General features: G+C 47.3%; 2 protein-coding genes across 7 annotated transcripts; both read right to left on the bottom strand.

Annotated features, from left to right (window-relative positions):
• Nucleotides 1–22,938: 22,938 nt before the first annotated feature.
• Nucleotides 22,939–31,143, bottom strand: DUSP7 (dual specificity phosphatase 7). The gene is made up of 3 exons (XM_075432815.1): nt 30,574–31,143; nt 27,849–28,277; nt 22,939–25,345 (listed from the first exon to the last, which is right to left on the bottom strand). The coding sequence occupies exons 1-3, from the start codon at nt 30,983–30,985 to the stop codon at nt 25,038–25,040; spliced, it is 1,149 nt and encodes a 382-aa protein (XP_075288930.1). The 5' UTR covers nt 30,986–31,143; the 3' UTR covers nt 22,939–25,037.
• A 52,048-nt stretch (nt 31,144–83,191) lies between these two features.
• On the bottom strand, nt 83,192–141,642 carry POC1A (POC1 centriolar protein A). Of its 6 annotated transcripts, none has more exons than XM_075432581.1 (11): nt 141,568–141,642; nt 140,184–140,268; nt 137,623–137,794; nt 134,348–134,527; nt 133,131–133,238; nt 131,644–131,759; nt 126,283–126,416; nt 116,406–116,474; nt 113,035–113,133; nt 95,614–95,754; nt 83,192–83,477 (listed from the first exon to the last, which is right to left on the bottom strand). In XM_075432581.1, the coding sequence occupies exons 1-11, from the start codon at nt 141,583–141,585 to the stop codon at nt 83,379–83,381; spliced, it is 1,221 nt and encodes a 406-aa protein (XP_075288696.1). In that variant the 5' UTR covers nt 141,586–141,642; the 3' UTR covers nt 83,192–83,378. The 6 variants fall into 6 exon arrangements, with proteins under 6 accessions (XP_075288696.1, XP_075288701.1, XP_075288699.1 ...); XM_075432586.1 differs by lacking the exon at nt 141,568–141,642 and adding an exon at nt 140,676–140,704; XM_075432582.1 differs by lacking the exon at nt 83,192–83,477 and adding an exon at nt 84,799–84,888.
• Nucleotides 141,643–144,179: the final 2,537 nt, after the last annotated feature.

Raw genomic sequence — 144,179 nt, 5'->3', positions numbered from 1 at the left:
GGCAGGGAGCCCTGCCCATTTCCAAGCCTCTTCTAACGGTGCTCAGCTCCCTTTGGAAAAAAACACTTACTGTGCAAGTGCACAGACGTGCCAAATATCCCTTCCTCATTCCCAGGAGCTTGTACTCCAGCTGGTACACAAATCAGTAGAGTCAATAAAGCCACTGGCTGCGGACCCAGCTAGAAATGGAGGAAGGTTTGACCAGCATAAGGATTGTACCTTGGCCTACGCAAGAGAGGCTGCTTCTTGCCCTGTCAGTAAAGCCCTATCCAAACACCTCACACAACCCTACTCTGTTTACAGCCACTGCAGAAAAAGGGAAGAAAATCCCCAGCAGGCTGTTAAGAGGACACTGGGGCATGGCTGAGACTCCCATGCCTGCAAATGCAGGGACACCCATGGAGAGGGGCCAGAGTGGGAAATACATCACAAGAGCCATGCAGCATCAGATGCTCTCCTGCTCCAGTTCTTAACCGCTCACACATGAAGCCCAGATGGTTTCCAGAGTGGGGGAGAAGGGTGTGTTGCTTACACAAGCAATGCCATATTTCAGTAAATATCGTATGCCATCCAGACATTCTGGACTGGATCCAATTTCCGTTAGGCTTTGCTCAACTGGGGACCTGGCTCCTCCAACAGACAGCAAACTCCATTCGTGCTCAATGCACGTCTAAGGCAGATCTGTGTCTCAGGCAGACACACATTTTTGCCAGATGATCCTTGTTACACCTGGCACTAAGAGAGGATTTCCAATGTTCAGCCAACCAACCTCTGCTTCCAGGCTCAGCTCAGACAGAAGTGAGTTAACTCTTCCTCACCAGCACTGCATAGGACTGTGCAAGGCCACAGCAATCTGCTTCTCCCACTCACCTCTCTGGAGATCCTCAGTCTCTCCTCAGGTTCCTTTCACGTGCTCCATCTCAGAATGTTGTGTGGGTACCTGCAGCACTAGGAGGCACCTCGTCTATTTGTCTGATAACTATCACAAAAGACGGGTACCCACACAACTGGTAGTCCCCCAAGATGAGGTGTTAAAGTCTCTTTGTAACATTAGATGGAAAAGAGTATCCCGAGTTCTTTCCTTAGGTCCTTTTCAAATGATAATTGTTATACTTGTCTCTAAACTAACAGGGAAGAGTGGAGTTAGGAGGTATTTCAGCTAACACCTCTTTAATATGATAAGTTTAAAGAAATTAGGGAATTCTTCAGTATATGTAGTCCCAGGAACAGACTTGTCCTTGATATGAAACTCTAAACACAGTTTTAAAAGACATTCTCCCCAGTCCTGATTACTGCTTGCTTCACTAGGACTTTGAAGGTGTCTGCACAAGCTGTGTCAAGTGACCTATCTGGCTTCAAGATCTCACACTAGCCCAGGCAAACAAGGCCTCATCCAAGGAATTCTCGCAGGCAGGCTTTTTAGTCAAACTCACCTTTTCAGGACACAGTACTCCAAATACGTGCATCCCTCAACCTGCCAAGGAGGAAAGATGATCATGAAAGAGTAGCAGGAATCAACAAAACAAGGTAGGAATCATTCCCCAAAAGAACCAACCTATGTTTTCTCTGACCAGAATTTCAATGCCTACTCTTCTTTCAGAAAGCACGGCACATTGTCCAGGCAGCTTTACTGACGCCCTCCTCCTCACGCTTGATTTAAAAATCAAGCAAGACTCTTGCAGGCTTGGCAGAGGGAAGCTAGATGAATGGCTCACTGGCAAAGACAACAAAAGCAGGGCTCCCCTTCTTTAGCCCATATGCATGAGACACACTGGAATAGATGACAACTTTGTTGAAGCCAAACCAGAGACCTGACAGCTTTTCTGGTATTGATTTTGGACACTGTAGCCAAAAACTGCACACACTCATGAACCAGGATGGCATGGGTTTAAGGCAAAAAACAGTGAGCAAGTTTTGTTCCACTCGAGCTATGGGTTTAGTTGGGGCTCACCAGCATTCGCGTACTGGTCACACTGTAAGAGCTGGCGTGGCTGTGCAGCCGCTTCCTCCCACACACATCTAATGGGCCAAAGCAGGAGGTGGGCACTGATAAAGCCACAGTGTGAGGCACTGCTGAGGCTGTTTTTGCCTTCTTAAGGAGCACTAACATCAAGTCTGCAGGGCCTCTCTAGCTTATTTCTTTGCTCTTCTGTGGCTTCCTAGCTCACGGCTGAGAGCCTTTCCTCTTCCCACCCCTCCCAGACCTGTATACTAGACAACCACTGCCTTCTCCCTGGTGTTGCATCTAAGCTCCCAAACGAAAGGAGACGTGTCTTTCAGAGTAAAGTCTCAAACAAACTTTTCTCTCTGGGAACAAAGGAGTTTATTTTAAAAACCCAAACCAGGTATCTACTATATAAAGCAGCACTCATGGATCAGAGCTCCAGGCAGGTAGGCTCAGCCTACAAGCACAAGCATCTATGAGCCCTGTTTTCAGCTGTTACACTGCTGAGAATACATGACAATCCCTACAAGACAGAGGAACAAACCTAAAAAAAACTCTTCCCTCAGACCAGCAGCTAACATATTCCTCAAAAACTCTTGACAAGTTGTGAGTTTCATAGCGCATACACAGACCCCCCAGCATGCTGCCGGGCACCTCTCCAGTTACTTCCATGGCTTCCTCAGCACCCTGGAAGCTGGTGCTGGCCTTGTTCAGACACTTCGCTCAGTCCTTTTGCAAGCTCCGTCTGTCTGTGTACTTCTCCCACGTTTACTCCTTCTGTGGGACTCATGCTGTAAACCTTGGTATTGCTACAGCAATTTCCCAGTCTAATCACATGCCTTGTTGCATTACCACAGCAGTGATAGCTGGTTGAACCACACACCACATCCTTGCAATTGTTTCCATTAGTCACAATTGACTTATTTATTAAATTTCGGCTTGCTGAGCCTTGCCAGAAGATGAGCAAGATCCCTGTCACCCCTTCTTGCTGTTGATCAGAGTGGCAGAGGGCAGGTGAGTAGGCTGTGAGTTTGGGCTGTGAAACACTCCCAGCAATTTTGTAAGGACATGCTTTCTCCAGCAGCCAAGCTCCCTTGCGTCTAAACACTAGGGCTTGAGTCCTGGGAAGTAAACTCTTGAATTGCAACAGAAATCAAAAGGGAAAGTAGATGCAAACGAAGCCTAGATTAATTCATGATTTTTAGAGCAGACAAGTATTTCCACAGACTTGCGTGTAGCATGGCATCAGCTGCAGTTCATGCATGCAGGTCTATCCCTCAGGGCGCACCCACCCTCACTCGCAGATCTACCTTAGAGCAATCCATAACAGAAAAGCAAAGCGCCTCTAGACGCAAGCAGCTCTGCTTGGGGGGATTTCCTAGGCTTGGAACAAACGGCTTGATGGCTCCTGGCTGCTTCAGAGGCCCAACCCACCATCTTGTGCCTCACAAACACTCCTCTGACAAAAGACTTTGACTCCTTGCTTTCAAAGGGGAACAAACAGAAGACAAGTTCAAACAAGGCTCATGGCTGCTTGCCCAGCCAGGGCTCAGCTAGTCCTTCATAGTAAATATTTGTTCTTAATTACAGTGCCGTTTGCTCCAGGAGCTTGCCTGCAATCTGTAGGAGGGAACGGGATTATGTTGTTGATAGGTAAATAATAGCTCTTTCATCCAGAGAACCCAGTGCATTTTCCAAAGATGAAAGCCTCCTGAATACTTTCCCCACAGGTTAGGGTAAGGATTTTAAATCTTTGCTCCTCTCAGGGGCATGACAAAAACTCCCACAGTGGGTTCAGAGAAAGGGAGATGGGAGCTTCACTGTGACAGCCCCTGCTCCAGCCTTGCTGTGAGCAGGAGTCAGTGGGACAAATTCAGCACTAACAATGGGCCAAGGGGGTGTTACTCGGGATCTGGTCTGCCATCGCAAAGTCATGTGAGGACCAAGTCTGCTGCTGACCGGCAGCATCAAGTACACGCTGCTCTGCCATGCCTGGCCGTCACGCTGAAACACTGAAGCCACGTGGCTGAACTTAGATGGAGCCAGGAACAAACTCCATCCCTCCTGGTCCCCAGGTCCTGCTTCTGCCCAGCAGACAGCCATGCTCCTTCATGCCCAGCTCCTGTATGGAGAGCTCCCAAGGGCCTGGAGCATCTTCTAGGGAAGGGCAAGGCACTGCCCAAGCAGAGAGCAGCCATGTGAAGCAATCCCGCAGACGACATGTGGGCAGGAGCCAGTTCTCACTCTCCCCAAATGCTGACAAGCGTGAGTTTTGATCTTCCTGTGCTCAGCTTCCAAAATATCAAAAATACAAATATTTATCAGCAAGACTAAGGGAAATGTAAGCGAGATGGCCAACCTCTGCTCTGTCTGAGGACAAGGTGAGAAATTACTTCCTCCCACCCACCAGGAGAAAACCCATCTGACCCTCTGGGAAGCAGTGAAGGAACACAAGCATTCCCCTTCTCCCCAAGCCACCTAGCTAACGCCACTGCCAAGGCAGCTGGTATCTCAGAGCCAAAATAGCTCCAGTCTCAGAACACGTTACCCATTTCTTCCATAAAGAACCAAACAAAGGCAACAACAACAACAAAAACAAACAAACAAAAAAAAAACCCAAAAAACACTGTAGGCAATCAAAACCAGTATCTACCCATGCTACAGCTCCTACATTCCTAATTCATTCCCAGTAACCAAGCCCAGCACAGAAAGCAGAGGATAAATGCCTGTAAACAGCATGCCCCAGCTAGGCAGGAGCAGCCACAGAGATGATACTGCACTTTTAATGCCCAGGAAAGCAATACAAACCCTCCAGCACCACCTCTGCTGCTTTCCCCCTCCCTGTCTTATCGTTTACCAGCAGATTTGTTGGGCTTGGTTTTGTTCCTCTTTCCTAACATCACCCAAGCCTTTAATTTTTTTTTTTTCTCTGAACTCTGCTTAAAAAAAAAAAAAGAAATAGAGCCATTCCCTCCCCACAGCTGTAACAGACCGGCCTGAAACATGTTGTCAGCATGCAGTAAATATTTTTGCAGTTCCTTTGTAGCTTCGTTCATCTCTACTGCAGCACTTGAATCATTTAGCATTTTCCCCTCTTACCGAAGGTCTTCAAGTTTCTAGACAGACATTTAATGAAGCCTCTGAAAACCCCCAGTCCACTACCCTCTACTATCACCCTCACAGTGAGCTGGAGTTTTTCAGCTTGACCCATCTATTAAATCAGGTGTGGTACGAGCTGTAGGGAGAAAGATTTGCTCCGTGCATCCTCCCCTCTACAGGAATACCCCCATAGTCGGGGGACAGCCAGTTCCAGGCCTCACATCTGTGCTTTTACACAGCCCCTACTCCAGAAGCAGTTAAGACAAATGGTTTATTGCATTATGTCCAGTAAAGGACAGCACTGGAGCTACAGGACCAGAAATGTGGCTGGTGTTAAGTCTTTCCTCTGGTATGTTGCTACGTCCTACCCACCTGAATCTCTTTATTACATCCTTCAGATGTTTACTTTGCTTCCTGCCACTAAATTCGTCAGACAGGCTTCCTTGCTATTACGGTAGTTATAAGGTACATGGTTAGAGGCACATTTTATAGTGTGCCTAAACAAGGAGTTAATCCTATAAATCTATGTAAGAAATACAGTACATTTAGAACAAGAAGTCGTCAAGCAGGGAAGTTTTGAAAGGCCACTTTCAAACAATCCTTGTTTATCCCTGACTGAGGCTGAACCTTTAACACAACAGCCTGCCAACAAGCCCCAAACTATCTAGACCCTCCACCTGTAAAGGAAAAAGGCACTTTAAAACCAAAAGCACCATTAGGTCCCTGTTGTTTCCCAGAGTCCCACTCCTGAGCAGTCCTAAGCCTTCCAAACCCAGATCACCTGCTCACAACCTTGTAAAAGATGGAAGAACTTGGACTGCGGGTCAATATACCTTTTACCTTTTGGAAAGGGGGGAGAGGGGGCAGCCAGGGAGTACAAGCAAGTTTACATACAAAGAGTTCAAAAGTGTTCCAACAAAACAAATTACTTTCAGATTAATGTTTTTTCCTTTCCTGATACAGGACAAACTACCTTAAAATGCTAGCAAGGAGAAAGTGTGTTTCTCCTAACTCTGTTCTCTAACAGAGATGCAGACTACTACCAGGGAAGCAGAGAATAGGGCTGAACATACTTCTCACCAAAATCTACAAGCCTGAAAAGAGCCATCAGGCAACAGCCACTACCGGTGACTTCTTGAATGAACTCACCTCGAGACCAAGCAAAAAGCCCAGGCTCTTGATCCTTACAGTCCCTTGAAATAATGAGAGGAAGGATGCACATATATTTAAGTTAATTCATTCAAGTTTAGGTGCACACCCCCTTACCTTTGGCAATACAGAGCATAAATATTCACCAGGGAATGGAGCAGGGCGGGGAGACCAGAAGAAACACTACACATCTTGTGAGTCACAGCAAGCTGTAACAGAGGATTCATTAACTGGATTCAGGTGATCCTATTAGCTTTGCAATTGCTGCACATCAGGCTGCAAAGTAATTAGGGCTGCAATTCAGAAGGATTTACCAGAACATTTTTTATTAAAACACAGTTGTTGTTAATCGGCCTGACTAAAGTCTTCAGAGCTATTAGCCTGCTCCACAGAAGTCATAATTACTTCATCCACTGGGGAAGACAGCATCAAAGAAACTGCCTGGGATCATCTTTAGGTTTAGAGGACCAAAGGAAAGCCAGGGAATTCAATGGGACAGCTCCCTCTGGCATCACCACAGGCTTTTGATCAGGTTTCCAAGTGGAGCACTTGGGAAGCCAGCAGAGAATGTAAGAACACCAAGCCTACACAGGAAGGATTTGCCATCGGAAGTATGCCAAGACAACACCCAGATGTATTAGTTGACTCAGAGTTGCTACATAAGTCCTAATTGCTGCCTAAAAGTTCAGTGGTCCACCTGAATGACATGATCTCTATCTGCTGAGGATGTTTAGCCACCCTGCAGCATCTCAGGAAGCAGGGCCCATACTTCCTCTTCTGGAGGCAGAGCATTTCTCAGGGCAGACAGACTCAGCCACTCCAGAGAGGGGTAAAGGGCAAGCATCTCCCACCACAGCAGTGCAGTGTGGTCGGCTCCTGGGTTTCTCAGCAGATGGTGAGCCGTGGGAACAGGAGGATGAGTCCCAGCTCCAGTCCCTGACCTCACTTCCACTAGGTTAAGGCAGGCTTGATTCAGGTGACAGATAACTGGGCTCAACAAGTCTGGCCACGTGATTGAGAAAGAGCGAGGCATCCAGGCGCCTGATGTCCTGCCCTGCTCTGCTTCCACAGATACTACACACACAGTCTTGTATGAGAGCAGGAGGGCAGACACATCAACAGAGGCGAAAGAAGAAATGATTTCGCTCTTCACCCTGTCAAACCAGACTTGCTGAGTGTAGGACAGGGGCATTGCATCTCAGATTATCCCTGCTCTGCCACCAGCACTCCCCATACCCCTTCCTAGCCCCCTTTGCTCAGAGGTTTACTACCCGTATGCAGAACATGCTTTCCCAGTTTCATCCCCACCATACTAGCTGGCATCTGCAGCAAGCATGCTCCCACCAGGAAGGAACCGGCAGGCTACACTGCCCGGGTACTCCATAAGAAACCCTACCAGACCCTCCAAAATCCAACACCCTCACCCATATTAAGCAATACACGCAGTTCAACAACAGTCTAGAGGGAAGCTCAGAAAGGAGAACATGATAAAAGAGCAAGTGGAAATATGCATGTACACCAGGCTGTGAGGATGTGGAAATAACATTACGGTAGTAACAAATAGCCAACCCTCACCACAGGCGCTGGAAGGAAGGAGATGTGCTTGTAAACCAGGCACCTTCAGAAGACTTACCTCGGCTTTTAAGCTCTGGAGAGCCAAGAGTCTGATGCATTCTGCTCTGCCCAAGGTTTCTAAATAAGTGATCTGATGCGCCCCTGAACCATCTGTCCCGGGCTTGCTCCAGTGGGAAGAGCACAGTGGAGCTCTGACAGGGTCTGCCTCAGAAATGTCCTGCTTGGATGCATGACACAGAAAGCATAAAGGAGATTCTAACCAGTGCAGCGATGTACTTCTGAAGAAGAATGTTCTGTCTGAATAAGTAGGCTGAATGAACAAGTTCAATATCTTACTATTCCAAGGGGAGGGGATAGGGGAGATTTTGCCAGTTTCCCCTCTTTGAACACTGCAAATACTTCAGCACATACAACCTACAGAGAAGCCTGTACAGTGTCTAAATCTAACGCAGGTTTTAGATCATTAGCCTCGTACAACACCTAGCACAGGACTAATGATGTAATGCAAATAATTAAACAAAAAATCATGACTGGCAGTTGACAGAAGAAGGGAGTTGGCTGGAGCAGCTCATAGTGACAGTTTGTTCTTCCTTTGCCCTAATTCAAGCTGCAGAGGTGAAAAGTGCTGTCCTGCCTGGCAGGATCACAGTGCAGCAGAGACGAGGACCCCTCGGAATTTCCAGACCAAATAAACTGCTTGTTAACTGTCTGACCAACTGCAGAGGGGGTAAGTGTCTGGCTCTGACCTGCTGGCTGGCATCCTGCCAGAAGGGGTTAAAAAAGGAAATAAAAAAAAAAGAAAAGGCACTCCAAAGACTTCTGAAGTCTTTTCCAAATAAAGCAACCATAATAAAAATAGATCTGATCTTCATAAACCATCAATACGGAGTTTAACTGAATGTTTTGCTCTTTTGCAGCTGGACACTAGAGCTAGGTGTACAACTGGAAACCAAATGCTCATCAAATGATTTAGGTCCCTTGTCAATTTACAAATTAGCCACGCACAGACTTCAGTTTTGATAACTTTACCCAGTATGTTCAATTACTCAGTGTATGGTTTATGCGAATATATTTTGGCTAGCAGATGATTTACAGATTATTCCTTTGGTTGCCCAAATCACATGGTGAATTTCAAACACAAGATCACCTCAATCACCTGTTAAATTTGGATTCCAGGTGGAGACAGCCTTAAGGGACCTGGTTTGCTAGACACTGCTTACGGTCTATCTCACCACTGGTTGGGGGGGAACTTCCATAGTCATTTTTTTTAAATCTAGGCCAGATTTCTCTTTTATTTTGAATTTGAAAGTCGTGCAAAAAGTTTCCAAACTACAAGCCCACATTCCGCAGACAGTGCTGAGAATAGACTATTGACATTCCCATGAAACTCCTCAGAAGTGCTGCACACACAGCCGGAAACCCCATATGCTGTTTCCCTTTGAATCCTTCTCAGTTGTTTTGTGTTTTTTTTCCCCCTGAAGGCCTCATTGAGATCTACTGGACATAAATAAAAAAGTTAAACATTTCCTTTTCTGGTACATCACACCAATTAATACTTGACTCACAGACCTTCCAGCCCTAGAAGATTTTGCGTTCTTAAGCAAATATGTCTCCAAAATGAAGACTTTTTTGTATGTTTTCCCGTTTACACTTCCATTGTGTTGCACTCCTAGTTTGAATTTTTTTTTCCAAAAAAAGCAAGAAGCAGTTTCAATTAACAAATTACAGATTCCTGTAAATATTTCTGTACTTGGGAATGTAAAGGAGAGGTTTCTGGGGCAGAGAAATAACAATTTAAAAAAAACAGAATAAGGGTTATAAAACTGAAAAATACACAGGCTAAGTGACTTTTTAAAAATCCCTTGCACAAAAGACACCCGTCTTCCAGCAGGCACAGCAGAAGCGGTTACAGAAAGCAGCAAAAGGAAATATACTGAGACCCAACAGCAACTCCAGAGCTGTGAGGCTTGCGAAAAGCCATTGGCATTTATCAGCAAGGCACGCTGACAGCAGAACCACCCGTTCCTCTCAGTCTGTGTCTGCAGGAAACATGATAAAAAACTGCACCAAAATATACATAAGGAGTCAGGACTTGGCAGCTTGTTATTTCACACAACAGCCGTGCCACAGGGGTGCTGCCTGGGATCACATCCCTGCTGACTGGCGTACTGAAGAAAGTGGAAGGCAAAAGGCGGCACCCACACAAAACTGGCTTTCACTGCTTATTTTGGAGCCACACACCTGCAGTCATGTTTAAAGCCAGGAAGGAGGAAGACGTATAGACTAGAGGTAGGCTGTGCTCTCCATTGAAAGCTTTGTTCTCTGATCACCAGCAGCATCTGACTGCAGGCAATTAAAACTGGCTCTCTGCTCTTTGGTGGTGTTTGTTGCTTTGTGTTCTTGTCCACAGTCATTGGTAATGAAGCACACAACAAAACTCTGCACTTTCCCCACCCTGCTCTTCCAAACATGACAGTTCACCCAAATCCCAAGACTGGGTGCTCACTTAGGAAAGGTCTCCACTTTCAGGAAACTAGTTACTTCCACCAAAGCTGCCCTGGTAGCAAGTTTAATGAATGAAAAACGCCCTAAGGAGAAAGGAGACAAGTGAGAGTTTGGCACGGAGCATCCACCCCGCCCTGCTCATTGAACACCAGTCCCTCCCAGTGCTGTGAAGAGCATTTACCAGGGCTGCCCCAGAGCTGGACCTCGAAGCCAGCCTGAAACCCCACCCCAAGATCCTCTGGTGTACTGTGCACCTCCTCCTAGGCTGAGCCTTCTCTACTTCACGGCTTACCACATGGCAGGATGTTGCTGCCGCATTTCTACAGGGGACATCTTCCCAGGTGGGGATGGCAGTTGGATACTCTGACAGAAGCAGGCTGGGCCATGAGGTTCTGGTGAAAGCTGGTTTGTTAAAATCTCAGGGCTCAATCCCTGCTCTGCTACTGACTTTCTGTAGCTCAGTCCAGGGTCTGTTCACAGCCTATGCAAGACATCCCTTTCCATCCATCTCCTGCCTGGCTGACCGCTCTGTGGCTGGTGTGTGCCTCCCACAGCCAGCAGCACAGGGACTCCGCTTCCTGCAGCGGACCAGATCCCAACAGCACACACAACACAAGAGTTCTTGAATCAGGCTTCTTTCTGCAGCAAGCCTAAACTTTTGCTCTAGTCCTTCCACCTTCCCAAACTCCAGTGCCTCACCAAGCCACCCAGGGCTTTGCAGGAATGCTGCACTTCACAGCTCTTCACTGCAGGGTATCTGTCATCTGTAAAGGGGGAAATATCACACAGCAGCACCTGGCTAGCAAAGGATCAACATTCAAACACCCATGCTACAGAAGGACTCGGGGAGAAAACTAATAAAGCAGGATGGGCTTCGACCTGTGCAAAGGGCTAGAGCATCTGGCAAGCAGAAGAAGATAGCAAAAGCAGTGAAATCCAGTGAGCTGTGACCAGGCACAGCATTTCAGCAGAGACCATGGAGAGCCATAGTCGACGTTTCCAGACCTGACTGGCAACCAGTCAGGATTAAAGCTCCACTTATAAAATTACAAGGTTAATAGATGTTACAAGCATGTTACTAGGTGTCGTGACTTGCTGGAAGCACATCCCTGAAGATAGCAGAAACAATTACAAGCACTCTGTTCACTATCCAGCTGCATCAACCACCCGTAGGCACTACTTAGCAAACCTTTATCAAAGTAAACTTCGCACAAAGGAGGATCTGGTGTGCCGACACCACTGTGTACGTCCTCTGAGCCAGCCCTGCTTCCTGACAGAGTTCATTTTAACAGAGCCCTAATGCATCAGTCATTTTAAAATTAAAAAAAAACAACTGAACAAAAAATACACCACTAAACAAACAAATAAAAAACCAAACCAGCCATTGGAGCCAAACTGTGCACTGTTTATGATAAAGTAGAACCCTTAGATCACATAGCCTGCTATGGTGAAGAGAAAACAACACAGAAAACCACCTGGGGAAGGAATGGAAGTCCACATAGCATGACTCTTCTGTCGACTTTCAGGCAACAATCAACTATCCTGGGAGGTCCAGAAACGATAGGAAACGATGGATAGCCTATGGATGGCTGAAAGGCCTTATCCTAACTCATACAGGAAGCCTGGGACAGGGAACTACTGTATCGCTCGTCTTAGGCCAAGCCTGGTGAGATCTCCTGTCCAAGCTGGACTACCTAAAAGGGACATAAAGTTCTAGGAAGCAGCAGGGGTTTTGTACATCACCACAGCTTCACAAACTTGGTCCAAGACAAGGCCTGTAAAGCTTCTGAAGGAAGAAGCAGTGATCAGCACAGAGTTGGGCAATAAATAAAACACCAACATCATCAAGCACCTGTGACCAGGATGGATAGTAAAAAGCCAGACGAGTCCAAACCCGCAAGGACATGACGGCATTTTCCAGGAACTTGAAACACCGCCTTCAGGGTGGGGATGAGGAGCCAGTGCCCACACCTTGTTGCACTGTAGTCATTTGTATGATTATGGGATCATACAAGCATACCAGCTGCACATGAATACGTGGTTAAGGACCCTCACACACCCCTGTAAAGGCAATTCATCTCTCACAAACATGCACATGTTCTCACCCTGCTTGCAAATGAAACGCACAGAGGCATCGTGGGCTCGGTGCACGGTGCTATGATGTGGATAGGACAGGTAGGAGGCAACTGTTCATTTTGACAGGTTGTCTAAAAAGGTTCATAAAAGCAACTGTCTGTAGAGAGTTCCCCACCACAAACAGCTTCAGCACACTCCACCCAGCCCACATGAAAGGTGAGCATGAGGGACAGACCAAGTCTCTGACTGGTACAGGCTCCAGCTAAGGGTCTGGGTAGGGGAAAAAACTACCACACCCCACCAACTCACTTATGCTAGAAGAAAAGATTTGTGGGTTTCTGCATTTTCAGTAATGCCATGCAACATTAAATAACTGATGGGTATATTAGCACGTCTGCTGCAGGAAAAATCACATAGCCCTTTTCTCCTCCTTATTTAGTGTTTTATCCAAATCAAAACTGAGAAATAAAGCACTCCATCCATGCACTTCAGCTTGAATCAGTACGCAAGTGACAAAAAATTGCTTTTAAAGACACTTTTCGCGGTTCTGTTCTCAGGCTGCTCCTCCTCTGGTGACACAAAGCAGAATCTGTCTCTTCCCCTCTGCTGAAGCTGAGATCAAACAGCAACTTTACCACATCATAAGTTACAATTAAGGCTACTCCTGGCTAAAGATGATCCTTCCCTAACTAAATGCTAAAGCTCTCCTGGCATTTCTCTTCCTACTGTCTGTATCCAGCCCTGTATTTATAAGATTAGCCTCAAATTAGGACAGTTTCTTCATTCTTCCTTCACTCTTACTACAGCCTGGTTCCTGGGAATCTGATCCTATCTTCCACAGAGGTTACTCCCTGTTGATAGGAAATATCTAGTTTATGTGGGCAGGAAGCACCAACAGAGCATAATAAGGATTAAGAGAGAGTCCTTGTTATGACTTATCACCACAGCAGATCAGGACAGTCAGTGGGCCATTTGATCAACAGGAACATTAGGAACTTGTCTCACACTCCCACAGAGTGTCTCGCCCCACTGTGGTGTCGGTTAAAGTAGCACATTGGGGCTTTGAGGGCAGGATGACTTGCCCTGGCTCATCCAGCTACTTCCACGTCACCCAGTTCTTCCCAACTAGTAGCACAGTACTTAAGAAGTAATGGCAGAGGACACATTGAAGAAAGCAAATCCTTTTGGACTTGGTTTCTTGGCCAAACATTCCTCAGAGGAGTCAAGAGGCAGGTTATTTGAGCCAGCCAATGCCTTTCCATCAACTAAGGAAACTGCTCATTTTGGAGTGACTGGTGCTGGTGCACAACAAGAGGCTTCTGTTGGTACAAAGCCTCTATCCCTGATTTGGCTCTCCTACACTACATTTCAATGTCCCTTTAATAACAGATATACAATAACCTCAGGAGTTTTCTCCTCCAGCCTTGCTCTTCACTGAAGAGAGAGAAAGAGAATGCAATACATCCAATCTCCGTAAAAGCTCCTCACATGCACTCAGTCTCAGTGTGCCACACATGGTTTATTCCAGGACAGCATCTTCTTGGAAAAACAGAGGAATCAGAGCCGCTAACTGTGGCTGGATCAAGCTTCATCCTGCCCTGTGTCCTGTCTTCAATGGTACTTGACAGCAGCACCTAGGGAAGAGTACATGAACAGACCAAGCATGTAGCTATGTTTCATTACAAACGCTTTCCAAGGCTCCAGCTATCTGCAGCTGCGGGAGTTTCTCAGTGAGAGACTGTGTATTGACATTTAAAAGCACTCAATGGATTTTCCTTGCATTAGTTACTCCAGTCTCCCCCAAACTTACATAAATGCTTTTGTTCACCACAGATTCATACAGTGCATTTATACTTTGTTCTCAGCTCTTTTCCTAGACGTCAGATGGTTTTGGGGTTTTTTTGACCATGCTCAGAATCAAGCCTCGCTCCTACAGCCCAGTTCATTGCACTTCTGAGATCTCTCTCCCAAGTGACATTATCTCATTCTGAGCCCATTGCACTGCATTTTAGATTAAGATGGCTCCGTCTTTCCCCTGGACTGCTTTGCTTTTCTCAGCATCACATGCTGCAGCCCCACCACTCTACACTGCAAGGACTTTCTACAGCTGTTCAGTGCATCTTTTGGTTTTTGCTGCTCTGAACAGTAAGCAGCAAACTTCATCATCTGCCACTTATTCCTCTGTCATTAACAGACACAGTCAACAGCACTGGCATTAAGACAGGGCCTTGTTGCATTTGACTGATGTCAATTCTCCATTGGGAAAGCTGCCTCTTCATCTCTCCGCCTGCATTTTGCATCTTTTAGCTTATTTTTTATCTACTAGAGACTCCCGTGAGACATCCTGAAATGCTGAAGAGCACAACAGGACCTCTGGCTGGCCAGGGTCCAGCCACCCATGGGGTACCTTGAAAAAGACCTATTGTCCCATCTGCTCTCTCCACCCAACCCCTCAGCTTGCAGGCCTCAATAACGTCAAGCAGGAAGGCTCCCAGTTGTGTCAGCAAGAAAAGGAGAATAGCTGCACCCTATGTACAGCGCAGTCGTGAACATTTAGTACGGACTGACACAATGTAATGGCAGCAGCCAGGCACCAAGGAGGCTGAGCTCAAGTTATGCCAGCAAGAAATTCCTGGAGCTCAATTTCTTTTTCCTGGGGGAAGCATGAACAGGTCCCCACAGAAACACTACCAGGCCTTCCTCCTGCAACGCCCTGCGCTTGGAGCAGCCACAAAGAGAACTGTCATTACTCACCAACCCAGCTTGCTCCCAAACCCTGGAAAACATCTGGAGAGAAAAAAATGTGGCTCTTCCTAATATCCCTTCACAGGATACTATTCCTCAATCCTAGGGAGATGAACAGAGCGCAGCCTTTTGCCTGTTGTGACCATGTTCCATCCTGCCCCCCACCCCCAGCCTTCCACTCCAGATTGTCCCTCTGGACTTCAGCCTTCACATCCCTGCCACACCACGCTTTGGCAAAGTGCTCCTTCAGCCGCCTCCACCCCAGAGCTACCTGCATTTCAGCACCCAGAGAAGAAGCCCCAGGAAAAGCACCTTCCTCTTCTTTCACAAGGAGCGGCCGATTGCTTCAGATAATGGAATTAAGTGAACAAGTTGGACACTGAGCAGCGAGATTAGTTCCCACAAAGACTGGGTAGTAATGAGGGTGGTTAAAGACAGGTAATGAGTGGGTGGCACTTGTCAGCTTCATAATGTAGATTATAATTTGTTTATTACTCTTGCTACTGCTTTCGCTGCTGTTAGAATGCAATTCAATAATAGCACGTACGAGCCCTGCTGAGTATCTGTCATCCCTGACCTACAAACATCCCTGAGCCTCCACTGCACATGCAGCAGCACTGGACATGTTGTGGCACCGCATGGCCAGTAGGAAGTAGCCCATGTCTCAGGAAGAAAAGTGAACAACTCCATAGACAAAACCAAATGTACCTCCACAAGTAACAGGCTCACAGAAGTTTAGGAGATTCAAGAAAACTAACCATCATCCATTCGTAGTTCCATTCATAGTTATTTCAGGACAGTGACATCTGGGACTTAACTCTGGACTGCCAGAGATCAGAGCTTGATTTTAACAGAGGCAGGGAAAGTGTTCTTGCGTGCAACTCACCACCAGTCCCATCTCCAAGGTCAAGTGCTTCATCTCCTGGTGGCCAGCCAACACTAACTGCAAGTGCCCGCCACTTTCCAGGGGAGCAGCGCATATAATCCCGGAGTGCTTTTCACAAGACACATGTACCTCTCCTAAAAGGATCTGTCTTCTCCCCTCCCATCTGAGAGGGGCCCAGCTAGCCTGGTCTGGGGATGAGGCTGCAGGCACCAGACTGATACAGACACTCTTAAGAAAAGCACAGACATTGGACAAGGTGAGGCTTTCCTGGCTACTGCTGGTTCGAGCCACAGATAGGAAATGGCAGTCCCGTCACATTGGCTGGAAACTGTATCTCAGTGGAGGCACTGATTCTGTATCAGGAACGCACATTGGCAGACAGCAGCTTCAAACACAACTGGATTTCTTTTATTAAAAATACCAACATTTGTAAATCTTACTTCATGAACACACACGCACTTCTCTCTATTTTTACCAGATTTAAAACTAGACTGGGAATTTGTCTGACAGAGCCTGCAGCTGGCAACAGAGCAAGCAACAAGCTGGGTGCTCTGGGCTTTTTCAGATACAGTTTTTATACAGTTTGGACCCTTATTTGGACCGCATCAGCGTGGTACCCCTCAACTCACCATGTTCTGCTGCAGGACTCACTGGACGGAGGCAGGGTCAGCAGAGAACCTCTGCTTCACTAACTGTCAACAGCAACCCTCCTGCCCCTCCCCAAACCACTGAAGTCCTTCCCTTTGAAAAGAAAAACATGCTGCAGGGACATCAGTAAAAACCAAGGGTGAATTTCAGCACTGAACTGCACTATCAGTGCATGTTTGGGCACAAGCTAGCACGCACTTAAGTCAGCAGAAGTTTGGAAAGACAAAACACCTCCCACACAAAGGAGAGACAGAGGAAGCAGTCAGAGCTTCGAGGCAGATAAGCCGCCTGTCGGAACAGGCCTGGACTGTCCTAGCAGGAAGATGTTGTCCAATGAGAGGCAAAGCTATTTGGGGAATGAATGAATAGTAAAGCTTCGTGTAAAAAAAAAAATTTTAAACACCAAACATAAAAAATCCCTCACAAGACTTTCCCAAACATATCTCTCAGCTTTCTGCCAACTGGATGCAAGGCCAAGACATGCAGGAGCCTGCCTGAAGCTCTAGCACAGGATCATTGAAAGGCAACAGCCAGAATGAGGGCAGAGGGAAGGTGATGGATGGCAGAGAGGACACAGAGACAGAGCTGACAGCAGAGCTGATTCTTGTTCTGTCCAAGGAGAGGGCAGCTTTCTGCAGCCTCAGCACCCTGAATCCCCGCAAACTGACATCCAGCGTCCCACTTTGTACAGCCACGAGAGGATCCTGCTTGGGTCCCAGGGGTACAATCCTGCCTGGACCACTGCCTGCTCCAAGCAGCGGGGAATCAGCCATCCAGGGAGAAGAAGTGGCAAATTTAGAGTAAGAACCAAACAAACAGTATCACTGGAGCAAAGCTGCAAATCTTCCACCAGGTATGGAGGACTTCACTGCCTGGATTGCATGGTAAAACAACAGGTCCAGTTCAGAGCCACACAGGCGAAAGGAAGGAGAGCGCTTACCCCAAACCCAAAGTCACAGCCTGTCCAACCGCACCCCCTCACACACATTTCAATTCAAAAATCTCCCACACAGAAAAACGCTGTGCTTCTAGGGTGCCGCATCTGCCACCAAACCTCAGAGCTCATGCCGTATCAGTGACCCCGGTCTCCTCAATGCACCTGTCCGCTCTCTCCCACTTTGTGCAGGGTTTGTCACAACAATTCACCTCTCAGTAGAAAGCAAGGCAAAACCACAAGCCAAGCTAGAACAGTGCTAAGGGGGAAAGGAAAGGGGGAAAGGAAAGGGGGAAAGGAAAGGGGGAAAGGAAAGGGGGAAAGGAAAGGGGGAAAGGAAAGGGGGAAAGGAAAGGGGGAAAGGAAAGGGGGAAAGGAAAGGGGGAAAGGAAAGGGGGAAAGGAAAGGGGGAAAGGAAAGGGGGAAAGGAAAGGGGGAAAGGAAAAGACAACACAGACCAGAAACAGAGTCAACTTAATAAAAACAAAACCCCAAATCATGAAGAATCTTCCCTTGAGGCAGTGATGGGAGATGAGCAGAGCAGGGAGAGGGGAAGAGCAGAGTCTTTCAAAATAAAGCAGTGAAAAACACAGTAAATGGCTTTACATAAGCCAGATGTTTCTCCAGGGAAAGAAAGTAGGAAAATAAATAAATCTGTCTGGATTTCCCTTCCTCCACTCATACTTGGTTCCCTCACCAGATATTTCTTAAGGCCCTACATGCTCTTGGGTCACTTGCATCACTGAGCAGCACAGGAGTAACACACCAACATCCCCCAGATCTCCCCATAGCACAGCCAGTCTCCATTCCCAATGTGCCCCAATGTCTGTGAGGGAAAGCCAGGGCTCCATCCTCCTGCAGCAGGACCACCACTTTGCAGGAGCCGCGGTCAGGTGAGAGAACCTCAAATCCCAACTATCCGAAGAAACAGAAAGCAGTGGAGAAACCAGGGAGAGCAAATCAGGACAATGCAGAACACCTGCAAGTTCAGCCATGGGCACAAACAGCCAGAAGGGAGGAAGAAAAGCCAGAGAGTGCTGGTGGTCTCGCCTTGCACCAGGCAGGGGAGGGGGTTCCATATTGCCCCAGCACTGAGGGGTCCACATGGCCCTGGGACTGCTCAGCACCAGCAGTCTGGCGCTGTACAGCCAGCCTGGGTGTCTGTGCCAGCCGCGTGATTAATTCCCAACCCATAATTAATCCCCAACCCTTAACTGAGCCATCAAAACTGAACCGCAGCTTCCACCCTGACCCTGCTCCCAACCCAAAAACACCATCGCGACACAGGTGAGCAGGGCAGCATGGAAGTGTCAGGGAGGAGCCCGGAGGCACCAGAAACTTAAAATTCCATTGCAAGCAGCTCATTGCCTCTGACCGCTGGTGCCAGCACCATCATGGCTGCCGAGGACTGCTGTCACCAGCTGCACAGAGCCTTCTTTCCCCAGCTGTTCATCCTCACGCACCTCCCTCACAGGAGCCAGCCATGTTTCTGTACCACTGCAACAGCCACAAGTCCTTCACGACTTCCCAGACCCCCAGTTCAGGTCCCCTCAGGTCTCACAGCAGCTCCTCAGGTGTTTTGGAGAGGAAAAAGGTGAGAGCAGAGACATAGCCAGTCTAGGAAAAGGAGATGGTGCTCACCAGGATAATTTTTGCCTCCACACTACAAGCCCCTCTGGCCCAGGGCGGGGGGGCTGGTACACCCCCACCTCAGGGCAGCAGCGGCCATGACAGGAAGGGGCGCGCTGTGGAGGAGGGACACAAAATGGCTGCCACTGCCCGCCCTGGGGAGGGCGCTGCCCTGAGGTCCAACCTTGTATTGCTCCCCCCCTCACAGTTTCCCCACCAATTTAAGGCAGATCTCACACAGATGCCACACAAAGAGCTGTTTAAACTTAAGCACGGCCCCAGGCAACAGGCACACTTGCTGCTTCATTGCCACGTCACTAGCTGAACCACGGGTGGCAGGATAGACCCCACTCCACCACCCAACCAGACATGGCTGGCCTCAGCACCCGCTTGCCCCTGTCCCAGCATGGCAAGCCTCCTCAGTGCAATATGACTGCCAGCACACAGCACAGCCATTTCCCTCACACCGTGCTCTTGCGGTGGTGTCTCCCACCCAAATCTCACGCCCGGGTTGGGAATCCAGCAGTGACCTTGGGGCAGCCTCCCTGCAGCCCGTCCTTCGGGCCGGTGCTGCTGGGCAACACAGCAAGAAAGTCAAAAGACAAAGCCAGTAAAAGCAGAACTTTGCAGCTCAATAAAGGAACTCGCAGGACAAGGACGTGGAGGCCAGATGGGACTCCCACCAGCTGCCCTCCCTACCTGCTGGACTTTTCCTCACCAGCCTTCTCATCCCCAATTACATTTAACCAGCCCAGCACTCTGACCTGAAGCATGATTAAGAGAGACAGACTTGAGGCGGCACAGGAGCAAATGGCATGAAATCCCACTTTCACACACTTTCTGAGCAGCCCAGAGCATGACTGTCACAGCCTGTGCCAGTTGGCTGTAAATACAGGGATGTGTTGATTAACTGAACTATTTACATGCCGTCGCAACACTGCAAATAGCCTGATTTGCTCACATAAAGGATAAAAAAAGAAAATAACAGCCCGCAAATAACCTGGTTACCTTGGAAATGCGAGCACCCAAATTCAGATGGTGGCAGGAAGAGGCTGCTTTCCCACGTCCGTCTCTGCGTGACGCAACAGCAGGCAAGTTCAGAGCTGCAGAGGCTGGCTTGCGTCATGCTCAGCGTGTGCTTGGTGCCACACCAAGAAATAAGGGCCTGGGAGAGGGGTAAGGGTAGACACAAGCGAAGGAAAGCAAGCTACAAGTAACCCCAAAGCCCCTTCCCCAGCTCATGTCCTGCTCATTGGGCTCCTGATGCTGCCTTGGCCACCCCTTCACACTTCCCTCTCTGCGGCTCTTTGGGGCACATCTCCCAGCCTCTGCGTTGTCTGTGACCACAAGTAATCCTCGCTGCACTGCCCTGGGAATCTGCTCGTTGCTCTCCTGTTTCACAAGATGCCAACCAGCCACCCTCGTGCTCAGGACGTACCTGCCCTCCTCACCCTTCCCTCTCCGGCTGGGGCGAGCAGCCAGGCTCTGCCCAGCAGCGCAGAGGGATGTGCCATGCAGAGGGATGCTGGAACCATCCAAAACCAGCTGCCTGGGCTTCCTGGTGGGGAACTGCAGAAGTTTAGCTCTACCTGTGTTCAGAGCTTTGTGCTTTCACCATGACTTGAAACAGAGGGAGAAACTTTTAGAAAGCACCTGGGACCTGTGGTCCCTCTAACTGTTCAAATCATCAATGTAAGAAAGTCATCCATGGGGGGGGAAGGGAAGACAAATTCCCACTGCTATTGCCTGAGGTCTTGTGGCATCACAAATGGAAACCCAGGGACAGCAGATCTCTCTGCCTGTGCAGGAGATTACCTGTTTTTTTAGAGCAGCACCACAGAGCATCATGCAAGCAGCTTGCCTGGAATCAATGGGTTAACTGAGGAGCTTCTCCCTGCTGCGTGTGGGAAGCGGTACCTCCTTGCCAAATTCCACCGATCCGAACATAACCAGCTTTCTCACTCAGCCCATGCTCCTACGCTCAGCTAGAGCTCGTGCCCGCCTCTGCAAAGGAGTGTAGACAGACTCCATGCTTTCTTTTCTCTCTGTAACTATTTCTCCAGCATTGCTGCTTTCCTGATGTCAGTTCTTGTCTCCTCACTAAATTACAGGACATCAGGTCTCCAAGGAAACCCCTCCGAGCCAAGAAGCACAGTGTGAGACATCTGTAAAATGCTGATGGCTGAGGACCAGACAGGCTGGCTGCTCCCTGCTGTCGAGGCCAGGAAGCTTGGAAAAGGCTCCTTTGGGTCCTGGAGGAAAGAGCACTTGCAGGTGGCAGGATAGTTTTCAGACAAGCCACCTCCTTCCTTTGGCGACGGGGCTTTTGAGCGCAGCAGACAAGCACAGCGGACCTGCATCTCCCAGGGTCAGGTACCCCGCGGGAGCTGCCTGCACACCAGCTCTTCCACCCAGCCTGTGGCAAATAGCAGCTGTGCTGTTCCAGCCAGCCACAACTCAGCTACCATGCAAATGTGCTTACAGAGCTAATGCTAACTGCTAATATCCAATTCCACACCTTAGCGGAAAATCGTAAGAGGAAATTGGACGGAAGCAAATATAGCCGTACACCTGACAAGCTGCTCTGTGCTCCTTCAGCGCACAGCCAGCCTCCAGCACAGCTTCATATCTTCCTCAAGAGCTGCTCTACCATGTAATTACAGTGGAAAACCTAAAGGTCTTCTTTTCCCTGCATACCAGGTAGATTTTCATTTGTTGAACCACAAAGAGGCCTCTAAATCAATATATAGATTCCCATCCTGCAGTCAAGGAGTAAACAAACAAATTCTCACACACACACGCTCCCTTGACTCCAGCTTCAGCCTCTGACCACCTCCCCTGCTCTGCAACAGACTCTGCACCCATCAGCCTGAGCTCCTTCTGGAATAAAACTAGCTATCTTTGGTGCTCAGGCCCTAGGACTGGAAGAACAAGACAACACAAACATTCACTCTGAGGAACTGAACAGATAGTCATTTAATTTCTTGCCACGTATGTTAAAACAAGGAATCGGGGAGGGGGGGGGGGCAAGCCCACTGCTGCTCAGTCCTGCCCAGATACAAGCAGGGACATGGGGAACCGCAGCTCCCTTGGCTGGGCTGACCTCCGATGGTTAGAAGTTCCAGCCTAAAGCAGCCTCATTAATCCCTCCAGATTTCCCACAAGCTGCTTGCATCTGTGGCCAGGGAGCATGGGGGGACAAGCACATCCCACCTGCGACACCCCACGCAGGGGCCTGGTCCCCCATCCGAGGATGCAGGAGGATGCTCCCACTCTCCGTGAGACCCCAAAAGAAGTCATCAGGTGGCTGCCTGCACAGCCATGACTTCTTGCTTTCCTACTGAAATAAAGCCTGCTATCACAACAGTTGTGGGCAAGGCCTTGCCATGCCTTTGTAGGCCACGCTTAAACAGTGAACAAAAGTGTCTTTAGTTTATCTACTTATTTTTGGCACAGAGGAATGGCTGGGGTCAAAGCTAGTCCCATTCTCAAGCTGTTCTTTGTTCTCCGGTTTATCCAATACCCCATATCCCTCTCCTCACCCTCCCACATCCCCCTCTCCGTTTTACCACAGGTCTTAAAAATTAAGCTGTGCATGCAACCAAACACCACACTTGAACACTGCCCAGCAAATGCTCTTCATGGTCACAGAAGAATACTAATCAACCATAAAAAAACGGATAAGAGCAGCATGCCCTTACATGGGCAGAGGCTAGACAAGCATCTGACACAAACATCATTTTTAAAGAAAAAATAATATTTATTTGCAATATAAACAAAGTCCCAATATTGGATCAGTATATATAGGGTCACTAATTTTCCTTCATAACTCATAAAGCAGAACCATTCCTCACTAACAAGCTCTCATTTGTACTAATCAGAAGATGCATCTTTTCTTTTTTTCCTTTAAAGAAGAAAGACCACTAACAGCACAGGAAGCCTTTACAAACCAGCTTAGCTGTAATGCAATACAGATGCACTGTCAAAAAATCCCTGAAAAAATTAATTCCTCCATGAGGTAAGATGCAATTAGGATATTCTCAATTTTCTCACTCGCAACCGTACTTACGCCCATTCTCCCTTCCAATGACCCACGATCCCAACATTGTTGCAAACAAAACCCAAACGAACGAACAAACAAACAAAAGACAACCAGAAAACAAGAAGGAAAAGCTCATTCCAACATTCTCGTAACATCTTTAACAAAAAGAATGGTTTCAGGATATGACAGCGTCAAACATTCCTCCAGATGGAGATTTTTTTTATTATTTTTTCTTTTTCTTGAAAAAAGTACAAAAAACTGGATATTTAGAAAAAAATCCGTGGCTTTTTTTTTTTTTTCCATTACATGAGAGTTAAAGTGGACAGGGAGGGGGGAGAAAGGAGGGACTACATTGCAGCCAATAAAGAAATCTCCAAATCCATTCTGCCCTCCTCCCAGAAATTATTACCACTTCCTCCCCCTCCCAGCTCGGTATAAGGTGTTTGCCAAACACTAGCCAGAAATATAAACAAGTCTTCTCAGAATAGAAGGCACGGCATTAAGTTATTCGAAAGAGGAAGAAAAAAAAAAAAATCAGAACCTCTGTTGAAAGCTCCAATCATCTCAGAATTTGCCAGTTAATATATATATTCATATATATATATATATAAAAAAATTCTCTGTTACAACGCTCTTGTCATCATTTCCACATCTCTTCACTCCCCTCACACGCTCTGTGCGTGACGATTCAGTCCCGTCCCGCTACACAATCCTCACTCTGCTCCAGGCACTCGCTGTGCTTCCCCCCTCCACCCCGCACACGTGGGAAAGAATTGAGTGTGCACGAGAAACGCCAACATCACAGCTACCTTCAGTACTCGGGATGCTGGAATGGTTTCGGGCCAGCTGGATGACATTAAGCCAGTCAACAGACAGCAGAGAACGAAGCTGGGCTCACACATGCTTCTACCAACTCTGGAGGCTACAAGAGTTTTACCTCTGGCAACAGCAAACAGTGTTTTTGGCAGGGGTGGCATTAGAGAAAAAAAAAAAAAGCTTGCGGCTTAGTCACCTTGGCTGAATCAGTGCAGAGTTTGTGATTGTGAGTGCAGGAGTGGTGAAGGGGTTGCATTTAAGCCCAACTGGCCTTCACACATAACAAAGCTTCCTACCAGATGCTAACAACAACAGCAGCAGCATGTAATCTCTCTCTGGAGTACCCAGTAATATGCCAGGACATATCAAGGCTTCACAAAGTGTGCAAAATGCATTTGGTCAATATAAACATTTGATTAAAAAAAAATAATAAATGATCAAACAAGAAACAGAATAAAATACTGGTTTTGCAACCTCGTCTGTACAAACAGTCAGGAACTTACATATTTAAAAAGAGTTTGAACCCAAAGCTCAAGTAAGATCTACCTTTTTTTTTTTTAAATCAAAAAAAAAAAGTAAACTTGGGTTTTAAAACAGTCTTGGCCCAACACCTTTTGTTCAAGGTTTCCAAGTGCATAAATCTCCTCACTTTCCACAGCAAGCTAACCCCCGGTAGCTCTTCACACGTGTGCGTGCTCTGACAGTCCCAATGCACCCAGGAAAGCGGTTATTGCCGGTAACAGCTGCGTTCAAAACGCTGTAACATCGCCCGTATTAAATAACCCCCTGTAAAAAGACTACCTCTTCAAACCACTTTGATCAGCATACTAACGAACGGCATTAGCCTTCTTAAAGCAGCGATCAGGCACCTCTGCCCAGAGAAGCTAGTCGTTTCAGAGCTGCCTGGCAAGACAGATACTTTTGTAAGAGTTGAAATGCTCAAGAGAAGCGATTCGATGCTCGAGTTCCCGACCTGGCGGCATCCCCTTCATGTGGACTCCAGAGTGTTCAGCTGAAACAGGTTGTGGTTGGTGGGGGTGGTGAAATAGAGCTGTTCGCTGGGCGAGTGGTTGTCACAAGGGCTGTTGAGTCCCAGAGTCCTCTCAAAGTCCAGGAGCTGGCCCATGAAGTTAAAGTTTGGGGAAATGTTGGATTTTTTCCTTTTCACAAAGTCATAGGCATCGTTCAGGGACAAGTTGAGTTTTTGCATCAAGTAGGCAACGGTGACTGTTACAGAGCGGCTGATGCCAGCGAGGCAGTGAACAAGGATCCCACACTTCTTGGAACGGGCCTCATCTGAAACAAGACAAGGGGAAGGGGGAGTCTATTATTCTGCACCAAAAACGCACGGCTTTGGAGCAGGGCCAGGTGGCAGCTGCAAGCTCCCAGGACCAGGACGACTGCCAGAACTGGATCCCCTGCTCCTACTGACACCGTCTCGTGTCCCTCCGACACCACATCTGACCCCAAAGGGCTCCTGAGATATTCCCACTGCGCGGTGAAGCTGCACATCCCCCTTGCGCACAGCAAGGCTAAGCGTCTCACGTGCTTGAGAAGTATTAATCAAGCCTGGCCATACATCCCTTGCCTAGGGAGCATCGGTACCCTCTGTTCAAACAGAGAAATGGAGTAACCCCACATCTCCAGGGAGATGCTGGTGGTCGGGCATAGCACACCCGCCTCAACACCAACTAACCAGGGAAGGCTGCGCACTTGAGGCGAGGCCACAGCCCAACGCCATGCAAGCTATTCTCTTCTGCTGTCCTTGTCCTCCTTCCACTAGAAAGTTATCTGAATGCAGTCAAAGCCAATTTAAGCTGAAGTGCAGGAACTTCCCTTATTGTGAAATTGTTCTTTAGGATCGACAGAAACGCACTTCACTACAAACAAACGCTTGTGTTGGAGGAGGCTCTCAGGATGAATGGTAGCGGGGAGTAGGAATGCAGGCTGGACCAAAAAATGGCGAGAGAACAGCGACGAAATTTCCCCTCCCTTGCCACCGACTGAAAAGCACACACACACTCATTGTCTCTCGCACAGCCGGAACAGCGTGATCCCTTTATGAATTGACATCTTAGTGCTGAAAGAGAGACACGTCGCTGAGAGCGCTGAATGCACACAAGTACCCAGTGCTGCTTACTTCTGGGCAGCCCTATTTGAAGTCAGTCATTTGACTGAGAGCTTGGCGGGGAAGAAGAAGGTGGCAGGAGAAAGAGGATCCTCGGGCAAAGCTGGAGGCAAGAGACACTCTGGCACCGTGAGTGCAGAGAAGGGCAAAGAAAGTGCAGGCAAAACACAACCCAGACCCAACAGGTTTTCTGCCCCAGCTTCTAAAACCAGGTGAGAAATTGCAGTGCAGTGGGCAATCACCCCCCAGCATACCCTGCTCTCCCCATTCAACAGTTTTGAGACATTTTTGCCTTTCATCTGACCTGTGCCGCATTTCTCGGTGTTTGGTTTTAGAGTGAGCTAATCCTCCATTTCCTGTCATTAACTGGGAAGCACAAGCACGGTGGTGTCACCTAGACCAGACATCATCTGAGCAGACGGATCCCAAATGCCACACGCCAGCAGGGACCCTGTACCTCTCCCCTGACGTTTAACACCATGCTCTGTGCAGAAAGTGCAGATGGGACATCAGACAGGTCCCTGCTGCCACACTGAAGCAGCTGCTTCTGACCACAGACTAGAGGACGGAAGCTGGGGGCAAGGAGAGTGCGTGGCAACCAGGGTTTCCAATGGCCAAAAAGCAGACGAGCAGCCACCACTGCTCTGCCTGCCCCGTTGCAGGCCCTGTGGCACAGTGAGCAAGTGCAAGCAGCAGGGTCCAGAACGGGGGGCAACAAGGCAGCATCGAAATAGGCTGCACAGATTTCAGTCTGAAGGTCCCCCTCGCCTTTACGTATGGCAATGTTTCTCACCAGATATGAAGCCACAGGACTTTTAATAGATAACGGCAGTAATGACTACCTGTGCCATTCACCCCCCATAAATCCGAACTGATTAGGCTAATGACCATCACCAGCAGACAGCACAGGTCATGCTGGAAGTGTACATCCCTGTTCAGCTCGACAGACACTTCTCACAGAATAAAAAGTAATTTTCAAAGTCAACACTAGCCTGGGAGGAGAGCTCTGCCCCCCCTGCACCCCTCCCCACAACCAGCCAAAGCTGTCTCAGGGGCTGTCTGCACAGCAGTTTTTCCAGCTGAGCTCTGCAGTGTAATTATAATCACTAACTCATTGTGTTGACACTTACCTTAGGAGAAGTATCCATACAAGGAGTTAGTTATGCTAGGGTAACTTACAGCGGGATCGCAACTAGACTAGCAAATCCCCTCGAGAAAAGAAAACACCATCTCCCCCCTCAGATTTTAACCACACTTGGGGCTAAGGGATTGCTGGCACCCGTCAAGTTAATGCAACTCCCATCAGCACTCATTCCGCCGAGCAAAGGAGCTCCCCACCGCCTCGGTTCAGCCGTTCCACACAAGTGCAAATCCCCATACAAGGACAAGAGACAGCAGGGCCGGGGCCAGTGGGGCCGGTACCACCACTTGCAGGTAACCCAGCTGAGCTGCTGCAAGAGGGCTGCATTTTGGAAGAGGAGGCCTCCCTGATCCCAGCCAGGGTAACAGGCACCACAAGTGTCACCTCAGCAGCGTGACACTCAGCTGCTAAGCCAGCGCCAACGCTGTGCCCCAGAGAGGTGAGGGCAGAGATGAGCAACAGCCCTGGGAAGCAGCTTGCCACATTCCCAAGCGGTGAGTATGAAAAGAGATGTTCTGCCAACTACCTACCAATGAAAGCAATGGCCTCGGGAAAGAACTGCGAGAGGTTCTGGCTCCAGTGATCTGAGATGGGGATCTGCTTGTACTTGAACTCTCCGTCATGCTCAAACATGTTTGGCAGGTTGGGAGTCACATTCAGGATGTATTTAATGCCGTATTTGCCCAGGACGTCCAAGTTGGTGGAATCTTTGGCACAGCCCAGGTACAGGTAAGGTAGGATCTGGACCGGAAAGGCAGGCTGATTGTTAGGGATGGGGCTTCCATCCGACTCCGTGGCACTGCTGGGTTCCCTGTCGGATTCGCCATCCGAGCAGTCAGAGCTAATCCGCAGCCCTCCCAGGCCAAGGACTGATGCTGGGGGAGAGTTGCTGGGCGAGGAGCTGTCAAGGTTCGTCTCGCAGTGCTCTGAATATTCAGTCTGAAACTTGTTAAAGCCACCTGGGAAGGGGGAAAGGAGAGAGGGAAGGGGAGAGGCAGAGAGAAAAAGATGTTTAATTCTTCAGAATGGGAAATGCTTCTACCTGAAAACATTTGCATGCTACTTAGCAAGTCTCTGCCAGCAAAAAGCTGGTATACCTGAAACTTCACCCCAAGAAAAGCGTCTCCCTGCCCCCACATCTTCCCTGGGCAGACTGCTACTGAGTAAACAGGTCCCAGAAAACCAAAGAGTGTTTCTTACAAAGTTTGATATTGATAGTGATAAACAGGGGCCAAATCTCAACTGCAAAGGAAACAAACATCTGAAAATAAAAATCAATGGCCAGAGACAGTATAGCCTCATTTATCTTGTCAGAAATATGGGTCTGGGGCAGCTTAGGCAAGAGGTATTATGCCAATTTGACAGAAAACCACAAAAGTATCTGTGTCTGAAAAGATAAAGCAAGAACAACCACCACATACCTGGCCCAGGCACTAAAACCCGATACAATAATTCACCTTCAAGCAGGGAAAAAGGCCACAGGCTTTGCCAAAGAGCGATCCTCAAGTATTTTATCACTACAAGCACGTTTTGCGACAGAGCAACGCCACAGGTTTGCTGTTCACCCAAACCGCAGCAGGCCTGAGAAGGGATGGGACCCCTCACGCCTGCTCCCAAGTCCTTTGCTCCGGCTTCCCGGCTCAACAGCTTGGGAAGGAAGGCAGAGAAGGAAAAACCCCACTGATCTGCCTCCTTCCCAGGCGGTATTAAACCGCAGCTCAACCATCGCTATCTGACACTGACAAATGGTTTAATTAGAAAGGCCTCCTGGAAACTTTGTTAGTGGGTTCGGCGGTTGTGGCGGGGTCACTGAGCAGGACAGACAGCTCCTGCCACATCCATTCATGAAAAAGGCTCGTCCTCGTCCTCCTCCTCCCCCTCGCGCTGCCAGACAGCGCCGAGGAGCCATTTTGGAATTTTAATTGGAAACATTTCCCACCGAGGCTCCCGGAAAAAGGCAGAGAAAGGGGCTCAGCTCCTCCCCTGCCCATGGGGGAGAGCTTGGGACCAACTTCAAAGCTGCTCCCAGTCCTGCTGGGGCCGAGGACGACGGGGAGAGAAATGGGAATACAAAGCGAAGGGGCAACCGAGCCCACCAGGAAACCCCAAACTGGGATGGGGGATTCACCCACCAGCGCAGGCGGGGAGTGGAGGAAAAGTGGGATCCTCCTCCGTGCTTGGGACACCACCACCCCCCATGTCACCTTTGAAGGAGTCTTGTGCGGGCAGCGCAGCCCTGACGGCTGGTCCCCAAACGCCTGCCTGTCCCCCCTCGCCACCCCAACTCCTTACCAGGGGCTCCCCCGGCTGCCTAAAACGGGTCCCTCAAGCAGCAGTGGTTTTTAAAAGGCTGCGAGTGGCAACTTTCTTCACCACTCTCCCCACCTCCACCACTCCTCCGCTCTCCTGTTATTCCTGCCTCAAACCCGCCACCCAGCGACCGGACTGGGAGGACTGGGAGGATGGGAAGGGTCCCAGCAGCCCAGCTGTGGGCTCTGCTCAGCCCGCTGCCGAGACCTCCTGGCATCTTTCAAAACGGCCAAAAAAAGCCCCAAACACCCCAAAAAAAACCCAAAACCCCATCCCCCCCCCCCCAGCCCTCACGAAAGGGCCGGTGCGGGGCTCGGCTCCCCGCTCCTCCATCGCCCCGTCCCGGGGGAGCGGACGGGCCGCCCCCCCCCCAAGCCTCGCTGGCGATTCCACGGAAAGGGGGAGAAAAACCCAAGCGCTGCTCGCTTTTCGGCGATGGGGGGGGGGGCTCTCCTTCCCCTAAAAAAATCTTCCGGAGGGGCTGGAGGGGACGTGGCGCCGAGGCGGGGAGCCCCCGAAAGACACCCCACCACCCCGCCGGGAGCGGAGGCGAGGGGCGGCGGCGGTGCCCAGCCGGGGTCGGCTCGGGACAGGGCAGCGCTGGGCGGGGGGGAGCCCCGGGGACGGGGCTGGGGGGCTTCCCCCCCCCCCTCGCCACCGGGGAGGCGACGCAGGAAGACGCGGGGCGCTCCCGGCCGCTTCCATCCTGCGACCATTTTGTGCGCGGGATTAACGCGGGATGCGGGGGGGAGGGGGATATATAGAAAAATCAAAATAAATCAGGCAGAGGGGAGGCGGGAGGAGGAAGGAAAACAACGCAGCCACCTCCGGCCGGCCAGCGGATGGGCGCCCGGCGCTGCAGGGGCCGGCGGGGGGGGGCACAGACGCGGGCTGCGGAGGATGAAGGGGGGTGGGGGGGTGGAGGAAGGACGGGGGGCACCTCACCTTTCAGGTAATAGGCTTTGCAGCCGTCGTCGCGCAGCTTCTGGAGCAGCAGCCCCAGGACGGAGGTGGCGGCCCCGCCGTCCTGCCAGTCGGCGGTGGCCTCGTCGTAGAGCAGCACGGTGTCGGCCTTGCAGCGCTTGACGAAGCGCTCCTTGTCCTCGTGGTTGGGGATGATGGAGCGGATGGGCAGGTTGCCCTTCTTGAGGCGGCGGAGCATCAGCCCGGGGATGGCCAGGTTGATGGCCGTCTCGATGTGCGAGCTCTCGAACAGCTCGTGGGGCCGGCAGTCCAGCAGCAGCAGCGACCGGCCGCCGCCCGACTCCAGCTCCTCCTGCAGCCACTCCGCGCTCTTGCACGGCATCGCCGCAGCCATGGGCGCCCGCGGGGAGCTCCCCCAGACCTGCGTTTTCATGGGGCTCGGCAGCAGCGGCGGCCGCCAGCGCCCGGCCCACCGGCCACCCACCCTCACCCCCCACCCCGGGGTGGGCTTAGCGCTGCGCCCGGGCTCGGCTCCGCTGTGGGTGCGCTGCCCGCGGCCCGGAGCGCGGCGCCGGCCCCCGCTCTGCCCTACGCGGCGCGCCCCATCCCGGCGGCCTCAATTAAAGCGCGGCTTCGCCGGCGGCTCGGCGTGTCATGCCTCGGGGGGCGGGGCGGGCGGCGCGGCTCGCCCCGCCCACACCCCCCTTCCCCCTCCACACGCCCGGCGCCGAGCGGAGCGGCGCCGCGCACACGCCGGCCCCGCCTCCCGCCACGCCCCCCTCCGAGGCCCCGCCCCCCGGCGGGCTCCGGCCCAGAGCGTTGAGCGGGGTTGCGGGGGTGAAGCGCGGGGGGTGGAGGCCCGCGGGGGTCCCGGGCGGGTCGTGCCCAGCCCTGCCTCGGGCTTCAGCAGCAGCGCGCAGTCCCGGAACAGCACTGACCGACAGTCGTTTGGCCGCCGGATTCCCCGCCGCCCTCCGAACGAGCCTCAAAATAGATGATTTTATCTGTGCATCCTCGTTTATTTTTAGAGCATCTTCCCCGTTGGTACCCGCTGCTATAAATACAAAGCTTTTGTGCTGCGATATTCAAATTTCAAGGCAGGAACGTAACCAGAGGCATCCTTCTGCTCTCCTTCCACCTTGTAAGTGCCTTTTCACGTGAGTCGGTCCTCCGGTACCAGAAGTTTTCCGTGCCTCACGTAGATCGTTTCTGTTACAAAACAGAATTGATCTTTCTCTTTTTAATGAGCAGGGTGACATTAAAAACGTGGTTTTGTACGAGCTGCTTCTGTTGCAGTCTATTTTCACCAGGCGGGCGGTCAAACGTCGATGGGTGGCTCAGAGACGTTGTGCAATCTCCGTCCTCCATTAATCAGCACAGCCCCGAGTAACCTGGGCTGACCCCAGCGCTGACCCCAGGGCTGACCCGGCTTCGAGCGGGGGATTTGACCAGAGCCCTCTCTCGCTCCCTCCTCACCTGGGTTATCCCACATGCCGCGCTCTTCCAATTCCCAGTGGGAAGGGGAATGGCTCCTCCTCCCCGGTCTGGGACAGACGACCCATTCCTTTTCGGCCCTGACTTCTGTTCTCTTTGGCCACTGATTACAAACTTCCTCGGCAAACGCTGCCGCAAAGGGAAGAGGCAGGGTCTGTCTTGCCACCAGATTCCCAGGCGCAGCGACCTGACTAAGGTCTCGACAGGGGTTTTTTCCCAGCTGGCTGAATTTCAAGACATGGGCTGTACTCGTGTAACAGGAAAGACATTGTTCTTCAAAACACCCCGCCGCACGCAAACAAACACGTGCACACACACACACGCAGAGTCCGAGTACTGTTTATAACCGTGCTGCTCAAATGACGTTGTGTCAAGGCAAAAAATACAAATGAGACTGTATTTAAAAACACTTCTCATCCGGTCAAGACCTGCATTTCATTTCTCAAAGCCAAGATCTACTACTGAGGCCATAACAGAGCCGCTGCCTCCCCAGCGGTCTTTTGTGTACCCGCGACACATAAAATATCCCAAAGAGGACGTTTTCACCCGCCTGTAGTACAAAAGCAGCACTCCGCTGCGCTTGGGTCCCTGTCTCCTTTTAGTTGAATTCTGAAGTCTGGATCCTAACGAAAAATACCGACTCCATGCAGAGACTGAGCACACGCTTAACTCTGAGCACCCGAGCATCCCGTTGCAAAACGTTCCGTGATTTCAGCAGGACCGTGCTCCGGACCGTTTGCTGGATTTCATCGGCATCAGCAAAATAAATGGCTCGTTCTACATCGCTTTTTCTTTGTGACTCAAGTGTGCCCGAGAAAGCGGAACAGCAGAAGCCGTCCACTTCCCCTTGCCCGGTTTATTTTTACCACTGGTTGCTGTGGGAAGCTATTGTGATTCAGTGTTGCAGTAGGAAGTTACTAAGGCTGGTCTTGCAGCAGAGGATGTTGAGGTTCTTACACAAGCCACAGCGAAAACAGCTGACCTTTCAGCGTGTCTGTCAAAGCACCGCCCGCTCACCAGGGGAAGAGCAGCGGGTTGTGCAAAGAGCTTACACCTGGGTCTAACGCCCTCCGCGTACTCAAAATAGCTCAGAAATCTTACGGGGACTCCGTGGCTCCTCATCCGCGGGGCGTGGGAGGCAGGTGCAACCGCCGGTGTGCGGTGCTGCGAAACCAGAAGAGAAAGGTTTCACCTCCATTTTGCGGTCGCATTAGCGACCACATGAGTTTCGGGGCAGGCTCCAGGCACCTCACCTGCAGAGGCAAGGCCAGATCTCGCCCTGGCGAGGGCGAAAGCAGAATAATGTCACCTAACGCTGGCATGGCATCCTCTGCCTGCCCAGCTGGGGGCTGAGGGACACTGGGAGGGGAGCAATAGGGAGTCCCCTCGCTTCCCCTTCTCCAGGCCCTCAGGAGCATGGCTCAGCCCCGTGAATGGCCCCTGCAAGGCAGCGGGGCAGGAGGCAGGGGGCAGGGGCAGGGAGCAGGGGGCAGCGGTAGCAGGCAGGGGGCAGGGGCAGGGGGCAGGGGGTAGGGACAGGGGGCAGTGGGCAGCGGTAGCAGGCAGGGGCAGGGGCAGTGGGCAGGGATAGCGGGCAGGGGCAGGGGCAGGGGTCGGGGTCGGCGGCCGTGGCAGCCTGCCGGCAATGCTGCCCTCTTCAGTCCGCCGCCCCGAACCGCACCGCCGGCGGGCACAGCCCGAGCTCTCCAGCGCCAGCACCGGGCTCCCTTTGCAGGGCCCCGCATCCCCCCCCGCAGCCGCCGCGGCTGCTGTCCGGGGGGATTTCTTCCTCGAAAGAAGAAATCTCTGCTCTGCAGAGAGCCCTGGGCGTCCCCCTCAAGCCCCCTCCCGAGGAGCAGGCACCTCGCACTCGCGAGGTTTCCCGAAATGTGGAAGCACGTAGGCTGGGGCCAGGATGCAGCGTGCCAGCACCTCCTCCGGCACAGCGGGACTGGCCAGGGCTCAGGGGTCTCGGTGGGGTTTGTCTCACCGTGTACGTGGCTTTGCTGACACCTAGAAGCTCAGCACATGTCCAGAAATGAGCAGCTTTCGGCTCAGCTCCAAAGAGTCACAAGTGCTTGCGATGAGACCAGCACAGAGCGGTAACCACTCTAACGTGGCTTGCCATCGTCTCTGTGCTGTACCATCACAACTGGCCTCGAGTTCCTAATACACAGGTTGCGTGCATCTTTCTGGTTGCTGTTCTGCTCTGGAAAGACTCCTCCATCGGCCGTTCTACTCCATGCCTGGCACAGTGACCAGCAACCAGTCTGGTGTTTTAGACACAAAGACCATGAGCCATGGCAGAACACGAGATACACGCATCACTAGCAGATTCTAGCCAAGCCTCACTCCAGGTCCTGACTTAGCCCCTGTGGTGGCATTGCAAGGACATGATAGACTCTACTCTGAGCCAAGGAAGCAGCCAAAGTCCAAGCAAAGGGCAGAAGGTGTCACCCCACGAGGGCACTCGTGGTACTGACTGCAGCTTAGGTGAGGGCTAGGGTTCGCAAGGATCTGAAGAGTAAAGCAAAAAGATTTGCAATCAGAAGCTGGTCAGAAGTTAAACCACATTTTTTTCCTAAAAATGAACCTCTGGAAAGAATGTCGTTTTGTTTTTCCTTTGTAACGTACTTTCTCAACAACATCGCACCCCAAAAGGATTTTCCTTCCAGTCTCAGCTATCAAAGCCATCCTTCCCCCAACAGCCCTGGGCTGTAGCAGCTAAAGCTTCCTCGGACTTCTCTTCTCATTGCTCAGTCAGCTGTTTGCAACATCTAATAACAAGTACCAGGCAGGATTCATGGCCCAGATATCAATCCGTAAAGCTATTAAGCTCCTTCTAGCACGAGCCTTCACCTGTCTCAGGTGTGGTCACACATCCATCAGTACCAGGAGAGGATGCTCCTTCCCAGCAGTTTAAGGATGGGCTGGCAGCTCGAAGCAGTATTTTGTGAGCAGCATTTCAGCTGGGAATTTGCTCAGGTGACCTGGGCTCCCAGGGTGGCTTCTGGTGATGCGGAGTGAAATCACAATTTTCTATACTGCAGTCCCCCCGTCTGGAGAATGGGGCTGGTGCCTCCCCATCACCTTTGCAAGCATTTGGGTGCTAGGGAACCAGGCAGGTGGGCCGATGTGCTGTTAACATCCTCCTTGCGGTGCTGAATTTCTTGGATTGAATAATTTTCTTTCTAGAAAAAAAAAAAGGCTTTTTATTTAACTTCAGCTTTCCTTCCTAATTACTTAATTGAGGTAGGAGTTATTTTGTCAGGGAAGGGCACTTGTTGATGGTTTACTCCGTGTTTCATTAATGCATGTAAGAGGTTAACTCCTGGTAGAGAAATAGATGCATGGTTTTAACAGTAAAAAAAAAAAATAAAAGGCCCAAATTTGCTTTCTACTCCTGCACTAATTTGTGACTATTTTTATCAATGTTAACGCTGAGCCAGGGTAAAAATACTCCCTAGAAAGTTTAGAATTTACATTTGTCTTCATATATATTCAGCAGAAATCTAGCTCCCCAGCCTCCGCACTGCCTAATCTGGATTCATTAGCTTCACCCGCCCCCGAGAAAAATGTCAGATGACTTTGGCCTGGTGAAGCGCTTCACCCACAAGCGCTCAGCGGGAGGATCCAAGCGCAGTGCTCTCCTTTCTGCAGCGAGCTGTCCCCGAGGAGCACCAGCTCAGACACTGCAGGCAGCTAACTCAGCGATGGGATCCGCTTCCCCCTTCCTAACAGAGCCCCGCTTCAGAGCAATGTCTCCGGTCGGCTCCATCCTGCGTGGATGCTGAGCCCTGGAAAGCATCTTCCCCCCCCTGCTGCCCCAGCAAAAGCAGGCGGATGTAGGCTGGGGAAGAACTGCCATGAGGAGAAACCTTCGTGGAGCATCTTGTGGAGGATGAGGCAGCCATGAACACGTGAAACCTGCACCGCCAGGTCCTTGGATGCTGCCATTTTTCCTCTATTAAATGGGCACAGCATCCTTTGCTTCTCCAGGTGACACTTTTGCTGCAGAGCTGGAGACTTGCACATCAACATGTCAATGAACTCTGGTCCAAAGACTACAAAATCACTCTCTGGCATGTTCCTGCAGATGAACTGAACCACCCCCTCCTGTTCAAAAGCCAGAAGGCACATGCAGTGGCTGGGCAACCCAACCTGATGTAGCAGCCACCTTCTTGGGCTCCTTCTCACCTTTCCAGGTCTTCAGGTAGATCTAGAAGCTCTGTGGCAATCATGGAGGAGCAAAGCTGTGCGCAGAGTGCTGCAGGCCTCAGGGAATGTGGACATTCTCTTCCCTTTAAACACCTCCACAGCAAAAATCAAGGCTCCAACAGCTCTGTTTTTCTGTATTCTGTGATCATCTCATAGTGGTCACAGAAGCCCAGAAGGGCTGATGCTGGAGGTCCCTCTGAGGAGTGTCTGGTTCAATCCGTGTCTCACAGCAGCATCTGCTAGAGCAGGACCATGTCTCAGCTGGGTATCCCAGTATCTCCAAGGATGAAGATGCCACAACTTCTCTGGGTAACCTGACGCAGTGTTTGACCACCCTCACAGTGAAAAAGTGTTTTCTTATGCTTAACTGTCATGTCCCATGCTTTAATATGTTCCCATTGCCTCTCATCCTTCCACTGGGCACCCAGGATAGGTCTATCTCCATCTTCAGGGTTTGAGGAAACCTCGGCATTTTTACAGCATAGGGCATGCTTCCACTTGGGTGCAAAAAATCCAATCTGCAGAGCCAAAAACTAATTTATCTGGGAAATATTGGCCTAGGTCTTCTCAAAAAGCTTTGGCTGGCATAGCTGGTTAAATGAGAACTTCAGAGGTCCCTGCACCTTCAATGAAACCCAGGAAAGAAAGGGGGTTCATGTTTATGCCAGGAGACCCCATGGGCTCCACCAGCAAGGGAGGGTATCTCCAGTCTAATTAAACTGGGAAAACATCATTGAACAACGACTGCTTCCCTTCATCCCTGCCTCCACTTCCTGGGCTCCAGACTCCTTCCAGAGGAAGAAATGGAGAATATTTTAAATTATTTATCCTTTTAGCAATGGATTTTAAATGAGCAGGTATGGAAGCGGTGTGCCACCACCCTTATGAGATCCTCCCTTGCGGTGGATCAGAGGAGGGGGCAGCTCCGACGCTCCCTTTGGCATTAGACCCTCCAGAGTTTATCACTGCAGTGATGGAGCAGGACAGGATATTTACGGGACTTTAAAAGCCAATAACATCTACTTTTAAGCCTATCTCATGCATGTATTGCACACAGACTGAACAGCGTGTAGTTGTTGTAGATACCTACATACCCCATTTCTAATAATTCTTCCTTTTATATGCCAAAAAAAGCCCTTCCTCCTTAGAAAACAGGCAGGCAAGAGAGGAATGGCCCAAGACAGCGGGTGGAGGACCTGTTGGTCCTACCTGAGCACCTCCCCTCTGCCCCACTCGCACCTCCATCGCTTCCCCAGCTCCGCAGTTTCAGCATCCTCGGCCGCTCGCCCTGCGCACACGTCAGTTCCGCAGCAGCTTCTCCCAGGCAGCCGGGCTGTTCTCAAGCAGCAATTTCCTGCAGAGAAATATTTCTTTTTCAAGGAGGCGAAGTGGCGAGCTTCCTGGTGCGGGCTTTTCACAGGAAACCATTGCGAAAGCAGCTTCACCACCCACCAGGAAGGGCTGTAAATGAGCAGGGCTGGTGCAGGCTGCACCCAGCTCTGCGTCCCTAGCCCAGCTTCCTCCTATACATGCCCGGGGGGTAAGTTTTGTGCCCCCTCCCTGCTCACCTCTCCCAAGCTGCTGCTGGGATGCTGGCTTGGGGCAGAGGAAGCAGACTGAGGGGGAAACCTGGGATGCGTGCAGGCAGTGCAGAGCCCCCCGGGAAGGTGCTGTGTGGCCCCTCCAGCTCCCAGCCTGTCCCTCTGGTAGGAGAAGGTGAGAGAAGCTGAGACAGGACACGATAACTTTGCCAGGCTTTGGCTCACCAGCCTTTACGCTCTCCCTCCGCACCATGTCGCTGGGTCTGATTTCACGCAGGGCCACCGTATACCAGGACAAGCTTCTGTCCTCACCCTGAGCTGGGTGGTCAGTGCCCCTCAGCCTGCTCCTGAGAGGCACCTGGCTTTCTGGGTGCTCCTCAGAAATGCAAACTCTGCCAGGACTTCTCCCCGCTGCTAAAGGGTGAAGCAGCCCAGCTCAGCTCTGCTGCAGCCGATCCAAGGCAGTCCCGCTGGCTTCGGCAGCGTCGTCCATCTGGGATTTACACCGCGACGAGGTCAGAGGCGGACTCAACAAAACAGCGGTGCTCCGCATCCCTGCCTATCAACGAAACCCCAGGCTGCACGGATTAAGCCCCTCGCTGATGCAGAGATTCTGGGGAAGGAGGTTGCACCACGCTGCTGCTTCCCTGTGTGTGGCTTTAAAGTCAACTCTTGTTCATATTGGTTTATTCCAGTGAGCGGGGCAGGTCTCCCAGCCGTTGTCCCCCCACAGTGCTGCTTTTCATTCACGTAGTTGTTCTGGTTTGGATGTTTTTGGTGGCTACTAATGGACGGGGAAACCAGGCTCCAGCCCCGCTTCGAGGTCTCACCACCTGTGCTGTGGCAACACTGCTTTTTCACTGAGAAGTTTTGCCGGCCATCCGTGAAGATATTCCCGTTCCTGAGGTTTTCTTCTTGCACCAAGTTCTCTGTTTCGTCAACCTCTTATTGCAATTCTGATAAAACTGAACAAAACCCAAGAAGTCATTTCCATGAAGCGTTTCATGAGCAAGGGGCTGGTTCCCTGTTCAGAGCCTCAGAAAGCGACTTCCGTTTTCCTCCCAGTGTTAGTAATGTTCAGCTAAACCCAGCTCTTTTTTCCCCAAAAGTTTAGTTTCCAGGAAACAAATCTTTATTTTGAATACAAAGTGTCTCTTGGGACAATCTCTTTTTCACTTGCTTTTTTTTTAAATTTAATGTATTTAACAAAATTCCAGTTTTCTGTGAACTTGTTCAGCAATCCTTGCCGGTCACTGGTCCATCCCCTTTGACACTCTTGGGTGCCCTCACAGCTTTCGGATACACACCCACAACCCGCAAGAACATGACCCAGCACAGAGGGAACTGGACCAGGTCTCAGGGAAGAGATTGGTCCCTTCCCAACTCACCACTGGGATAATTATGTGATGCTGGGCAGGTCCCTTCCCTCTGCCTGTGTCCTGCTTCCCAACCCTTGAAATAGGGTTAAAGCCCCTTCATGCAGCACTTTGCTGTACCAAAGAGTTGTCAAGAAATACCTGAAACACCCACGAGGTGCAAATCCAGTTTCCACCAGTAGCAGCAGTGCTGGGTGATGAAGGAGGAATTAAAACCTTCTTCCTTCTTCTCCACTGGCCTGCTGGCAACGCTCTTCCTAATGCAGCCCGTGATGTTGCTGGCTGTGACAGTGCACTGCTGGCTCATGGTCAACTTGTTGTCCACTAAGACCCCCTCAGGTCTTTACCTGCAAAGTTGCTTTCCAGCTGGTTGGCCCACAGTGTGTACTGGTGCGTGGGGTTATTCCTGCCCAGAGGTAGGAGTTCAGACTTCCCTTTCCTGGACTTTATGAAGCTCCTCTCTGCCCATTAAGGTTCCTCTGAATGGCAGCATGACCCTGTGATGGATCAGCAACTCTTCCCAGTTTTGTGTCTTCTAAAAGCTGGTGCACTTGGTCCCATCATCCAGGTTATTACAAAGAAGTTAAACAATGCTGGCCCTAGTGCCGACCCTTGGGACACACCACTGGCCTCCAGCTGGACTTTGTGCTGCTAACCACAACCCTCTGAGCATGGCCATTCAGCCTGGTTTTAGTTCATCTCGCTGTGTGCCAGAAAGGACACACCAGCATGGTCTGGAGAAGAAGACCCGCCCTCTGAGTGCTGTGGGCCTGTCTTACTGTGCCTGCCCAGTTGCTGAGCCATGGCAAAGATGTCCTGGCTGCAGCTCCTGCTCATCCGGTGCTCAGCTTTGCAGTTGGTCCCGTGGTTCCTTCAGTTCCTTGCTGTGCTGTAGGTTGGGGAGGAAGATGCCACTATTTCCCCAGATGTCCTCCAAGCCCTTCGGTGTGGCATCCAGCAATTTATCTATTACACAACAGCCAAGGCCTGGAAGCTTTGCTGGATCCTCAGCTCAGTCTGCCACCTGAGCAAACACAGCAGACAAGACACTGAATGGTGTTGGTGTGAGGAATCAATGCACAAGTGGTCATCACCAAAGGCGTTTGATAGATCCTGCCCAAGACACCATGCGCATTGCTGTGCCCATTGACAGAATCAGCTCTGATGGGTTATCAAGGGTCTGGACCTTGTTGAAGTGTAGCTTGGAGGGACCAGCTTTGGTGGCCAAGGGGACTTGGGAGAAACCTTCCCAGCTGTAACAACAGCCCAGCTTTCTCAGGCAGCTGCCACAGCTAGGATGGACCCAGGACATGTGTGAAGCCAGGGGGGGTGGGCAGGGAAGCTCACATCATTTAGTAGCTCACGTGGTGGAGCAGGGAGAAAAGGATGGGCTTTGAGACCTATGCTTCTTCATAGCTGACAGCTGACCACAACGGGGAGGGGGGGACACACATGTGGCCTGGTGACACACAGGCCATGAGGAAAAGGGGATCCTGTGAGCAGCTTGTGGCATTTCAGCACACACGTGCATTGTGCCTGTGTGTCACCATTTCTGCACTCCCAGTTTGAAAAGCAAGGAAGCGGTGATCAGAGAAAGAGGTGACCAGGCAACTTTTAAGCAAACACATCCTGGGGAATGAGTCACGGGCTTTGCGTAAGAAGCCAGACTCATCTCTGGAGGGAGAGGGCCAGGCAGGGCACCAGGCAAGATGAACGCTCGGGTGAGATGCCTGCAGCACAGCTAAAAGGCACCTTGGACCTTGCATTAGGAGACCCATCTGAGATGGTAGCTGGAGGCATGAGATCAAAGCCGAGCGGGCTCTGGGTGTGCCCATCCAACTCGGCAAGCAGTGAGCCAGCCCCAGCCCCACAAACCAGCTGTCCACGAAGACACAGCGGTGGGAGCACAGCTCATGGGGGTAGGCTGCTCCCTGGAGCTGGAGAAATCACAGCGTCCACCTAACCCAAGCTTTTCTTGGGAAAGATAGGGAAGGCTTGGGTCTGGGTGGCGGCATTTCTCACAGGGAAAGTTATTTCCTTGAAAACCATGAGTATTCAGGTCAAGTAAAAGCTATTAGCAAAGTGGCATTGGACACATTGAGCTGGTTGAGTCAGAAGGTAACTTCCAACAGCATATAAGGTAATTTCCAAGGGCCAGGAGTGTTTCATCACTGTGGTTTCCTGGTGACATCTTCAGCTGCTTTGCTTTTAAGAATCAGCCTTTTGTTTACTATTTTAGCTTATTTCCCCATGGAAAGCCTTTCATTTACTCCCCACATTACCTGTAGCTTTTCATCTGAGTGGGTGAAGGAGGTGGAAGAGGAACAGCTCTTCAGCAGCGTGGCCAGTGTGCCAGAAATTATACTTTTATTTTAAGCTCTTCATAAAGATAACGAGAGATGAAAAGGTTGTGTTGGGAGGGGGATCTTCTCTAGTTGGAAAACATGAAATACGAGAGCGCTGCTTTTTCTGCTGGGGCCCTGGCATTTCTGATGTTATCTCTCCCAGGGTTTGCCCTATAGGGCAGACGCCCCAGAACGGCAGCCAAGGATGCATGGATGGGATAGGAGCCCGCCGAGGGACTCACACCCATTCTAGAGGAGCTGCAAGGCCTCAAAGAGAGAAGAAATTCCAGCTGAAAAAAAAAAAAAAATCTCAGAGCCCAGACTTGTTGGGTGAAAGGTGTTGGAAATGCAAATTATTAAATTAAAGAACTGGGGCAGGAACCAGAGGTGCCAGGCTGAGCTGTTATCTGCTGCATCAGCTGCGAGTCTGGCTCAGTATTTCAAAATAAAATTAGACTTGCAGTATATGTCTTTAAATATTTAAATTACTTTCAGTAATTCATATGGTGACATTTAAACAAAGTACACCAAGCAAACGTCTCCCAGTGCTAAAAGGAAATGTTTGCAGGTAATAATATTTAATTTAAGAGGGAACAGCTGATATCAAGACAGAATCTTCACGCTGAATTAAACCTACATTCCTCTGAACCAAGAGATGAAGAATAAATCCCAGCGCCTGCAAATAGTTAAACATGCAGAGCGGTGTGATGAAAGTGCTGGTCCCAGGTACCCCAGCAGATCCGTGAGTTACATGCGTGCCAAAATACCCGCAGGATCGGGGCCCCTGCACAAAATTCCTTCATGGGCTCCCGAAGGTGCGGACAGGCAGCTCCAGGCCGGGAGCTGAGGAGCACAGGGCTTGGCGATGCCAACCCCTCCTGCCCCTCTCTGCGGCACCTTCCCTGCTCCCCTGCACACCCACAGCCTTCCTGGGCGCTTCCCTGTGAGTCTGTTTTAGTAACGAAAGGTGAAATCCAGCCTGGGTACAAACAAGCAAAACTCACTGAATTCAACTTACACACGGGCTGCGCTTCGCTGCTGGTGCTCCCGGCCAATCTGGAGAGCTTCGCCGGGTCTGTTACATCAGTCACGCTGGGTTTCATAACATTAGACATTTCAATGAGGGTGACTCATTCTCTCTTGAAGTGTATTGTATGTATGAGCAAAGATGATTAACTTCTGCTGAATGGTATGATTTCTGGGATGGGAACTGCTATTAATTAGGAGCGGATCTCAGATGTCCACAAACCCTGTTTTCGTGGCCTCCTTTGTATATTTTTCTCCATTTTACTTGTTTTTTTAGCTCAGGATAAATATTAAGTGCACTTCCCTGCTATCTGTTGCTAAAGCAGCCAGACATCCAGCGAAGGCATCTGACTTTCATGGCCAGGCACGGCCCAGGGCTGTCAGTTCCTATGGCCAAGTTTCACCTACGTGCCCCCAAAATCTCTGTTTTCACATTAAAACCAAATGAAACAAAATAAAAGCGAGCTTCCAGCCTTTGCAAGTACAGCAGACAAAGTAGCAAGGGAAGTAAAATAAGCTTCTGGCTCAGAATGTAAAATACAAAGAATTACCCTTCCCCTTCCTCCTCTAAATTTTCTTTATCAAAAGAAACTCAGCTGGGGGCTTGTGCTAATCCGCTTTTGACTGCTGAGGACTGATCTTCTGGGTTAGCAACACCAGGGACCCTCGGGATAAAGAGTCTCCCAGGTTCAGGGAGAAACAGCCTTTCAGCTGCCCTTGCTGCAAAGCTGGACAACTAACCAGTGCAAAGGTCAGGATGCTCAGCAGCTTCAAACACATCCACAGCGCCCAACACTGTGGTCCTTCGTGAAGCACCGCTCTGCCCGAAGAGCCTGAAGGCACTAAGCCCAGCCTGCTGGCAAAAGCCAAAGGAGGCAGGCATGGGATGGAGGTGTCCTTCCGACCCCACCACTGCCGCAGGCACAGGCAGCCCCAGGGGATGCTGAGGAGGAGCCAGGGCTGAAGCTGGGGACCCAGCAGGCCAGCGCGGACATCTTGCCACCACCTTGTCACTCCCAGCATCCCTGTTTTGATGACAAGGTCCTCTCCCAACTCCAGCCTGTGAGCCCCCTCTCACTCCACCCCATGGCACTGGCAGTGATTGACACATTATCCCACAGAGCCAAATGCTCCACCCTGCTCCAGCTCCATTCCTGTTGTGGGCAGCAAAACGGTCTTGGGAATCGACAAACTGTGGCCAGACTCTCTGCCTGCCCAGCTAGGAGCTGGAGGCAGGTTTCTTGTCCTTGGTTCCTGGAGAGACACCACTGTGCAAGCCAACCAGGACTTCCAGAGAGAGAAAGGACAGGCCACGGTTCAGCCTGATACTCGGCCAGCAAGGATGAGGTTCACCCGCTTTGTACAGCACCTCCATCACCATGCACCCCTCTGGTGCTCCTCAGATGTCAGGCAGGGACTGGGGGCAGCAGTTCTTCAGACAAAGGTCACCAGATCTGCACTTTTCCCTTCCATCAGCTGAGGCTGCACGCAGCTCTGGGGCACAGGCTGGAGGTCTGGTCCTGCTCCGCAGCAGGCAGCAATGATGAGCGCAGGCAAAGACCAAGAGAAGCAAACTTTGCCCATGTTTGTAATTGAGATGAGGAGAGCTGAATTTTTTGGTCAAAACTGAGATGGGAGGGCTTGGCATTTCAGTACAAGTGGGGGGCAAGCAGTGAAAGCGCCTGTGCAGCTGGTCAGCCCTAATCTGGGGTGTTTTGGAAACCTCCAGGATACCGACTTGCTTGTTCTCCTCCGCTCCTCCTGCCTGCCATGAGGCAGCGGGCAGAGGCAGCCCCTCTTCCCCGGCAGCTCGGGGTGACTCGCTCCGGCTCGGGCACTGCAGCCAGGCTGGTGGCAGCAGACCCGGAAGCACCTGCTGCCCAAGCTTCCCCGAAACCACCGCAGCTCCCAGGCTTGCTCTCAAGAAGCTGGGAGGTGTGGGAGCATTAAAAGGTTTCTCCTTTCACACTCAACAGTGAGGAATGTGCATTCAAAACAGAGATAGGGCTAGTTTCTCCCCAGTTCACAGGAGGACATCACTTCTCCTGCACAACAATCCAACTGGGAGTATCTTTGAGATAAAGTGGCATCTAGGGGTAGGAAAACCCCACGATTTGCCTAAAATGGGGCCGTTTGCACTAGTGAAACACCACTGGCAGATGGAAGGACTCCTCTACGATTCAGGCATAAGCCTGCGACTTGTGAGCCCCTGCCTTGGGCAGGTTTCCTTGGAGACTGACGCAGAAGGGGCTGCTCCTCCAGAAGCTCCTTCTCTCTGCCTTATCAGGCAAAGAAACACCCTCAATCCCACCTCCTACCAAGAGAGCCGGCGAGGCTCCACCATGCTGCTGGAGGAAGGGGCAGCGCTGAGAGCCTGGCGGGCGGTTTTCCTGACGCGCAGCTCACTCACGCTTCTAAAAATGTACGCTGGAGCAACTGTCTCTAAGGCAATTTCCATAACAATGGGCGCAGAAGAACAATCCATGCTGCTGGTGCGCCTTGCTCACTCACACACACGCCAAATGGGCACGCTGCAAGCTCAGCAGCGAGATGCCCGTTTGGTCCCCGGGGACCTGCTGTCTGTCGCCCAGCCAAGGCCATGGGCAGGGGTCCCCCCGCCTTGCCCCGGGGAGGCGGCCTGGCCCCGGGTCACTGCCAAACCGCTGGAGCCTGTAGGCATAAAAACACCCAACGGCAAAGGGGAAAAACCGCAGAAAGCACTTCCACACCTTCCCACCAAAGCGGCTTACTGGTGCCCCACCACTGCCCAGTAAATGTGCGCCAGTGCAGGCTGACAGCAGAGGGGAAGGACCAGCGCTGGAGGCACGGTGCCTCAGTGGCAGTGCTCGCAACATCAGCCAGAAGCTCATTCTTCATCTGAGGCCTCGGTCCTCGAAAGGACTTTGAGCTACACAGAGCCCCCAAGAGCTGCTGTTTTCTCTCACAGTTCTGGGTGCTCAGCCCAAACCAAACCCGCTGGGGTTCGCACCTTCCCCACACCTTTTCTGGCTGACCTGTTGAAGTCCACACTCAGCCGCTGCCTCCGGTTTGAATCGCTCGCATCCTGCCTTTACAGCTTTGTTTAAATCTGTGCAGAGCTCAACCTGTTGTCAGACATACACTAATTTGTGTGTTTCTAATTATTTGTTTCCATCTTAAAACCTGCTTTGCAGCAGATTGCAGCTTTATTTTAATACGTGCTTGGCTAGAGCTCGATATACTGCTTGCCAGTAACCTAGACACAAATGGGTTTGCATTGTATAGGGGAAGCAGGGGTAGAAAAGAGACTGAGTTAAACAGAATTAAAAGCCTGCTCAAAAAAATGCATTAAATAAAACCACAAAACAAGTGGCAGTTTTGCATCACAGAAGATTCTGCTTCTATATTCCTCTGTTTCTACCCCTTGAAATAAGATGAATCTCAGCACTCGCAAAAGGGCATTGGAAATATCTCCTTGCACAAACACTTTGACCAACTACATTTTATGTGATTAAAGCTCTTAAACTTCCGTTAAATCCTTTTTTTTACTCACATGCTTGGCATCAAGAACTAGCTCAGCAGTGGATGACCAAACCAGGATCATTTTCCACCTGTTTGCCCAGGATGTGAATGCAGAAAGTCAGGCGCCATCCTCCACCTCTTCATTCAAGCAATGCTCTACCAAGCTTTTATGCTTCCAGCAGCAGGCTGAGCACTTCATTTCTTGGTCATTTCCACACAGGTCTTCAATGGGCATAAGCAGTAGCTGAAAGCAAACTGGGGTGTTACTCCAAGGCTGCCGGCATCGCTGCACCACACCAGACAGCACAACCGGTGCTCCGGGACCTGTCTTTGTTTCATTCTTTATCTGTAGCTTTTTCTCCCATGCTGAGGATTTTGGGGCCTCTGATCTAAAACACAGATTAGGAGGCTGACTCTGAGGCAATTAAACCAAAAGAAAAACCATACGTTATTTCCTGGCAAATATTGACTTTTTAGTGGGGGCCACGCTTTATCTGTGCTAAACTCTTCCCTGCTCAGCCATGTCAGCCCTGCTTTCTGGAAAGCTATGAGGAAGCCTTGCATTAAACGGCCAAACATAGTGACACGAGAGTCCAACGAGTGGCTTCACAAACAAGTCAGTATTTCTTCTGCAGGCAGAAGGTGCCACAACTAACCCTGTAACCAGGTGATTTAAGAATCAAGTCCTGACTGAAGCTGCTTGCAACAGTCTCACCTTTGGCTTCCCCTCCCCAACTCCCTGCCTTTCCCCAGGTATGTGAAAACCCAGCAAGAGCATCCCACAGGCAAGAAAGCTCCAAGCCCCCAGCATAGGGGTTGTGGGTTGCCCTCCAGGAGGGGCAGGAACCACACGAGGAGCCAGCAGCGTGCATCCAGCAGCGTGTTGCTCCCCCAGCACAGCCTGGCCGCCGGCTGTCTCCATAGTCAGCTGCAGAGAGAGACATAAATCATAGAATCATGAATAGTTTCGGTTAGAAGGGACTTTTAGAGATCATCTAGTCCAAACCCCGTGCGATGAGCAGGGGCATCTTCAAGTATATCAGTATCAGGTTGCCCATCCATCCTGACCTTGAATGTTTTCAGGGATGGGGCATCTACCATCTCTCTGGGCAACCTGTGCCAGTGTTTCACCATCCTCGTCCAGTTCCTTCCAGTGGTGAACACAGTCCAAGGGCATTCTGATTTCTCTGCAGGCTTTTTGTCAGTGGACAACAGGGCTCAAAAACTTGATGTGACCAGCAGGATGTGAGGATACACCTCCCAGGAGGAACTGCTAGAGGCAAGTGGCTTTTCTGTGCCAACAGAGTGACCTGGGATTTTGGAGAAGACACTCAGTTTGAGTGCCCAGTCCAGAGCACCTGGGGAAGGCATCTTGCTCCTGCTGTGCAGAGGCCCAGCTGGAAGAATGATGGTGTGCATCATCTCCAGATGAACAATACTTACCTCCCCCCTTTCACAGGTCTTGGACTCTGCAGGATACATGCCCCAGCGCAGCGCCTACATTGGTACCAAACACTTGGCAGCAGCATGAAGGTCACATGGGAAAACGCCTTTTGCCAGGACAAATTTCAGTGTGGGCATCATCAGCAAGGAGATCTGATGGAGGTGCCCACTGCTTCCCACTTTCATCCTTGCGGAGGAGCATCTCGTCCAGACACACCTGTCTCCACCTGCCAGCTGAGCCAGTGGGGACATGGAAGGTCCATCACCTCCTTGGTGCCCTTCCCTATTTCCGCCCAAAGACATTTTTGGTGAGCTTCTGCTCCTTTTTTTGCTAAAAAGGAAAGAAAAAGGGAAGAGACGCACTTGATGTTAAGGAAATCTAACAGAGCGTGCAGCAATCCAACTGCTCAGACACATATGCCGCCTTCCTTCTGCTTTGTACCAGCGAGGCTGTGCCATATTTAGATCTGGCTCCATCTCTCGCAAACTTGACCAACTGTTCCTCCACAGTGTCATCGTCACTGTTTACCCCCAAACTGTTCACTGAAATCCTCAGTTTGGTGAGGGGAAAAAAAAAAAAGTAGGTTTTTAATCACAGGAAAAGCACTAGATGCCAAGAGAGCCATACCTCAACACTGGCAGGTAGAGAGGTCAAAAGATCCCTTGGTCAGTCATCATCTTCACCAGGGACCTCCCATGTGTGCAGGCAGGCTTTCTTCCCAGAAATCGCTCTGCTGCGGCAGCGGGGCCGGCCCATGCTGCCCGGGCAGTGTCTGGCTGGCCGGCCACCAGCCCGTGGAATGCTCCTGCAGTAAGCGTGCTCCTGGGAGAGCAGTCAGTTTAGCGACCATGGGTGAAGGCAAGCAAACACCTGTGGTCACGTCTGCCCGTGGTGTCAGTCCCCCAGGGAGCCGCCCCAAGCAGAGTGCTGCGCATCTGCAAAGCAAACAGGGGTGTAAGAGCCTCCACAAGGGAAATGCTGCAAAGTCCAGCTTTGTTACGAGTGGGGAAGGACAGAGGGCATTTCCCTACCTTCCTCATTGCGTCAAACTACTACAGGTTCACCCCAGTGTTTGAACACTGGCTTTAGGGTCAGCAGCCAGGCAGAGATGGTCTTGCCCAAGGCTTTCACCTGTGGTTATGTCATACACAAGGCAGAGGTGAGCCCTTGTCCTCCTACACATGCTGGGGAGTCTTGGAGGCTTCTCACTGAACATCCACATCTCTTCCTGGCTTGCCCTTGATGTCAAGATACTGCTGTCTACTGGAGGATCTGGTGACATGTCCTACAGCCTCAAAGGACACTGCAACGTGCAGCATCTCAGCCTTCCCACCAGTTCTGGGGCCCCATGTACAAACCTTTCTCACGCTTGAGGCAGATCTTACGGAGTTAAGAGCATTTTCTTGGCTTGCTGTGCTGATGGAGGAGCGACTTACAGCACAGCAGATGGATGAAATTCTAATTTGGGTTTCACATGATTTATATAAATAGGCTTAGATGAGATTGCGCATAGATGGCGCAGTCATCTGCCAGCTTTGCTATGTTTACCTTAAGACCCTCTCCTCCCTTCCCATTAATCTTACAGAACACCCCAGTAACGTCTAGTGTGCTCACAGTAACGAGTCATCTCAGACTGTGTCATCCTCCTGCAGCTGTACAGCTCAGGTCTGGCCTCCCAGTAATGCAAGGCAGCTTCCTGGCCACCCCAGTTACCTGGGGAGAGCATTTACGCTCACCCCTTAGAACAAGCAGCAACTTGTCAAGGAGCACCCAGAGCCACGACTCCCCGACTGGGCTCAGGAGATTGGGAGGGGGGAGTATGGACCATGCTGCTTCCTACCCAGGCGAGAGGGGGCGTGAACAGGGCTCCCCCATCTCCCCCACTCACTCACAGGACACTGATTTCTGCCAGGTGCTTGGAGTGAGGGGACACCAGTGGTCCCACTGCCAGCCTCATAAAGATGACACAGCAGGTCCCTCCTCCTCCCCCCCCTACAGTGCCTCACAAAGGAGCCTCCACCACACACTGATGAGGAACAAATCAACGAGCATGTCCTTGCTGGCTTTAATTTCAAACCTCCGCTTCGTCCCCACTGCTCCTCTATCCCTTACAGGGTGGCATGGGCTGGCACTGCTGCCAAGAAGGGGCTTGTGACAAACAGACAAAGGGCTGCCTGCCATGGGGCTCCAGCATGCATCCACTGAACATCTCCATCACACCGTTCTTCTGTCCTAGAAAACAAGCGTGACACTATCCCAGCAGAAAAATACAGAAAACCGACTGTCGTTTTCTTTACCTGTCCACCACAAGCTGGTTATGTGACATCTGCATCTTCCCTGTGTTGGATACAGCTCAGGGGGTTACCCCCGCTCGGTGCAGAGGAAGGCGGCAGGGCTCTGGCTGCAGCATCCGTCAACCCCAAGACATCCCCAGGTCTGAGCTGTAGGGGCAATCAATGCCAAAAACATCAAGTCTAGGTTGAAACGGGGAGTCAGACACAGATTTCTCCAATTGAAAGTCCAAAAGTCAGACTGCTAAACAGAAGAATGACTCCACTCACCTGTGAGTAAAGGTCAACCCAAAGTACCCCAGTCCAACGCTTTCTCACACTCTGCCTTTTGGTGCTCCAACAAAACAAGCAACGTCACAAAGCAGATACATGTTTTTGAGCAGAAACTGGTAGAAGCGTCATTAAACTTTCTAAGAGGATGCTCTGCCTGCACCCTTCATTTTACAAACTGATTTTCTAAGGAAATGTTGTTTATGCAGCCATACCATCCATGCAACTCTCCTCCCCATCTCTCCTTTTTTTGGACACTGTCAGCCACACTGCACAGGGGCTCCCAGTTATTACAGGAATGTAAATTTTGTGAAGTTCGGTGGCTGATGAGAAGCTGATGAGTATGTGTTTAGCTTTTAATGGCTCGCGAGAGCCATTCGGACCCTTTACCCCACGACACAAACGCGTCAGAAACCAGGCTTTGGTGGTTTCCGCCGCTCATGGAACAAGTTGTATTATTTGTATTATCGTATCCTAGGAGCCCTAGTTTCTGTCCAGCATTTGGTCCCTGGTATGAGCAGTATTTTCCATGGTCAGCCTAGAAGGAAGGAGCAGACTTTAACCCCTTCGGTGAAAAAAAGCACATTCCCACATCAGGTTATTTCCATGCAGCCCTACCCCTGAGAAAAAAACGCCCTCCTAGGATCGAGGCACACACAGAGAAATCCCAACGCCAGCACAGCGTTGCCTCTAGGAGAGGTGCAGATGGCTCGGGAGTAGCTGGGGAGGCTCCTGGGGGGCTGCTTGAGCCTTCACAGCTCCTGAAGCCGGTACCATGCTCAAACCCCACCTTCAGCCTGGCCGCTGCCAAAACTCTCCAGTTCAGCATTGCTTTTCCAGCCATGCATCATATAACAGCTCTCCTCCAGCTGGGCTAAGTCACGGGTCACCAAACAAATGAAGAAAAAGAGATTTCTCAAGAGACAAGGCAGATAAAACCCCATGTCTTGGGCTAGTTTCTCCGCTTGTGCATCTCTGGTGGCAAAGAGTGATATTATGCTGGCAGTCAGAGCTACCTCTACCTGGGAGATGCAAGCAGAGCCAGGGTCCCTGCTATGGACCCCTGCAGAAGGTAACAGGATCTTCATCAGGTACCTCTGTCTTGAGATGGGCAGGCCAATGTTGCAGGAGTGACTTGGAGCTTCTTGGGATCCAAGTCTGGCACATGCTGAAGGACCCTGAGTTGAGCAGGCATGGACTCAGGGAGACCTTCAGGGAGATTCCACCCATCCCGGAGTACAGCCACACTGGACCTCATGGTTTGTGTCCATTACTGAGGTCCTCCTCAGCCAGCCTGAGCCACGTCAACTACTGTTCCCACTCCTACATGGGTCTGTTGTCAGATCTTCCCCTAATCATGGGCAGCAGAGAGTAGAAAGGAAGCATAGAAGGGCAGGAGATTCAAGTCAAGGAGTGATGGGGTCCTGGGACACAAGCAATCTCTGGGAGAGCTGGAAATGTGCTGCAGATGGGGGTAAGAGAGATGCAAGGTGCAGGGCCACATGGTCCAAGGAGCCCCCCCACCATTGGCACCTCTGAGGCCACAGAATCAAGCTGGGCTATTTGTAGTGTGGGTTGTGGCAGGTGTGGGTCTGAAAAGCCACGAAACTTCTGTTGAGCTTGGAGACAGCTTCTGCTACCCTAGCAAAGAAGAGCAAGTGGCAGATTCAGGGTACTGCCAGCAGAGCAGAGTTTACAGTGGCTGCTGCGCAAGCGCTCTTGCATTTCCCCAGTGCCCACGACAGTGGCAGAGGAGAAACGTGTCACCCAGAAAATATTTGGGGTTTTCTTCTAACAGTTGCTGCCTCTGTGCTGAGGACATGCAAGAAAAAGGGCTGGATCTTTTGTTAAAATGATTTCCCACAACTTCAATGTTTTTAAGCAAAAACCAAAGCATTCCAAAAAAGACCAAGGAAGACACCCATAAACCAGGGAAAATAACTTGGGGGATCCAAAGCGACTCATGGGTCTGGGTGATGTGCTTGCGGGAGGAGTGGCAGTGCCCGGAGAGGAGGAGAAAGCAAGCACTGGGCTTGGGACCTGGCATCCCCTCCTGCTCCCACTGCTGGATGGTGTGTACTGGGAGGTACAGCATCTCCAGTGATCCCGTTGCCTAACACGGCTCACTGTCGGAAAGACTTTTGGTAGAGCTGGGGATGTGTCAACTGGGAAAGCCAAAATCCCCACGGAAAATCATCTGGGGGAAAGAGGCAGCCTGAGCATCACCAGGGCAGCATGACGAAGGCAGCAGGAACACCAAGCAGCGGCAATCCCTGCCCCAGAATGTAATTTTGGGCTGAAAGGCAGTCCTTTCACCTACCAGGATGTCTCCGCTGATGGAAATTCAGCCCCCACCGAAGCCACACATGCTTGTCACCCAAGCCATAAACAATTTGTGGCTGGACAGAGTCAGAAGAGTTGATACACATCCCTCACCGTGTTTCAAACAGAAATTTCTCCAAAAAGGTTTGGGTTTAGAATCAACTTCAGAACTGGATGATTTGGTTATTCCTGGATTTCGTTTCAGCCTTCATTTTTCTGATCCTTTTAAAAAGCACCTGCTTAGTACTAATTCCAAAGACATCCCCTTGGAGAAGTTTGAGTAGCCTGGAGAGGCAATGCTTAAAACATAATAAAAAATTATAAAATTTTGCTAGCTCCCAAGAGCTAAGAAAAAAAAAAAAAAAAATCACGTTTGTCCAGAAACCTACTTGCACCAGCAGGATTCTACTATCATGGGAGACAACATTTAGTATGGACACAGTCTCTGCGGCTTTCTCTGGGTATTAACAATAAAGTGACATTATTTCCATTCCAAGCAGTAGAATTTCTTGCAACATCTTTGACAAATACCCTGTGACCGAGCCGATTCCCGCAACAGATTACAAATCACTGCTTCCCCTTTGCGAACCAATGTTGAGTTACGCACAGATTTCGGTGTGAACCATTAAGCACAAATCCAGACCTTGATCCAGGCCAGCGTAAAAACTTGGATGAAGCATCTGTTGAAGTCTCTTTCTTGAGTGAGGGACTTTCCAGAGGCAGGCGCTTGGGGTCGTTGCCTCTCCCCTGGGACAGAAGGGCATCGCCTCGGCTATTTCGTTCTCACACCGAGTGAAGTCACCCCTGCCGCAGCAGTACATGGACAGAGCCGTTCCCATTCACAACTCCTGTTCATTCACTCCAAAGTATTCCCGTTGGCCAGATAGTTACCATTCTTGTATCACCCTCCAACTATTTGCAGGGGTGGTAGGAGTGGCTTTTGGAAGATGTTCGAGCATGTACACAAACACAGGCTTGGGCTGCTGTGTGTTTGGACAAATAAAGAAGTGCAACTTAAGAACAAATGTTTTTATGGTAGGCTAGCTATAAGCAGGAAGAGAGTATCCCAGCCCCGCCAGAAAAAAAATCCCCACGGGGATTTCTGAGCGTACCCAAAGCCAACTGGACTAAGACCCTTGCCTGTCCACCCCACTGATCTGTAGGGGTGAGGAATTCAAGAAAATAGGAAGTTTTTAGAAAACAAAACTAAGCAAAAAAGATAATCCCCTTGCCTTTATAAACATGATCTAAACTGCCTGAAAAGCCACATATGAGTCAGGCAATATAGCTTCCAGGCCTGGTCTCTCCAGCCCCCAAGTGCCTGGGAACGAAGGAGTCGGCCATGTGGCGGTGACGGAGGTGGCTGCTCGTGCAGCTCCCAGCATCGAGGGACCAGCAGCTTCTGCCTTAGACAGTCACTCATGTACATCTATCTATTCAAATACACATATATTTTATGCCATTTATAACGTACCTGGGAAGGTCAGCCTGTCTAGGAGTGCTTTTCCTGGCTCTGCAGCACGGCAGCAGCGGCTGAGCAGCAGCCCTGGTACGGCAGTGTTGGTGGTAGTGGTTTTCCACCCGTGGATAAACCATCCCAGAGCCGTTTGCCACTATGTCGAAAGCAGACGTCGGCAGGATCTGGTGTTCCCGCTGGTTACAGGCAGCAAGGAGCTGTTTCTATATCAGGAGATGGTTACAAGAAGGCAGCTGAAGAATTAACAACCACTGCTTGGTGAGGTTTCACAAGCAGCTCAAACAGAGCGAGGTGGGCTTCGACTCGAGCCAGGACCTGCACAGAGGAGGGAAAGCACAACCAGAGCACCCACTGACATCCTAAGTGCTCTGCGAACATTGGCCCATCCGGAGAACTGGATCCTGGCCATGCGGTCACCACGGGCACGGCAGCCCGTCCTGCCGAGGTCGGTAGGGCACATGCGCTTAGCAACTGGCAGCAGGTCCCAGCCCTGATTCCTCTGAAACCAGCAGCAGCTAAAGTTCCCATTTACCTTCAATGGGGCCAGGATTTGGCCTGGATGTCAATTAATCCATGACTGTCAATGGCTCTGCTTGGGATTTAATTCCCTGGATTAAAGGGGATTGGCCCCGCAATCCCTCAGGGAGCCCCAGCTCCCTGGGCAGAGCTCAGCACCCACGTCCCACCACTGCTCCATCACAGCCAACACAAGCAAACCAACCCGAGATCCCCAGTTTTTGAACAAACAAACAGCAAAAAGAGAAAGAAAGAAAAAAAGAAGAGCATTTATTTTCCCCGCAGCTGTGCTCTCCCAGACAGAGGATTTCTGTGGCAGGACAATAACGCTTTATACGGTGAGGTTAAGTTTCAGTTACTTGAAACTATCAGCTCTTGTGTTCAAATCATCTTATTACCTCCACAATCAAACAAGGCTTCCCCATCGGCAAGTATTCGGTCATGCTGTTTAAATCAGACCCAGAGGCCAAGCAGGGCTGGATTTAAAGTGATCTAATGGGAGCTGCCTGAGGCCACTTTGGGGGCGGGGGGTACAGCCATCACCTCGTCGGGCTGCCCAGCCTCTTTCCTGCAGGGGAGAAGCAGGTCCCATGTGCTGAGCCCTGTTCCTAAGAAAAAGGCATCCAAAATCAGGCTCTGGAGTTGGGCTTTTGGTTCCCAAATCCCCCCTCTGACAGTGATGGCAACTATCTAGCATCAGTTTTAGTCCTCTCCAGAATACTCAAGGTATCTTTAGGCCCAGTGAAACATCTTGCATTTCATCTTTCTTCAAGCAAATTTCCAGCCCCACTCCCTCCTGGCTATTGCCTCTCCCATCAGCAGGTTGCAGAGGGCAGCATCTCTTCTAATCATCTACCCAAATGTCCTCCGTGACCCAAGTGGAAAGAAACAGTCCTAAATCCCATCGGTCCAAGCTAGCCTCCAGCTTGGCAAGTTACTGAATATTTGGGCACGTCCCACAGTCTGCAGCGCTAAACAGGTGATGAAGCCAATGCGCGTTTCAGAGCTGTTAAGCTAAAGACAGCAGATGCTACAGCCCGAGAAGTGCTTCTGAGCTGCGACTGCAAGGAGGCGGCAGGGAAGCACGTGCTGAACATCTCCTGGAGAGACAGTGGGTGACCAAGCTTTTGCATTTGCCCTCCCCCGGGCAGGGATAGGGATTTACAGACCAACCTGGTGCTGTGCAGAGGCGCAGAGACAAGGGGAACGCACTGATCTGACATCTCACTATGCAGGCGTGGAAAGCAACCAGCAGCGAAACAGGAGAAAAACAAGTTGTCCATGTCCTGTTTATCCACACTGAAAACCGCTGCTCCTCCTTCCAGCCTCACGCTGCCATCTCCCCTTCCCTCTGCCCCAGCCCAGAGAGTGCCTCGGAGCCACGGTTACACAGAGAAGCTGCTGGTAAAAATCAATGATGCTTCAGCAAAAAGCAACCAGCTGCTGGCTGCTGCTGGTACCTTCTGCAGGCAGCAAAGCAACCTGCTGCCCGAGCCAGGTGAGCTCCTTGTGGCTTAGCAGACCCTGGGTAACTGCGTTTGGGTTTCAGACGCAGTGTGACAGCCCTTCCACCGGGCACCCTGGGTGCCGGCTGAAGCCCAGCTGATGCCACACCAGCATCAGCTCCGTCTGTCTCCTAGGTAGGAGGAGATTCCTTAGCAACAAGCTGCATGAAGGGAGCAGGCAGCACCGAAGGAAACTGCCTAATGAAACATTCATGGGCTGGGGATACTTTACCCATCAACGTACTATGGCTTGTGCCCCACAGCTACCGCAAACAAACACTCCAAGCAAAAAATTACTCCCAAAACATCCACTTTGGAACCCATTCTGCTCTTCTTCACCAACAAATAGTGTTTGGCCCTGCTCTGCACGAGAGCAGAGGGCTCCTCAAAGAAGCCGCTGAGCAGGTTTTGCTGCAGCATCCTGCAGCCTTCCCAGCACTGGTGGTGTGGCTGACGGCTTCTGCCAGCCAAAACCTGGATGCTCCATCAGCCCCAGTACCACCATAGCCTGGCATGGAGCAGGCATGCAGCCTAGGAGCTATGCTTGGAGCTGCTCCAGCTCTGCACAAGTCTCCAAGGGATAATTGTGGCTCCCAGGATCTGATCCACCCTCTTGCCCCACAGTAACATGTGTCTGTCTCCACTGAGGAACTGTAGGACGAACACGTGGCATGAAATCTCCCCTGCAATTAGCGTGCTACCCCCCAGTCTTGACTACTGAAGGAAAAGATGTCACAGTGTCAGACCCCAGTGCATGGTCCTGACTCTCCGGAGTTCTCTCACGCCCTGGGAGAGGAAGATGAGGGAGCAACACCGAAACCCCCGGGATGCACGCAGGCAGCGAGCTGGTGGGAGCGGCCTTCTGGGCTGCATGCAGCAACACATGCTAAGGAAGCTCCCAAACAGACGAGGCTGGAGCACATGTCAACTCACCCTGGGGGTCCTTTCAAACTAAAAAGCTTTTTCTCCTGCCCAGCTTACTTCCCAATTCCTTGAGAGCTCAGTCTAGGGGAAGGAGGCAGCTGGGAGAAAGCACAAATGCAGAGGAGTTAAGCAGAGCCTTTCCAGAAGCAGCATGAACGTTTCCACAAAGCAGGACTGACTCTGCCTGAAGACCGGCACCTGGGGTCTGCATCCCAGATTCACACGCCTCTCCTAGATGTTCCTGAGGTCCTGTCCTAACAGGCACCACCAACCCAAACTCACTGGCCGGCTCCTCAATGCGAGGTGACATCCTGACCTTTTCAGGTAAGCCCCAACAACTCTGCAAAGACGGAGCAGAGGCTTAGCTGGGATACTGCATGGGCAAGCTCTGCCCCTGTCCCTCCAGGGGCACGAGCCAAGAACCAGAGTCGCTGCAAACAGCAGCTCTGTTCGAGGCAGGCAGATGCTCAGGGGATCGCCATTTCATACACCTGATTTCACATCTTCCATCTTCAAGTAGCTCTTAAGTAGCTTAATTTAATGATCCAACACATTTCCACCCAAGCTGCAGGCTACAGGTAAATTTGCACAGGTGTGGCAGTTTCCTTACACAGCAAGATGCAACAGCTCCTGGCCATGCACCGGAGCTTCCCAGGGCTCCCGGAGCGCCCCAGATGCTGCCGCTGGGTTATCTCCTGTTCAAGAGGCTCAGTGCGCAGTTGACATACGCGTCGACTCTTCTGAGCACACCATCATTGGGTGGAGGAGCCGGCGCAGGTCCAAGGCACAGCCACATCCCGCAGCAGTAGTGGAGCTGGGCATGGAGTCCATCTCCCCTAATTGCTTCGTCTTGTACTTGACATCACATGGTCACCCAGGGTACGAAAAAGCACAGGGTAAATGAGCTACATCCCATAACTATTTAACATAATTAACCACAGGACTGAGATGGGTTCATTACCTAGAAGATAGGCTGCTAGAAATCATCACTGTTCTTAAAGCACTAACCTGCACACAGCAAAGGCTTTGCCACATATTCCCCATCAGAGAAGCAGAGAGGAGGACGCCTTTTTAGTTTTTATTTTATTTTCACAGATTATTGATCCTGACTTCAAAGATAAGCCATCTCTCATCTCAGGCTCCAGCACCACAGGATGCCAGTGTGACCCCAAGTTTCTGGGCAGTCAGCATGGATACTCACACCAGTTTGGATCAAAGCAAGGGAGGCAGCCACCTTCCACAGCCCCATCAATTGTTTCCCAGGGCTGTGGCCAGCACCTTTCCAATGGGGCTAGTGAAATTAATCAATTAATTGCCACCATCTTTTTGTGTTTCATGCGAAAGAGCTTACAGGAACCATACGTTCTGCATTTCTCCCCTTTCCAATGCAAACCAGATCATTTCAAAGCATTTTTGGCACTCCAGTGGAGATACCTTTTGATGAACCTTGCAAAAGCAGCCCCGCATGGAATGGGATGGGGATCCTCCCTGCACAACGCACAGTGGATGGGCTCTGGCCACGTGCAGCCCTCACACCAGGACTGGAGTGTTTCTGCAAAGCTCTTCCATTGCAGTCATGGGCTGCAGGGGTATCTCACAGCATGCTTGAGGCCTGGATTCACTTCACTAGCAATTGATTCAGCCCAGGGGAGCTAAGTTGCATTAGGAGATCTCTCCTTGTGCTTCAGGTACAGCTGGAGAACATCACTACATCTGTAAATGGGGAAATCCTCATCTTGCCAGGCTGTGGGGTCCAGAAACAGCTGTACCAGGTTCATCATTCAGGCAGAGTCCATTTACTTTGAGAAAATCAGCCAAATAGGCAGAATTCTCCTTTCACCTCCTCCATTCCCACAGAGCAATCCAAACCCACTGCTGTGACCCATAAGACAAAACACATGGCAGGGCTCTCAGGGCTTTGAGCAGAGCCACCAAGAACTACGTTATTGTCCGAGCTGGCTGGCTCCTCACTGAACAGCATCGCCTCAGCGTTTGCAAACACTGCCTGTAACGGGGTACGAGGATGAAGACATCATTGGCAGTGCTTTGCCTGGGCTCCCTTCCAGCAGCCCTCACCACGAGGAGGGGGTGACGGATTCCCGGAGCGGCTCTGTGGAGTCATTCTCTCCCGATGTGCCTTCTCCTCCCCATCATCATCAGCTGGGGAAAGCAGGCACAACAGCGGTCCCCTGCTGCAGGATTTGCTTCTCAAGCTGCCAGCAAGCAATGCCTCACTGCTCGCAGAGAGTCAGCCGGCACCTTGGGAAGCACGGCCAGGTGTGCCCAACACCTTTGCTCCAAGTAAACTGCAGTGGAGAAGCAGCCCCAGAGGGCTCACGTTTGGTGAGCTGGGTGGCGCCGGTGGGAAAAGGCAGGAAGGAAACAACTCACCCATCTCAGTCCCTCTTGTTGAACCTGGCTTGGGACCATCCTCATGCTGGGGATAACCAGGAGTTCACAGGATCAGCAAAGCCTCTGTCTACCTTGAGGTCAACGTCCAGCAGTGGAGATCCATGTCATCCAGAGCAGGGATGCGCATGGATGCAGAAACCTTCATTTAAATGACAGAAACAGGGCATTAGCGACAAACGTCTTCCAGAGGGTCTGTGACAGGAAAGGAGGGCACAAACCCCGGTGTTTTTCCTCCAGTCCTTTTGATGCCCACAAAAACACCCAGGCAGAGAGGGCAAGGACCTGTCCTGGGGGTTACTGGGCAGCCAGGCTACTGACCCTGGGAGCATGGCATCCCTTGGACCCAGAGAGAGCATCTGGGAGTAACTCCCAAATTAAGAGGAGTGGGGGCTGAGCTCCTGTGTTAGAAGTATTTAAACATTTTCTGGGCTGGCATCTTCACCTCCTTGTCCACCCCAGCAACACCCACCATGGTTTTACCTAAGGAGAGTCCCAGTATAGCTCATCCTGCAGCACTGGGGCTGCATGCTGCCCTTCCACAGGCTTTTTTTTTTCCCACTCAGGATGCCCCTGCCAACACACCCACACACACTCACCTTCTGGCCCAGTTTCCAAATAAAATGTTTTAATTTAAGGCAGAATGAATTATTTCAAGGGGGGGTGGGGGGCAGTGGAACTCACATGCGGAAAGTGGAATTTCTCTTCCTTTTTCCAGAAATTAGCATGAGCCACTTCTTTAAAGTTCTTAAGAGATTAAATGGAAAATAAAACATTTGGTCTTCTCATTACTTCTCCCCCTGACTTCTTTTAATTTCTTATCTGTGACAAAGTTAAAAGGAAAACAAAGAAGAAAATGTTGAAACCATTGAAAATAATTTACAAAGAGGAAGAAACTTTTGTTTCTCAGCTACAACACAAGCAAGATTTATAGTCTTTTTAGCATATTCACTCTCTACCTTTTTACTCCTAGAATTTAGCAGAAGGAGGAGACTTCTTGAAAAGACTCAGGGCAAAAAGCTCAATTCCAGAGATCCTGGCTCCTTGTGCTCTAGAGAAGTTCCCAAAATTTACTGATATTTGAAGACTATACACTAGCACTGGAACCATGTTGGTAGTAGAAATAGCCAAAAATTGATTTGCAATTGAGTGGGTTTGATGGTGTTTGTACCTTTTTGTGCTCACTTTCATGCTGTCAGGGTTCAGTAACAGGCTGAAATGTAACCCTTGGGCTTATAACTCTCTAACAGAGGCAGTAACATTCCTCAAGGCTGGGGACAGTGGCAAAGCCACAGCAAAGCTGCATAACTGGGATTTGCTCGTTTGACTTCCAACCAAACACAAAGTGCCTGGTGAGAATAAGCCTCCCCTGAGCAGCTTCCATGACGAAGCCCGAGATAATCGTGGATCTGTTTGCGGATGCTTTGCCAGCAAGGGAGGATGCACTCATGACCAACGGGATCTGTTCCGACCACTGGCAGTTGGCTGAATGCAGTTTATTCAGATGGCCGGAGGACACCAGCTTGGGAATGAGGTCTCCTTGCATGCCCCAGACCTACAGAGAGAAAACATGTTATGTCAAACTTGCGTGTAGCTCAGCGTGCTTCAGAGGTGCTCTTCAAGGGGCCTCCACACTCTTGAAAATCAAATGCACCTAAATACCAAACGGATTTCAACCTAATTCCAGAGGTAACACCACCTACTCACATGCCAAAGCAGGGAGCAGACGGCTTGCTAATTAACGTGTCTCCTTCATGAATATTACACTTCCCGAGGAGGAATTTGGTGCTTGAGCGAAAGACTGCTGAAAGTGAGCCAAGCTCAGCTGAGCAGAGAGGATGCTTTGAAACTGCTGAGCTCCCTCCGGTGGGGCTGGTGCTAAAGCTGGCCCCTGGTTTTCACATCCGCGAGGTGAGTTGGTGGATGCTACCCGGGTGACACCTCCAAAACACGCATCCAGCTCACAGCCACATCAGAGGGGGCACAGGAGAGGTGGTGGCAGGGAGTGGGGGGAAGCACAGTAAACCGCAGGGTGGTTTTGGTCCCGAATGTCCTATGACATTTCACAGTACCCAGGGCCTGACCTTTTTTAACTCTCACCCAAATCCTTCCCTAAAACCTTCAGGGAGCTTCCTTGGGCTGCGATATCCCGCTGGTGCTTGCCTTAATTTCTGCCATAAGCAGCCGCCTCGGGTGGTTGCCAGCAGTCCCATCCAGGCACAGTAATTACACGGCCCGGGGAAGGGTGAGCACAGCCATATACATTTTGCACTGGGAAGAGCCGGCTTTGCCAACCCGACTGGAGCCAGGAAGGCGGGTTTTCCTCGGCCAGGGCTCCCGAGGCTCTCCCATGACAAGGTGTTACTTCGGTCTCTGTTTGTTTCTACTGTCAGCCTCCTTTGATGTTACCCCATGAGACTGAGCAGGGAGAGACCAAAGAAACCTCACTGAGATGCATCTGGTGTTCTCAGAAAGCAGCAAGTTCCCTCGGCGTCCTCTCCAAGGCAGCATCCCTGTTCCCACTTCAGGACAGCTCAAATGCCTGGTCCTCCAAACACCACGTAGTGCCTAAATTCTGTTGTTCTTGTGTAAGGTTTAGATATTTAAGTAGAAATTGTGCTCCTAAACCCCCTCAGGAATCTCACTTCACTAGTTGTAATTGAACTGGACAGGGAAAGCCAGGTCTGACCACATTAAAAGGGTTCCTGCCTTCAACCAAAGTGCTGGAACTGCGGCACTGGGGCCAAAGGACTTGTCATTTTGGATGTCTGCCAACTCAGCTGCCACGCTAACAGCGCCAGAGGGCAACCAACCAACGGTCCCATCAACAACCACCACCAACAGTCCCATCGTGGCCTCGTTTGGAAGAGGGTTTCAGAGATACCAAACAGACACCCTTGGACTACACCACCTGCTCCAGAGGAGGAGACAACGTCAGGGTGTTGCAACAGCAGCGTCTGCCAAGCCGTGTAGCCCCCGGCATCAGCTGCAGCCCCCACCCTACCAGTATAACACGTGCCACGGCCTTCGCCACTCACCCCTGACCCCACGGGAAGTCAGCAGCTGTGCTGCAGAGGGAACAGGGACCACACAACTCCCTTGGCCCAAGGAACCTTAGGTCACCTACCATGAGAGAGGGTGGCACCCTGACTACCCCAGCAGAGGGGCGATAGAAGGATGATGCAAGGAGAGCCAGATGGATCAAGGTTTGAAGAACAAATGAACCTTTCCATTTTCCTCCCACGTCAGCTCAAAGGATGCTGGTAAGTCTGCTGAGATCTAACAGAGCAGTTCTGTTCTCCATCCTGGCCATGGCAAGAGGGTAAGCATGGTCTCATCTCCATCACTGGCCAAGCCAAAACACAGTCCTGCCTGGTTCTTGCTCTTAGGAGATCAAATTCAAGGGCTGTGTGCAAGCTCGCCCCGCAACCTGACTGTTGGCATTTGGCCCATGACAAACAGCCATCCCAGCAGCAGACTCCAAGCTGAGACTGGATCCCACAGCAACATTTAAAGCCACTTCTAAGAAAATACACAGCTCATGTTATTATCCTGTGGGTAGAGACTTCAGAGACCTGCTCCATAGCTCCTTCTGGACAATCACTCTTTAACTACAAGTGTGCATGAAACCAACTTGGCAGAGAAAAAAAAAAAACACCCCATAAAGCTCACTCAATCTTTGTTAGCATTTCTAGCACCATACAAACGGCCTCCCTAGCCACTGGAAAGTCTGCCTTTCCCCAGTCAAAATGCTCCTCTGCAAGTCATTTGAGCTCTTACCTCAGAAAACTCCTTTCCTGCCTGCACACACAGGGAGGCAGCTGTAATCCGACTTTATTACGGCCGCGCACGTGCCGTTGCCATGGAAATGGCCGCGATGCTACTGGGGCTGCAGCACAGGCAGGCACAGGCAGGGACCGCAGCCAGGCTCCTCGAGGCAGTGATGCTAGAGAACCCCCCTTGGTCAAGCTGCTAAAAAAGCTCCCAACCAGCAGTAAAACCCTCTCAGACCGGGAGTGAGAGGGAGACCGCTTGACATTTTTTTTGGTAGCAGTGCAGCTCTTGCTATGTCATTATCAATGCGCCTGCTTAATTGGCTCCACTAAAAAGTCATTAATAACCCTTAGTTAAGCTAAGTGACAAACATCGCCACTTTTCTTGTTCTTCAGATAACTATTTTCAAGGACTTGGTCCCTTCAAGCGTTTGGCCAGTCAAGTCAGCCCTGTGAGGGTGTGATATCAGCCGCCTCAAGGAAACAGAGAAAAGCCCTTGCCAGTGAAGAGCACGCCACCTCGCAGCCTGACACATCCTCCTCCTCAGACTTGAACCTCCCAGGTGACATGGCAGGAAGAAATGAAGAGGTCTCACCGCCTTCCTCATCCCAGTGGAGCAGGCACTGCCTGGATCCCAGTCCACAGGGTGTACAGCAACCCCCCCGGGAAAGTAACAGCAGCCTTGGTGACAGGGACACTTACCACAGAGTCTAGAGGACAAGCTTTAATTGTGATAAAAAAAGAGGCTATAAATTCCTGGAGAAGCAGCCATCCTCTCTTCTGCATGATGGACTGGAAACCACTTATGCTGGGGAAGCAGAGCTTAAACCACAGGTTGCCAAGGACTGCCTGCCAGGGAAAGACGGGTCTACACACACCCCTAATTCTTCTTCTAAACCCATGGCATCCCTCACAGTTGCTGTTGGAAACAGGACATGCTTCCAGTTGGACCCAAAAAAGCTGTACTTATCTCCTCCTTCAGGCCTGTGCTCAAGCCCTGTGCTGGGCAGAGCTGGAGAGCAGCCCAAATCCAAGGCTCGGGCTGTGCCAAAAGGAACCGCGCATGATTCTGCACCAACCTGCCCTGGGGGGCAGACGGAGGATGGCTGCCCTGGAGCTGCACAGCAGCAAGGGCTTTGCAAGCACGAAGAGGTGCAGAGACAGACAAGTCCTGTGAGGTGAAGAGTTACCAGGGTGTCAGGCAGAAGGGGCTTCATTGCATCTGAAGCAGATTGCAAAGGGAAGCAGAACAAAAATTTGATTCACTGAAAACAGAGACAGGGCAAAGCTTCTGCTGCCATGTGTGGGGCTCAGGGAAGCAAAAATGCTCCTCTAAGGCACAAGGATGGTAGGAAGGGCATCACAGCACCAACCTGCCCACTGATGTCCATCACCGCAGGGTGTGCAGGGAGTGCCAGCAGTCCCAACCCCTCGCCCTTGAGCAGCAATGCAAACGCCCAGAGATGAACCGGGCACCACGTAACCAAGGTTCATCTCTTTGTCTGAGCAGGAGCACTTTTAGCATCCTCCCATCCTGGAGCCACTGTGAGTGATCTTTGAGGCTGGAGTTTGGAAGGGAGAACCCGCGGTGAAAGGAGATCCCACATCAAGCACATGCCTCCCTGCTGCACCTCGGCGCTTGGGCTCCCAGACCGCATGGCTGAGCACCCCACTCACAATTACAGATTTTCCACTTTCTTTGGCCCTTTCATCATCCCAGACATGCAATACCAAGCAAACCTGGCAACTGCTTCCCATTTACCTTCAGAAGAGTTGAAAGAACCTGGACAATATTTATAGAAGCAAATCAAGCTAGTAGTGCACCAGCTGCTTCGAGAAAAATAGCTGAGGCTTTTCCGAACCCAAGATTATTGATTTATTATTCAGATTGGATTCCACCTCCCCCCTTTGATTTTATATTTTTTTTTCCTAAAATATGGATTTTTCTTTATGTTAAGATTTTACTTAAGGATTAAAAAGGAGGATGCAGCAAACGAAAACAGGAGAAAGGGGAAAGAAACATAACTAAAAAACATCAATTTGTAAAAACCCAACATTTTCAGCTGTCAGAATTTACCCTCATAGAAGCCTCCAGAGGAGAGGACATCAACAAAAGGTACGATGCACATTTGTGTGAACTACTACTTACAAGCTACTCAGTGGATTGAGAACCCAGCATTACACCAACACCTCCACCGGAGCCAAACAGATATGGCTGACAGAAAATGGTGTCCCAAACTGGCTGTGAGAACGAGTACCCCCGCAAACCAGGAGGATCCTCTGGGAGGGCTGGAGCGGACACCTGGCTGATGCAAGGCTCCTGCTCGGAGGACCTCGCTACTCCGTCAGCCACCCAGAGCATGCCTAACAAAACCAGCTGACCACAGGGCCGTGAGAAAAGGATGGGATTTGCAGCTGAATTACCACATCTATTTTCTCCAGGGTTTGCCCAGGAGTGAGTCATGTCAAGAGAAGGCTTTGAACATGGTCTGGACCTGGGCAGATAAAAGCAGTGTTATTTGTGTGCATTTGCTTGAATTAGCCAGAGAGAAAAGTGCAGAACACATCAATCCTGCAAAATAAATACTGCACCCTATAGGCTTACCCAGAAGAGATTTCCTGGGAAATGCTCTCCTTTGTTTATCACCTGCCCAGGGAAAAGAAAGCACAAAGCAAGAACAAGCCATGGCCAGACGAGAGGTGCCAAGACGTGGGACAAACCCCACAGGGGTGGCTGGGGCTGTCCCTGCAGAAAGACTGTGCCCGACATCAAGCAGGGGTGGGAGCAGAACTACATGATCAGCTCTTGCTAGGATGGCTCCTCCTGGGTCTTCACCCTTTCCCCCAGAGAAAGATGGCCCCAAAGCAGAATCCAGCATCCATCTCAGAGGTGGGGGACCAATGGACGATCCCCTCTCCAGCACCAAAAGCAGGGCAAACCCAACTGCAATCACTTCCCGCTTGACATCTCTGCACGCCACATGTCAGGCCGCCTTTCCTGTCTGTACGAGGCTGTGATGGGCATGTGGTCCCTTCTCTCTGCACCGGGGACCCAATGCTGTGGGGTCAGGGTAAGAATTAACCACGGCTGCACAAGAGCACGCTGCTACAGCGCTGCCCAGCCTTGAATAGGGAGGGAAAAGAGACCAGGGGAGTTCCTTCCCTGATCAGAGTCCTTTGGGAGAGCCACCATCAGGGCTCGAGTACAGCCAGGCAAGCATTTTCCATATCCCTGGTTACTTTGGCAGCAAATACTTTCACCCCTGTGTTAGGGGTATGCTCCACGTGTTATGGGATCACATCAGGACAAGCGCTCCAGTCCCCGGGCCTTGAGCAAGGGGAAGTCAGGGAGGTATAGCTTGAGTGTGCCTTCCACGCAAAGGGGAGGGACAGACAGCAACGACCACCTGAACAAGGAAAAAAAGAGTTCACAAGAGGGATATTGTTTCAGGGATCAAATCCACCACGAAAACCAAACCCAAGATACCAGTATGTTGGTAGGAAGAAGACTACAGAGCAGGGTCAGAGTGGAAAACTGGGGAGAGGGAGCGAGCAGCACCCACAGCAGGGACTATGAGTGGAAAGAGAACCACCAGGCTGAGGAAGACGCCAGGAAAGACAAGAAACACTTCTACAGCAAGAAACAGATGGTCCAAAGTGACAGGCAGGTCTTTGCATGCCACGTCAGGCGCTGTTGGTAAATGTTCACTGCTGCCATTTCACACCTACACAAGGGCACTGTCATAGCTCAACACCCAGAAGGTGAGAAAACATCCTCGCTGCACTTGTCCCCAGTGCCAGGTCTTCCAGCCCAGATCTCTGGAATTACACTCCAGGTCTATTCCCTGGAGACTCTAAACAGAAGCTCTGTGTGTGATGGAAAGGGAGTGTAGTTCAAGTGGTCCGCTGCTCTGAACAGCTGCTGTGCCTGAGACATCTCTGCTCTGTAGGTCTCCAATTTATCTGGTCACTTTTCCCATGCTGTTCAGTCCAGGGCAGGAATTTGCCAGATTTTCTAGGGACAGGAAAGCCCCTTTCTAGGGACAGCACCTCCCTTTGATTTCCTTGCCCATACAACGGTCACAGCAGCCTTCCAAAGCTTGTGGTGAAGGGCCACATCACTTGGAAGGGGACACTACTAACATGAAGTCATTTCGTCATCCAAGCCCGGAGTGGAAGCACACAGATGTCATTACCCAAGCAGGTAACGTCATAGCAACGGCTTTGCCAAGCCAGGGTGCGTGGTTTAGAGATCCTTTTCCTTCTTGATGCTTTAGAAATTAGCTCTGATGTCAAATGCCTTGATCATTCAAGACTTTATTTTCCCCCATCTCCATGGGCTTCACCACAGTACAAACTGAGCAGCTTCCCACTTGACGAAAAAAAGTGATGAGTAGGATTTAGGAACTGTGCAAAATGGATTCACATCTTGCCAGAAGCAAGAGGGAGTTGCACCTGGATGTGACTTCAAGGGACTGCTCTGGGTCCAGGGGAGCAGCAACGACCCCAGCACTGTCCTGACCAAAGCTAGGCTGAATCTAATGGTTTCAGGACAAGGGAAGTGTCATTTTTCTGCAAATTTGCTGTTGACTAAAGTCTTTCACCCAACTTCACTCTACTCAGAGCAAGTCAGTAGGTGCTGGCTGGCAGCAGCAACCTTGATGATGTTGTAGAACAACTCCCACTGTAGCACTTAACAGATTTTCAAAAAATTTCCTCCTTTGGAAATAAAAGTTCAAAAAAGAGAAAACCTTTCCTCTGTCACAAAAAAAAAAAAAAATTGCACCGTTTTTCTCCCAAAGTCCCCCAGAGGTCTCTAAAGAGGGAGCAAACAACAGAAAATTGCTGCTTGGTGCAGCTTCCACAGCACAACTCCCTGAGTACATAAAAACATAACATCTATATAACAAAGCAAGGAGATCAGAATTACAGCAATTACAGCAATAAGGCCTAAAGTTTCTGACATCTGATTGTGCATATTACACCTCATACTTCCATTTCAAAATTAGTTTGTGCTCAGGGTGACTGATTACCATCCCCTGCCTTAAAACATTTCAATCAGATCATAGAATCATAGAATCAAGTCCAACCGTCAACCCCACACCACCGTGCCTGCTAAACCACGTCCCAAAGTGCCATGCCTACATGTTTTTTGAACACCTCCAGGGATGGGGACCCCACCGCTTCCCTGGGCAGCCTGTGCCAATGCCTGACCACTCTTGCAGTAAAGAAATTTTTCCTAATATCCAATCTAAACCTCCTCTGACACAACTTGAGGCTATTGCCTCTCATCTTATTGCTAGGTACTTGGGAGAAGAGACCAACACCTGCCTCACTACAACCTCCTTTCAGGTAGTTGTAGAGAGCAACAACATTCCCCCTCAGCCTCCTCTTCTCCAGAACTCTAGATCTAGAAATCACAAATCCAGGATCTAGAATCAACTGAAAAACAATGGCACTTTTTATGGCAAAAGATTGAGTGCTATTCTGTCCACATATGTCAAAATTTTGGGGAAATTAGGAAAGGCAACTAATTAGGCAATGCAATATCACAACTATTTCCACCAAGGTAGTTGTTGTTCCTTGCCCAGTGGGCAGCATGCCCCTGCACTGTTCAAAACACACCTGGGTCCAGGGTGAAGGGGAAGTTTCATGTATAACCTGAAGTTAGAACACTTCCTTAAACACCTGCAATGGGTATGACATATTTCCAAGAGCCATCAGCTCTACCTATTGCTCAAGCACCTATCAGTCAGCATTTCAAGCCACCTCAGTTCCTGATGGAGCCTATGTGACCATGGTGCACTCAGCACTGCTTCTAGTGACACCAGCTCCTTCAGCTTGGGAGCCAAGAAACAGTTTTATTGAGTTGAGTCATAATATTCAGTAACAGAAACTGTTAGAGCTCAAACATCCCACCCAAAATGAGTTTATATAGAAATGTTGGATGGGCTTTGAGTAAAGCAGACATCTGCCCTGGACCAAGGCACTGCTTGCTGCAGTGGAACCAGGCTCCTCACTCCTTGACCAAGAGCTTAGAACAGTGAAGGGTTTCCTAGCGCTGCAAAGGATCTCTTCCAGAAAACCAGGGTGAAACTGAAGGGCCACGCTCCTTCCCTTCATTCACTGTATTCTCAACGCTATTTTCTGCTTCCTGGCATGAAACTGCATGCTCCAGGGCAACACAGACACCTGAATCACAGGTGGTTGAAATCAGCCAGCCCTGAGGCTTTCCACAAGGATCACGCACCCATGGCAGGTTATTGCAAGCTTCTCTTCACAGCCAGAAACCTGCTGCTCACCCATCCACACCACAGCAGCCACCTGATAAACTCATTTCTACTCAAGCCTGAAAGCTCTTGTCACAGAAGATGCAGCTGCAGACATTTAGACAAGAGAAGGTATGATCATCTCCTGATTACGTCTAACCTGCTGCCACAATCTGCAGACTGACCTGCCCACAGAGACCCCAATTTGTTCCCAGTCCACACTGGGTGCCTCACGGACCCCCAGACACTGTTCCTGAGGAAGGAACGAAAGCAGTGCTGCCCGACAAAGGGCAGACACACATGCACGCTGCTTAACCAACATCATCTGCCTTTGATTTGCAGCTTATTGTTTTGGGGACAGCTTAGCAAACTAATTCTTCTCCATGGCTGGGGAATGGACACGCTAACCTCCTGGGCTTCCCTCCAGCTGTGCAGCCCTGCACAGCCACAGGGCTCGGGAGAACTGAGCTGCTGGTTTGCTCGTTGGCAGGTCAAGCTCTCAAGCTCATGGAAAGTGTTAAGCATGTCCAATTTTTGTAGACTCCCCATTAAAGGCACCTCTGGAATCCTTCTGCTCCACAGCAGCCAGCCTGAGCAGCAGGAGCCTCACCTCCTGGCTCCTACTCCTGCCAATTGCACTGGCCTCCCTCATACCACAAGCCACCTTGAGAAGTGGTGAAAGTACGGGTATCACCCCAAACATATTAGAGAAGTAACACCATCACCTGAGCAATACACTTTGTGCAATGCTGGCGTGACACGACCAACCAGGGCAGATCCCTCCAAGCACATGCTTATCTCATCAGCACAAACTCCGTGGGTCACGTTTGAGAGGTGATTTCCCACTGCACAGTTCCAGGAACATACCTCGCAGCGGCTCTTGTTGGGCAATGGGAGACGCTGTTTCTCTTCCACTGGACAAGCCAAGCCAAGCCACCTAGCCAACCGCAATGACCACGGAGGACCTTGCTGCCCGCCCCACTCCCAGCCTGCTGCTTGGGACGGCAGAGTCCCACCAGGCTTGGCTGAACACAGCAATGGGACAGTGGTAAGAGGCTGGGAAGGGGAATTTAAGTTTAGGCTTTGTGCCTGAAGCCTGCCACCAAGGAAAGCTGTCTTAAAGTGCTACCAGCAAATTCTGAGCATCTTCAGGGTCAGCCAAGAAAATGGACATGCAGAAGGAACATATACCTGGTCACTTGGTACAGCACATTGGGGAGAAAGGCCTTGCATCAAGGGAAGCAGTCATCAGGGAAGAAAAAGGAGCAATGGGTCCATCCCTTCTCAGAGGTCTCCAGTAAACACACCAGGCAGCATCAAACCCTTCGGAGAAAAAGAAGGGAGTAAGTCACAAAATCAGAGCGTAGAAAGGAGCTTGTGGAGTATGAACAACGGAGGAGGTTTGGTGCAGGAGACAAGAAAGCCTCAAGAGATGAGCCTTAAGATGCACAGGAAATCCAGCAGCACCCACAGCTCTGCACCTGGGCTGTGGCCCAGCCAAACGCATTTCAACAAAGCCACGAGTTATTTCCTCAGCCAAACACGGACACTGGTAAGGGATGCAGGCAATTGCTGTTCTGCAGTCTCCAAAGAGACTTGTTCACCCTCAGCAACCCCTGTTTTGACCGACATTTCTGCCTCCTGGACTATATTAACAGAGAGGAGAACATCACCACAGTGTGGACTTGTTGCAGCTTTCCAACACCTGCAAGTCTTTCAGCATTACCTCTGCTCACTTGGCTTTGACTTTCACTCTACCCCATTAATAGAAATATTATCCCTATCTATTAGAGGAAAAGGCCTAAGTCTTCAGGACTCAGCTCGCCAGCTCCAGCTCAGGGCAGGGAGTCCAGAGCCAAACCAAACTCTCCCTGCACCGCCGTGTCTTCATCCAGCGCCCAAACACTGGGGCGCCTTCCAGAAGGCAAAGCCACAAGTGTCCTACAGGATGGCCCCACCAAAAGAAACAAGAATGCAGGTGCTGATCTTGGCTCAGCCTCTGGCTGGCTCAGATGCTGTAGCTGCAGAAGCTGAGCTCCACACGGGCTGCAAAAGTCAGTGGAGGCAGCGGCAGAACAGCCGGACAGTCCAGCCATGCTGCACTTCCACCGCCAGCAGCACCCTAGCCAGCCAGCTTAAACCAAACGCACATCTCCATGTCCAAGCTGGAGATCGCAGCGTGACCACATGCAGACAAGTTACACAGTCTTAAGCAGGTCATTCCACCTTCCAGCGAGTCGGGATCCCTGTCCATGAGTGGTGGTTCGAGTACAACCTCTCCCATCTCACACGGCTCCAGCAAAGGTCTCAAGGATGCTTGCACAAAGCTGCAGTTACCCGAAACGCCATGTACGTGATGGCTTCTATCAGACAGCAGCGCTGAGAATCCCACCAGCAGGGATGTGGTGGGGCTGGAGAAAAGGACCCTTTCCAGCACTCTCCAAGACTTTTGGGGGTAGGTTGATTTACTGGCAACACCCACAGCCCAGCATACAAAAGTGGTGCGTTTTTTTCCCCCTAGCCCTGCTTTTTCAGGTCCAGCTCACAGGACTGGCCCTGAAAGCCTTTTGCAAACTGCCTTTGCAAAAGCCTCTCCATTCCCAGCCCCTGAACAGCCCCTTCCTCCACAGGGGAACTCTAGCAGACAAAGCCCACCTAGAAAGGATAAGAAGTCCTGATCTGTTAGCACAGAAAAGTAGAGGATGAGAGATTTACCCTTTATGTCTGCAGATGAGACAAGGATAGACCTGATACTAGTGAGAGGATCTGGAAAGACAGGGTGCTCATGTGTCTTTGGAATGGGTCCCCTTTCTCTACACACCGACCGCCCTACACCCATCAACAAGGCTTCAGCCTCCAGGCAACAACCTCAGCTGTGGGGCCAGCAGAAGCCCATGACTGCCAGGGTGTGATGAGAAACACAGCCCGCAAAGTTCTAGAAGGTGGTTTAGCCAGGCTTGCTTCCTCACAGAGGCCACAGGTAAGTAGGAGCAAAAACCAGAGCTGGCCCACCAGGCAACTCAAAGAACCTGCTGAGCTCCCAGCTGCTCAGTGGATTGTGACCATGTTTCTCCTCTTAATGTTTCACAGCTATTGCTCGACTTAGCATTCCTGACATTGGTTTTCTGGCTTTACCTGGTTGTCGCACTCAAGGGTGACGAGAGGTTTCCAAGAACATGCCACCGCTCTGAGACATGGTGGCCCGCCAGTGGGCTATACCAGCTGATGGAGTTCATCCCTGCACAGAATGAGAACAAAGACCACAAAATTAAATATGACCCCACACAAAGCCTCCTGGAAACACCACCTCCCACACCTTGCACAGGTCCACCATCAGCCCGTCCATTGCTTAGATTTGACAGGACCATTTTGAACACCACCAGCTGCAGAGACAACATGGCCTTGCCAGATGAGTTGCACAAAGCAGCTTTATGTTCAGCCAGGACACAAACTCAAGGAAAGAAAAGGCTCAGGAAAAAAGGAGAAATCAGTGTTGTGGCTCAGAGGAAAGGAGGCATTGAAGTCTCTCTGGCACAGCAGTCCTGTACATGGTTGCAAAGATGCTGTGCTGAGTCAAAATCAATTTCACTGTCATCTTTCTGCACACGTTTTTTGCATTTGGACACCTCATCAGAGCTGATAACCTCAGAAAGGGCCTCCCACATCTGGCCCCAACCCCAGCTCTGCACAATCTCTGAGGTCTCTCATCTCCCCCCTAGTGAGGAAAAGCTCCCAGGCAGCCAGCTGGGACTTCACTACTCGCTCTGTGCAACTGGGGAGGGAAGGCAAAGGGTTAAATCCCTTGCAGAACCCCTTTGTTTAGACACAGGGTCTAGTTTTAACTAACCTCAGCGATTTCAACTGAGTTATTAAACTTGTACAGATAGATGAGGATGGATGGTAGCAGTCTTGCTTAGAAGGCCAAGGAATTGACTTCAGATGAATTGATGTAAATCTTTTTAAGAACAATTTCCACGCAGCCTGAGAGTGAGCAAGAGGCAGCAAAAACCCTTCACTGAATAGTTAAACCACATAAAATTTCTCACTGGATGAAAACAATGAGCGTTTAGTGGGGAAAAGGTGGCAAAAAGACAGAGAGATCTTAAGAAGAGGTGTGGCCAACAGAGGCTGCAGCCCTCCACCACCCAAAAGCCACAGTTCAACGAAAACCCTGGAGTGATTCACGCCATGGGGAAAGAAGAGATGCCTGGGGCAGAGGTGAAGCCTGGGCCCAGCATCTCCCCACCGGGCAGGGAAGGACAGTCTGCACTGGCGGGGTGGTTTGAGGACGGAGGCAGGTTCTGGGCTGCCACACCAGAGACGTGGATATGCCTCATGCCAGGAATAAAGCTGGTTCGCTGCCAAACCCTGCACCCTGGCTGCAGAGGCTGGGGGAAGCCGCTTGCAGTGAGTGGCATTTGGTCCAGGGTGGTGGAAAGTTTGACACAGCCTCCAGCACGCCGTACCCGAGCCACCGCTTCAGCGCAGGGACAGGGAACCTCCCAAATCCCCCAAGGGCCAGTCCTTTTGATGGGGTCACCCACTGCCATGTCCCTGCCTTGCTGGGCAAATCTATGCGTCTCCTGTCTTAAGGCAGACTGTGACCTCTCTAGGGTAGCTGCCCACTCCCATTTCAGACCAGTACAGCCCCTAGCAGAAAGATGAGGATGAGCTTCACAGCAAGAATAATCCGCCACCACAGCTGGCTCATGGCAGGGACACACACCTCGCTTCAGGCACTCAGGCTCTTGTACCCATGCACTGGCTTCTCATCCCCTTCTATCCCATCACAGACTGACGAGGGAACACATGCTGCTCGCAGCATGAATCGCTTTGGAAAGGAAGCCTTGATGATGGAAGTCCACTGGTCAGCAAGGCCCTTGCCATGGGCTGTCTTGCTCTTTCCTGCCTGTTCAGGGATCCCTCAGCAGCGATGGAGCTCTCGGCTCACATCTGAGCTCCATCCCCTCCTTGCTGGCAGAGGTGCTGACCTGGCAAGAGGAAAGCGAAGCCAACAATGTCCTTAGGTGAAGGAAAAGGAGGAGACACCACAGCTGTCCTCATGGGTAAATCATGGCTTCGCTTGAGGAGGGGAATATTAAATAAATACTGGGCTAAGAACCACATTCATGCTTTTAAAGAGGTTCCTGCCAAGGCCAGAGCAGCTCATTGCAGGATGAGGGGCAGCTGACCCCGCAGCTCTCCAAGCAAGCCTGTGAAATGCTGCAGTGGGTTAGGGAAAGATGGCTGTAGCTGACCTTCATTTAGCTTTCTGCTGCTGCTTTCCCAGCATTGTAAATTAGCAAGGTATTCACTAAAAGGCAGGCAAGCCAATGTACCCGGGGCCAGGCAGCATGCACCTGCAGAAGGGGGCAAAAGGACCTTTCATTTCAAAGAGGGGGGGGGGGGGGGGGGGGGGAAGCTACTTTCCCTACCACTGGGCCAGGCTGGCAGTGCCAGGTAACACAGATGCACATCAAGCATGCTGCTGGCTTTCCCTTCCAGTGCCGTGGTGGAGCCCGGCATGGTCCTGCTGAGACGACCATGTGCAGTTCCAAAGCTGCCTCCCAACTTCAACAGGTGGGAGAGAGGGAAGGAAACCAGCCCCCAGTCACCGTGCCAATTTTCATTGCTGTTAAATGTAATCATCTCTGCTCTCTTTCATCTTTGTTTCTCCTCCAAGAGCTGGCAACAAAGGCAGCGTGCAGTAAGGAGAGGCAGGAGAGCCGGGTAATTGCAGAAAAGAACGTAACCTCCGAAACGCGCTGCCAAGCCCGGGCAGGGAAACCCACTGGCCACGGGGAAACGAACAGGCCATCGCTACGGGAGGAGCGGGAAAGGGAGCAGAGCCAGAAACTTGTTCAACTTTGTTTCTTGAAACAAAGTGAGCAACCGATTCCCAGTGCAGGGAACGACCCGGCACCAGCCCCCAGCTCCAGATCTCGCTCAAGCACTTTTTGCTGTGTTAAAACACCACTTTGTGAGCGGGCAGCAAGGCTGGCTCTCGGCACAGGCAGAGCAGGCAGTTGCTCAAAGAAGCAAATTGCCAGAGGTGGGAAAGTCACCCCCGGGGTGCTGCAAGCTGGGGCCACACCAGAGCTGGCAGCTGTGGCCATGCCCTCACCCACGGCCTGGGAACAGCAAAGCTACCGCTGAGCCAGATAACACTGAGCTTCCCCGCCAGCTGCTGCCTTTTGCAGCGCAGGGAGGTGACAGAGGTAACTCCAAGCAGGAACCCCACAGAGGGGAGCAGCAAGGGACCAGGGCTTCATCCTGCTTTCTCCTGGCCCCACAAGCAGGTATGGCAGCACAGGAGGGCTCCCTGTCACCACACCCAGCAAGGCTGCGCTCCCCATCCCACCCTCATTCCCTGCTCGCGCTGCCCCACACATGGGTAGAGCAGTTTATTGCCTGGTGCCATTACCTGATTTATTACCCTGTAGCAGCAAGGGGCAGTTCACCCCCAAGCTCCTCGCAGTCTTGTTGCCTGGCTTCTCCACGACTCTTCTCCACTCCCAGGGCCACCCTGCTGAGATCAGAATAGCTGTGACTCAAGGGGGCAGACGCTCACTTGCCACCGGAAAAACACAGAAGCTGCGAGGGGGGAATAAGCACTTTCTCTTACTCAGCTCCACAGGTTATGGAAGATGCCTCTGCCCACAGCCCCAGGTGATCCCAAAGGCAGGCACTGCATCAGCTGGCTCAGAAGCTGTTCTGGTGCCTTTGGTTCCTCTGAAAAAGTCATGTCAGTGCTGGGCTACTAACGCCTGAAGCCAGCAGAGCACGGGCTCTTTTCTCACTCCAGCTCGTGGCCATACCCAAGCCAGGCTGAAGACCCTTCTCCAGCTCACAGGGATGCAGAGGGAGAAAGCAAAGCCAGGACACTCCTGGGATGCACCTCAGATGTTCCTGGCTATCCAGGAGGCCCTTCACCAGTGGATCACATCGCAAAACATGGCTACGAGGTACATCCCTGCTGGCTGGGTCAGCTGAGACTGCACGCTGCTGCCTCCTTACAGACAGAATTTGACTCTTCCTGCCCGCACGGGAGGCTGGCAAGGGCACAGCTCGGGAAGCAGCAGGCTGGTCTGGGGTACAGGACCCCAGCAACAACAGACCTGCCCTCTAAAACCAAGCTGAAGCAGTCCCCAGGCTGCTGCAAAGTCTCCAGAGCAAACCAAGCCTGCTCAACGCAGACACAACAGCCCCGGTTAAAGGTATCGAAAGAATTTTCAGTGTCATCTGCAGCACATAGCCTGATCACACCTCCCGTCTCCCACCTGGGCTGCCAAATTTAGAAGACAGATCCCATGCCCACCCTTCTTCCTGCCCCTGCTTCACTGCCTGACCTGCAGGTGCCCAGGCAGGAATTTCTGCTTTTGCCTCCCCATCACCTGGGCTGCCACCCAGGCATTTTCATGGACAAACTGGCCCTTTGTGCTCCGCTGAGCTCCTTTCCCCCTCTCCAGGAAAGACATTTGGCTGACAGGAGTGGTCATGCTAGCAGGCAAGTTTTCGCACTCTCCTCGAGCACACCTTGCTCCAGACACTTTGCAGCAAATGTTCCTTTTTAAGATCTATTGATTTCATAAATAATGAAGGAAAGAAACACATCACACAAGTAAACAGGTCAAATAATCTCTTCCTTAGGAAACAAACTGGAGCTACAAAAAAAAAAAAACCAAAACCCAGAACCACCCAGCAGGTGCACATTGATCTTTAAGCAAAAGATCAAGTGGCATTGAAGTTATTTGTTAATCAACTTAACAGCACCTAGGTATGGCCATACTCAAACGGGTCACCGTGAAGGGTCTTGCTCCACAAACCTGCAGCCTTGAAGCCTGTCTTTCTCACTCCTGAACCTGTGGAAGCACCAGGAGTATCTTGTCACATCCTTGTACTGAAGACCAAGCCCTTGAAGAGGAGAATAGCTCCATGGCAAGGCAGCTGCACCTCTCCCACATCGCTCCTCTCCATCACATGTGCAGGATTTAGGCTCTGCTGCTGGGGCACCATCTCAAGAGCTTTGTTCCAGTACATCACCCCCCATCCTATGGCTTTGTCTGGCCAGCTTTCCAGCTGTGCCACTGCTGCTGTGGAGCACAACAGGGGAGATGCCCAGTGAGCAGGAGAGTTGAGAGCACCTTTCTGGGGAGCATCAATGCCAAGAGCAGAGTCAACCTGCTGCTACCCACCCAGGCTCTCAGACTCAAAGCCTGGGGTAGGTCACTTCCCAGCTGCACACTGCCACTTCCACTCCAGCTCTTTGCCTTGCTCCACTCCCACGTGAGAAAGCACCACCCTGCAAACAGGGAATTCACCTGCAGCCCGACAGCGACAGCAACGAAGAAACAGCAAGCACAGGAGCTTGTTACAGCCTCGCTCTGCAAAGCTTCTCCACGTGAAGTGCGGTCTTTCCCTATGACCTCAAAAGCAGAACCCAAACACCATCCTGACCTTGCTGCATTGGCCAAGTTGGAAGCTGATGGGGAAGGGTTTTTTAAACTCTTCCACCACCACAGGCAGACACAAGATGGAACGAAACACCACAGAGGCAAAGCTGCAAAGTCAAAGCCTGCCCTCCCACTCCCGGAGTCTCTCCAAGGATCTACGATTAAGCCAGGTGAAATTTCCAGACACACAGCTTGTGGGCCATCAGGTCTCAGCAGCAACATGTCACACTTCTGCTCCAACCATGTTTAGTACAGGAAAACGGAGCACTTAGCAGCTTCTGCAATAGCACAGCTACCTCTGTCTTGGTTGTACTGACTGATGCTCACAAGGGACAAGCGCCAAAAACCAAAATCTTCATTCCAAACTCCTGCAGAAAGCTCTCGTCTATTAAGTCCAACACTCAACGAGAAGCTTCCCCAGTCACATGCCTGCATCAGAAGACACTGACATACAAAGCAACACCTATCACCCCCGGGACAGAAGAAACAGAGTCCTCCAAAGCAACCGCACCCTTCCAGAGAAGCTGAGCAACTGGAAGGTAGGAGGGTGGAGAAGATCTTCCCAGGCTTCCACAGGGTGAAAACCACCTTGGTTAATTCTGGTTAGCACAAGGTGCCCGCCACACCGCATGGACCAAGCGTAGCAGCAGGCAGAGCCTTTCTTGCTGTTACGGCATCCACATGTGGCAGAGCAGATTCGCAGAAGGGGAAAAGCAATGACTGATGCACACACGACCCCCCGCCCAGCCTATACCACACTGCAAGGAGGTTCTCGTGGCACCCAGCACACTGCCAAGCTGGGAGGAACCTGAAGATCTGCCCATTTCAGCTGAGCAGTGAAGTTCTCCCTCCAGCTGGGAGATCTGCACACCAAAGATTGGCTCTGGCCTTCAGCAGGGCTGTGCAAATGTGAGGATGGAAACGTTGCCAAGAGCAGCGGCCCAAGGGGGAAGCAAGGCCATGCAGGAGCTCCATCCAGGCAGCTACTTAGCTTAACCCTTTCAGCCACCAGCTGAAAGAACAACTACCACCAACAGCACACGCTCCACGCAGCCACAAGCTGTGGAGTAAGCAGGATCAACCTTTGTAGCGCTCCTCACCAGACATTTGCAGAAAAATCGTCGTGCCACACAAAGCATCACGGTATCCTCAGCTTGACCAGTGTCCAGAAGGCAGCAGTGAGTTATTAGCTGCACGGAAGATGCCTGCAGGGAGCAGAAACAGCACAGAACTGAGGTGACAGGTTTTTGGCACTGGGTCTCAGCACTGATTCAGCCTGTTTTGTGACAACAAAATGGTGTGTTTCCAGCTGTATTGCGTTATCAGGGAGGAAGGACTGGAGGGCTGGAGTGAGTATAAAGAAATCTAACCGTGGTCACTGGGGAAAGACTTCCTTGCAGATGGCAAATTCATGGCCTCACACAGTGGTCACCTGGCCCGTCCCAGCTGCAGCCAAACAGACCACGAGTTACCTTCTGCCAGAGCATCCCCCATGGTTCATGATGCTCATCCCCCACCAGAGACCACCCCACCGCACCCTCTCCCCACACGCTGAGGTAACCATGTACCCCTGGTCTCTGCTCAGAAGTGATACCAGTTAACATCAAACTTCACCTGAAGCCCTAGGTGATGGCCATCACGGGTGCTGAGCAGCAGAAGGGCACTTGGCACACATCCCCCAGCAGCACCAGCTGCTGAGCCACAAGGAGATGGAGAGAAAGGAAAGGATGCTTGAGACTTGTGCTCTGGAAGCAAGCCCACTGCTCTCCTCCCTGACACACCGCATCCAAATCTCAGACGAGCTCCTCATCCACAGAACCCATACCTCGAAAGAGGAAGCAATGTATATGCATCTCCCCTGACAAGGAGAGCAGGGGATTGCAGAGGGATGATCGCCTGCGATGGCAGTCCTGTTGCAGAGCTGGAAATAGATCCCAGCTTTCCCAGAGACACACATAAAGCTTCCTACAGCAGGTTAAATCCAGGTTATATATGCAGATGAACATCAACAAGAGAATCTTCTTTCCCATCGCATTTCCTTCCCAAAACTATAGCTGATGAGGTCGTGCCATTTGAGCAGCTCTTGGAAACCACCCATTTCTAGAAGAGAGAGAAGAAACACAGCCCTGCTCTCACGTCACAAGTGACAAACCTTTGCAAAACGATTCGCTTCCCTCCCCTCCTACTCACTCATGTTTCAAAAAGCATTTCTTTCAAAAGCAGCTCTTTAAAGATGTTATATAACAAGCGATTTGTACCACGAGGCAGTCTAGTTTTACCCAGCTACTTAGATCATAGTTGGATTTTATTTTCTAGTTAGCTGGTGGACTGCTGCCCAGCGACGACCCTGCGGGCAGAGGATGCTCCTGGCCATCTCGCTTCCCGGCCAGAAGAGTCAATACCGCAGCACTCTGGTGTTTTTGCCTATTCAGTTATGAGCTCAGCTGTGGTATGCGTCCAATTCCAGCTCCCAGACAGGAAGGAAAGTGGGCAGTGCTTGAAGATTCTTACTTTTTCACAGATCAGGGTTATGTTTAACATGCTCCATACTCGTAGCAGCCAAAAAGCCATTTGCAGCAGTGCTGGGCTCCCCAGGGGCCAATCTCGGCACAAAGAACTGTTGCTAAAAGTTTAGTGAGGTCATACGTCTGGCAAATGTAATGGCAACAAATTAAACTCCTTTTTTAAGAACTGGGCTTCCAGCGTGCCTTGGAGATCCAAAACAAGATCCTTAACTCTTCGTGGCCTCCCCACGCACAAAGTTCACCACAAGCTGTTTTCAAGCTAGGGTATGTCCTCACGCAGCATAAAAGCTATTTCAGCCCCAGCACAAACAATGCTCGGCTCCCCAAGTTAACAGCTTCACAAATCAGTCACTGCAGATGTTCCCACGTCAAAAAAAAAGATTGAGTCTAAAAGGAAAAGTGGATCTAACTCACTCTGAAGGCTACTATCTCCTCAGCGCTCAAGAACTGTGGTGCTTGCGGACAGAGATCAGCACAGAGCCCAGGGACAAGACAGGCAATAGGATTTGGGCTCCTTAGATATGTTTGGAGGTTATTGCTCAATGTTTAAGCGCCAGGATTATAATTTACATCCTGCGTTTTCCACACCTTGCTGCCTTTCAAGCAATAGCCACTCTTCAGAAGCACTGGTGCATTTTACGTCCCGATCTCCTCCTCCAGATCAGAAGTTGTAAGGAGGGGAAATGAAAGAGCAAGTTGCTGAGATTTGGGACAAGGAAGTGACCGACATGGAGAACTAGAAGAAATTCCTTCACATTACCTTTCTAGCCACCTAAAAGCTACAGGGGTTGCCAGATTCACTCTCCTTCTAACTCCCCACAGCCACCCACCCTGGGTTACCTCTACAACAATATGTTGTGTTGATCAAATGAGTGCTTTTAAGCTATTGTGTCCAGAACAGCAGCTTTCCCCACATCCTGCTGGCTTGCCCTTCAGCACCCGAGCATCTCCTCCATTTCAGAAGCACAATTCAATCTCTTAAATGCATTCACTCAGAACATCTGAAAAAAGTGTCAATATCAAATGTACCCAAGCCATTTGTATTGCCACTCTCCCTAAAACACTGTATACAAATTGCTTCTGTGGTCTCTCAGACATTAGAAACTGCACATTAAAAGGAAGCAAAGGCTATTTTTAACGCAAAGCTTAAAAACTGATTAATGTTGGAATAGCTTAATTTTCTTCTCCCTTCCACGCCCCCCCACCCCAAAGGCCAGTTCACAGCATTGAGGATCAAGCTGATAAATTAGGCTCTTGCAACTCATTTCTGTCATTGCTTCAGCGGCAGCAGCTCGGGGCAAGAACAGCCTGCTCTTAGCAGCAAATTGGCCGCACGTACCTGTGAGTCCCCTCCTCCCCACCCACCCGCATCACAACATAAGCTCATTTCAACAAAAAATTATGTCAGTCTCTCAGCAGAAAGCCACTCAAAGCTTATAGCAAGAGCATGGAAGAATATCACTGAATTGATTCCATTAGCGTAATCTAAGAGAAAATAATGATTTATTAGACTCGGAGCTTGGAAACAGAAAACAAATAGTCTGTGGCAGAGCAGAGAGAAACTCAGATTTATAATCAACCCAGTAAGCATGGAAATGAGAAAGCTCTCAGCCTCCCACAAATGAAAGAGTGAAATATTGTGGTAATGCCAATAAGGGGTTCTTAGAGATGTAGAAAGCACCAGAAGGAAAGGAGACCAGAAGCTTCCTGGTGACAGCAGGGCAATGAGAACAGCTTCACCCAGTTGAGACGAGGAAGCATGAACACTAGCAAGACACCCTGTCAGCAGACACAGCCTGCAACAGAAACAGGTGCAAAAAAACCCCAAACCATGTGGGCTGGCCTTCAGATCTGCTAAGCCCCATGTGAAATACAGATGCCAGCCAGCCCTGAGGCAAGCATCCAGCATGCCCACCGCATCTGGAGACAGGGCCGTGGAAGCTGTGCGAGGCTGGCAGGCGGTGGCAGCAGGAGGGACCATCAAGGGTAGAGATTCAGGCAGCCCCCCATTCGAGGAGGTCAGACAGACAGCAGCGAGGAGCATTTCATTAACCCTGAGGTGCTCAAGTTCCCGCAGCTCGTTGCTCCAGGAATGTGGGTAATAGGTTATTGCAAGAAAGGAGATCTCCAGTGTGTGTTCGCAGAAGAGGTGTTGGAGAACAGGATCTCCCAGAAGTCCAAATTCTTGTGCAGCTACATACTGAACACCTGCTAAAGCCCTGAAAAAGTCAGGAGGGGGGATGAAGGGAGCAGGGTGAGACCCTTAGGTGCGAGCGATGAGCCATTCAACTACAAAAACATCTGCAAAGTGACCAAAAATTACAGGCAGTCTGGTGCAAGAAGAGGGAGTTCCACAATGGAGCAAACCTTCTGCTATTTGGTTGCTCTTCCTCTCCTTCTACCCTGCCTTTAATTTAAGAAGCAGACGAAGACAAAGCAAAATCCGCAAAATCCGTTTGGAATCCACCCTGCATCCAGCCCACCAGGGCCTCTTCCAGCCTCAGGCAATTGTTTTTCACACATTGCACAAAGGAGCAGGTTAAATCCCACCACTGAATTTAATCACCTCTGCACAAATACCACCCAGAGTCTGAATACCATCCCCTCTTCGTCAGATCTGCCAGGCAGCCCCCGGGACTCGGGCGAGACAGACCCTTCTCCAGGCGCCGGCTGGGCTGGGACCCCACCTGCTCACCACAGTCCAAGAACAGGGGTGAACTCCCACTGCACAAAATATCCAGGAGCTCTTTGCGTGTCACCTACAGCCAGCACACACCGCAGCAACGAGCCTAACACATCCTGGGCCAGACGTTTGGCAGCTCCAAGGTGCTTAATTGTTTTAAACCTAACTCTGCAGCACCAGAGGCAGAAGAGACACAGCCTTCCTAATTAGTACTCAGACCACACGCTGGCTCCTCTATCTCTGGAAAACACACGAGATCACAATCGTTATCCACGCTTATGAATAAAATATTCCTTTTATTTTAGTAAAGTAACAAAGCTTATTTACAGATACAATAACTGTACATTCTAATTGAAAAATAGATTCAGCTCAAAATCGTTAAAGCGAGTCACACACAGTCTGCTAGGAACACAAACAATCTGAAACCTCCCAACGCCTTCAGCTCCTGTCTTCTCTCAGGAAATCAGCTCATTTTGTTCTGAATGATTTTCTGCTGATTCTCAAGACATTCCTTCAGCTTGTCTTCAGTGAGCGTCAGCCTCTGCTCCAGGAGGGAAACTGTCTGCAAGACAAAACGAAAGCTGCTGTTGAGCTGCTCAGAGACAAGCTACGTACTGTACTCTCGGTGGATAATAAAATGCTAAACTCACAGGAGTATTTTGAGGTATTTCAGGGCCATAACTTCAGTATCAGCATTTTAGCAGGGCAAAGTCCCACATGACTTCAGAGAGAAGCAACAGAGGTTGGCAGGCACGAAGCTCTCCTACAGAAAACACCGAGCACCCATTTCAGCACTCGGTGCGTTCAAATTGGGCTCTGCATTTCCCTTCACGGATAGGTTCTGTCCCTCCACGTTCATAAGCCACCGGGCACTGGAGAGCCAACAGGCACTCTGCTGCTAACAGAGGTTTTGAACAGTTTTGCCCAGTTTTAGCTCCGATTTCATGCCTCTGCTTCTGACTCTTTCCTCCCTTTGCTGAGTGTCATCTGTTCGCTGCAGTTAACACATGTAAAACTTGCTGGACAAGCACAGTGACAAGCATGACGACCCTCCCAGCATAAAGCAGAGCAACAGGCGATGGAGGGGAACTGAAACCCAGAGCGGCAATATCTACCTCAACATAATACCTAAATATTTTTGTGTAATCCAGTTACCCCACAAAGGATTGTTCTATCTTTCTCCTCGAGCTGAAGTCATCATGTACAGGATGCACAGGAAGAACATTTTAACCACGTGGCAATAAAAGCTTCTGCTGAAAACCTTTTATTGATCACTCCGAGGTAATCAAGAGACCTAGCTATGCAGAACTGCTTTCAGCTTCCAAAGACACCGGAATGGCTGATAATAGGTGGTGATGATTTACTGCTTTAATATCCATAAACTTATCAGGAACAATCAATAGCTTCCCATTTTGAGTATTTTTACTGCATAAATAACATCCTCTGTTAAAAACAAAGGATGTTCAGAACCTTGGACTTTTAATAAAGTAATACAAATAAACTTGGACAACCGCTGTTTGTATAGAAGTTATACATAGAAAGCCTTTTAATAGCGCGTTTCGTAAGCACATCTCTAAGTGCCTGACAAAAGAAAGCAGGTCTCATTATCCCCATCTTACAGCTGGGGAAACGAAAGCACAAAGAGAGGAAATAGCTTGGCTAGGGCCACTTGAGACTGGAAAAGTCTCCCATAAATGATTTGGAGAATGAGACAAATGGGGGGGGGGGGGCGGACACACAAACCTAGTAAAACCAACACCAAGCACTAAGGCAAAGCCATCTCGCAAGATCATGTATGAACAAAGTCAGAAGGGGCTGTGCATCATAGCATTTACCACAACACACCCTTTTTTTCCTCCCCAAACACAGTTCAAAGCCTATTTCTACTGCTCACACATCGCTGACCTGTGACAAGGCAGAAGAGCCAACTCCTGCTGCCTAACACACATTGCTGAAACTGTAGAAAGCTTCACCTGAAAGACAAAACCTGCATTGCTGAAATATTCCCGTGGGCTACAGCACTAGATTCATTTAAGTTTTTTCCTCCTCTGTTGCCACCCCTTTGAGGCACAAGAAGTGCAGTACACAGAGCCAGAACAAAGGCTGTGGAGCCAGCAGGTAACATCCCAGGTGCCCCAGAGCCAGCAGGAGCCCTCCCCGCTATTCAAAGCGGAGAGGATTTCATCTTTTACATACCCAGCCACGCTATTGCCTGGTGGCTGTCTTACAGGGGTCAGGAGTAAAGCTACTCAGGGCAGAACACAGCAGGCTGAATGTCTACCAGGGGTTTACAGCAAAGATCTTGCCCTGCAAGCAGCCAGACACAGAATGAAAAGCAGCAGGGATCCTGGCTTTTCCATTTAAAAAGAAGAACTTGTAATTCAAAACTTGGTTAAAAAGGGGGGGGGGGGGGGGGGAGCAAAATACTGCATCAAATTTCCTTCAGGAAGATAATCAACTGAATTAGTGTCCTGGTCACACTGTCCTGCTAGAAGCAAAGCCCCAGATTACTTGTGGTTTCTATGTCCCGCGGTTTATTGCCACCACGATCCTGCCGATACGAGCTAAGTGCGGTTACACGCAGCACCATGAGACTAAGCACAAATAAACCAGATTTCAGAACATGTTGAATTTGTGAAAAAGCTGTAAGGAAAATGTTTATTGGAATGGAAATTGCACGTAAGTATAAGCAGAAAACTTATCGTGAGTATTTTTTGGAAACTAAGAGTGGAAAAGTAGCAGTCAGAAATTAAATCCAGGAAGTCCAAAGTAGGAACTGATGACTACAGTCCATTTAGACTTGAATATATGATGCCCAAAATACACAGGGCATCTGACATCCTAGGAAGCTAAGGGAAAGCACAAATACTGCCCAGCTGCTATTAGTGCTATATAGTAACTTACACATAAAAGAAAAGCTCCTTTATTAGCAATAGACAGTTTTACAGTATTTCCATGTTGCTATTTATAAAGCAAGTCCTTGTTGGTAGGCAAATTAAACTGCACCCATTCAACTCCTGCATGTTTTTGCTATTGCTTTTCAGAAGATAATGAACCAACAGTTAAGCTAAGGAGGAAAACACTGTTAGCCAGATTCAGCAAGGATTCACTGGGGTCGGGTCTGCACTCGAGCCGTTTCTCTGTGGCAGGGTCTGGGCTTCCTGTTGTGTCAGAAGCCCAGCACAGGTCTCCATTATGCACCAGAGAGTAAGTGCCAGATAATTTACTGAAGTCCTGACTCAAGTTGGCAGAAGTATAACTGCTTAGGCTTAAAGGAGAAGAAAGATCAAATTATTTATTTTTTTAAGGAGTATTTCTGACATTACAGTAATATACTGAGCATTATTATAGACACCAAAATAGAATATGAAATTTTGCACATAAAAGAAAACTTGCTTAAATCACTTCTACCAACACTTTCTGCAACATTTGCCTTCATTCGTCTTCACAGACAGTCTAGAAAAAAAAAACTGCTCTTCTCTTTGGAAACATTAATGAGAAACTATGTAGAAAAAAAGTTGCCTCCTATTTACTTTAAGTTCTGGGGAATATTCAGCTCCATCCTGCCCCAGGACACCTAAACCAAAGCACGCAGTAGTCACCCTTGCTTACATGATAAGCCCATTACGCTATTCCTCCCTCAACCCAAATAACAGTGATTTGTGATGCTATTCAAAGATGCTCTCACCAGTATCTTTCCCTTAGTGGCTGTTAAACGTTTCCCTGTCTGGTTAAGCAGCAGAGACAGTTTAAGAACCAGTGGCCTCAGGGCTCAAGCTTTTGCAGCAGCCCTAGAGGGGCTATCAGTCCTGCCTCTTCTGAGGACTACAGATGAGGGGAATCAGGTGCTAACTGAATGCCAACAGAAACCAGTTCTACAGCTGCCAAAGGAAACCTGAAAAGCAGAGTCCACAGCAAGCGAGCAAGCAGAGGCCGCCAGCAAACCTCTCCAGCATGGCGGGAGTCCCTGCCAGCAGAGAGAGATCCACCTAGGCAGATGGCTGCTCACTAATTAAAGCACTACTTAACCTGCAGCTGGGGGCAACACAGCAAGAGCATAGAACAGTGGAATAACATTTGGTTCACCCCGCTAAGGCATTTGCAAGCAAAAAGGTGCAACTCCTGCCCTGCAAGCAGCACACGGATGTTTCCACACACCACTCATACCAGCTTTGAGCGAGTCAGCACCTACAATAGCACAGGGACATAACACTGCCCCAGCTGATCACCAGTAATTGTGGGACCCCAAAAAACCCCGTGTATTGATAAAAGTTACTCCTATCAGGGAGCAACAGCTTGACTGAGCATACAAAGGATACGATCCTGCACGCCGACTGCAAAGTAGATGTGCTCTTGGCTGTGTGCAGGCAGAGTATTACAACCACACTTCTATTCCTGTCATCATTTTATAACATGAAATCCCTCTCTCCATTGAACGCAAAGGAGGTAGAAGTAGTTTCCCAGCTTTACTTAAATAAAAAGTTTCTGAAAAAGTTTGCTCCACTAGCTTTTCTAAGCATACGCTAAAAGAAGACCTTGCAAGACTCTAATGTATCAAATAGCCCAAGAGAAAACATTACTTCTACCTCTTCAAATTTTTCTTTCTCATCTGACATGTTAATTTATGAAGACAGCATTTTCTTTTCAATTTATCAAAAAATGCACCTGCAAAAGAACACACAACAAATGTGGCAGTTTGTAAGCTCCCGTGCACTCAGTTTCCCCACTCCACCGTGCTGGTACGAGGCAAGACTTCGGGATGTCTTTCCAGAGGTACAATGAAGACTACAGACAGACACGGATGTGCAGAATGAGACTCGTCAAGTTGACCTGGAGTTGCAGGCTTAAGAGCTCTGCCCTCTGTGAGGAGCAAGGCCAACGCTGGTTTGCTTTCAAAGAGCTAGATGCCCTGCTATAACTTCTTATGGTTTTCCCTAAAAATAGTTATTTCAGAGTTGATTTCAGTTCCTAACATGGCCAAGTACAGCAAGTAAACTGCATCATAAAAATGCTGCCGTAGCACCCGAGGGTCTCTCCTTGGCCAGTGCTGATGAGCAGGTTCAGAGGTACCTATATACCTCTGGGGCATAAATTCCTGACACCTGGACAACAGACCACTGCACAGCATTGAGATGACCCACTAGCACAATACCAGAACGCAAAAACAGTCTCACAAGAAAGGAGCAGTTGCCAACCTTCAAGTGCATCAGTTAGTGAGTAATATTGACAAGAAGAGACCCCAGTTATTGTGTGCAGATCACTAAAAGGGTACGTCCAATACCTGCTAGATACAGTCCAGAGCATACACACAGTCCTATGCAGAGATAGGAATTCGTAAACATCCAGGTAAATTAAGCTTGGGAGCCCCTTCTCTCAACTAATGCAATGAGTGAAATAAACTACCACAGGAAGGGTTTGCACCAGCGTAGCCCTACCTACTTTGTAGAGAAAAAAAATAAAATCAACTCCTTCCGCCAACAACAGTTTAACACACAAAAAACTTCAGCTGCAAGATTACAAGGCTCACGGGAGAACTTGTGCAGCAAAAGCCACTCTGAGGTTCAAGCACGAACCTGTCTGGTCAGAAGCAGCCTTTCCTCCTGTCGTATTAAGCTTTGCCCTGACTTGCTGTCAGCTTCCCTCTGATCTCAGCAATGCTGTGAAACTCCAGGCAGACCCCTGCAATCAGTAATCATGCTTAAAGGAAGCCAAGCTGCCCTCCTCACGTGCAAGTTCTATCTTAACACAGCGTTGAGACGGGACCCAAAACAGCTCCAGACATTCAGCATGCTCTGAAGCATTTTCAGTAAGAGCTGGCAGTTTAGACTAACTGAGGAAGGAAGCCTCGTATCTAAGAGTATAACAAGGTATGAAGCCTTCACAGTTATTAACACTTTGGGTAGCAAACACACACATGCAAGGCTCTTTGCATGCCAGGACTAGCCTTACTCTAGCAGTCAAAGCCTTAATCTCAGAGATCAAACATACAATTAAGGTGGTGGTGGGTTTTTTTTTTTAAATGTGAAATGATTTCTAAAGAAATGACAGCTCATCTGTTCAGACTAAAACAAGATCTGCTATCCCAGAGACATTCTAAATAAGTTCTGTAGCTCCTAGCCATCTCTGTTACTTTGGATGCAAACTTTAAGGTAAATTCTCACAAAGCCTATTCGCATGGCATATTTCACACTAGGCTGAATTATGGATGGCATATTGATTATTTCAGAACGAAGACAATACTCAGGTAGTGCTTCTGTCTTCCCCTCAATCTTTTTTTAATACAACTTCATTAACTTTCCAGCATTTACTTTGTAACATGCTTCAAATTCTACAAACTATTACATTTGTTATTACAAAAGACTTAGCTCCAGTGTGGCTAGACAGGAACATATCAGTCAGCACTGCTGTACAGCTGTGGGTTAGGACATCCCACAAGAGCCCTCAATGCCGTTTTTGCACATTCATCCAATGTCACTGTTGGGTCACATGGATTAGGAATATGTGACAATGCCTGCAGAAGTGCAAATGCTAGCACTAACCTGGGCTCATCAGAATCCCTGCGTAGCTCCAACTCTGCTCAAGAAGTCGAAGGGCTGAACAACGCCGACGTCTGCTCTCTAGCACAAGGTACAAGAGCTCATAGTCCTACCAGCTCTCTTCAGCCAGACGTGCTACTCTCAATACTTGAAAAGGAAAGATTTTTTTATATTTAGCAGCCTAAAGCACTATAAGAAGGAAGTGGGTAGTTATAACATTAAAAACCAGTGTTGCTCAGCTAACCCCTCCTTCTTATTATTACTGTGAGGGTGGTGTGGCCCTGGCACAGGCTGCCCAGAGAAGCTGTGGCTGCCTCTCCCTGCAAGTGTTCGAGGCTGGGTTGGACGGGGCTTTGAGGGAAAGTGGAAGGTGTCCCTGCCCATGACAGGGGCAGTGGAACTAGATGACCTTTAAGGTCCCTTCCAACCCAAACCATTCTATGATTATCAATTCCCATCTCTCCTTCCACCTCCCAGTACGATCCACTTGCTGTAGATGCTAGAATCACAGTTAACCAACCTTTTAACTAAATTGTAGGGGCAAATTTGGTCTACTGCACAAGTAGACTTATGAGTAGACTCATGCAGTAGACTCAGCACAGCAGCAGCATGTTACCACTCGCAGTGCTTGTTATGCTTTTAACTGTAAGAAAACCACACAAGAGTAACTGAAAGTTCTAGTATCGCCCACTGTGCCATAGCAAGCAGCATGGTCAGCACCAGTATCACAGTGACCAAAGTGACCCCAGAGGACAGAAAAGGATGTCCTTTGTATAGAATCAATCCTAGCCACAAAGAAGATGAGCCACACCCTCCGTGAGGTGTCGTGTCCGTGTGTCATCCTCCCCACCCGCACAGTGTGGGGACACAAGGCACACAAGCCATCTGTACCTGAGTCTTTCCATTTACAGCCCTCTTACTAAAAATGTTTCACCACACATTGCTATTCCTTCAGGCTTGACAGCTGATCAACCAAAGCTAAACTGACAGCACTTGCATTGGATGCTGCAAGTTTCTGGAAGGGAATGACTGCAAGCTTCCACACAGGCAGCTTCCTTGGAGCAGAGCTCCTAGACCTCTGGGGCTAGACCAGCGCAGCAAAAAGAGTCAGAAGACTAAGTTTCACCACACAGTACCAGAACACAAGTTATGATGAGCTACAACAAAATATCCGAGCACGTACCATGAAACCAACTGCACAATATAGAGGTTAGAACCCCAAACAACTAAAGGTCTCCCCCAACCACAAAGAAATCCCGCACCCTTTCCCTGCCACCCAATCTGCCTCTGAAATGACGCAAATCACTCAGCTAAATTAACCCAGCTGCTGGTACCCAATGGCTGAATAACAATTGATATTAATCTTCAAGGTCTGCTTGTGGAAGAAAGAAAATTGTGGCAGGCATTTAATATTCCTCCCCACTGAAGGATGACAGCAGATGAAGGTCCCGCAGACCTTCAAGGAGATGATCAGCACTTTTGAAAAGCCAGAAGATTTAGACACTGTCCTGCTAATATAGCAATATCCCTAGGAGTGCATTTCATTTAGACAGTCTTAGAAAGAAGAAAAATGTATCTGCATGGCAACTTACAAAATTTTGTAACAAGCACATTTCAGAAGTGAATTTCAGAAAAAAGTAGCTCTGACAATAATATACAGGGGACCGGCAACAACCAGGGTACTTCATTTGTTCTGAGTGAGAGATCAAAGCTACTGCATTACCAAGAGATGGTTTTGACTTAGGAGAAATAGCCTCTATGTCCTTTACAGGTTTAAAACCCAAGATCTTCTGGCATTTCAGATGGGAATTTTTTTATTAGCGTTTTGGACTTCAAACCATCTCTTCTAGAATAAAAACTGCTTGTAGTCTCTCTTATGTGTTGGGTCTGCCTGTAGACAGTGGTCTTGAGAGCAACACAGAAACCAAGACATTTGTGAAAGGCAGAGGTAGCAGCACTTACGATACCTCACCCCAAAAATAATCTTTCTTCTTGACTTGTAACTATTTGAAGTCATAAAAACATTTATTTTACTTAACCAGTTGCTTAATCTACATTCAATATGCCTCAGAAGAGATGGACCACATTCATTCCTCACCAACACAAGCTTTGAAGACCACATCTCAAAAAAGGAGTAACAAATTTAATTTTACTCATTTTCATTATAAGCATTGCACACAAACATTTTCAGTTTTAATTAAAAAGCAACTCGTGTCCAAGTATTTTTTTATGTTAAAGAATTTCATTAAAAATATTCTTCTCCCTCCCTCTGCAATCTTTTCTGGAGTGAAATAATCCTTTAATCTCACATGAGCTAGATTGTCCTTCAGTTCAGGCTTGGATTATTTTACAGATTTATCAAGTCTTCTCCATTTCACTGTGTTGTTTTATCCCAGCTTCAACGCAAGATTAGTTTGGGGAAGCATATAAAGCTGTTTCCTGTGGGTGGATTATCACAGCTATTTATGAATTTTTATGCTAACCTGACTTTGAACCCTTCCATTTGGAGTAGACATCTTCCTTCCCACATAAAACCAGCACTTTTTGCCTCAGTGTCCATTGCCCACCAGTGCTACAGATTAACAGAGTGAACAGGGCAGCTGCAGGCATTTTAAGTGAGGGCAAGAGTATACAAACTCTTTGCAGATGATGATTGCAAATGCAAGTTTTCCACTGCAGCCAAGACAGTTACTTACAGATGAACTTCTTTCAGAAGTGTAGGTCAGCTGCAAGTGTAGAAAATGCATTTGAACCAAGTAAACTCTTAATATCTGCTCCATTTTTGTTTCAGCCAAAACACCCCTTACTGTTCCAGGAAGTTATCTAAGAGAAAAATCACCTTGTTTTCCCCTTAAAGTTTAATATTCAGCCCACTTCTTCATATAGGCACTGAGATACTGAGATCCAGCCTTCAACGGAAAAAATATCTGATAAACATGTTGCATCTTCCTCATTTTCACATCTCTGAAATGCTAGTAAATAGGATTTTTAAACATTGAGCCACTGACAAGATACTAAGCTGCAGGAAAAGGAATAGCAAAGCATCCATATCATACTTTCATTACTCTCACCTTCCTCATTCCTTTGCCAGATTCGAATTGCCTGCTTTCCTACAAAGTGGCACCAGGTATCTTTAAGTAATCCAAAACTACTGGAAACAACCAGCTTATGTCTGAGTCTCAACTTCCCTCCAACCTTCAAGACAGCAGAGTTATTAAGCATGTGCTACTCTTCTGAAAAAGGCAGTCAAACATTAATATCTTTATTTGCATGTGAAGTACAGCCAAACACAAACTACATTTACAAAAAAATATGAAGACACTGCAGGTCACACCAGGTCACTTTCTTACAAGTAAAACAAAAGATGTCCTGACAGAGTTCTGGTGAGGAAGACGACAGGAAGGTTTCATTAAATTGAAGACCAGTTTAAAGAAAGTGATAGCTACAGAAAAAATATTAGGAAAATAAATTAGGTTTGTATTTGTGTAATTTCCCAGAGTAGTTTATCACAGCTAAGTTCCACCCACTGGTACATCACATCATGTTAACAGCGTTGGAAACTATGACAATGACAAAGAGTGCAGGAACTCAAGATACCACACCAGAAACATACCTAAGCCCCCACGGAGCTAGCAAATCTTAAGTTCCTGAAAAACCCATGGATGCGCTATATCAATAGAAAGTTTCTGGAAATACCGCAGGAACTCTGTTCCTTCCCTTCATCTGTATGGCCCTGCTTATGCCGTTCATGTTCTCTTTCAACAAGCAACGCTCAGGAATTATGAGCAAACAACTTCTAATAAGAGCACTAGGAGCATCCTCAGCCCTTCAAGAAGGGAAAAATACTGACACCTGTTGTGTTATTTATGAAAGCTTTTTGTTCTGTTTTTGAAGTAGTGGTGTCCTCCTTTTATGAAAAGAAGTCAGCAGGCCCAAAGCTGCCATATAAAACACACAACATTGGTCTGAATCTGCTATGCACAGTGAGCAGCACCTAGTTGTGCTTTGGCAGAAATGCCAAGGAAAGACAACCAAGCAAACCCCACCAGCTGCTGTCCCTATTTCACTTGGATCTCTGCTAGTAATCAGCACAGCACGGCTCCTCCTGGTCAACATCTAATTGCATGAAAGGGTAACAGTGGCTCTACCAGAGCTGCACTCCCTTCTGTTACAGGCCATCAGTACTGGAAAAACCAACATTTAGCTATACAGATAACATCCAGAGTTACCTTCCACGGCTCTGCCCTGCTACCTGCCTGCATCCCTCCTCTTTGAGGACCCTCCTCCCTCACTCTAGGAAGGAGGGCTTCTTCCAGGCTCATTTGCTTCAGTCTGTTTGGTGTTGGTTTGTTTCACTGCTAAACATCAAAATCTTGGCATCAAAATGAAAAATTACGAAACCATTTCAACAGCGTGTCAGGCACATCTACTTGTATAAATACATTAAAATGGTGTTAATACAAAATCCAACATACAAAGATTAGAACCAATGGGAAGCTAAGTACTTCAAGGATGGCAAAAAAGCTACAAAAAAGGTAAAAGGTTGCTGAATGTAGAGTTACTCGAGGCAGCTTTTTGTTTTTTTGCTATAATTTCAGGCCCACTTCCAATTTTATCTTATAACCTACTAATTTATTCCTCCCCCACTGATCTCAATTTCTCTTCTGCTAGGTTTAAAACAGCCTTTGGAATTTTTTACGGTTACACAATATCTTCGAGAGACATGTTTGCATTGCTTATATCTACTTTAAATCCCACGCATACTGTTTACTGCAACAGTTGCCTCCTAAACACCTATGAAGTTGAAAAGGAGCCATTAGACATCCATCTTCATCAGAAAGTGTGGATCAATTTATATAATGAAAGATAATGATCACATTCCAAACTTACTGGAGAGACATAGAAACAGTAATAAAATACTTTTCTGTATACACTGGATTTCATTTTACTCACAAGCATGAGTGCCCAATGCCATACAAGATTCCACCACCACTCCCCATCAGTGTTCAGCATTTTAGAGATCACAGGAAAAGTGCTTTCTTGCATTCCTGCCAAATGAACTTAAATACCTTTTTGTTTTAAACCTACACTATTTTAGACTATCTGTAATCCCAGAATATTTTTTTAATCCCTAAATCAGCCCTACTTCAATGCCCTGATGGGCCCTCCAACCCGTTATCTTACACTTTTTCAAGTACTTCTTGAGAGCAGAGAGCTAACTTAGACTAGTAATCAGTATCTTCAATACCAAGTGTTCAGAACCTGCCTGTTCTTCCACAGAAACAACACTCAAACTCACAGAGAAAACTCTCCCACACAGATTTTTCCCATCCTACAACTGTGGTTGCATCTACAGGAGATCACCAATGTTTACTATCCCACGCTTTCTCCCTGCTTCTCACATACCTCGAAATTACACAAGGAAATTCAGTCCCAGACAACGATCAGAATGGGTATTTCTCCACAGGAGCAAAGAGCAGCTATGTAGTTACACAAACACCAGCTCTATCCCCAAATTCTTATTAAGTAAACACATACTGTGATGATCACCATTAATGGTTGGTACTGTTCAAGCATCGCTTAGTGACTGAGGAAGAGCTGTACGTTAATGCTTTAGCAAGGGATTAGTTGTTTGCAAGCTGTGGGTGAAAAGCATGTTTCAGAGATGAGGCACAGAAGGGCCCAGACTTGTCGATGGGAGGAGAATGCTGTAGAAATTGGACTGTGTAGGTGAATGTTGGGTGGGGGAAAGGAGCAGGATCTGAGCAGCATTTACCTATAGACTGCAGTACAATGGAGGAGGGAAGAGAGACAGCGATTATTCACCAAAACAGAGTCCTACAGCCAACCACTCCTTTAGGCATCACCTTAGATAAACCTTGGCTAAAAGCACAGGGTACCAGAGCTGGCTCAAGTAGTGTGCTACTACACTGCAGCATAAAGGAATTACAGGAAGAGCCGGGCCTGAGCTGGAAGGCAATGCAAGGGAACTTGTAAGAGAAGCTGACACGCAGATGAAGACAGATTTATCAAAAAAACTACTAAAAGCAGAGCTTTTTTGAACTAGTCACACTTTTAGTCTATGAAACTATTGCAAAATGTTCCCAGTTCTTCCAGTCAGAGGTACCTTTTTCATTGCAAAAATTAAAGAGCAAACCATACCTGAGTCAAAACATCCAGCTGTCCCATAATATGCTCCAAAGTATTTGCGAGACTGGCCTCCTCCTCTTGCTGTGCATGGTTCCTACCAGCATCCTGAGTTTTTGTTTTCTTAAGATTAACACCACAATCCATTTCTGATTGCTAGAAAAATAAAAACAGATAATCTGCTATCGCGATGCAAACAACTGGAGAAGGATTGCTGTTTCATGGAGGGTGAATAGTGAAGAACAGTTTATGCTATTCAACAGGCAAAAGAGATCAGGAATTGTTTGTTCTGGCCACAGCTGGATAAGGAAAAGCTGCTGCAGACTTGTGTGTCTTTACCAGGTGGAGGGGTTCTTCTGTTTTTGAGGGCCATGGTGGGTGTGTTTGTAGGTTTTTTGCTTGTTTTTAAACCTTCACCAGGAAAGGCAAACCTTAGATAACAATCTTGAAGCAATTCTGCAAGGTTCAAGTTTTGTATGTACAAAGAGCTTTAGCATGCTCATGCGGTACACAGGCATAGACTGTACAGGTAAATGAAGACTTACCAGAGCCACATGGAAGTACTACATCCAAATTACAAGAATTAAGTAAGCTACCCTGAAAGGACTCCCAACTAGTTCACTCCAGCACTGTAGTAAAAGCCTCTCTCAACGTTTGGTATTTGTAAGAAGGCAAGGATGTAGTACTGTAGTTAAATTCAGCAAAAGCAAGATGTTCCAATATCCATTAAAAACAGACAGTTTTGATTCAGTAATTTTGATTTTGTTTATATCTTGAACTGGTTTTCCCTCCTCAACGACATTAAGTACAAGTTTACTTTGAAGTTTCAGTTTCAACTGTTTTAGTTATGCAAGCTTGAGTATTTCATTCAGAATAAATTAAGTTTTAAAAGCACAAATAGATCTTTACTAGAGGACTTATTCTTGTTTCCTTCTCTTTCAAAATGGTATCTTTCTTCTAGAACAAACAGTATTTCCATTATTTATCTACGTTACCACCAGCAGAAGCTCAGAGAAGCTTATCTAACTAAACAAGGTAGCCAACTGATTAAGCAATTGCAGACTTAAGTTTCTCAATTTACAGTAACATACAAGAGTTTAATCTAAAGCCAAGATCACAACACTCAAAATTAAGTTCTCCATGGCCGGATGCCTAGTGCAGCTCCATCCCATGCACGTATTACTCACATAAGTGACTGAAGTTTGCAAATCAACAAAGCAACAAGGAACTCTGACAGATTGAAAAATGTTCTCTAAGTTCTCCCACATGTACTTTTTCTAAGCAAGAAATGCAGAGTTGCTTCCATCTCTTCTCTCATACGCACTATTACGAATGCATTTCTCATCAGCGCTGTATTGATTGACCTGCTTCTCTGTCTGATGCCAGATGTAAGCAGATGTGCAGCTAAGCTGCAACAAGAGCTTAGACCACCTCACATAACTTTAAACCCAAAATGGTTTAGTGCATTATGAAAACACATATACACATTTACGTGTGTATACACACCCCCACAAAATACACATATTTAAAAAATAAATATAAAAAATCTTGTGCTGCTGGAGTCACTGGTTTAGGCCACAGAAAGGGTCCCATGGCTGACATCCAGCCCAGCAGTTAGGCAAAATAAGCAGTAAGCACCGTAAAGAACAGAAACGTGACTACAAAGAGATGCTGGAGACTGGAGGGAACAGAAAAGGAAAACGAGACCACAGCAATAGTAGGCTTCGACAGCAGAATGGCTTGCTGCTGTCCATTAACTGCTAGCAAGGGCCAACTATTCTTCCAGACCCTGCCAACCAAACCACCCTCATACACCCAAGCATCACAAGACCAGTTTTGCATATGGACCAGGAAAGGAAGGAAAGGGTTTAAAGGATACGTGTAACAACTGCTCCACAGGGATCGCTGTGCAACACCACAGGCTTGGGATGCAGCTGGGTATCAGGTGGTACCAGCCACACTGGCCTCTGCTAATTTCCTTCCTCCCACTTGCTTGGATAATTCCGATTATCTACAGGCCCCAGGCCAACCGCAGCCCACACTCCAGGTCACACTGCACAGCCTGGGCATGGGAGCCACACAAACTACTCCAGTGCTGCCAGTAGCCCAAGAGTCACATGTTGCTCACCGATGCACTGATTTAATCAACTAAAATATGTTCTTGCAAAGATGAGAAAACCAGCCTTACAAAGGTGCTATTTGCTGTTTAAAATTAAAAGTAAAAAACCAAACCACTGCTTTTCAATAGGTAACTAGAAATAAAAAGCCATGTTTTCTTGTTATTTTCAGGCTGAGTATCCTATTCTGATGATGTAACTTCAGGCCAGTCAATCATGGCACAGCAGAAATCTGAGTGAGCTAACACTGCATACAACCTGTACTTAAAAACCCCAAATGATGATGAGCTATCCACTCCAAAACCCATTACAACAAGCTGACTCACAGAAGCAGAAAAATGACTGTACTAACATATTTTCTCCTTCTATAGCATATGTCGGACAGCTTTTCATAAAAAGCTGATGATTTGAACTCGGAGTCGATATAGTCTTTGCTACAGTCCACAAAGTTTAAGAGTCTGGCATATTTGCAAGGGCAATACTGCATAGATGTCCCCACTCCCTATGTTTTAGGGTCAGGTCGTCCCTCATCATGTTAAGTTGAAGCCAGGGGCAGCAGCAGCTATTTGTCACAGATGCTATGTTCTGCTGATCAGCTCAGCTCACAGGCTACGTACCACCCCCATGAAAAACCAAGCAAGCCACCTCCACAGAGCCCATGCCAGCTCCTGAAAGCACTCTGAATGGTGGCAACACCCCCAAGAACAGAAGTATACCTTCATTTAAAAATAGAAGCATGACAATATGGCATACTGTCCCATTTCAAACACCACAGCTGTCTCAAAGGTTCCTTACAGCCCATCATCATCAAGAAGGCAACCTGTAGCTAGTGCCTTCAGCAATGAAGTTCTGAGTGAGTTCATCTATCTAAACTATGGGCACAGCCAGCCAGCAAATAAAAACTATGTCAGTGTGTCATGGAGTATGACTTCCAAGAAGGAGGCTTTCAACTGACCAAGGTCTTTGAATGTTCAGTTCTAGGAACAAGCACATCCTACCAAGCCTACACTGCTACAGCAGGCGCAAAAAACAAGTATCCAACACCCACACCTACAGACAGTGCTTTGAATTGCTGCCCACAGTCACACAAAGTAACTGAAGTCAATTTGCACTAGCTTCTTACTCATCCCACCTGCTCTGATGGCTTCAAGGTGCCATCTGAAGTCTGGGACCTGTCCAAGCAGTCTTCTCAAGCAGGGGCCCTATATACAGCATTCAACAAGGGTTAAGCTTGGATTTGCCCAACACAGGCACGTCCAGTACAAGGTAGAGCTCACTGAAAATACCTGCAAACTCTCAGCTACACACACAGCAACACTGCAAGCTGTCAATGCAGCCCATGATGTACAGAACAGCAGGACAACAGCAAAGGATCAGCTGACGGCCAGCCTGGCCAAGGTGGACATGCACACTGCTGCAACTCAAATGCACAGCGCTTTCTTTTTCACAGGTTAAAGCAGATGCTGGGGCATTTGACAACTACCCTAAACCCAAATGGACACCCAGAATTTTGTTTAACATGAATTTTCAAAGCTGCCAAACATTCCGACGAGCTCAAAAACACTCTTCTTCATTCAAGAACTGGAAAGAGTCTGAAATGCTCAGAGGGTCAAGCTGTCTGCCACAAGCACCCACCTGGACTTCTGCTGTAGCTCAAATACAGCAGTGCCACCAGCTGAGGCTGTGTTAGAAAGGCAATAAGGCCACCTCTGCTGACTTATTAGTACAGCTTCCAAGTCTGACAGTGGTAAGCATCATTGTGGGGTCCTTCAGGGGAAGCTTTGCCCTTTACATTTTAAAAAGAGGGAAATGCTTGGAAACTTTCCCTTAACAGCCAGACTACAACGTGTACTTACCACTACCCTAATGGCCAGTACATCTGAAAGGGAACATGCACCCAAGTGAGGAAGAACTGAATCGCCCCCAGACTGAAACCTTTTCAAATTTTGTAAAAGAGTATTAAATCAGCCTCTGCTACCATCCATAAGAATGAACAAGAAAGCTCTCACAGACCAAACTACAGCCACCCTTCTCCTGATAACAATTTGTATCACATGCTGAGCCAGCCACTAGTGATTTAAATTCTAACAGATTTTAAAAAAAGATGGCAAAAATATAGAAAGAGCCCTGAAATATGCATTGGCTTTGTGACAGTCTCCGTACAGATGAGCATCACGATTACAGAGACACCTGTGCTCCCATCTGACTCACCTGCATGGTGAAGTGCCAGCTGAATCCTGGGGACACGAACCAGAAACACTGACACTGCTGCAGAGGTTTCAGCTATTTTAGTCAGAGTTCAAGTGCGCAATTTATGTGGCAAAACCGAATAAATGTATTTGCCATTAAATATGTTATTACAACATCTGCGTATTAAGCACTGGGAGTATAGCAAGAAGCAGCTGAACATTAAAGGAAGAACAGATGAGCAGTTTCAGAATACAGTACAGCTCTTGGTGACAAAGGGAAAACAAAAGTGATTTATTTATAGCAACCACTTAAAGACAGCACAGTGCAACTACTTGGGGGAAGGGGGAAATTAATCAGCCTTCATTCCAGAGGTCTCTTACTGAGCTTCTTGTGAAAATTGTTCTGCCTAAAGAGCATTCTGGCCAGTTATTATAGTGCTTATTAGGGGGTGAGAGGCAAGTATTAACTACACATATACATCCGTAGTAAAACTGCAAGGGACAACTAAAAAAAATGCCATTTTACTTTCTAAATGGTGACATTTAGAAGATACATTAACAGGATAACCACTTACCCAAAATTTACACCTACTAATAAAAAGTATATATATAACAAAAGGATTTTCATAATTCAGTCCAGAGAAAATATTTATTTTCCCTTCTCTTCACCTGTCTCCACTGGAAGGGAGGAACTGAGTGGTGGTGGGGGTGGCGTAGGTTCAGCTCTACCTTTAAGTCCCTTTAAATCAATTTCCACAGTGTATCTACCATGGGGAGGGGGGGGGTGTTAAAGAGAATATGATGTTATCAAGAATTAGTTTTCAAGTACCCAGAAAAATTACATTCCCTTTAAGCAACACATACATCCAACACATTCAATTCAATACAGACACCCAATGTATTAAAATTCATTAAATGCAATTAAATTCACCATCTCAGCTGAAAAAAAGTCCCCTAGAAACAACAGAAGTGCAGAAAACTTCCAAAGGTGGTGTACACTGTTTATTGGGTCTCCAATTCTACTAACCCATATGAAAGAGAGAAATACCATTAAAAGTCTTCTATTTCCAGGAGTCATTTTCACCACAGGTAAAGTGATATTTTAAACGTGTTCCCAGAGAGCAACAGTGACACCCAGTGGAAGCACATTAGCTTCAAGGTAAGCTCCACAGGAAGGTCAGACGGAGTACACCATGCTAGATCGGAGGACTCCTTAGAAACAGAGAGGTAACCTCATTTGTCCCTGCTACATACAAAATATCATTGACTGGACACAGCGCTCCAAGCACAAACACATTTCTCTAGACTGGAAAAGCATCCCCTCTTCAAAGCAGCACTGAAATTGCTGGAGCAAACGCGTTCAAGACTTTCATTACTCCACATCTACTGTCCAGAGCAGTATAGGATAACTAGAATCAGGATACAAGTTAAATTAGTTTTGCGAAACAATTTATAGGATCATTCATCCCTGATCACCTCTTATCTCAGGATTCGAGTTTTGATAACGAAGGGCATTTGGGAGGGAAGGGGAGAAAAAAGGGAGGTGAAAAGAACATTGCTTCCCTTTTATTTTTGTTTGCGTTCTTGCTTCACACCAAAAGGTAAATTGGGTTAGATACACAAGAGGCCATAAGTGATTTAGACAGAACCCTTCTCTCAGTGCTACAAAAAATACCACGCTGAAACATTAAAACTTGGCACCTCTACAGTAATGGCCATGTTTTGCCATAGGCCAATAAATATTGTCTGTGATAACCCCAAGAAGAAATACAGATACTAGGTACATCTCAAACCTCTTTAAGTCCCAAAGCACTGTTGTGCCAAAGCCTAAGTGAACCACTGGCAGAAGCAGGTGGATGGAGTAAGCTATGTGTATTTTAAGTGAGGCAGCATCCTACCATCCACCTGCTGATCAAGCTGCCAGGAAGGAAAGAAACAGGGGTAACAACTGCTGGCCAGCTACAGTACTTAAACATGCATGAAACCAGCCTGTCCACGCACAGGAGACTGTACATGGACTGAAATTTGTATTTGCTTACAGACAGACTAGGCTCCTATCTTCGTAAGCAATGCTGTTTGGCAACCTCTGGCCAAAAGCAGGTCCTCACCCTGCTCCTGCCTGCCAGAAGGGAAAAAGCTGTTCCCCTCCCTTGCTTTTCTGGTTCACTATCTGTTGGTCCACTTGACTTACCTCTTCATTCTGTAAGTGTCATCTTTAAGCCAAGACAGACATAAGTATCACGGTTTTTGAGGTAACTTCAGGTAACAACCATTATGTGGACTGCTAAAAGCATCCCAGCTACGTGCTGTCCATGCTTTTCAGTTGGTTTGTACTGAGCACCACTATATATACACCATGGCATCAACTGGCTGTGTGCCAGCTAAGATCAGGCTCACAGGTTTTTGTGCTATCTGATCTTTACTTTATAAAAGAAGTTGAAAGAAAGTAGACGCCTGCGCCGATTTCTAAGGAGGAATGTATCTGGCACCAGAAGGAACATATCACAGTCCCTGATAAGCTCTGGCAAAGAGGATCACCACAATCCAAAACCAGTATGGGACACACCTCTCATAGCTAGGATTTCCAAAAAAACCTGTGAATTAGTAATTAATACAATTTTTCATTACCTCACTAAGGAAAGACAGCAAAATAATAGCAACTAAATTTCAGTAGTCAGCTCCTTTCCCATTTGAATTACTTTTTAAATAGCTAAAAAACCCTCCACTAACATTGCAGAAGAATGGGAAATTTTTGCAGGGATTACACTTCCAAAAGCACAAGTGACATTTCTGTGATGAGTGAAAATGGGACAGTTATGCCAGACGTTGAAAGCCCAGTGAAATAGTGCATGGACAGGTAAAACTTGAATTACTGCCAGCTGTTTAAAAAAAGCAAGTCTATATTTATTGAGAAGAACGAGCTAAAGGTAGCCTTCAACATTTTAGACATTGTCTTTTAACATTTAACATTGCCTTTTCCTACTTTTCATAGGCATTTTACCTCCCTTAACCAATTCTCTCCTCTCAGTACTAGTGTTCTATGAAGAACACTTCCAGAATTTTCAATGGAATAATTAAGCTATCCTAACGCTGCTCCTGGAAAATAACATTACCAAAAATCTCAGAAGAATAGTTTTGTGTTGAAACAAGCCACTACAGGAATAGAAATATAAATATGAGAACCATTGGCGAGAAGTTTCACCAAGAATAAAGGCACTGTTTTCTGGCCCCATTTAAGATGGCTCTTGGGAAAAGCTCCCAAGAAAAAGCAGCCAAACACTAAAACAAAGTGCTTATCCTCAGCCTTGGGTTATCCAGCTACAGGTTCTTTTACACTAAAAGCAACAGTCTCCAAGGCAAGAAGCAAAACACACGCAGTGATCTCCTGAAGTGTGAACAACAGCTTCCAGCTCATTTTCGTCATCAGAATCATTTGCCACTTCCTAATGAAATATGTATATGCTACATAACATTCATATCATGTGCACGCCTATGTGTATTACTTATGTATAAATAATGCACATTATGTATATACACACATATGTAAACATATGTAGGCTCACACATGTTACAATATGCCCATTTGTTATTACTCTTGCTTGAAGTTTGGATTTTAGCAGAAAAGTTTGACATCTTAAACTTTTAAAGCTTGAGCCATCTTCATCCATCTCAAAGCTGACACAGAATAGCAGCTTGGAAAAAAATCATAAATCTTGCCTCTGTCTCTTCTTTTTGAATTATGACTCAAGCATTAAAACGAGCCACATACAGCGGCAACCTAAGTGGATGAATTTACATTCATTACCCTGAGATGCTGAACTTAAAAGGCAATTTTTATTCTGACCAATAATGACTTGTCAGGACTTGCCTTATTGTTCCAGAGCCTTAAAGAACAAATCTGTTCACTGTAAGATGACAGAAATTAAAAGCCGATCCTCTTCTTTCTGCACAAAATCTTGTCAAGCCAGAACACAACACAGAACAGCCGTAGCAGCACAGCTACTCCCATCCACTAACAGGCAAAGCTGCTGCAGGCATTCAGAGCCTCTCGGAAAGCCAAGCTGAGGGTGCCTATACCTTGCCTTTTCCTCTCTCAAGCCCCTCATCAAGACGAGAGGAAGACTCTGATAAAAGCCTGCAACAACGCGTAAAAAATTTTAACACACAAAATCAGAGACTATATAAGCTTTCATTTGTTTGGCATGCACACCCTTCTCTCCTCATATTGACCACATCAAGAGAAAAGCAAACCAGAAGGTTTCAGGGGAAAGAGCAACAACATAGGGACAAAACCCATTAGCTTGTGAAAAATTCAGTTTCACACAGTAACAACAACAACAACGCTGAAACAGACAGTTACAGGGCTACCCATTAACAGGGGCTTTCCAGAATATCCTCCAGAAAGAAGCTCTGCTGTTCGCCATTTGTGAGGTAGACACTCTCTAGTGGAGTGAGAAAACCATTTATTTTGCTCTGATGGAGCCTCACAGTCAAATTCAGATGCAGAAAATTGGTGAGATCGGCACTGAGGCTCCACAAACAGCACAGTCAGCTGCTACAGGTATCCAGTTCAACTGGGATAAACTCACACTTTCCAATACGAAGAAACCTGGTACTGTTGTTAGATTGTATTCTCCAGTGAATTAGGGCTCGATTCTAGAGCTCAGCTGGATCTAGCTTTTTCAATGACAACACCAAGGGGTTACCCCTTTGGGGGCTACCCACAGAATGGATGATGCAATACTGATGCCTTCCCGCCTGCCATTCTGGGCTGGAACCAGGTTATCTTTACCAGGGCAAAGGGGTCAGATAGGCCTGTAAACACACAGCATAACAAGAGACAGAAACTTAGTCTTAACAAGAACATGTGTTTATAAATGAATGGACAGCATGCTCTTTCTGGCCCACGTTAGCCATAGTTCCTACCAACCATACTAGCACAATGGGAACAACGATTGTTTTGTTCCACCCCCCAGAGTCCGAGGATGCTGAACCAGGCAGTAAGAGATCAAGCAAACATTCTCAACTAACTAGCCAGGCTTGCTCACCATGACAGCTCCATTAGTCAATTAAGTGCCTGCTCCCTCCTGGGCGTTAGAGTTCATCCCACTCCTGATCTCTGATTTCCAGCACGATGAATAGAAGACACCACGAGAGCACATTTCTCACACAGAAAGAACTACTAGCTGCTCTTGCTAAAGGACGGACGCGAGCAATGTAAGAAAATTATATCCTTCTGGCTCTCTCAAGGTTTACAAGCACAGCCCTTTCAGGCACAGGCCAAGGTAGAGACCCAACTTTGTCCACACCACAAAGGACAAAGAGGAAGGGAGAAGTCTTTTCCTCTGTTCCTGTTCATCCTCTGTCTCCTTGCAAAAAAAACCAAAATACAACAAGGTCACATGTTGCAGTAGGCTTACATGAGTGGGCTTCCTTCAACGAAAGAGCAGCGAAGGTCACACTGCTATAAGTGACTATCTGCAACTGCACCACTGGTGAAGGATGTGGGGAAGAGGTCCTGACCATCCTGTGATCAGTCATACCTGCTCATACCTATGAAGCTCATCCTTGGACCACCAAGCAGAGCGCAGTGGAAACAACTTGAACACTCCTCACACTGTTGTTCTTTAAAGCAAATAATCTCTACCTACCTATTCCAAGAGGAAGACAATCATGTACCAGACTAAAGCTTCCTGGAGTGGGAATGCATCCTCAGAAAAACAAGGTGACAAGCAGATGAGGAAAAATAATCATTTTGCAGGTCACATTTATCCCGAAGGTTGAAGGTTGGATTCCCTGCTGCTGAACACAGGATTACTCCCTTACAACTCTTAAAAAAAATAAATAGAAGGGAATGGAGGAGGTGCAAACAACAACACACATTCACATGCAATTGCGAGGAGTTGCAGCTCTGTGCAATGAAACTGCTTCCCAGGAGGGGATTTCACAGCAAGTGAAAAAAGGAAAAAAAGACGTACAAAAGCATTCACAAGTATTACCGGATGCCAAAATTAGAGATAGTTACCAATCTGGAAGCCAAAAGGTCAAAAAAAGGCACATCTGGTCTGTAACTCAGGAGGAATTTATTTACACAAGGAACAAGTGGCTGACAGAATGAACTGCTGCAGTCAGCACAGAGACCATGGACTGAGCACAGGAGGCACCCGAGGTCACCAAACACAAAACAGAACTAGCAAAGAAGATAGCTGGAGTCAGCTTTGGACATTCAGTTACAGGCCTCAGACAGCTTTATGACCAAATCACATTTTTTGGAATTAGTCTCCAACCCTATTCAACGGAACTATTTTGGAAAACTTGCCATTGAAGAAATAAGCACGGTCCAATGCCTGGAGAAAGTTTTAAATCCAGCAGTGCAAAAAGAGGCCTAAATGCCTGTCTTAACCAAAAGAAGCACTTGAAGAATCACGGCCTACTTAGTTGTTTAAAAGCCCTTTCTGCTGAAGCATTGGTCTTCCCAGACTTCACTTTGTGAAGTCTGCTATGTCATCAGCTTTCACATTTAGTAGCTCTGCAACTGAGCACCATTTAACTTCAAAAAAGCTAGAGATATTGAAAACATTTGTACTCCTGAATTTCAAAAGAGCAGAAAGACTTCTTGGCAAGAAAGTGACAGAGGACAACTCTGCACCTCTGCCCATGTCTCCCAAATTGCCAAGGGATTACCTGCTTTAGAGTCTGTCTGCACACCCTCTCACACGAGCGGGTCTCCGAGTCCTACCAGGAGCTGAAAACTAAGCTGCATATACTTAAGTTAAACAGTTGCAGAATTCACAACTGAAGTGGCAAGAGAAACCCTTCCCTATCACCTGTAAACTTACGTTCTGCTGTACCTGCTACCTCTCTCGCCAGGACACCCTAAGTCTGAGACAGACTACACACAATCCTTGTAGACTGTGCATTTCACTGCCTTTTGCACACGCAAGTCTCCCAACCCCCATCAAGACAGCTTTGCCTCTGATGTCCTGCAACACAAAAAAGTTTGACAGTGTTTTTCTTTAGAAAGCTATGTGCAGAGGCTTAAAGTCTCTTCATGAGCCTCCTCCTTTGCAAAGTAGTATTTTGCACCAAGAGTTACAACAAGCCTAAAGAAGGTTTATGTTTAAACTTGAGTAAAGAATCTCTGCATCAATCAATATTTCCTATTTTCCATAATATTGCATGAGCCAACTTAGCTTATACCACAATGTTTTTATTAATAATTTTCAGTGTACACGTTTGTCTAAACACCCAAGCACTTTCTAACTGTCCATGTGACATCAACTATTCAGCATTTGCTCCTAACACTTAACCATACATAGTCGTCTTGGAATTTGCCAACAATAGCTGCAAATCTGTCACAATGAAACAAGTGTTCTTGTATACTCACGTCAGCTGTAACCAGATGTATGAATCTTTTCTTATATTTGGAAAAAACACACCACTGAACACCCAAAATAAAACACATTATCGGCCCTCTCTGTAAAGAACAAATTGTATGAAGAATGTTTTCACAGCATATCAGACCCATGAACGTGTCCTTTGATCTGATCCTACACAACTCTTCATGCAGACAGACCTTTATGGTTAGAGTTACTGACCCTGGGACAAGCATCAGAGTATACTTATGAAACCACATGCAAAATCCAAAAGAGAGTCAGAAGTATGGGTTCTCACCACTCAATATTGCAGCTTACGCATGAATTTACTCTTACCTCTTAGATTCTAGATTAACACACACAAACGCTTATAGGCTCAAGACACAGGACTATAAGACTTCACTTCTTCCCGTCAGCTTCATACAGCATGCATCACAAGTCCTTGCCCTTAACTTCTGTTTTCAAGGTAGTTATGCAACACTTCACAGCAACAATCGCTCGTTTATAATTTAAGAGTAAGCATTTACTTCAGAGCTACTGTAATACTGATCTAACATTTAGTGTAGATGTGAGACTAACAGAATGTTCTGGGTTTGCGTGGCAAGGTTTTGGTAGCAGGGGGCTATAGCAGTGGCTTCTGTGAGAAGCTGCGAGAAGCTTCCCCCATGTCTGATAAAGCCAGTGCCAGCTGGCTCCAAGACCAACCCGCCGCTGGCCAAGGCCAAGCCAATCAGCAACAACGGTGACACCTTTGTGACAGGCAGTGAAAACGGCAGTGAAGAGAGGAGTGAGACTATGTGAGAGAAAACAACTCTGCAGACACCAAGGTCAGTGAAGGAGTGGTGAGGAGGTGCGCGAAATGTCAGAGCAGAAAGCCTTTCCTTGCAACTCATGATGAAGACCATAGTGAGGCAAGTTGTGCCCCTGCAGCCCATGGAGGTCCACAGTGGAGTAGAGATCCACCTGCAGCCCGTGGAAGGGACCCCACAGCAGGTAGATGCCTGAAGGAAGCTGTGACCCTGTGGGGAGCCCGCGCTGGAGCAGGCTCCTGCCAGGACCTGCGGACCCATGGAGAGAGGAGCCCATGCCAGAGCAGGTTTGCTGGCAGAGCTTGTGACCCTGTGGGGGACCCACGCTGGAGCAGCCTGTTCCTGAAGGACTACGCCCTGTGGAAGGGACCCATGCTGGGGCACTTTGTGAAGAGCTGCAGCCTGTGGGAAGGACTCATGTTGGAGAAGTTTGTGGAGAACTGTCTCCCATGAGAGGAACCTTCATAATGGAGCAGGGGAAGAATGTGAGGAGACTTCCCCCTGAGGGACAAGGAGCAGCAGAGACAACGTGTGATGAACTGACCGTAACCCCCATTCCCTGTCCCCCTGCACCACTTGGGGGCAGGAGAGAGAGAAATGGGAGTAAAGCTGAGCCCGGGAAGAAGGGAGGGGTGGGGAGAAGGTGTTTAAAGATCTGGATTTATTTCTCACTGTCCTACTCTGATTTGATTGGTGATGAATTCAACTCCCTTTTCTCCCCAGGTTCAGTCTTTCTTGTCCGTGACAGTAATTGGTGAGTGATCTCTCCCTGTCTCGACCCTTGAGCCTTTCATCACATTTCCTCTCGCCTGTGCAGCTGAGGAGGGGGAGTGATCGAGCGGTTTTGGTGGGCATCTGGCATTTATCCAGGCCAAACATAAACACAGATATTTATAATTCACTTCTGACAGTTTTAGTGTTTTCTTTACCACACTTCAATGTCTCTGCTTTTACACCATAGTCATGACCACAACTCCTGTTCATCATGGGCTTCTCTCATCCACATTAGTCCTTGCACAGAGCAGCTTTACTTTCAAAGCAAGCTGCATCTCCCAAGCCTCATATTTACAGAAAACACAAGTAGGTGGGCAGAGCAACTTTGAAGTTCATGCCTACTGTTGCAAACAAACCCAGTACTTTGATTCATAATGAACTTCAACCAACTGCCTGAGAAACTAGCACCTTCTAAAGGCTCCAGTCTCCCTCTGCCTATGGAAGTGAAATTCTTTTAAAGCAAGTTTGTTTTCAAACTCACCAATGCTGACAATGTTTCATGCCTCTTATCTGACAGGTTATTTAGGATTTTTTTCTTCCTATTCGTCTTGATGACAAACTAGTTTTGACATCTGTGTTCAGTTATTCTTTCTTAGCACTTGAATGTTAGACTGTCCCCATGAGAAACCGAATACTGAGTGTTTTCACACAGACACTGATTAGTATTTGTGCTTTCACAATGCTTAAGAAAAAAAATTATACATCTACGCATGATAGCATAAGCTCTCCTTGGAAAAAATATTCTGACTTAAGTAAAGGGTGAAAACAGATTCAAGCCATGTCAAGAATAGCGTTCATGTGCTTTAGCGGTACCAGAACCAAATAACAACCTATACACCTGTTTTAAATGTAGTTACATTCCAAAACGTCTGCAAAATCTCAGTATTATTCAAGAAGCACAATCCTGGCACACTAACATAGTAGTAGAGAAAGATGAAGCAGCTTCATTTTTCATTGAAGGGAAAGATGACCTTGGCATGAATCTAGAGCCACAGGTGGGAATTTCAACTCTGATTTTGATAGGAAAAATAACTGATCTCAACTACACAAAATCCACAAAAATAAGTACTTCATTATTAAAAAGCAAACATTTTGCTCAGAACAGGAAGGAACTGAATATATAGTGAAATTTAAGTGTTGCAGTAAGATGTGGCAGTGACAGTACTCTTAAAGAGCCTACTATAATACATTTCTAAAAGATAAGTCATTAAATTCACTTGAAAGAAAAGGGTAGACTGCTATGAATGGACAAGTTATTACAGAGCCAAGATTTCCATGCTCATCTTAAACATATTCCTTAAAATAACAAACCAAGTCATTTTCAGAGATACCAACTTCTTTTTAACAAAGAACATTTCACATCAATTCGAGATCTAAATTTCACCTATGGTATTCAAAACAAGCTCTCAGACTACATTGTTTATTCTTCCCCACCTAATTTTAGGAATTATAACCACCTTAACATTAAAGCATTGCATTCCTAATAACCTAATACACAAGGATATTGAGTACTAGTCATGTTTTGCATTTCCATTCTCATCAAGTGTAGCAAGCTCTTCGTAGAGATCAGGTACAGGCTCTAGCATGCTACATGATTGTTCTTGTAACAGGCAGCCACAATACAGTGGGTGCCCCCCCAAAAAATGAGACTATACTGGGTTTGGCAGCACCAATCAGACTGTGTGGCACCAGACAAAAACTGAAACTCCACTCCTTTACAGCACGACAGAGCTGCACCACACTTCCAATGCAAAACAGTGTTCTTAACTGCATAAAAGGTCACTTTGCTGAACTGCATCAATAGACCTAGTGTGACTACGACATTAGTCTTCGTTGCGCCAGCTAGCGTCCCAGCTCTCCACCACAACCACCTTCACCTCTGCTTTTTAACCAGAGATAATTTTACTGTTGAAGGCAGTCAAAGGTTTAATTTACAAGTCTCTATTCATGCTCATAGCTAATCTTGCAGATCTAGTGGAAGCATCATTTGTGCTATTCAGACCAAAAGATAACACCACATTTGCCCAAGGAATAAACAGGAGGGAAGAATCCCACTGACTATCGCTCAGTTTGATCTTCTGCAAGTTGCACATAACACGTTCGCTATTCAGTTAGCACTGCTGAGATCAACAGCTCCCATGCTGCAGGCCCAAGCCAAAGGCTGCGTTTGGGTGGCAGTTCAAAACACTCGCTCCTTTGAATTAATTCGGGTCCCCAAAGTGTATATCTCTTCTGCATGACTCAGCATGGATTCACTTTGCCCTCTGTAAAAACACAGCACCTGGTCCAAACCAATCCATTGCACCTCAGAATCTGCAGTGCCCTGTTTCACATAGGCTCAGAGCATGAGTAGAGCAATGCCTTGTCAACCAACACCACATGGCATGGATTTGCCTGTCAGTAGTACACAGTCAGTCCCAGCAGCATCTGCTAGAGGTGTTGCCAGGTAAACTGATCCATAGGGGAAATTTTGTTGCAGGGACAGACGTTCACAACAGTTAGCTGTTGTTCAAGGGGTTTTATTCAGCAGCTACCTTCAACACATGTCTTACCATCTGCTGACAGAGGTACTATAATGAAGAACTCAGTTTTAGAAAAGCTCAGGCATTTCCTTCCTTTCCTTGAATTACTACTGGTTAATATGCTCTAGTAATAACAGCAGTAACAGACGAGGGTAAACTTACCATAATTTTCCATTAGCATATATCTTGTCTATGCTATTTAAGCCATTCCTTGGTATGTTACAAACTGAAAACAGTATTTCTTCCCAGAAAGGCGTCGTCTCTACTGTATTCCAGCCCAGAATTATATTACACATTATCTTTAAGACAGAGTTCAAAGTTAGTCCAGTTCAATAGGCTAATAAACAGAGAGGTCATTGGACTGCTCGTTTCATAGCTTGCATAACTTCAGAGTTAAAACACAGGAGAGAAGGAAAAGGAAGAAGCCAGTTTTAGCCAAAACCAACACTTTCACCCCCTCCGTCCTTCTGTGATTGCTTCCTACAGTCCTCTCCCACTCACCTAGCACTAACATCCTCTAGTTTTGTTTTCTCTCTTTACAGACCACTCCATAGTAAGGCATCACATTTAGAGCTGCAGACTCAACTCTTACCCATCACAAAACACTACAGTTATTCCAACACCTTCAGCAACGGACTGGAGTCATTAAATAAAAAACACTACAATGTTTAAGAGACAACACAAGTTTAGTAGCCCAGTAAAGAAGATCTAAGTTGATAAGACTAAAGACAGTCCCACAGAGCAACAGATATTGGCTAGAAGCTTACCTTTCAACTGAGGCAATGTCATATATGCATAAACCCCCTGGTTCACAAACTGGTTTTTAGCTTACAGCTCACATTGAACAAGATGTACCAAAAACCAGCCACAGTAGTAACGTATTTCAGAAGCCTGTAAGTATACTCAAATGTATCAAAAATATCCAACGATTGACAAGACAAAACACAGAATTTTAAGTGAGCGTCACCATGTGCAAAAATTGTAACTCATATGGGCAGTAACTTTACAGGGTTACTCTCATAATAGCCATGATATCCAGCATCAGCGCTATATTTAGATCAGTGCATCATACTGAATTATTCAGTTGGTGGATTTATCCATTAGATACAGTCAGATTTCAGATGTCTCAACACATGGTTCAGGGAATGGATACGAACTGACGTCTTCAAGTATTTAGAAAAGCAGCTCCAGTACCATACATCACCTATTTCTCACACGCAAAGTCTATGCAGTTTTCTTTTGTCTTTGCTGACTGTCACTGAAAAGATATTGCGAACAATATCTATTTTCAGGACTGGCACTGGCCTAAAGGATTCATATAACCTAGCAAAAAGGGACTTCAGCTGTTACTCATGTCTGCGCTTTTTTGTGTGGACTATCATCCAAGCCTACTACACATTCTTAAACAGCCTGTTAACAAAAAATGCATATATACATACACTAAATTTCCCTTTTGAAATCATTATATGTCCTTTTCTTATAAATAAAGATAACAAACAACACAAGATCAGTTAAAAACAGACATCCTGCAGCTCACATAAATACCAAGGAAAGCTGGCTCTATAGTTCAACTGCCTGAAAGAGTCACATGCTTTCAACTTGCAGAAAGTGTACTAAGAGGAACTCTGTGCTTCTGTATGCTCACCTACCAACGCATGAGGGGTCCTGTCCACACTAGTGCCACACTTCTGTGTTTTCAGTACATCATCATAATCTGCTGCATCAAAGTTTGTCTTCCACACCATCACCTGCAGAAGAAAGGCAAGTGGCTAAGCTATCTCTATTAAAATTTTCCATCTACATTTGCTTAACAGTCAGTTCATTCAACACATCAGAGAAGAGTCAACAGATGTACACCAGAGCTTACTTAAGAAAGCTTCGCCATCACTTAAACTAAGGATGTTTTTTGTAAACATGCTACTGAATACAGACATAGCATAACTGTGTTCTCGATGGGTAAGTGACCTAGGTCTTCTGCATTCTTTGGGTCAGGAACAACATGAAACTAGAACTACCAAGAGAACTTCAAAGCAACATGCAGAACATACCACTAAACCCACAAATATATTAAAATACCATGCTTAGCGTTATAGCAGTTATCAGCCACACCTCAAACAACTAGTTACTGGTTTATCATCATTCACAGGGAAAGTAGAGTTAGTACTTTGAAACGTGCATTAGAAATCTTGAGCTAGTTTGTCAGCTAAATACCAAACTTAAATCCCATTTACAGGCTGCTTCTCTCCATAATGAAATATTTATTTCAGAAAAGAAAAGAGGCCTCTAATACATAAACCACTTCAAGGTATCAAGAGCAAATCTGCAGAGTAAAATCCTTAGCAGTGGTTCTAAATGCTGAAAAAGTTTAAGAGCAATCAATCAACTTTCAGAAGTCTGAAAGACATCTATGAACCCAGCTCATCTTGGTTATCAGAAACATCAGTGTTTATTCTTCACTTACATGTTTTAATCCCTCCTTTGCCTGAAATAAAAGGCTTTTTCTTTTATAGGTGCATAGTTAACCAACAAGGCCATTCCACTGCGTAACAGAAAAAAGCGATGCTCTTTCATTGCACAGACTGTCTCTTCACAGCTAGCAAGCGTGTTGTTACAACAAAGATGAGCATTGCCACCTAGCCTAGCCTGGGGATTAACAGCAAGGCAACACAACTCAGTGAAAACTGACGACAGCAGAATGGATACTTACTCAGGCCACTACTTTGGGTTGAAGTCTGTCCCTACCTTCAGCGGGGCAACTCACACTACGTTAAAACGAGCGTATATTTGCAGCACAGGGTACAAACGGCACCACCGCATTCCAGCAGGCCCATACAACAGGCCTGTTTGCAGTTCAGTAATTAAACTTTTCTTTTTGGACAGGCTATATGTCTAAATTACCCCACAAAAATTAAAATTGTTATTTCCCTTGGATCCAGAAAGCTAGTGTTCAGAGAGGTCCATTCCATTGGAAAAGCTTCTTGTATATACATAACTGTCAATCTAAGACTAACGCCAGTTTTAATACATACATACATTTATGTTAAAGTTCTTCCTCCATGCACAAAAAGGAAGCACTGCCTGCATTTTCAGATACAAACCTAAGAGGAGAGGGGCAATTCCTCCATGGGAGCTAAGAACAGGAAAGCCAATAAACACAATTCAGAAACATGCAACCTTGAGCTATGATGGAAAGGGCTGCCAAAGCGGTCAGCATATGACCACATGCCATAAGTGTACCTTTACGAAGCACCTTTCTGGGGAGGCACTGCCATTCAGCAGTTTAGCTTAACACCACCGGGTGATAGTTTGCCCTAAACACTAGTTTGTTTAAAGAAATCCCAACCATAGAAAAGACAAAGAAGGAGCTGATAGAAGTCTTTTGAATGAATCTACTTTACACACAGAAATGTGGGCTAATACATCCTCTTAAGCTAAAAATTAATACATAAAAAATCAACTTCTTCTATGCCTAGAAATTGAAGACAAATAGAATTTCTGAAGTTTTCTACCAAAAATAAGTAACCAGTAATTGCTATGTAACTGCAACTTGCAGCTACATCAGGGCTTTTAAGGAAGAAAGAAACAAAAGCAAAAAGTCGTATTTATTTCCTGTGTTAGATAAGCATTTCAAGAGCAAACCTTAATACAGTGACCCCAGTGTAATTTTATAAGACAAAAACCAGGATGCATCTCTTCAAAACAGTCTGTTTAAAGCCTTAAATAAAACGTGGTCATAAAGAGACGTGATGGTGAGCTACGCCGCAGATCTAAGCAAATCTATAAAATATAGTTAAAATGCAGCAGCTCATGAAACTATCATGAGCTACAACCCTACCATTGGTTTCCTCCTTGATAGCATACAACTGAAAACCTACATTGTGTAGAAAACCCAGCAAATCTTTTCAGCATGGTCCGTACCTACTGTGTATGGTTTTGCCTTCCCCTACTGATAACAGAAAACAAAACCCAGCAGCTTTTAAGGAAATGTGAATCTGGATTATAACTCAGAACCAGAAGCAAAATGAAGATTTCTTCTTCTGCCCCAACTGCTTCATCCACAAAGCCCCTTCACCAGCAGTACAAGACAGACAGGCTCCCAATCCCAGTGCAGACATCAAGGTCAGCAGAGAAAAGGCCAGCTCTGACACAAAGCTGTGCAACTGCAGCATTAGCCACAGTATCTCAAATAAGACTGAGAGGACAGATCTGGAGGAGTAGGAGAGCATTGGAGAATATGAAACACAGAGCACTTTAGACCAGTGAAGCCTGAAGAAGAGAAGGCTGTGAGGGGACCTTATAAATGCTTACAAATATCTGAAGGGTAGGTGTCAGGAGGATGGGGCCAAGCTCTTTTCAGTGGTGCCCAGTGACAGGACAAGGGGCAATGGGCACAAACTGAAGCACAGGAAGTTCCGTCTGAACATGAGGAAGAACTTCTTCCCTCTGAGGGTGACGGAGCACTGGAACCGGCTGCCCAGGGAGGTTGTGGAGTCTGCTTCTCTGGAGATATTCAAGACCTGCCTGGACAAGGTCCTGTGCAGCTTGCTGTAGGTGACTCTGCTTCGGCAGAAGGGTTGGACTAGATGACCCACAGAGGTCCCTTCCAACCCCTACTATTCTGTGATTCTGTGAAGAGTATTCTAGGGAAGCACCCCTGCCTGCTTGCCTTGTCCTTATGCTTGTGTCTCACAACCAGCCTGTGGCAGATCAGGAGACAATCCATCAGCATAGCCCGTGATATTCAAGGTATCTCAACATAGTCATTTGTACACCCATCTAACTTATTCCCCTGCAGCAGATGCCTCAGAAAGGCATATAACAAAGGCCATATATATGGTAATACTTTTTGTTGTACGTACCTATTCCCACATAATACAGCTGAAGTGCTTCCTCAGTAAGAAAAGTCTGTGCTTAATATATCTCACTATTTTTAGTACCTGTTTTCTCTCTGAAAACAGTAAGATACCACAACAACAGTAACAACAAGGCACAAAACCATCAAGTTAAACTAGTTAGATACCTGTTCATCAGAACCTCCAGAGGCAAATAAGTCTCCAGCTCTTGAAAACGCTACACAAGTAGCTGGACCCTGCAAACAGATTTAAAAAAATGTGAAAGAAAACAAAGTGTTATAAAGCTCCACACATTTCAGTTTTACAAGGTATTTCTCATTTGATCTCAGCAATCTAAAGGCAAAATTTAGAAAGCTCTTGCCTGTCAGGTAAGTGGGCCACAATCAACATGCTAAGCTCACCAGTACTTGCTTACCATTTTCCACTTTTTTTGCCCCCACTTTAAGACACCCACTTTTCAATACCCATGGCATTAAGACAGGGACAGGAACAAACCACGTTTCACAGCTTCAGGCTTTTCCTTGTTTCCTCTCAATCATTCTCTTCCTTATAGAATTAGAAATTTTTAAAACTCCCATTCATTTATTAGAAGCAGTGAAACCGCTGAGTTTTGTTAAATACAGCCTTTGGTTAGCCACTTGATGGAAAGGTTTAAAGCAGAAAAGGAACATTAAACGCACAAATGCACACAGAGCAGTATCGACAGGCATACTGATAAAGACTGTTAGATGTAAAATACTCCCACTACTGATAATTCTAAGCATTCACAAATCATAACCATGTCCCATAAAAATATAAGTTTCTTCAAACTAATACAAGGAGCAACTAATCCACCTTTCAGGCTTCAACTGCCAAGCCCTCAGAATCCGTATTTTCCAAGCTCCTCCTCACACCGTGAATACTAGAACCATGAAAATACAATGCACTAAGCCAAGATTTTCATATAATCATGGAACGCCAGGGGCCAGAACTTCAAGACAATGACACCACAATACAAGATGTTTCATGGACCACTGTGCGCACCATATTCACCACAGAAAACAGTTTCTTCTCTCCACGTGCTTTCCAACAGCCTTTCTTTGACAATATGTAACTGTCACTAAGGGACAGCAGAGAACACATGACTGAAAAACAGTCAACAGGTAGGGCTACAGGCAAGAAGTGAAAAAGTCAGTTCTATCATGAAGGCAAAAATGAGGGGGAGTTTGGTTGGTTGGTTTTGTTTGTTGGGTTGTGGGGGGTTTTTTGTTGTTGTGTGGGGTTTTTTTTTTTGTATGTGTGTGTTGTTTTTTTTTTTTTTTTTACAGTCATCACATGCTCTCCTATGTATTTATATATTCCATACAAACTACTAGCTGCAGAAGACCCAAGTCTTAAAGCTCTTGCTTACTCCCCCACGACACAACTTCAAAACATGCTTGACCAGCTATCAAGCAAGGCAATCAATTTGCACCAATTAATCTGGGCAAGGTTAGACACATTTTAAGTCAAGAAATCTGTACAAGCAGAAGAACTGACCACATAAGATTCAGTATTCAGAGCAGAATCCAATTACTCATTTTATTTGAGACTTGGCAGTCAACAAGCCCACAAAATTTTCAGCAAAGGAGAAAGAAAAAGCCAAGGCTATCTGAGGAGCACTGACAAAAAGAACAGGTCACTGAATGGCAGACAGAGCAGCGTCAGCAGAATACATTGTATTTGTACATTAGCTTCTACTTACTGTATTCTGTAGTACCATCTAGAGTTTTGCAGGAGACAGCTACTCTCTTCAGATACCAACTAGCCGGACAAAGTCAGAGGGAACAACCAACAGCACCAGAAACAAGACAGAATCACTACTTCCTACCCGCTTTGTGTGGAGCTTGTGGCCAAGCAATGACAGAGGCTTCAAACCAAACAGGCACCTGCAGCAACACAGGAGAACACAAGCAACAGGCAGGCACTCCTTACAGTACCATCACCTGTCATTTTTAAGCTACAGCCTAATGATCTGTGTAGGTTTGCATTAGCTGTCAGATTTTTAACTGAAAATTAGAAGGCTGGCTTAAAATGCTTTTCTGTTAGTAGTTTTACAGAAAAAATGCCAGAGTTAATGCATCCAGGATCATCACTGCACAGCACAGGCACTTGCATTTTGAAGAAGCCTCGCTCTTAAAACAGTCAGTTCCGCAAAACTTTTAAGTGGTGCTGACTGCTAAAGCACTGCTTGAGTAAAAGCATGCATTTCACACCACACATCTATTTTAATACGTTTTCAACCTTTCAGAAAGCACACAGGACACACAAGAAAAGGATGAGGCAGGCACTCAGATGCGGTTAAACAGAGCTGGGAAATCATTACGTGTGTTCAAGCACAGGCACAACAGACAAAATGTTCTGCCTAGAATAAACAGCTGAGAACCCAGTTAGTGAAGTTTTATGTCAGCTGCTGAACACATTACTTTGCACACTACCTTAAGCCTGAGCTTTAGCCCAAGCTGAAACGGGCAGAGGCAGGAACAAGCATTTACAGAGGCTGCCTACAGCCAAGTTTGCCGGGAAAAGCTAGCTGAACTAGTAACAGGCTGAAAAAAACAGAAAAAAAAAACCCCACCACCCTAAAACAAAAACACAACCAGACAAGTCACAACAGCCACCAGAAAACACCACACCAACACACACCTCCTCACAGGAGCAGAGTTTTCCTCTTTAAACTAAGAAGCTTCTCCTCACCCTGTATCAAGTTGCAAGGACAGACTATTCTATTCTGAGTTCACATCTTCCCAACACACATTCGCATGGAAACCTCCCATCCAGTTTGTTTCTCGTTTCCCTTCTTCCCCTCCTTTGTAAAAGTGAGCTCATCATTTTAAGTCCTGAAGGTAGACAAATACTCAAAGGCTGCATTTGGGATAAGTACCCAACTCTCACTGCAACCTGCATCCCGCAGACCTGTGTGCCTTCAAATGTATCTACGGGCACAAGGTTATGCTGGGCAAACCAGAGTCTTCATGTGGTCACTCCCAGTGTGAAGAGTTTTAGCTTCCTCAAAACACATTAAAGTATTTCCATATTACCATTTCACCTGCAGTGGTTTCAAAAAGTTTTGAGGCCTTCTAATAGCAACACCTCACCTGAGAGATCTTGCCAGAAATTATCTAGTAGCAGCAATTTCAAAATGCATGCAGAGTCATTAGTGTGACTAAGCTTGTTCAACTAACACAGCATTAAATAGTGCAGATATTTCAAGCCAAAGACATCAATCAGCTGAGACAAAGTGTGCTTCTGCCTTCTATTGCCACCCGCTTTCCCCAGCAGTTCAGCTCTCCAACCACACTATCAGGAATAGAGACTGTCTAAAAAAATACAAAAGCAAAAGACAAATAAGGAGTGAGAAAGGGCAGAAACAAGTACAGAGCCAGAAATCTTTGAGCAGTACTCGCCACTGTGCAGTTAACAGAGCTGAGGATACAGAAACTGTGCTCTGACTGTAATAAACCATTCAGAGCTGGGAGGGCAGAAAAGACTTTCAGGACACGAAGACAAAGTGTTCAGGAACAAGCACAGGTGAGGAATACCGGAGAGGAGCAATGTTTCATAAAATTATTTTTATCAGTCTAAATATTTCAGTATATTTATACAAAATTTAGCACAATACAAATCACATCAAAAGAAACAATGAATTGACTCCAAAGTCAAGGCATTCTGAAGGGGGAAAAAAAAAGTTGTTCAAGACAACATGTTCCTCCCAAAACAGAAAATTATATCAAAGACTGAATGTACCTTTATAATTTGAAAGAAGGGGAACAAACAAGTTTATAGACAAAACATCCTCTACAGATTTGTTGACATAAATTAAGCGAAAAGTATTTTTGCTACATACACTTAACAGCACTCTTCCTAGATACAATAGGTTTGCTGTAGCAACATACAAATAATAGTTTGCCAAATACTCTTACAATTTAATATAAACACACAAAACAAAAAGCTACACTTGCCAGTGATTAGGCACAGCCTAACTCCCATCTGTTCCAGGTAAGCACAGCAGAGATCCAAGATTTCCGATGGTGTCCTGGACAACAGGTACATGGCTGGAGACTGAGGAATTCAAGTTTTCCTTCAGACTGCCCCCCCCTTTAAACTTGCTGTTTGCATTAGAAGTGCCAAAAAGCAGCAGTTGCATATTCTTCTATACAAGGTGTAGGGAGAATTTCAAGCTTATTTCCCATGCAGGTAGAGGCAGCAACCTTCTAAAGGATCACTTCATTCCTCTTTCTGTAGCAGGATACAAATGCCTTTCTATTAGTATTTCCTGGGGGTTCAGAAGTTCTAGCTTTGCATCGTCATTGTGCTAGGTGCTATACACAAGCTGCTAGCACCAGTCCCCAAATTCCTACCGCTTCTGGCCTTAGATTAAACAGCAAGAAGGAACTGGACAATAAGATACACCAAGTCAGTGGTAAGGAAGATTTCTATTTAGTCCTCAGCACACCAACAACACGAAGACTGTTGAGCTTTTGTGCATGTCAAATGGAGTTTGAAATTATTATAATAATTTTGGTCATACTGCAAAAGCGCTGTGAAAAGTTTGAGGGAAATAACAGAAGAGAGCAAAAAGTCATCCACTGGAAATGTTGAGTGGGAAGAATGTTGCTGCTAATCGAATATTCAACTCCTCTGCTCTAATGAAAGAAGAGCACCAGGCAAGGTGTGGATAAGCCCCAGGGAGCCTTGAAAAAGACAAATCACTCACACACTGGATGTGGCAAAGAAACTGCAAACAAAAAAAAAGGAAGCCATGCAGAAGGAACTATAACAGGATCAAACTTAGTCCTTTACAGCAGCATTCCCAAGGAACAAGACTCAGGCAAGGTCAGACAGCTATGCCACGGTAGCTGAAACACCGGGCGACATCCCACTTCTAGCTGCATACATAGGTAAGAATGGTGAGGCACAGCATGTTACACAACCTGATTGATGTGCAGACTGCCCCCAAGATACAGACATTACACCTTCTCCTTGTTTTCCCCACTTCCTACATGTTGAGCATAAAGATCACAAGGCCTTTATTGCTCTAACAATCCACAGGTTGCTCAGCTTACACAAAACATTAAGGCCTTAGAAAAAGGTGTTCAGAACTATTCTGAATGGCTTGAATGCATTGATCACCTAGAGAGATGGGATCCAAAGCCAGGACACAGACAACAGCACTGAATGACTGACTGGCAGGATGCTAACAGCATCAGTAACAATTGACATAGGGATGACAAGAGACAACAGGAACAGCATCCCTGAAAACAAAGCTTTTAAAGGTGGAGCTAAAAATAGATCTCTCCAAAAGAAATATTTAAGAGAAGGGCCAAGAGTTTAGTCTTGGGAAACAGAAATATGCCTGGAGCAGTCATATCTGCATGCAGACAGCAGATGAATGTGTATCATCTATAAATAATATGCAGACAATCACAGAGAAAGCCCTCTTGAACATCATTTCCCCTCCCACAGAGCTGCTGGAGGACAAAAGCCACAGGATTAAGAACAGCAGGGCCAACACCAACAGTCAATTCAAGTCAAGAGAGGCCAGACTTGTGAGCTTCAGCTAGTAACAGAGCTAACGCTCTGGCTTCAGCATAACAGAAGAAACAAGAGCCAGGCTGGAGAGGGTCCAGGAATAAACCGGAGGAGAGTATTTTCATGATGTACAGTCTGCACAATGAAAGGAGAGGCACAGTGGAAGGTAGCTGGAGAGACAAGTGGGATCAAGGATGCCAGCGGATTTTTTTCTTCCTCTCTCCCCTGGAAGAAACAAATGCATACCAGAGAGGAGCCAGATAAGAAATTAAGGGAGGTGCCAAGAGCTAGATGATGCAAATAGTTGAATTAAAGGAGAGCTTCCTGTCCCATGGCCCACAAAAGGAGATGTGAAGTGGGAAAATACAAGCCAGTATATTCAGTCTAACTCTCCTAGAATGAATTAACTACTGCAAAGAGAAAAAGGAGATACAACTGGTGACAAGGTCTGAGAAGCAAATCTGGCAGCAACAAGCACACCGAGATCATCAGTTCAAGGCATAAAAAAAAACCTAACAAAACAGAGCAGTTAGTGCCACTGTTCACAGTGCTTTCAACTGCTTCATGGCACAGGAGAAGAGGGCAAGTTACACTCGGACAGATGGACATTGAAATGACAGAGAGTAGAGGAGCAAAAGATGCAAAGAATAAGTGATCAAGACAATTACCCCAAAGGTTATGTGGAGAGGGGAAAAGGTGTCAGCACAGGCATTGTGCACTGGCAAATCAAGGACAAGAAAAGTGTTTAGATAAAAAGGGCAGACTCCTAGAAACTGCACAGTGGGGGTGATGACACAAAGGAGAGAAAGGGAGAGTGAAAGGGAACCAAGGAGAAAAGCACAGCAGACGGAGATGGCATGGCAGCAAGGGACGTTTTCATGCAGAATACCTCTGACAAGAAGTCACAGGATTCTCAGTCCACTGAGCTTTGAAAAACTCCTGTATCGCTACAGAGAGCAAGACTCATGCCTGCACCTTCCTTCACCAGGGAGTAAGGTCTACAGCTAACATGAGAAAGTTTATACTGGCACCTTATAGCTGAATCTTCAGTAGCTTTTTAACTCTCAAAATCTTCAGTTGTTTAAAAAAAAATAAAGCACTCATATTTCCTTTTAATACTCAGAAATGCTAATCTAAAATCAATTGCATGTTGTTTGCAACACACCCTTTTTCTCCCTTTGCTGGTCCAGTTCTGCACAACCCTGAGGCGTCCTCACACCCCTCAAAGACCAGGCCTGCACAGATGCTTAATGCCACCTAAGTAGAGCCAGCAGCAGACAGTAAAGCAGCACATTTGTCTCTTGTGCACCTGCTCAGGAGATCTTGCTCTTCAGTCAAAGCAGAGAGCACTTATGCCACCCAAGTAGGGGGAACGTAGCTACTTCATGGTTCAAGTCAAGGTTGCTTGGAGAAATGTAACTTTGCATTTTCTGTCTTCCTATTTATAAACATAACCATGTAGATGTTTTCTAAATATTTACTGAGAACTTCCATTCCACTAAGGAAGTCAGTCTGGAAATGCTCTAATCAAAGGGCAGACAAGCACTGTGTACATACCTGCTCTCCTCTAGCAATGTTCTGGAGGTGACTTACAGGCCCTAAAACATTTTGTTCTTCAACAATGATTCAGTACCAGAGGTGGACCTACATACCAACGCAGTATCTCATCTGTATGGAATTAGGCAAGAGTACTTCACAGCTTGAAGCACTCCAGAACTAAAATATGCAGCACAGTACAGAATGATTTTTTGCAGCTGCAAGATGTCAGCTCCAAGCTGCAAACTCCTGTCTCTAACGATCCTTCTGCTACAAGGGGGCCAAGCTACATTACAATTAAAGACAGCAATGTAAACTTGGCAATCCTCCCTGTGTAAACTACAGCTAATCAGCTGCTAACAAATTCCTGGCACTCCAGCAGTTGCGTCAAAGTATGTCTAAAGGACCTTACTTTTTTTTCCTTGAAGTGTCCACTCGCAAGCAGCCTTCCCAGAACAACGTAAGGGTAGGAACAAAGCCTCAACCAGCTTTCACCCACGCAAAGTCACAACTCGAGAATGTCTTCAGAACAGGCTGTTCATTTGGTGACTAACCTATAGCCCTCACTTAAAAAGGCAAATCTACTTAATGACCAAGAAAATCCACACCCGCTTCATTTTTAGCCACTTGGAGATAATGGCAGAAATCAGTGAGGCTGGAGGGGGGAGGAAAAAAAAGCCCTCAGTATTAAGTAGCCTGGATTTATTTATGTGCAGAACAGGGCAGAGGAAGCAGCCAGTGCAGGAATCCACCCCAGCTCAAGTACAGTTTCTGATGAAAGCAGGCCCTGTTGTCCCTGCCGGCTGGCTTACTGTGAATGAAGCACAGGTTATCGTACACTTTTAGTGGAAAAGCAAGGTATCTGTTAAATCAGGCATTAAAAAAAGCCAGCCCACAACAACACAGCAGATGCCAGCAGAGGGAACGCCAGCCAGGGCTATGCCAGGACTGGTTCACAGCCATCTCAGTGCAATACCCTTAAAGATGACCAGAAAGTACTACCAGCCACTTTTATACTTCTACTTACTTCCAAATCAAGAGAGGCATAATCCCACAATGGCAACTACCCTTCAGCTGTGCCAGTGTCAAAGCATCTCCAATGCCAGTTAGATGCCTAGGAGAGAGTGGCAGATTACAAACTGATCTGAAACAATGTGGAGGGAAAACATAATACATAGCTTTAATGCTACTTCTGAAGAGATGATTCTCTACCCAGGGAAATGGCGGAGTCACCATCCCTGGAGGTGTTCAAAAAACACGTAGAAGTGGCACTTCAGGACATAGTTTAGCAGGCACGCTGGTGTTGGGTTGACGGCTGGACTACATGATCTTAGAGGTCTTTTCCTACCTTAATAATTCTATGATTCACAAACCAATTGTTTCATAGAAGCCCTGAGTTAAGTACAGCATGAGCCTAAAGGGACTTTCTATTGTCTAATTCTGAATGCCTCCATCACCATAATCAGTTTTGGACTCTCAAAGCTAAACTCTTTGTGCCACTGCACTCGTTGAGGAACAGCCTACAGCTCAGAAGGGAAGAAAACTGAAAGCGGATTCAGTCTCCTGCTGAACAATAATCAGGTACATCTCTTCTTGAGGCAAGGATGAGAGGTGCAAAGATCCACTATCCCTCCACACTCACTCTTTTCCAGAAAGCTACTACCCAAGCACTCACTGTGCCAATTAACACAAAAGACAGATACGAAAATGGGATTAGGACAACAGTCAGAAGCTTTGCAGCCCCTATCCGATAGGAATATCCACTTAGCGGAGTTTTCAAAGTAATAAAATCTTACGCCGTCAGTGTTTACATGTTAGGACAGCCAGCATTTATTATCTTTCCCTCGTTCTTTTCAGTATTTGAAAGCTTCGCTCAGTTATAATCAGATCTTGCCATTAAGTAGAACTTTAGGCATGAGGTCATCCTGTTTTTCCATCAATATTACAAAAAAGGATAAAAGTTTATTAACACAAAGTATAAAAGAAGTTACGGAACAAACTTGACCTTTTTAGACATCAGACAAGGCAGTCACCAAACAAAGCCACAAAAAGCCAGAATTATCAGTTTTGCAGCTCACACAGTTACCATTATTGCCCAGAACCATCTCCACCACTCCCAACAGCACCAGGCTGTGATTTTTCCCCAGCTAGTTTTGATACTCAAGACTCAGCCCCCATTTTAACGGAGAGACAAGTGGGTTAAGAATTTCTGTTCTCTTTGTCCCTTTGGAAATGGAAACCTTTAAAGCAGGTCTGCTTCTTCACGCCTTTGAGCCCCACTCAGCATGGACAATGAAATTATTCTATCTTCATTTAACAGTTAAAAAAAAAAAAAGAGAGCTTCAAGCATTCATATAATTAACCTTACAAGCAACACACCCAGCAGCATAATACTAATAGGCCAGTCAGTTAAACTTAACCAACCATCAGCATTTATTACCTTTAATGATTTAATTTGGATTGTTACAATGGAAACATGTTCCCAAATCACATCCCAAAAATGTATTTTCTCCAGTTTACCACTACTGTCCCCAAGTCTCCTGCCAGGTGAATAGCATTTATCTTCACGACACTTCAGTCAGGGGGCAAAGTGTTATTTGAAGCACTCTAGAGAGCAACTCAGAGCCGTGGTACAGAGTGCACAACAGACCCAGGATTAGAGTCTGGGCTGCAGCTCTGACTGTGCCCCTGAGGACTTAGGCTTGCATCCTCAATGCTGGATCTCCCTTTCTGCCTCGTTTTCTCATCCTCTCCATTCCTGCCTCATCTCCTTTCCCCTCCATAGGCCTCCCCTTCAAAACAGTCATGATCTCAAAGCTTATTATTAATACTACCATCATCATTTTATGCAAGTAAGTTTTCAAAAGATTTTTGGCCACGAAGAACGCAAGGCTCGAGCACAAATTTGCCTAGTTTGTTACGGGTTTCTACATTACTGTATAAAAGGCTTTGTCTCACCTGGTGACCATGAAGAGTATACAGAAGTCTTCCTTCTAGCAAGTCCAGAATTTTAAGAGTTGAATCATTGGAAGCAGTTACCAGATAGTTTCCAGAGGGGTGAAAGGAAAGACTGTTTACCACAGCACTGTGCACTAAAGATGGAAAAAATGTACATAATAATCACCAAGTCCAGTTTACATAAGCCTAAGGCAAAAGAATAAAATAAAGTACAAGCGCATGCCAATTTTCTGTTATAAAGTTTAACAGGAAAATTCGTGGGGGAAACATTCCACAAAAACTCTTCAAAGCACTGGAGCACAAGGGCAGTATTCAATTCTCCTAAAAACAGGCACTACTTTATTGAAAGGAAAAAGGAAGCTTTGCCAATTATTCTGGGAGATTTAAGACTACGAAAGCTTCCCGTATAACCCCAAGATGTAACCATATGCACAAGTGAGCTATATGATTCTGTGAGAGTTGGACATTGACATATTTTAGTACCATGGAGTTGCTGTTCTTGCTCCCTAGTGATTCTAGAATAAAATCTATATGCTGGTACATTAAGGAGAAGACTGAAATTATGATGAAAGACAAACTCAAAGTTGGCATTGCACAGGTTCTTTTGGTTTACGACCCAACTCTAACCAAGACTGAGTTTCAGAGAAACTCGGAAAGAAGAACCAGCAACTTGAAAATCGTCCAGTATAAGCATTACTCCTTCAGACATCCAACTCACCTCACCAAAAACTTAAAACAAGTATGAATAGACAAACTATCAAGAGTGGGAACTTCAGTAAAGCAATCCTTCCCGCATGATGAAGCCCAAGAGTTATTTTGAAAAGATTTAGAGAAAATGATCAGGAAAAAAGTCACACTGCACTTTTAGGCTCTCTAACATTAAACATCTACCTAATGCAGGGAGGTTTTTTCCCTTTCCAAACTTTTACAAAACAGGCTATTGAACTATTTATTTATGAGAACACACAGTACTTCACATATGCACAGCTTTCTGAGCATATGTCACATTACAGAAGACTATGCTTGAAGATGGTTTTAACTATCCAATTATTCTTAATTTTACTAAGTGCCCTCCAAATGTTCTGGTCTCAAATCTACTACTACTAGCATATTCCCCCCCCTCAATTTATATTCCCTTGAGAGTCTACTGCACATTTCAAATCCAAACTACATGTTAAAAAACCCTCAATACATAATTTTAAAGACACTAGAAACAAATACTGTCTTTCGCAGGTGTGCATTTGAAGCAGAAATCTGAAATAACCTTGCTCAATTGTAAACCAGAATGTATTTACTTTTTGAACTTTCAGAAACACTAGACACCTCATCTTAAGCTCTGAGAACATAACTTCTCTTGACATGGATTATTAAAAACCAGAAGAAAACCTTAACTCAACACAGGTAACTTCCAAACAGTTATTCTTGCTGGTGAATATTGCCTCTATCACACTGCTAGATCTTTCTCTACCCTCCCCACCTCTGTATTACACTATGTATTAAAAGAGAAAAAGTCTACATGGAGTTTTTCCTAAATATTTCTCCTTTGAGAATATTGTTCTGAGTGTTATGTATTATTCCTCACCCCATTAGTGTCTACATTCAGATAAAATCAAACATTTTTTTGTCAACTAAGGCAAGTCTGAAAGGAATCACACCAGAAACAAAGTTAATGATATACCCTTCAAGTTCCAGACACTGAATAAAGTATTTCCACCTTCACTAAAAGACCTTTTCATAATGGAAAGAAATCACACAGGCTATAGCTGTGTAAGCAGTCGCAGCTACTGCACCAAGGACCTCTTGGCTCTCATAAGCTCAGAGAAAACTTCATCTCTCTTCTACCACAGCAGCTCATACCTCCTACACGACCATTCACAACACCTCTTCAAAAACTTGCCAACACATCCTGCAACCTCACTTTATTTCATGTTGTAAACAATAAATCCAGCACAGCACAAGGTGGCATCTCCCACAGACCTGTTGCTACAAATCTACCCTTCCACCAGCCAAGCTCCAGAAAAATAATGGCCATTTAAGGGCCTTCTACTGGGGGGTTAATCACAAAATTGAGTCATGCCAGCCTATATAGTGACTGAACATAACTGTCCTAAGTCTGGCAATGCTACTTTTATGTAACTGGTGAATGTAACCTCTTAATAACCAGCAGTCAGGAAAAAAATTAGGATGGACTTGACACAGCCACAGTTCCTAGCAAACAGATAACCACCATCCAGCCCCATCTGAACTGTATAAAAGTACCAATTGCTCTTTTTAAACAGCAATTTAAAAAAATGGTTAGAGCTGTTCCCATAGATTTGCAGAGGTGCCCCACACAGCTTTGCACAGGAAAAAATGTCAGGCAATAAACATTGGCCATCTTTGTAGGGGGATGATCTGCTGTACGAAAAAGTTAACGCCAAGTAAAACACTGCATAAAGCACCTGTCTGTTCTCCTGTAGAGTAAGCGTGACCAGACAATACTTTACATTGCTAGAAAAGCCCCACATAAACCACACAAAAGGTTTTGCAGTTTGCTCTCTACTTCCAACTTTCCTTTACAAGCGCCACCGTTGAACAAGTTCTGGCAACAAGAGCAACACCGTTAAAAGACTAATCAGTTTTGGAAGACAGCCCAACGTTAACACGCAAGAATCTGAAGCAGGGCTACTTATCTATTGACTCCTCGATGCAACTTCATCTTGAAAATGGATTCCCTTGAAATCCGGAGCACGGGCGCGTACGGAAGGCGGAGATGCCCTCTAGTGGGACTGAGCCCACAGCGTCGCATGGGAAAGCCACACAATTAAATCCAATTTAGCCAAAAGGCTTGTGTATAAACCCTCGGAAGAGCAGGACTTGCATCTCCAGAACATGTTAGAAATGCATCAGTTTGCAGTCACAGGTGCATGAAGTGACTGCACACAGCTACCAGTGCAATCTGAGGTTTCTTTGGCTTTTACGATTATTTCTAGTTTAAAGCTTAATTTGCAATTAGAATCTACACAGTATCTGTTGAAAATAACACTCATAACAGGAGAAGATCACTTCGATAGCAAGGGTGTCAGGCTAAAATGCCATTCAGTAAGGGTGAACTCCAAGACAAAAAAATAAACCTGGCAGCCAACCTAAACTACGTTAGATTCAGATAATTTAACAGCAGCAAGTGGAAAGCAGGAAGAGATTATTTTTGAGCCAAGTAATACTGTGGCTGGAAACACACACTGCAGATCTTGCCACTGTTAAAAAGCTCATGAAGTAGGTTAAAGGACAATCTGACATTGTTCAAGTATTTAAACACGTTACCTATTTTAGCAAAAAGACTTAAGAAAAGTGTTTCCAAGTTTTGGTATGGGTCACAAGTTAACAATACTTATTACACAGAATCATATTTCAGTATGCATCATTGTAATTGTACCAGCTCAATACTGACTAATTGGAACAACAGTCATGAAAAGGTTTGAGTTCCATTAGATTGTTAACTGTCAGAGAACTGGGAGTGCTTGTGAGTCCGTAAGAATAACTGAAGAAATAAAAAAAAAAAAATCACATTATATGAGAGTTGAAGTAGCTCAGGCAGCTTTACAGTTGAAAAAGAGTTCAGTGAGTGCTCGACTTGACTACACAGGCAGAATACACTTGAGAGGACCACTCCACAAGCCAGGAATAAAACACAGTGCAGGAGCAGGAAGCTGATGCCAGAAATAAGGAATACTATTTTTTTTTCTACGCAAGAAAAAACCCTGTTCCAATCACAGTTGAGTCACCATCAGTGCTTTATAGTCAGACTAGATGATTGTAACAGTGTTTCCATCTGTATGCAAAGAGGAAAAAAACAGCCATCTATACACAGCAGAATTAGGATAGCCCTCAAGTTTGCAGACTGTTTCTACTCCACAGCAACCTCTTTTTGGGGAGCTTTTATTTACTTTATGGAACCCAAAAGACTTTCATAATCTCAACAGCTTCTCTGCAGACAATCTGCATTTGCTTCAAGATTAGTAACTCCCATTGCTCTTATCTGCCAGAAGAGGTCTAATCTTTCACAGGCTGCTGTGAAGGAAGACAAATCAAAGAACTCTGCTCCTTAAACATCGCTACTCTTTCTCTGCCTTTCTATATTAAGGAAAACTAGAAAACTTGTATTGAGAGCCTCCAAATTCTTTCATCACCTTGTGAGTAAAGCGATACATAGCCAAAAACTCTTTAAAAAACAATTCTAGATACATAAAGCCAGGAGGACCAACAGCCTTAATTTAGAACTCAATTTTTGTCTCTTAATTTGCCAAGTTTGCAGAAATCAATTATCAAACCACTTCACTACCCTGCCATTTCTGCCTGGCATTCAGCTGCGAGGCTGTCACAGCAGGAACTGACAGCATCTGATGCAGATGGAAGAAAGAACAAGACACCAGGCTCCAGCCCCATATCTCTGCTCTGCTTCACTAGCATGTCAGAAGCAGTCTTCAAGAAAAGCCAACAAAGTTAAGTTTAATCAAGCTATCTGTACTGGAAACAGTGCTTGAGAATGTATGGATTTACAAAATACTACAGCAGCCCTAGAAATTGTTATTAGCAAAGTAAAGAAAAGCCACATTTAGGCTCAAGAAACTAACATGCACAAAACAGGACAATCAAACTCAAATAAGCCTGAAGGGATGGGAAAGCACCCTAACCCTATCCCATTCTACCAAACAGCAGCACTACTCAGTTTGACAGGAACAGAAGGTAAGGGGGGAGGGGGGGAAGATTTAGACTTCTAAATATAAAAGCTATCTACTCCAAGGACAAGTCATAACAAGGACAGAGCTAATTCTAGAAGCTGAAAACCAAACAGATACTGGAGAAGGAAGCATAAACATGGGTCATGGTATAGAATTGCAATTGCTTGATTTTAATTTTCCTTTTTTCTTAACTTTTCCTAATTTTCTCAAAGAACTTAACCTTTTGCTTTGCTGGAATGCATCTGACTCCTATGGGCTTACTCAGAGGCAAAGGCCATGTACATCCTTTTTACTGCACATCGTCTCCTAAAGAACAACAAATACGAGCCAAGTGGCATTGCAGAGAACACCTGTGCACACCTGCAGCACAGGATAACTTCAGCATCAGGGCTTTTTCACTTTTTGATAGTGGACAGGGGAGGAGAAATCAGAACAGAGGTGTTTCTCACCAATACACAAGAATCAGTTCTGCAGTTAACTCACAGCAAAGCATAATGTTTGGTGAAAAGCAGCTTCCACTGACAGTCCTAACCCAGTGCCTTTCTGGAAAAGCAGCAGGGATGGAGAAACAGTCCTTGAACTTCAGAGCAATTCATATCAATACGTGGAAAGGTCTGACTTTTCTAGGGTCTTAACTTGCCTTGATAATGTTGAAGAAGTCTGTTCATCCTAACGTCCCACACCTTCACTGTGTTATCTGTACCAGCCGCAGCAATGCATGTACCACTGGGATGAAAATCCACGTGATTCACAAACCTGTAAATTGCAGTTAAATCCAATTGTTTACACTCAACTCCTGCTATGGATCAAAAAGGTCTTTTCAAGAAGCCAAGCAACATCATGATGCATTGAACATTACGGAAAGGAGGAGAGAACCTGAAAATTTGTATTGCTGAATTTCTCTTAAGACCTTGCTTATAACCTCAAGTAGACTGCAGGAATGTATCTAAGCGTGCCACCTTCAGCATTTTGCATCACAGGTGTAGAGCTGTAGATACAAGCCTCCTGAAATCTGATGGATCCCACTGTCACAACAACATTTTCAAGCATTCATTTAATGTTTGCATAATATATGTCTTCTATTAAATTAACAGGGTTTCTAGAGTGGTGTGTACAAGACTGAACAGCCATTTTTCTTTCATTACACTTAACTAATTTTAAGATGGAACGTACTGAATTTGTGCCTGAAATAGTATGTTGCCACTTGGAAGGTAGCAAAGCTGAGACCAAATTTCTTTCCAGACCCATATGCAATCAATTCTTATTTTGAACACACAAGCACAGTAAAACCTTCAGTGAAGAGCATTTTGTAACTCCCTCACCCAATCCATGCAAGAAACTGGAGATAAAATTAGTTATCCTTTGAGTATTCTTGTAAGAAATACTGAAGAATTTAAGCATATAGTTTGTCCAAACGACCTACTGAAATATCTCAAGAGCATTGGAAAAAATAATGCTGTTCGAATTTGTCTTAATAGCATTGCATATTACCTGGAAAGAACATATCGTACTTAAAAATTCAATGCAGCAAGAAATTAGGAAGATTCCAGTCTCAATTCTCTAATGACTTGTTTTGTGTTTCTGGATAAATTAACTTTTTCCGTGGCTCGATATTCTCCATGAAGAAATCCCAATTCAACAGCTGTTTTTCTGAATACAAAGTGGTTTTTGGAATAACCTTGTTATTCAAAAAATCTGAGGATGAATCAAAAACATCCAAGTACCAATCTGGTAGTACACTTTTGCTCTTTTAATTTACTTCAACTCAGAGCAAAATGAAAAAGCTTAACATAGCTAGAAGAAGAAATAAATAATTTAAACATCTCCAAAAATAAATAAGCATGAAGAAACTCAGGCTTGACATATTTGACAGTTATCAAAATATAACCCTCAAGGTTCCAATCTTGAGAAGTCATAAAAATGTCAAAGCAATTCTGAAAGCTCTTTTTGCATCTCATCCTCTGCTGGCTGCTTTTATAATAGGTGCTAATGATTTTGTATGAGGTAGAAATAATTGCCAGGACAAGGACCTCTGACTGCAGCCACAAATCCAGGTGTATGTTCACCAGACATCCCCATTTCAGAAATCATGAGAAGGCTGGTTCTCGTGCACCGCCAGGTACTTACCCCCCATGCTCACAGAAGGAGTGTATACATTCTCTGCTGGTTTTATCCCACAGTTTCACAGTTTTATCATCGCTGGCTGACACTATCAATCGTCCATCAGGAGAGAATCTAAGATAAGAGTTATAGCAATTAAGAAATGCCCCCAAATAAAAGGTGTACAGGGTCAGCTGGATTTGGCCAGCTGTCAAGGTATGTGGCAAATACATCTCACTCTTCAAGAAGTCCACCTGGCATCAGTGAGACTGAAAATACCATCACTGTAAGCTGAGGGGGAAAAGCAGCAAGCCGTAAGTCCTCAAACTATCCCTATTTCCACAAGAACATGAAATAACCCTCAGGAAAGTCTTGAGTGACTTAAGAGCTCCTGTCCTACTTGCTTCAATTTCAGTGGATCTCAAGTTGTTTCTCTACTCTGATTCAAAACAATTCTTACCTTTATCACAAGCATTCAGAACAATAGAATTACTCCCAAGATAACAGCTGCAGCAAGAGAAGTCTCATCATCTGAGTGCCTTAGAAGAATGTATTAAGCTCCTATCTCAAAACTTCATACACAAGACAGATCAATTTCTCTTCAGATGCACACATTTTACAGGATCAGGACTTGAGTCCCTAACTAGATAACATCATCAGACATACTGGAAAAGCATTCTTTTAGCTCTGCTGTGGGCATCTGTAGTACTACCAGCCACCGCCACATTCAAAAAATATAATGAACTTTTCATCCACAGAGAAACTGTGGCTTTATCCTATATGCACATACACATAAAAACTCCTCAGAACAACTGAGATGGACAACTGAAAACCATCTCAGAGAGTTACTAGGAAATAATGGTTTTATTACAGCAGCACTTCCAGCATTTTGGAAGGAGTACAGGTGATCATTTTTAACTAGAGGCATGACAAGTCTGAAAGTAACTAAGCTCATTTTGCTTCTTTTAGCAACTTCAAGATGCAGAAGTCTCTGTACCAGGTAAAAGCAAAACACAGAACAAATCACTAAGCAGGAAAGTCTCCGCTTCGCAAAGATCACTGAAGAAACACAAAGTGGGTACACAACTATCATCTGAAGGGATCTCTCTGCAAGGCAGCAATATATTCCAGTCACTACAGACTTGAATCATCCTGAATAGAAACACATTACACAAGACCACAATATTCAGTCTCTGCTTTGAGGGAAAAATCCCTGTCTCTATTTGTCAGAAAGCCATACTCACCTGGCACAGCGGACCCAGTTTATGTGTTGACTAAGTGAAAATAGAAACTTCTGCCTGTGAACCGTCCACACTTTGATTGTTTTGTCATCGGAAGCTGTAACTAAGGACTGGCCATCGCTGGAGAAATTAACACTTCTTACAGTTGCCGTATGAGCCTTGAACACAGTAGATTCGCCTTTGCTATAAAAGAAGGAAAGAGCACTTTAAAACTACACAACAGGGCAGCAAAAACATTATGTACCTGAAAACACAAAGCTTCTGTATGCTGAGCACCACTTCTACAGGAACTGCATGTGCTTATATTAGGAAGAAAACATCGATCAACCTCAAGCAAACTCATGCTTCAGGAGCTATACAGAATACATAGCTAAAACCAGTTGCTCCAGTTCAACACTGGAGCCCAATCCAATAGGATACAACCCATGTTTCCTATAAAGGGGCAAAACTTGTATTGTTTATATGTGCAACAATTTAAAACAACATTTATGGAAACATCAATAAGAAAGATGCCAAGATTCCGTACTGTTACCAGCCCCTTTGCTGCAAGGCAGGTGAGGAGGAAGGCCAGTGCTTTCACAGCTCATCTGGGCAGAGCCAAGCAGGCAGCTACTTCACAACTGGTCCTGTAACAGCCCACACTGCAGCTGGACGCTTCTGATGCGGCATCACACAAGAAATAACACGACAGAATTCAGCATGCCTGATGTTGTACAACTTTGAGCAAGCTACCATTAGCTCAGTCAGGCAAGACAAAAGACAAGTTATTGATGTTCCTCTTTACCCACCATTTCCAAATAAATGGAAGACATTCTTCTTGCAAATTAATGCAAGGCATATTTACAGATCCAAAGTGCAACAGATTTAGAGATCCAACAGGCATATGGGACTCAGTCCAAAATACATTTCCAGCATGTACCAGGAGCTCCACATTCAGACAGAAGAGGACAACAGAAAGACGCAGTGGTTTGCTCCCTTCTCCATTAGGATTTAACAAGCTTGATACTGAGGCTAAGAACTACTAAAACTGTAAAGGCCAAAAGATCAAAATACTACATACCTTCCAGCAATATTCCCTCCCTCCTCAGAATAGGTCAGAGCTGTCTAGTTTTATTTAATCTTTTATCTGCCAGAAGGCAAGGAACAGTAAAGGTTACTTCTCAGGAAAGTTTTCTTTGTGCCCAAAACCACAGAACATCCCCAAGTCTGATAAAAACTCATACAGAAACATGAAATTACAAAATTCTGCCAGCACGGCTTATAAAAAACAAATACCAAATACAGAAATCCACACACCATTATAGCATTAACTCCTTCAGTAACATAGTACCCTTGAAAGGGACCACAAGTTTTCATATTCTTTGGAAATAAAGTCCTGGCCCACAGACTGTGGGACAGCTTCTCCCTCCCCTTTTAATACTGGCAAGCTGAAGGTCTCAAACCTAATTCAACATCAACACTTTTTTTTGTTATATTTACAGAAGGTAAACTGACAAAGAATACTAAACAAACACAGACTAAAGGTGCCACGCACCAAGGTATTCACAAACAGCATATCAATAACAACTCGCTTTCCAAACTGGCCCTTTTCCAACACAACAGCCATAGGTGCAGTTTAGACAACAGCGCTCACACGCCTAAGCAACCAAGACAGAATCACCCAACAAGTTCAGTTTTCTCAACACATCCCAATCCTTTCTTAAAACATATGTTAGCTTCCGAGAAACGTGTTTGTGCTATAATTTATTTTCAGCATTCCATGTTAGCAGGACAGCTCTGGAGATGGTAAAATGACACTGCCAGTCTCCTTCTTTATAGGAGATTGATGAGCAGCAAGTTTAAATTTTAATCATAATTCACCTTGTGCATTTTAATAATATATATGCTAACATGTCATTGTGATAATTTCTCCCAGGAAAGTCTAACTAAACTGAAATAATTGAAATTATAATCTGCAAAATTTAGTTCCATTTTACTATAAATTGGGACATTTAAAAGCACTTCTAACACAGATTTTAAAAAGTCATTTCCAGAACCTATCCGTTCCACGGCAGAGATTACTTATGGTTTAATGAATCAAAACACGCTTCCAATGGGTAATCATAACCCTAAGAACTCAACAAAAATATACAACTGGCAATGCTTTCCCAGGTTCCTGAAGTGACATGTTTATTTTAAAGTCAGGGTATGTTCTTTGTGTGATTTGAGAATGGTCTTTTATTTGTCACCACAATCACCAGGTCTGCTTCTCAACACAAGCCTTTAGTCTTTGATAGCAGCCATTTACAAGCTCTCAAGCAAAGGAACCTCCAATGCTTTTTTATATGCCTGTCCATTCAGAAAAAACAATGCCACTGTTTAGCGTGCGAGCTAAGACAGCAGACGAAACACTGGCAGTTGCTTTTTTGCATCTTGGCTGCAAAAAGCTTCTTATTACTTGCAGCAAGATTAAGTCTTCAAGCAGCCATTCTTCAGCGCTCTCCTGTTTGTGTTGTATTTCAATTAAGTGTTCCTTGCTGAAGCATATCACTGAAAACAATGCATCACAGAGTAAAACAATAGAAGTTGAGGTGTCTCAGGCAATGATCGCCAAGGACTTGACAAGTGTTAATGAGCTCAAGCAACTAAACTCTCCAATTAAAAACAGAAACTTCATAATTAGACTAAGGTACTGAAACTAAGTTTTTGCTAACCACATGCAAGCTCACAAATATGTCAATACATAATGCACAGTAGTCTTATCTTAGTAGTCTACCATCACTTACTATCAGTGGAACACAGAGCTAATAGTTTTAGACCAAGAAATAAAGGTCTAAGGCACCTAACCATTTTGTGGACTACAGCAAGCATGCAAGCCAGTAACCTGTTCTGTGAGCAGGCTGGAGGTATCTCCATCACTAATGCTCAACTTGCATTTCAGCATCTTGCTTAAGACTGGCAGAGACACAAAGGTTCTATTTGCTAGGAAGAGACAGACTGGGGAAGAAAGAGGAAGAAAAATCCAACACCTCACCACTGAGGAGTTGCATTAGTGACTTGTTATATTAGCAAAGGACATTAATGATGACTTTAAGCTTTGCAAAGAATCTCAATTTGGTTTCCAAAGCAATTTCAAGACCGAATTGCCTCTCCTCTATTACAGCTGTCACAAAATCATTCTTCTTTCCCTCATACGGATCCCAGCCCCATAGCTGGAGAACTGCTATCAAGAAACAAGGAGAAATCACAAACCATAGTTAAAAACATGAAGCGAGAGACAGAAGGGAACAGATACTTACACACTGGGAACCCATAAACGGACTGTTTTGTCTCTAGAGCCTGAAGCCACCAGGTGACCAGAAGGTGAAAACTGAACACACATCACTGCATCTTTGTGGCCCACAAAGCGATAGGCTCTCATCTGAGGCCTCATACTCCAGATCATCAGGCACGAATCCATTGAGCCACTTGCTGAAATAAAAAGGAAAAGCAAAACCACACAAAACCAAACTTGCATTAGTTCTCCTCCAATTACAGTGAGACTAAATTTCACACCCAGTTCACCATCACAGCTTCCAGCAATATCAAGTACGTTGTCCTTGAAGCTTCAGCAACTTACTGCATACTGTATATTTAATTCGTAATTCAAATAAAAAGTCAGTCATGCATTGGCTTGGATTGACAATTTACTTCCAAGAGCCAGGTCATGCAACAGCTACAGAGGCAAAAGCCACACAAGCTGAAAAACTTCTTCCAAGTAAATACACTCGAAGGAAACACATAGAAGGTCTGCAAATGAAGGTTCTCTCACCACTTTTTACTGGGAAGCAGAGGCAGTCATCAGCTGCAGCAGGTTAAATATCAAGTAACACACTACAGAACAAGCAGAGAAGCCCTGTGAGCTGGTGACTTCAAGGCAACCCAGCTACATCTCCCTCATCGCAAAACATTGATCAAAGTCAGCACAGCAGCTCTTAACAGTGTATGAAGAACACAAGCTTGTAATGTGATTAGAGTAATGTTCAGTTTGCTATTAGTAGGAAGGGTCAGCGGGACTTGATGGTAGTTATGAGAGGCTTTAAGGAACTATGGATGGAGATGGAGTCCCTCCATCTACTCACGCCCACTCTTCCACTCATGCCTACCTCTATATTCACCCATGGGAATAAAAAACAACCAGCCACCAACCACAACTTACCTTTAATCCTGGGCGTCTAAGAAAGGAGTGGAAGAGGGCAAATGCATGCCCCAAAGGCATGGAAGAGAAAGGGCTGGAGGGAGGCCCCAGAGGGCAGAGACTCTACTTGCAGGAAGGTGGCCATTCTCTAGGACAGATGCTGCTTTTTCAAGATGTCCCTCCACAGCAAGATCAAAGGGTCACTTAGGTAGAAGGCAGAATTCAGGTGCACACACTACATCCATTCAAAGCACAACTGACAGCTCACCTCCATGACACTGAACTTCATCCAAACTACATTCCCCTCCCTGCCTGACAGGAGCCATACCAGTCCCTGCCAAGAACACCAGGCAACCAGTTTCCCAAACACAAGAGTAAATTCCACTTCAGTCTAAAGCTCCCCTGCCCAGTACTTCAGTATGATATCGCTTATATGTGACTTCAAGACTCGCCTGGACAAGGTCCTGTGCAGCCTGCTGTAGGTGAACCTGCTTCGGCAGGGGGGTTGGACTAGATGACACACAGAGGTCACTTCCAATCCCTACCATTCTGTGACTTGTTGGCAATAGCTATTCTCCTTATTGGATTGGGCAAGCAATGTATGAAATAAAAAGACTGAGTCCTCTAGGTTTGGTTGTTTTATTTTTTTTTGGGGGGTGGGGGGTGGAAGAACTTTAATATCTCCTAAGAGTCAAGTGCACAACTGACCCAACAGTACCTAAAAAGAAACATTCTTAGAATTTTTTCCCTCTAACTGATCTTATTTACTAAAAATATCAAGAGCAACTATTTCATGGTCTAGATGGAGGCAGCAAAGGCCCAGATACTACTTCTGAAAAGCCAATGAAAAGCAATGCTAAATTACATTCAGAGCACCCTTGCTGAACCGAGATCTGCACTGACTGGATAAAGCTTTAGGGATACAGAAACAGCATCACAGACACAGAGCAGAGTGAACTCTTGCTTTGCAATCAAAGATGCAGAAATTGGAAAGGAAAAGATAGCAGACAACAATAAAAACAGCAGCAGGGAGAGAAGGGGTCCAAGACAAGTTTAATTCATTTTCACTTCCTCGCAGCTTCCACAGCGTGGTGTAGGTTGCAAGATCCAGAACAGGATTCTCACCTGATAGACTACTGCATTTCTATTTACTCATGCCTACTGCCTACCAGGTGTATTGCCTCAAACTATCATCTCTCCCAGCCAAAGCAACGTCCACCACACCACACAGACTGAAGAGCAACTTCACCAACAGCCAGAAACTCTCCAGGTTCCCACTCAATGCACACACAGCGGATTACTGAATAGCAGCTATGACACAAGCCTTGACATAACCACAGGCAGCTGTCTAAAGGGGAGAAATAGAAGACAGAGGAGAAAAAACTAAGGTTTTACCTTAAATTGACTGCATGGTAAAGCCAGGTTTGGGAAGTGATAAACAATGGTAGACATCCCTAAAGCTCTAGCAGGGTGCACACAACCTGTCATCCCTATGGTTCAACAACGGGACTTTTTTCAAAGCACATAAGAAATGTTCATCCTGAATTTTTCGAAAATCTCTTCATCATGAAAGCAAGTTCTTTGCTCTTGTAGAGCTCAGTACCTCCATTACTCCCTCCATTTAACAAAAACAGAGAAGCTCTTTATTTATGATCCAGCCATCAAAACACAGAGACAATTTACCCAATTGCTTCTTATTGAGACTGAAGTCCACACTAGTGACAGCATCTCTGTGGCCTTTGAAGTGTCTCTCCAGGGATGGATCTTCCTAGAAGACAATAATGTTCAGACATTACATATTACGAACCATCTTCATGCAATAAAACAATTTTATTTTTACAACAAGTGAATCAACCTACATATTCATCCCACAAAAGCCAGGTAGAGATAAGAACTCTGTGCAACACAAAATGCAAATTTCACATGTATCAGACTTATCCAAGCTGACAACCTCCCTGGATCTTGGGTGACTAGCACAAATTATTCGTGCATTTTTAAGACATGCTGCCGGTACAGAGACACCAAAGCTGACTTTGGAACAGAGCAGCCATGTTGACGACGACCTGAGCAGGCAGTCAAGCTCAGCTTTGCTCTGACAGCTGCTCTTCTCAGCCCAGGTGTGGCCAAGAGGCCACTGTTCACAAAGAAGAGACAAATTTGCAAGACTTAACAAACCTGTTGAAACAGACAGGCAGAATCAGAACTACAGCAAAACAGACTGACCCACGGCCAAGCAAAGCCTGAGGTCAAGAAAAAAAAAAAAAAAAGAAACCAAAAAACACTTTGAACCATTACAAGAGGTTGTAACAGTTGAAAATTGTCCAGATTTCAGAATGGGCTGAGCAGCCCCCAATGCCCGCTCTCACACACACGGCCTCTGCCTGTCTGGCAACCCCCACCACAGCCTGCTCCCCCCAAGGACTTGACCACAGCCCCAGCCCGCTCAAACAAGCGCCCAGCCCCAGAAGAACAGGGCTGACCTCCCTCTCCCCAATACTCAGCACCAGCCCTCCCCAGACCCAGAGCTCCCCCCACAAGTCTAGAGGTGCCCCCACACACCAACACAGATCAATCCCACCTGCAGTAGCACCCCAAGACCCAGGGCTGCCCCCCAGTCCCTCTGGAGACACCACCCCACAGCCCAAGCCCCAGCAAGTCGCTGCTGCACAGCCCAGCCCTAGCAGCACGAAGCCTCCCCTAAACCCAGGGCTGCCCCCCACCACCCACCCAACCCCTGAGCCTCTCAGGCCTTCCCCCGCGCAGCCCAACCCCACACGCTTCCCCAAGGCCCGGCTCCAGGCCTGCCTCCCCCCCCCACCAGGCACCGCCTCATCCGAGCCCAGGGGCCACAGGCACCCCCCCCAACTCCCCACCCGGCCCCAGAGGCCGCGGCCCCCCCTCCAGCACCCTCCCAGACGCCCGGGCTGCCCCAACCCAGCCCCAGTGGCCCCCCAAGCACTCCCCCTCTCAGCGGCACTAAACCCCACGGCCACAGCAAACCCCTGCCCAACCCCAACGGCACTAAACCCTCCAGCTGCAGCAGGCTCCGGCCCGGCGTCCCCCTCACCCTGCAGCCTGCGGCCATGACACCTCCCGCGCACCACAATTCAGTTCCCGCGCTTCCCGCGCCCCGTAGCAACGGTTCCGCCCTTAAGGGGGCCGCGGCGCCGCGCCGGAAGAGGCTGGCGAGTGCACTTCCGGCCGTGGGCGGGGCCTGTTCGCTGAGGGGAGCCGCCATTACAGGGCCGGAACCCGCGGACCTGTCTGTTGCCTTGGCGACGTCCATTAGCTATATGCTAATAAGGCGAGCTAGCAGTGAAGAATCGGGCTATAACTTAAGGACCGTCAGTAACTGCCGAGCAAGTGCTGGAACAGCAGCCGGTGCTGCAGGCGGGGAGCGCCGGGGGGTCGCAGACCCGCTCAGCCGAGGCCCCCAGCCCCCTGACACGGCAAAGCGAGGGGCTGGCAGGGACACCAGGCCTGGGGGGTTCTCGGGGGACACGAGGCCGCGGAGGGCACAGCGAGTAGGGGCGTTCGTCCCCAAAGGAGCGCCGGAGACCCTCTCAGACCCCCGTGCAGGCGCTTAGGGCTTTGCTGGCTCAGCGCAGTGAACGTGTGTTAGACTGGCGCAATAACTGTGTTAGTTAGGTGGGGCTTCGCAAGTCTTGGGTGTAAATGTCCAGTGAAGATTCCCAGCGGTGTGCTTGGTTTGCGGAATCCCCCACCTCGCACCCTGTGCAGAGTAGAACAATGTCGCTTCTCTAAACCTACTTTGTGTGTTTCAGGGGTTATTTTCGATTTCAGGCGACACGTCCCCCTCATCCTGCCAGTCAGGCTGTAAAGCAAGCCGGGTTGGAAGCGAGGGGAACGGGCCTCGCGGGCCTTGCTGTGACAGCCAGCTCCCCTCAGCACAGCTGGCCCTGCCTGAGGGTGCACACCAGCGTTAGAAGATTGTATCTCCCTCCCTCACCACTACATCAGCCAGTCTTTAGCGTATGAAAGCATATTAGCTTTGTTGATATACATTGCTTCAGATTATACACTGCAATGTAAGGAGGCAGGGAAATTTTACTGGAGACTCTGGTGTTGTTCGTACTTAAATGAAACAAACCAAAGGACGGCCCAGCCCCACGCATACTGCTTGCGCTCTGTGGAAGCTTAGAGCTGACCGTGAGGGATAAAGGATTACCCTGGACAACCAAGGCAACACTGGTGACCCAGCCCCTCTGTGACGGCTTTGAAACCCTCCCAGCGTCACACACAAGTACCTCCAGCAAGACCAACTCTAGGGACATCTGGATCCTGTGGGCGATGGTCTACTGGTTCAAGAGTGTTTGCATGCCTGAGAAGCTCTCCGTTTCGCCTGGCCCTTTGAGTTACTGGGTCTGAAGAGACACATTCCTTCCTCAGACGTGGCCTTTCTGCCCACATAGCTATGGATATTGCATCTATAAATCTGAAGCGGTTTCCAGCATCACTTAATCTGTTCCTCATTAAATTCTTCAGCATTTGACTATTAGCTTCTCTTTCTCTGCACGGAAATAAATCAGAACACAGAAAAGATGCTAAATATGTGCGAGGTGCTAAAGAAGCCTTGTACAACCCATTTTAGAGAAATACGAATCCAGAAACATCTTGTGGTTGCACTCCCACTTGCAAAAGCAGGAAACAGGAACATTTGCTTTTATTGAAGGTTTTCACCACCCAAAACCAAAACCGACCCACCTGCTAGATGACAGAGCAGCAGCATCTGTGGTGGCCATGGATGGCTACTTCACCTGCCAGGTCCTCAGCCCCGGGGTGCCACTACACAACACCAACACCCAGAGGAACCAGTGGCCCACTGGTGAGACATTCACACCTGCAGCAGTAGAACAAATGTCAAAAGAAAAGGAAGCGTGGCTCCTGCTTTCCTCCCGATGACCGCCGGAGGGCAGGCGGAGGCCTCGTCCAGCCCTCGGTTTTCTAGATACAGATATAAGCAGGAAAATGGCATAAAATGCAATAGCATTTTATTCAAGATGAATGATGCCAAACTAACCAGCTTCTTTATTAAGACTGCCATAACTCTGGGCGAAAAAAGCATGGAGCTAGCCTCTTTCAAATACCACTTCCCAGCCTGCAACCAAGACATTATGTAGTCATTCTCAGCAAGTCCTTCCCTGGGGTTATCTGTATGGCCATGAATCAGGAAGAGAGCAGAAGCCCCAGAGTCTGCCATCTCTATCACAACGACAGAGCCCTGCGTTGCCAGCCCGGCCAGGGCTGTGGTCTCTGCCACGTTAGGCAGCAAAACTGTCATACAGCATCAGACCCACCCAGAATTCAGGTGGGTCATTCTTGCATGAAATTACAGCTAACCTTTGACTTCAAGCCCAATTCAGAGAGCCCTGAACTTCTCACTAGAGTGAGTGGGTCTATGTTTAGCAACTAAACTGAATGTTTACCACTTCTGTATTGCAACCCCCAGCTCTCACGTGTCCTGTTAATATTTAAACTGCTGAGCACATCAGCCTCTAGACATACTTCTGCAGTTTAAAGAATATGCCAACTGGAGGACAGTGTGCTAGGTTTCAGAGAGCCACGATGAGACTCTCTTCCTGGAAAAGCTGAGGTTCTCAGTGAGTGGAAAGAAGTATTTGCCATCTACAGAGGAAACACCAAGAGATGTGGAGTTGG

Source organism: Opisthocomus hoazin, chromosome 11 (assembly GCF_030867145.1).
Source record: "Opisthocomus hoazin isolate bOpiHoa1 chromosome 11, bOpiHoa1.hap1, whole genome shotgun sequence".
In the NCBI taxonomy this organism is placed as follows: domain Eukaryota; kingdom Metazoa; phylum Chordata; class Aves; order Opisthocomiformes; family Opisthocomidae; genus Opisthocomus; species Opisthocomus hoazin.
Note: the sequence above shows the minus strand (reverse complement) of the source record. Positions and strands in the feature narration are given on the sequence as shown.

Excerpts from the sequence above, each read along its gene's own strand:
- POC1A (XM_075432581.1), bottom strand. Across the intron at positions 126,417-131,643 it reads ACTTCTTCAACATTATCAAG|TGCACAGTGCTGTGGTAAAC; the intron begins GCAAGTTAAGAC and ends TTCCATCTTTAG. Across the intron at positions 83,478-95,613 it reads AGCTGGATGTTTTGACTCAG|ACAGTTTCCCTCCTGGAGCA; the intron begins GTATGGTTTGCT and ends TTTGTCTTGCAG.
- DUSP7 (XM_075432815.1), bottom strand. The coding sequence starts at position 30,985 with ATGAAAACGCAGGTCTGGGGGAGCTCCCCGCGGGCGCCCATGGCTGCG. Across the intron at positions 28,278-30,573 it reads CAAAGCCTATTACCTGAAAG|GTGGCTTTAACAAGTTTCAG; the intron begins GTGAGGTGCCCC and ends CCCCCTTCCCAG. Across the intron at positions 25,346-27,848 it reads CGAGGCCATTGCTTTCATTG|ATGAGGCCCGTTCCAAGAAG; the intron begins GTAGGTAGTTGG and ends GTCTTGTTTCAG.